This window comes from Peromyscus californicus, unplaced genomic scaffold (genome assembly GCF_007827085.1).
Source record: "Peromyscus californicus insignis strain IS unplaced genomic scaffold, ASM782708v3 Scaffold_8__1_contigs__length_139910024, whole genome shotgun sequence".
Lineage (NCBI taxonomy): Eukaryota > Metazoa > Chordata > Mammalia > Rodentia > Cricetidae > Peromyscus > Peromyscus californicus.
The window spans coordinates 39,236,880-39,381,058 of NW_026294606.1; the positions used below are offsets into that span (position 1 = coordinate 39,236,880).

Below are 144,179 nucleotides of genomic sequence, written 5' to 3' on the forward strand. Positions count from 1 at the left end.
GAAGCAACCTAAATGTCACTCCGGCCATGGCAGAATCTTCTGAAGCAATGAGGAAGAGTAAGTCATTCATTAGTATAGGTAGAATGTTAATGTATGTTTTTAAAGGAGTTTGAGTTATGCTACTTTTTATTTTTTTCCTCCCTTCAGTGTTGAGGATTGAACCCAGGGCTTCCTGCAGGCTAGGCAAATACTTTACCACTAAGTCACATCCTCTCCCAGTTTTACATTTTTAATTGGCTGCATATGTGCTTTTCTGTATCACATGTGTTCTTCCAGGCATAGGACACTCCAGTAGCGCGACACTCCAGTAGCGCAACACTCCCGATTCCAGCAGAGTGGCGTGACATGACAGGCTTGTTGTCTTTAGAAAGTATGAACTCCGCATCATGGGCTCAACTTTCCCTGTCCTCCTGGGACTTGGCTTGCACGGAACATTGCTGTTTGCTACTGTTTCTCTGGGTTCAGGAAAAGATTGAAGTTGAATCTATCAGTCAAGGGCTAGGTATGTACCTCAGTGGTAGAGTTCTTGCCTAGCAAGTGCAAGGCCCTGGTTTCAGTCTCCAGTACCTTGAGAATGTCAACGCTGCCAAACAGACGAAGACATTGGACAATGAAAGGCAAGGGTACATGGAGGAGGAGGACCTATCACTAGGGGTGGTGGAGGTACTTGGACATGACACCTAGAATACCTGTTATCTTGCTGGGTTCCATGATGATCATGAGCTCTCCAAGAGATGCTGAATATAGAGAAGAAAAATGTGGAACTTAATGACAGGTGTCCAGGAGCTAAGTGAAAAGCAACCGCAGGGTAAAGAGTTGTACAAGGAATATGTAATCACACTGTATTAGTTGACAGCTCAGAAAAGTATTGAAAGAATTATGTTGCCTAACTGCATAACGATTATATTGAGAGTGGGCACATGGGTGTACTAAGAAAATGTTCATATGCTGTCTTAGTCACTGCTTTATTGAGATGAACAGACACCACGACCAAGGCAACTCTTATCAAGGAAAGCATTTAACTGGGTGCTTGCTTAGGTTCAGAGGCTTAGTTTATTATCATGGCAGGGAGCATGGTGGCATGTAGGCAGGCATGATGCTGAGAAGTAGTCGAGAGCTTTATTTCCTGATCCTCAGGCAGCAGGCAGAGAGAGAGAGGAGAGGAGGGGAGGGGAGGAGGAGAGGAGACAGAGACAGAGATGAGAGAGATTGGCTGTGGGCCTTTGAAACAGGAAAGCCCACCCACTCAATGCTTGCTCAATACTTAACTAAAGATGCCACTGAACTCCTGATCTTTCGCTCCTACTTCTCAAGTGCTGAGATGAGAGGCATATGTTGCTATTCCTGGTAAGCATGTAGTGTGATGAGAACCCAGGGTATGTTTTTTCTCAGTGAGGAATTGGTAATGAAGTAATTGTTCTAAATCAGCTTCAAGTAGCTATCAGAAAATACTGTTCATGGTTTAATGGTAGACACTGGAGGCAATCACTTTGGTTTTTGTGTAAAGGCTAAAACCAATATTCCCACCGACATTATTCAACAATGGCACGCAGGCCATTGCATCTAATTGCAACTGCATGCTACAGAGTGTGTGAAAGAATTTTATGTAGTTCAAGTTGACCTCAGCCTCCTTGGGGGCCACTTGTCGGGGCCTGCCGACAGTCAGCTGGGTAGCTGGGTAGAGGCATGCGGGTTGAAGAGACAATGAAGAAAACAGAAAAGAGTCAAGAGGACTGCTGGTCAATGCCAGACAGCCCCGAGTTTATTTCACAGCCAGTTTATATATAGTCTGGAAGGACAGAGGTAGAACAATGCACAGCACAGGCATTCAACCACTGTCTATCCTGTCCTTGAGTCAAGGAGCAGGCAGTTTCATTTTCTATCTCAATGTACCTCCAGCTGGCATCAGCAGCCTGCATCCAGCTAAATAGTGTGTTCCTTCTTGTGGGCTAATCAGAACTTTCTCACAGCCTTGGCGCAAACAAGCTTGAACTCTATTGACTCAAAATAGACTTCAGATTCAAACTGGGAAACTGAATCAGTTGTGGGCTCCCACACCTCAGACTCAGTCAGTAACTGAGGATGACTTTGAACTCTGGTCTTCCTGCCTCTACCTTCCAAGTCCTCTGAAAGAGCACTCCTCACTGCTGAGTCATCTCTATCCCTTGTAGTATTTGCCTTTAAACCTGGGATTACAGGTGTGTGCCACCAGGTCTAGCTGCTTTTTGCTTTCCACTTTTAAAAACATTTTTTTTGTGTGTATGTATATGATGTGTGTATGTTCATGTGCGAGAGTATGGGTGTGTGAGTGCTGCAGGGTGCATGTGGAGGTCAGAGGTCAGCCTTGGGTGTCAGGCCTCACCTTCTACCTTATTTGAGACAGGGTCTCTTGTTCACAGCCATGAACGCCAGGCTAGCTCATCCACAGTCTTCAGGGATTCTCCTGTCTCTGCCTCTCATAGTGCCAGAGGAGTGTGGCACTCTACCGTGGTCAGCTTTAAGTGGGTTCTGGGGATTCAAACTCTGGTCCTTATACTTGTGTGGCAAGCTCTTTATCCACACTAAACCATTTCTCCAGCTGCCCTCTCTGCCACCCCTCGACTTTTTTTTCTATATAACTCTGGCTGGCCTGTTACTCAATATGTAGACCAGACAGACTGTCTTCAAACTACAGAGCTCTGCTTCCTGAGTGTTGTTATTAAATGTTTGCTCTACCACACCTGGGCTGCCTGCCTGCCTTCCTTCCTTCCTTCCTTCCTTCCTTCCTTTTTCTTTTTTCTTCTCTCTCTTCCCCTTTTATTCTTTCTTTCTTTTCCTTTTCTTTCTTTTGAGAATAGGGTCTCTCTTTTAGTTTTTCAAGACAGGGTTTCTCTGTGCAGCCCTGGCTGTCCTGGAACTCACTCTGTAGAGCAGGCTGGTCCAGAACCCAGAAGAATAGGTCTCACCGTGTTACCCAGGCTAGTTGTGAAACCAACCCTTCTGCCTCTACCTGCCAAGTAGCTGAACTGGGATTAAAATCCTGGATGATTTAACATCTTTATTTCCTAATGGGAGCAATTACACTTGTGTGAGTTCAAGGAGCCCCGTATCTCTAAGTTCATAGTAAGCAGTGGAACTGTTCAGAGGTTTTATGATTACAGGGGACAGACTGTACGGATGTCTACATAGATTGTGTGTGTGTGTGTGTGTGTACATGTTTGTATGTGTGTGGTGCGTGTATATAGGTCTGAAGTGAACCTAGTGTGTCTTCCCCCATCACTGCCCACCATCTATACTGAGGCTTCATCACTGCTGGGACCACATGGGGGTGCCAACACCCACATAGCTTTTAGGTGTATTCTGGGGATCTAGACTTGTCCTCAGACATGTACAGCAAGTACCTTCCCGGCTGATCTGTCTCCTCAGCCTGTGCAGAGAACTTTTTAACTGCAAAAGGCAAGAGTGTAGAACAACACACGGCTTTCAGACTTTATTTCAGGTTTCCAGGGTAATGCAATGGCACAGAGAGCTGGATCATGGAACTGAACTGAAAAAAATTAATTTCTGTGAAAACCTACTAGGAAATATAAGACCTCGGCAAAATTTTCAGACCACCCAGTCCAGTTCTCCATAGCCAGTATCTGCAGGTGGTATTTTAGAGAGCTGTAAGATCTCAACTCCTTCATGACGGCTAAGTTGTTACAGGTCATGGCGGAGAGGGCATAGCATATCCAGAACTGAACAAGACGGTGGCTGTTGACTTCACTCTTGATGGTGGAGTGGAAGGGAGTCTCAAAGAAAGCAATGAAGATGGGAATGAACTGCAGTTGTTTGGCTCGCTTTTGGCTGGCCGGGTTTAAGTAGCACCAACACGCCACACTCTGGAGCAGGAGGATCTTTGTCTTCGACGACATCACCTTCTCACTCTGCAGCAAGAGAGCCACTTCTTGCATGTACTCGCTGGCGAACTGTGCCGCACTCAGGCCTCCTGTAAGACAAGCATTTTCACTTCCGGAAGTATGTAGTGAATGTAGCTGGTAAGACTTCAGAGGCCCCTGTGCATTCTTATTCTTACACACACACACACACACACACACACACACACACACACACACACACACACACACACACGGGGATGCCTGTGCATATATGTATGTGCATGCTTGAGGAGGTTAGGAGACAGCCTCAGACATCATCCATTTTTTTTGTTTGTTTGTTTTTTGAGACAGGGTTTCTCTGTGTAGTTTTGGTGCCTATCCTGGATCTCACTCTGTAGACCAGGCTGGCCTCAAACTCACAGAGATCTGCCTGGTTCTGCCTCCCGAGTGCTGGGATTAAAGGTGTGAGCCACCACCGCCTGGCTATCATCCACTTTTGAATTATTATTATTTTGGTTTTCCAAGACAGGGTTTCTCTGTGTAGCCCTGGCTGTCCTAGAACTCACTTTGTAGATCAGGCTGACTTCCAACTCAGGGATCCACCTGCCTCTGCCTCCTTGGTGGGATTAAAGGTGTGTGCCACCACACTGGGCTATATACCTTTAACATTTTTGTGATCAGGTCTCTCTCTGGCCTAGAACTCTACAAATAGACTAGCCTGACTGACTGGCAACCCATCTGTCTCCACCTCTCCAGTCTGAAGATTCCATCCAGCTTTTTATGTGGGTTCTAGGGCTCAAGTACATGGCCTCATGTTTACAAAGTAAGCGTTTTACTGAGTGAGCTATCTCCTCAGCCTCCACTCCCTCTGTCACTTTGTTTTGGTCCTGGGGATTGAATTCAGGGCCTCGTTACACCCCAGACCCAGGTTCATATTCTGGTAACCACTGGGGACATTTTAGACATGTTAACTTTTCCTTTTCTGTGTCACTGGAAGTTGAGAACCTGATGAGTTGTAGGGGAAGCATGGGAAGGTCACTGCCCGCCGAGGCATGCATGTATCCAAGTGGTGTGATCTGGATGTGTTTGCTTAGATAAGTTCTGTCTTTGCACTGGAGGAAAGTCTGTGGACCCGAGAGAGTCGGAGCACAGAGGAAATGCAAAAGCTGAGCAAGGAAGCCTCGGCTGCCTTGTGCTAGAAAAGTGTTTGAGAGTCATTAATTACTTAGTTGTTATTGTACATTTCTTACTCCCAACTTTCCCAGACCCAAGACCAATGTTGCCATATAAGATTTTTCTTCCTTAGGCCATCAACTCAGCCTAGTCATAGATTGTTTTCTTTTCTTTCTTTCTTCTTCTCCTTTTTTTTTTGAGACAGGGTTTCTTTTTTTTTTTTAGGTTTTTCGAGACAGGGTTTCTCTGTGTAGTTTTGTGCCTTTCCTGGAACTCACTCTGTAGCCCAGGCTGGCCTCGAACTCGCAGAGATCCGCCTGCCTCCGCCTCCCGAGTGCTGGGATTAAAGGCGTGCGCCACCACCGCCCGGCGAGACAGGGTTTCTTAATGTAGCCCTGGATGTCCTGGAATTTACTCTATAGATCAGGCTGCCCTTGAACTCAGAGATTGGCCTGCCTCTGCCTCCCGAGTGCTGGGATTAAAGGCATGTGCTACCATGCCTGGCTTTGTGATGGAATTTTGATGAAGAATATAAGCACCAAATATTTTATTTTTATAGTTTATAAAGTGTATAACACAGAGCCAGGCATGGTGGTACACATCTGTAGTCATGCAGCCAGGTGTGGTAGTACACATCTGTAATCCCACTTTGGGAGGCAAGTCTGTGCAGGTCTGAGGATAGCCTGATTCCAGTGATTGCAGGCCAGCCACAGCTACAAAAAAAAGACTCTTGTCTCAAACCCCTTCTTCAAATAAGAAAAAGCATTATTACATAGAAAAATGTCTCTGAAAAAAATCAGTAAGAACTTATACTCCTAAAATACTTCTGAAGAACTGGGCACTCAGGAGGCAGAAGCAGATGGATCTCTATGAATTCAAGGCCAGCCTGGTCTACATTCAAGTTCCAGGACAGCCAGAGCTACATAATAGAGAGAGCCTGTCTCAAAGAACAAAACAAATACAGTTACTAAGAAAGCTAGTAAATATACCAGGGAAAGGCAAGGCTACACTGCCCCAGTGACGACCAAGTCCCACCCATCTATTTTCCCCTAATGAATTTTAAGGAATATATATAAAGTTTTATTTAATCCTTATGATCATCTTCTAATAAAATAATATGTTCTGAGGCTGGTTACCCCAGGAACAGCTATAATCCCAGATAGAGGCAGAAAGACCAGAAATGTAAGGGCATCCTTGACTATATAGATTTAGAGGCCAGCCTGGACTACATGAGACCCTTTCTCAAAACAAAAAAAGTTTCTGGCTAGAAGGTCTGAGTGCTTTAATTTTATTTTAGTGGGAAAATGAATTCCTTAGATGTAATTTGAAGGGTCAAATCTTCAAAGAATGATATCCATGAGGGGAAATGGAGGCATCTTTTTCTATACCATTGAGTGGTTAAAACTAGAGAGGCAGGAAGCTCAGCTATAGCTCAGCCCTGTGAAGGAATTCTCTGTGCTGTGATCACATGAGGCAGGCTCAGTCCCCTAGAGTTTCATGTTCTGGAGGAAGAGCCAACTATTTTTATACAAGGACCAGAGTGCTTTAGTTTTATGTTAGTCTTAGCTGTGCTGGTGGGAAGCAAGGAAAGGGCTTATCTCCAGCTTCCACTAAAGCTTTATCACTAAATGGAATACTCTTAGTGTTATAGGTCCAGGGTCACACAAGTTAGAGAAGTCCAAGAACAGAGCTCCAGGCTAGAGTCTCCACCTTACTGCACGCCCCCCTTTCAGTTAGTACCTTGTCGGAATCTGAACTTGAGTTGAAAGATCTTGAGTTGATATTGAAAACAGAATCTAAGCCTGGTCTACAGAGAGAGATCCAGGCCAGCCAGGGCATAATAATAATAGTAATAATAATAATAATATAATAATAAGATGATGATGATAATAATAATAAATAATCATCATCATCCCTTCTAAACTGCAGTGTTCTAACAAGCAGAAGAAAGTTATGAAGCAGCTATGTTACCTGTGAAGGCCAGTAGTCCAATTTTCTGGGCAGCCAGAGCTCTTTTTTCAAGGGATAGAGCTGTATTCTTCAGCGTGTGGCCAAGTTCCGTAATTTTTTCTCTGTGAAAAATGCAGTCAGCTGCGGAGATGGGCTGCTCTTCCTCCTTGATCTTTGCAAACCATCCCTTAACAGTATTCCAGAACCTCCTGAAGCACTTACATAGCTTCCTGAAGGACCGACGGGTCTGGTTGCGAATCCATCTACAATCAGTACAAAAAGACCTGATCCTCAACTTCCTATAGAAGGCCATTGGTGCTCGTGTGCACAGGCGGGCCTGGAGTTCACCGCAGCGCGGGAGCGCACTGCCTGGCAACAAGATAGAACGGAACCTAGGGCGCTGCCCCGCAACACGGTAGAACCAGAACGCAGGAACCAGAACCAATAAATGCTGAGGTTCCTGGGCCTAGCATTCAAGGCCCTTTCGGACTAGAACAAAAACAAGTTGCGCTTGTGGGGGCACAAACCGTCAAGGTAAGCGGTTTCCCCGAACAATAGCTCACGCCTGTCTTTGCTCCTTGTCTTGTGCTGGGCTCACTGGGACTCTTGGACTACCACCCTAGCCGCTAAGTGGCTTCTCCTGGAACTTGCATCAGTTATCTCCAGGCTGTGGTATTTGTTTTTCTTTACATTATAGACTTACCCTGTTTGGGTAACAAAGCTGAAGCTAGCAAGAGAACCGTCTGTCACCCCAAATCGTAGCTACCCATCTGTCTGTGCCCATGTATTCTCTTATGCCTGTGGGTGTCCTGTTTGTGGACATTTCAACTAACTTCTCCTAATCCTCTAAAAGATACCACTCTTCAATTCTTCCCCCGTCCTAGTACATTTTCCAAGGCAACTGGATCTTAGCACACAAGCACCTGGGCTTCATTAAATAACAAGCACACAGTCCGTACACCTTTAATCCCAGCACTTGGAAGGCAAAGGCAGGAGGATCTCTGAGTTCGAGGCCAGCCTGGTCTACAGAGCTGGTTCCAGGACAGCTAGGGCTGTTACACAGAGAAACCCTGTCTCAACACCCCCCCCCAAAAAAAAAACCCCAAACCAACCAACCAACCAACCAACCAAACAAACAAACAAACAAAAAACCAAGCAAACAAAAATCTCTCAGCTAAATGTGGCATATACCTATCATTTGAGCATTTGGAAGGCTGGAGGCTTTTGAATTTGAAGCTAACCTGGGCTATATAGCAAGACCTGTCCTAAAAAAACCAAAACAAATAACTCTTGATTCTATGTACTCCATCTTTCCTCTGTATAGGCCAGCTAAGTCGATACCCTGGCTTTAAATGACTTCTGCATCCTGAACACACTCAATTTTATATGCTTGGGTTGTTTTCAGACAGGTTGTTGCCCTTTTGCCTAGAATCACCTTAACTCCTGAGCTCAAGTGATTCGCCAGTGTCAGGCTCCCACAAGTGCACGCCGCTGCATCAAGATCATGCAAGGACATACTCCCTCACCCCTAGTACACACACACACACACACACACACACACACACACACACACACACGCACATATTTTGAGACAAGGTCTCATATAGTTCAGTCTGTCTCATTCACTGTCTTTGCAATATATATTTCAAAGACTTAGTTTTCTTTTACTTACCTGTATGTGTGTAGGTGTGGGGTGAGGGTTATATACATGTGTGTGCAGGTGCCTGTAGAGGCCAGAGTCATTGGATCCCAGAGGTACTGGGCCAGAGGATGATGTTGGGACTCTTCAGTCAATCCCCATCTAATTATTTATTTATTTATTTTGTTTTTTTGAGACAGGGTTTCTCTGTGTAGCTTTGTGCCTTTCCTGGAACTCACTTGGTAGCCCAGGCTGGCCTCGAACTCACAGAGATCCGCCTGGCTCTGCCTCCCAGTGCTGGGATTAAAGGCGTTGAGCCACCACCGCCCAGCTCCCATCTAATTTTTTAAAGATGGATTTGTTTTATGTGCATAACTGTTTTGCCAGTATGTATGTCTGTACACCATGGGTGTGCCTGGTGCCCTTGGAAGTCAGAAGAGGGCATTGGATTCTCTGGAGTTACGGATGATTGTGAGCTGCCATGTGGGTTCTATGAATTGAATCCAGGTCCTCTGTAAGAACAAGGAGTGCTCTTAACCACTGAGCTGTCTCTCCAGCCCCTAAAGATTGTGTTTTGTTTGTTTGTTTTAAAACTCTGCAGGCATTCACAGGAGCATGCACATAAATTCTACCCCACACCCACACACATACACATAATTAAAAGTTAACTAAGTCTTTGAAGTATATACTGCCAAAATAGTGACTTTGAAGCAGATTGAGCTATATGAGACATTGTCTTAAAAAAAAAACCAAAAAAACCCCAAAAAACCAGCTGGGTGGCGGCGGCAGCGGTGGAGCACGCCTTTAATCCTAGCACTTGGGAGGCAGAGGCAGGCGGATCTCTGTGAGTTCGAGGCCAGCCTGGGCTACCAAGTGAGTTCCAGGAAAGGCACCAAACTACATGAAGAAACCCTGTCTCAGAAAACAAAAACAAAACAACAAACCCAAACAAACAAACAACAACACAAAACCCCACGAAACAAAACAACCACAAACCCATTCTTCATCTGTTGATGGGGGTAGGTGGCTGTGGGTTACAAGGGTATGTCCTTGTGTAATTGATCCTGACACAGTAAGGTGTGTGCAGTGTGGTGTGTGCAGTGCGGTGGATATGTGTTTGGGTGTGTGCATGTGTGTGTGTCCACATAGGAGTATAAGTGCTTTTGAAGGCTAAAAGAGGACACTGGATTCCCCTGGACCTAGAATTTACAGGTGATTGTGAGCTGCTTGACTTGGGTGCTGGGAACCGACTGGGGTCCTCTGGAAGCCCGTATGTTCTCTTAACTACTGAGTCATCTCTACAGCTCAACCCCTTGAGACCTTGATTTTACTGTCTCAGTGCACCAAGTACTGTGATTATGCTCTGGTGCTCAGTCTTGTGTGTGTGTGTGTGTGTGTGTGTGTGTGTGTGTGTGTGTGTGTGTGTGTATAGTTTACTTGTTATAGTTGTATAGTTTACTGTTAGCTCTACTTGCTAAGTAGAGCAGGCAGGCCTTGAACACATAGAGATCTGCTTGTCCACTTGCCTTAGCCTCCCTCAATTTTACATTTTTAATAGGACTTCTCACTTGAATTCCAGACTCATATTAAATCACCAACTTGATCTTTGGATATAAACTTTATCATGTCTAAAATAGTTCCTGGGTTTCCTCCTTGCTGTAGGGTTTTCTGTCAATATTTCATTGTTGTTCAGCCTAAAATATTTGAACTCATCCTTGCCTGTTTACTATTCTATTTCCAACTTCCTAACAAATTTTCTTGATTCTATTTTCAAAACATATCCCATACATCAGAAAAATCCCTCACTGTGTACTTCAGTTATATGAACTTGTAAAAGTAAGGATGTAAAGAGCACAGAAAATTCAAAACAAAACATGGTACTTTTTCAAGGCCTTGTATTTCTTACCTCTGGAATATCCCCCCCCCACCAATGCTGTTTATTGAAGAGGGGAGGAGGTCTTAAATACAGGCTTACAGCATAATGGGAGAACCCCAGAGGACAGAAGTTCGCTACCGATGTTTTATAATATTACATCTAAGCTATTAACGCCCATTATGCAGGATACACAGACAAGGAACTTCCCTTAAGCATTCAGGAGGGTGGGACCCAGCAGGGAATTAGCATAGGGAAAATATCAAGGTCAAGGTCAGCAAGCAAAGCAACAGTTACCCAAAACGGGGGCCAGGGACCTACAGGTCCCCCTTGTACTAGAAAATGAGCTTCTGACTTAGGTTGCATGGGACATCAGCAGGTCACTTTACCCGTCATGGAGACGCCTGCCCAGGCCACACAGGCGCTCTGTTTTAGGTTGGTGAGTGCCCCCCAGGTATTACCTGTCTCTGAATACTCATTATCATACAGGCTCAATCTTGTGTGAGCTGCAGAGTTAACTGCTGCCAAAGATCTCAAAGTGGCACTGGGCTTGCAATCTGTATGTTCAACACAGAAAAGACCAACAGAAGTCCTAACTCACCCATAGCCAGTAGGCTAAAGGCAACTGAGCCGCTCCCTTCCTTAACGAGCCTTACTGCAAACTGGACTCCTTGTAAGATGGTATCCCAAAAGCAAATGGAACTTGAGTTTATAAATTTATAATTTTCAAAGCCAATCAAAATGTATATAACTATTGAATTAAATTTATCATGCCCAATAGAATGAAAAATTAACTAACTGTGGTAGCTACTTTTGCTGCCAGGGTCTCCACTGTGCTAGCTGTAGTAAGCAATTATGAAATGGTAATCCCAGAAACAGTAGCAGCGGTGGCTGCCACTGCTATAACAGCAACAACGGCAGCAGCAATGTCAAATTCTCTTCTGGAGCATGTGAGCATCCACTGGCATGGATACAACTCCAGGAACACGAACTGCCAAGGCCCATTTTTCTTGATCCCAGCACAACTTAAGCTGGTAACTCTTCTGTAGAATCTAACTGCATGGCTACAGTTCCTAGGCTTATGTTAATGCTTGCCAAGGCTGGCCATATTGGGCTCTCAATCCCCATTGGCATCAGAAGGGGAGAGTTTTTCACGAAGGCCCAGTAGGTCTCTGCCATGTTGGGCTTCAGCAGCAGCCACAGGACGCACACAGAACTCAGGAATCCAAAGAGGAACCTCATTGTCCTGAGGAAAGACATAAACAGAACCCCGGGCCCACACCAGTACCAGATCGGGTGTCCTCCAAGTGCCAGTAGAAAGATCCTTCCATCGCTCCAGAGGGTGATTTTCAACAGGAGCCCTCCAGTGCTTATCTGCAGCAGATACTCCAGCAGAATCCACTGGTAAAAAATTTAAAATATATAAAACAAGGGAAAGAATAGAATGTGGAGAGGAATGATGAGTCCCTAGTTCCCCCTTTTTACTTTAGCATAATATGTTTTTTAATAGTTCAAATTTTTCTTTTCTTTTTTTAAATTAATTAATTATTTTTTTTCTTTTATCAGCTTGATTCAGTATAAATTCTTATCTTAATAGTGAAATGTTTCATTGAGGCTTGCTCAGTAACTGAGTAAAAGCAAAACTTATTATAAGCCATAGTCATCCTAGGGTCCCCTATGCTATATATATAGCCTCCATGGTTCTGTGGGTTGCAGTCTGATTGTTCTTTGCTTTATATCTAGAATCCACTTATGAGTGAGTACATTACCATGTTTGTCCTTCTGGGTTTGGGTTACCTCATTCAGGATGATTTTTTTTTTAGTTCCATCCATTTGCCTGCAAATTTCATGCTGTCATTGTTTTTCTCTGCTGAGTAGTACTCCATTGTGTATATGTACCACATTTTCTTAATCCATTCTTCAGTTGTTGACGGGCATCTAGGTTGTTTCCAGGTTCTGGCTATTACAAATAGTGCTGCTATGAACATAATTGAGCATGTATCTTTGTGGTATGAATCAGCATTCCTTGGGTATATGCCCAAGAGTAGTATGGCTGGGTCTTGAGGTAGTTCGATTCCTAATTTTCTGAGAAACTGCCATACAGATTTCCACAGTGGTTGTACAAGCTTGCATTCCCACCAACAGTGGAGGAGTGTTCTCTTTGTTCCACATCCTCTCCAACATTTACTATCATTAGTATTTTTGATCATAGCCATTCTGACAGGTGTAAGGTGTTATCTCAGAGTTGTTTTGATTTGCATTTCTCTGATGATTAAGGATGTCGAGCATTTCTTTAAATGTCTTTCAGCCATTTGTGATTCTTGTTTTGTGAACTCTCTGTTTAGCTCTTTAGTCCATTTTTTTAATTGGATTGTACAGTATTTTGATGTCTAGTTTCTTGAGATCTTATATACTGTGGAGATCAATCCTCTGTCAGATGTGGGGTTGGTGAAGATCTTTCCCCATTCTGTAGGCTGTCTTTTTGTCTTATTGACCATGTCTTTTGCCATACAAAAGCTTCTCAGTTTCAAGAGGTCCCATTTATTCATTGTTGTGCTCAGTGTCTGTGCTGTTGGTGTTATATTTAGGAAGTGGTCTCCAGCGCCAATGCGTTCAAGAGTACTTCCTACTTTCTCTTCTATTAAGTTTAGTGTAACTGGATTTATGTTGAGGTCTTTGATCCACTTGGACTTGAGTTTTGTGCATGGTGACAGATGTGGATCTATTTGTAATCTTTTACATATTGACATCCAGTTATGCCAGAACCATCTGTTGAAGATACTTTCTTTTTTCCATTGTATAGTTTTGGCCTCTTTGTCAAAAATCAGGTGTTCATATGTGCATGGATTAATGTCAGGGTCTTCAATTCGATTCCATTGGTCCATATGTCGGTTTTTATACCAGTACTGAGCTGTTTTTGTTACTATAGCTCTATAGTAGAGCTTGAGGTCAGGGATGGTGATGCCTCCAGAGGTTGCTTTATCATATAGGATTCTTTTAGCTATCCTGGGTCTTTTGTTTTTCCATATGAAGTTGAGTATTTTTCTTTCCAAGTCTGTGAAGAATTGTGTTGGGATTTTGATGGGGATTGCATTGAATCTGTATATTGCTTTTGGTAAGATTGCCATTTTTACTATGTTAATCCTACCTATCCATGAGCATGGGTGATCCTTCCATTTTCTGATGTCTTCTTCAATTTCTTTCTTTAGATTAAAGTTCTTATCAAAAAGGTCCTTCACTTGTTTAGTTAGTGTTATCCCAAGGTATTTTATATTATTTGTGGCTATTGTAAAGGGTGATGTTTCTCTGACTTCTTTCTCAGCCCTTTTATCATTTGTGTTTAGGAGGGCTCCTGATTTTTTTGAGTTGATCTTGTATCCTGCCAGTTTACTGAAGGAGTTTATCAGCTGTAGGAGTTCCCTGGTAGAATTTTTGGGGTCACTTATGTATACTATCATATCATCTGCAAATAGTGAGAGTTTGACTTCTTCCTTTCCAATTTATATCCTTTTGATCTCCTTTTATTGTCTTATTGCTCTAGCTAGAACTTCTAGTACTATATTGAATAAATATGGGGAGAGTGGACAGCCTTGTCTTGTTCCTGATTTTAGTGGAATTGCTTTGAGTGTCTCTCCATTTAATTTGATGTTGGCTGTTGGCTTGCTGTAAATTGCCTTTATTATGTTTAGGAATGTTCCTTGTATTCCTGATCTCTCTAAGACCTTTATCATGAAGGGGTGTTGGATTTTGTCAAAGGCTTTTTCAGCATCTAATGAGATGATTATGTGGTTTTTTTCTTTCAGTTTGTTTATATGGTGTATTACATTGACAGATTTTCATATGTTGAACCATCCTTGCATCCCTGGGATGAAACCTACTTGGTCGTGATGGATAATTTTTTTGACGTATTCTTGGATTCTGTTTGCCAATATTTTGTTGAGTATTTTTGCATCAATGTTCATGAGGGAGATTTGTCTGTAATTCTCTTTCTTTGTTGCATCTTTGTGTGGTTTGGGTAGCAGGGTAATTGTAGCCTCATAAAAAGCATTTGGTAGTGTTCCTTCTGTTTCTTATTGTGTGGAACAATTTGGAGAGTATTGGTATTAGTTCTTCTTTGAAAGTCTGGTAGAATTCTGCACTGAAACCATCTGGTCCTGGGCTGTTTTTGGTTGGGAGACTTTTGATGACTGTTTCTATTTCTTTAGGGGTTCTTGGTCTATTTAAATGGTTTATCTGGTCTTGATTTAATTTTGGTATGTGGTATCTATCCAGAAAATTGTCCATTTCTTCCAGATTTTCCAATTTTGTGGAGTACAGGTTTTTGAAGTATGACCTGATGATTCTCTGGATTTCCTCATTGTTTGTTGTTATGTCTCCCTTTTTGTTTCTGATTTTGTTAATTTGGGTGCTCTCTCTTTGCCTTTTGGTTAATTTGGCTAGGGGTTTGTCTATCTTGTTGATTTTTTCAAAGAACCAACTCTTTGTTTCATTGATTCTTTGTATTGTTCTCTTGGTTTCTATTTTGTTGATTTCAGCCCTCAATTTGATTATTTCCTGGTGTCTATTTCTCCTGGGTGAGTTTTTTTCTTTTTGTTCTAGAGCTTTCAGTTGTGCTGTTAATTCATTGGTATGGGATTTCTTCATCTTCTTTATGTGTGCATTTAGAGCCATGAATTTCCCTCTTAGCACTGCTTTCATAGTGTCCCATAAGTTTGGGTATGTTGTACTTTCATTTTCATTGAATTCTAGGAAATCTTTAATTTCTTTATTTCTTCCTTGACCCATTGATGTTTCAGGTGGGCATTATTCAGTTTCCATGAGATTGTAGGCTTTCTATAATTTTTGTTGTTGTTGTAATCTAACTTTAAGGCATGGTGGTCCGATAAGATACAGGAGGTTATTCCAATTTTTTTGTATCTGTTGAGATTTGTTTTGTGACCAAGCATGTGGTCGATTTTTGAGAAGGTTCCATGGGGTGCTGAGAAGAAGGTATATTCTTTTGTGTTAGGATGGAATGTCCTGTGGATATCTATTAAGTCCATTTGAGTGATAACATCTGTTATGTCCTTTATTTCTTTGTTAAGTTTCAGTCTGGTAGATCTGTCTTTTGGTGAGAGTGGTGTGTTGAAGTCTCCCACTACTAATGTGTGGGGTTTGATGTGCAATTTAAGTTTTAGTAATGTTTCTTTTATGAATGTGGGTGCCTTTGTATTTGGGGCATAAATGTTCAGAATCGAGACTTCATCTTGGTGGATTTTTCCTGTGATAAATATGTAATGTTCATCCTGATCTCTTTCAACTGATTTTAGTTTGGAGTCTATTTTATTAGATATTAGGATAGCTACACCAGCTTGTTTTTTAGGTCCATTTGCTTGGAAAGCCTTTTCCTAGGCCTTTACTCTGAGGTAGTGTCTGTCTTTGAAGTTAAGATGTGTTTCTTGTATGCAGCAGATGGATGGATCCTGTTTTCTTATCCATTGTGTTAGTCTGTGTCTTTTTATAGGTGAGTTGAGACCATTGATATTGATGGATATTAATGACCAGTGATTGTTAATTCCTGTTATTTTTTGTGGTCGTGTTGTGTTGTCCTTCTTTGGTGTTTGTTGGTGTGGGATTATCTATTGCCTGAGTTTTCATGGGTGTGTTTAGCTTCTTTGGGTTGGATTTTTCCTTCTAGTGCATTCTGTAGGGCTGGGTTTGTGGACAGGTATTGATTAAATCTGGTTTTATCATGGAATATTTTGTTTACTCCGCCTATGGTGATTGAGAGTTTTGCTGGGTATAATAGTCTGGGTTGGCATCTGTGGTCTCTTAGTGTCTGCATAACATTTGTCCAGGACCTTCTAGCTTTCATAGTCTCTATTGAGAAGACTGGTGTTATTCTGATGGGTTTGCCTTTATATGTTACTTGGTCTTTTTCCTTTGCGGCTCTTAATATTTTTTCTTTGTTCTGTATGTTTAGTGTTTTGATTATTATGTGGTGAGGGGACTTTTTTTTTTGGATTCAGCCTATTTGGTGTTCTGTAAGCTTCTTGTATCTTCATAGGCATTTCTTTCTTTAGGTTAGGAAAGTTTTCTTCTATGATTTTGTTAAATATATTTTCTGTGCCTTTGAGTTGGTATTCTTCTCCTTCTTCTATCCCTATTATTCTTAGGTTTGGTCTTTTCATGGTGTCCCAAATTTCTTGGACGTTTTGTGTTATGACATTTTTGTCTTTAGTGTTTTCTTTGACTAACGAATCTATTTTCTCTATTGTGTCTTCAGTGTCAGAGATTCTCTGTTCCATCTCTTGTATTCAGTTGGTTATGCTTGTTTGTTCTGTAGCTCCTGTTTGTTTAGTAAGGATTTTTATTTCCAGCATTCCCTCAGCTTGTGTTTTCTTTATTGTTTCAATTTCATTTTTCGGATCTTGGAATGTTTCTTTCATCTGTTTAATTACTTTTTCTTGGCTTTCTTTGATTTCTTCTAATTTTTTGTTTGCTTTTTCTTCCATTTCTTTAAGGGAATTTTTTATTTCCTCTTTAATGGAGTTTTTCATTTCCTCTTTAATGGAGTTTTTCATTTCCTCTTTAAGGGAATTTTTCATTTCCTCTTTAATGGAGATTTTTCATTTCCTCTTTAAGGGAATTTTTTATTTCCTCTTTAAGGGAATTTTTCATTTCCTCTTTAAGGGAGTTTTTCATTTTCTCTTTAATGGAGTTTTTCATTTCCTCTTTATGGGAATTTTTTATTTCCTCTTTAATGGAGATTTCCATTTCCTCTTTAAGGGAATTTTTTATTTCCTCTTTAAGGGAATTTTTCATTTCCTCTTTAAGGGAGTTTTTCATTTCCTCTTTAATGGAGTTTTTCATTTCCTCCTTAAGGGAATTTTTTATTTCCCCTTTAAGGGTCTCTATCATCTTCTTAAAGTCATTTTTAGGATTGATTTCTTCTGCCTTGGTATGTTCAGGTCTTGCAGGTGTAGAATCACTAGGTCCTGATGTTGTCATATAGGTCTTTATGTTGTTGCCTGTATTTTTGCACTGGCGTCTACTCATCTCTTCCTCTGCTCCGTGCAGACGGTGTCTGTGTCTGAAGGTGCCTCTCATGTTCTAATTTTTAGTCTTGGTTCACTAGGAGTTCTTGGTTAAATTGTTGCTGTTGGGCTCTGTTTCTTTGGGAGCAGCTTAGTCAAATCAGTGTTAGGGGGTTCTGTCTCTGGGAGCAGTTGTTCCGAGTTGGTGTAGGGTGTGCTTATGGTTTCAGTGGTTGTTAGGTTTGTAGGGGTTAGTTTTTTTGTTTGTTTTTTGTTTTTTGGGGGAATTTTGGTGGGGGAACAGGGAAAGGTAGCTGTCTGGTTGCTGGGACTCCGATGGGTAGGGCCTAGGGGTTAGAGACCTGATCTGTCGGTCTGGGGATGGGAGCTTACCTGTTCTCAGTTGGTGAAGTGTATACTTACGATTCTGGTGATCTGGTTCTGTGGCTGGGCGGTGCCTTCTTTTGTGTTCTCAGGTCACGTTTTGCTCATTCATCAACTCCTCAGCTGATCTTGTTTCCTCAGACTTCAAACTGTAGGATTCTGAATCCTCTCCCGAATGGATCTCAGCTGAGCTGGTTGTTTAGTAGGGTAATCTCACCAACACCTCCAAGTTGTTGTGTTTCGCAGGCTCAGCAGTTGGGCCCTGGGTTGGCCTCAGACAGAGTGTTCAGATCCGTTTTGGTCTTGTCCCACGGAGACGGCTCCTTCCACGGGTGCTGGGATTAAAGGCGTCCCTGTTCCAAGCTCTTGATTAAGAGCTTGTTTTCACTAACTCTTCAGTGGTAATAGCTCAGTTTCTGGTCTTTATTACAACTGCGTCTTGGCCTCTGCCCGCCGCCTCCGCCTGCCTGCCTCTTTAAAATCTGGAACATTTCTTTAAAAAATTTATTTTTGTTTTATGTGTTTTAATTTATATATAGAAAGGGTGTCTGTAGCATGTGTGTGCCTGATACCCACAGAGGCCAGAAGAGGACATTAGACACTTGTGAGTTGCTATGTGGGCACTGGGAATTGAACCCAGGTCCTATGGAAGAGCAGTGGGACTCTTAACCACTGAGCCACCTCTCCAGCCCCCTGAAATATTCTTTCCAGAGATAATCTACATGATTTCTCTGTTCAGTTCAGACTAGATAGTTACAGCTACAATCTTCTCATATCTTAGCTAGAACATATTAGTACTAGAGTCAGAATCTTTAAGATAGAATAGCTATTGGAGTAATCTCAGTAATTTGCCATTTACCCATGTTCTGGACATTTCTGGACATTTAGCATGTCATTCTTGTTTGATGTTCTTGTTGGTTGTAGTTCCATTTTTGTTTATGTTATTACCCTTTGTTTCTCCTTGACAATGCTTGATAATCATTCTTATTGTATATAGTTTGCATTAAGTTTAGAACCTTCTTATTTAGACAAAAGGGGAAATGTAGTGGTATTTGCTCTGCCCATGACTTGGGCTATAGGACTGGAAGGAGGTGGTGCTTCCTGCCATTGTAGGTGACCTCTTATAAGGAAAGGGAGATGGGTCACATGCCCCTTCTCCTTGCTGCTTGCGAGATGGATTTGCTCCTGGGTCAGATCAGAGGATGACTTCAGCTGTCTACTCTGCTCTGTATTCGTGAGTGTATTTCCTCAATTTATATCTCTTTTTTTGTTTTTTTTTTGAGACAGGGTTTCTCTGTGTAGTTTTGGTGCCTGTCCTGGTGCTGTGGGATGGTCTGTATGTCAAGTGTATTGCTGATTGGTCAATAAATAAATCACTGATTGGCCAGTGGCCAGGCAGGAAGAATAGGCGGGACAAGGAGGAGAATAAAGCTAGGAAGTGGAAGGCTGAGTCAGAGACACTGCCAGCCGCCATGATGACAAACAGCATGTGAAGATGCCGGTAAGCCATGAGCCATGTGGCAAGGTATAGATTAATGGAAATGGATTAATTTAAGCTGTAAGAACAGTTAGCAAGAAGCCTGCCACAGCCATACAGTTTGTAACCAATATAAGTCTCTGTGTTTACTTGGTCGGGTTTGAGCGGCTGTGGGACTGGCAGGTGAGAGAGATTTGTCCTGACTGTGGGCCAGGCAGGAAAACTAGCTACATCCTGGAACTCACTCTGTAGCCCAGCTTGACCTTGAACTCACAGAGATCCACCTGCCTCTGCCTCCCAAGTGCTGGCATTAAAGCCGTGCGCCACCGTCGCGTGGCCTCAATTTGCATCTTAATAAATCCCTATTACCCATTAAATAGACTCATGTGGACTGATCTTAATACTCATCTGGTGCCCAGTCCCTGGCTTATAGGCCAGTCATGGCAACTGTGCAGCAGGTGCTATTGAGTATGTGAGAAGTTAGAGGATCTGGATTTTAAGCTCCTTGTAAGTGTTCCTCGCTTGCTATGACAACACATCTGAGGTGAACAGTTTACAAGGAGGAAATGCTACCTCACAGTTGGAGAGGCTAAGTCTACAGTCCGCTGAGTCAGTGGGCTCGCTTGCCTTTAGTGTTTTTGAGACAGGGTCTCTTTACATAGTCCTGACTGTTCTGGAACTCACTATGTAGATCAGGCTGGCCTCAAACTCATAGAGATCTGTTTGCCTCTGCCTCTTGAACTCTGGAATTAAAAGTGTGGGCTATCATGCCCTGCCCCCTTTTTGACTCTATAGAAAGGTAGACCATGGCAGGGAGCATGTGATGGGGTGAAGCTGTTCATTTCATGGTGGCTAGGAAGCAAAGAGAGGCAGGAAGGAGCAAGGTCCCAGGACTTCTTCAAGGCATGAGCCACTCAGTGACCTAACATCTTCCTAGTAGGCCCTGCTTCCACTTCTGTTACCTTCCAATAGCACCGTAGGTTGAGGACATGAGCCTTTGGGGGGGGGGGGGGTGTGTGGTATTTAAGATACCAACTGACTGGACGTGTTGGTGCACATTTTTAATCTCAGCATAAACTCTCTCTTGTCCCCTTTTAGATGAAAGCTTGTCTTTTTTGCTCTATGTTTGTTATTTATATTAATATAGGGCATGAACATTGGGAATATTTTTTGTTTGTTTGTTTGTTTTGGTACAGGGTCTCACTGTGTATCCCTGACTCGCCTCAAACCCATAGAAATTCACCTGACTTAGCCTCCCAAGTTCTGGCTTCTAGCTTAGACATGAATACACACCCCAGATTCAGACAGACCCTTAAACTAATAGATGGAGAATGACAGAGGACATCTGACTTATCCTGACTTCCATGTGCGCACAAGTGCAAAGCTCAACACACACACACACACACACACACACACACACACACACACACACATACACACACAAATAAATGAATAAATCTTTTTAAAAACTGGGAGAAGAAACTCCAAATATATACAGTGAACTTGTACTTAGTACAGCTAAGAGGGCCGAACAATGCAAAGTGAGCAAAGCCCTGGCTAGGACATTTGTAAGTTAAGACCTCGATACTTACGGAATGGCTGGTTTCAAGAGCAGAAACAGTGTGGCTTTGGTGCAGTATCTTTATCACTCAGGAAAAGCAGGAGGTCTGCTGGTTCAGTCTGAAGATTTATTTGTTTCCTGTTTGTTTGTTTTTGTTGTTGTTTTTTGAGAAGAGTTTCTCTGTGCAGCCCAGGCACTCACTTTGTAGACCAGGCTGGCCTCGAACCCAGACATCTGCCTGCCTCTGCCTCCTGAATGCTGGGAAGATGTTTTAAACAGTGGCTTTCCTCTTGTGTACTCTAGTCTACTACTTACCTCAGGATACAGAATTCCCCTGGGATTTTCACTTCAAGATAATAAACTCAAGTGGACAGTGAGGAGTAGGGTGTTGTATAAATACTAAGCCAAGAAGGGGATGTGGAAAACAGCTAAGGACCGTGAGATGGCTCACTGAGTACAGGTCCTTGCTAGGCAAGCCTCACGAGCTGAGCTCCATTCTGGGAACCTATGTGAAGGTGGAAGGAGAGAATGAACACTACAGAGCTGTCCTCTGACCTCCACAGGAGTGCCATGGCATGCATGCCCCAACATGCCACAGTACGCACACACACATAATAATAGATAAAAAATTAGAACTATATATCGGATTCTACATTAGACTAGTAATTAAAAATAATTTTTATTTTGACTTACATGATGGAAAGAGTGATGAATACAAATACCACAAAATGAAAAGCACTTCCCCAACTAAAACTAAAACACAGAGGTGAATACAAAAGACGTGAAATTAATTATCCATGCAATAGTCAAAAAGTTTCAAATCTCAAACAAACCAAACAAAATCCCTGGAATAGCTGTGATTTGACTTTCTATAAAAGAGACATTTCAACCATTTAACAAAGATTATAGCCTATACATACTATGACTGTACAGTGTACCTTTAAAATGAGGGATATATGCATATATATAATATTTACAAATATACAAATATGTACAGCGGAACTTCACAGTTGAAAGAATATGTTGCCAGAAACCTAGCAAACAAACTTCACTTTAAAATGAAATGAACCCTTTTAAAGGCTTGCTAAAAAGTGTAACTGTGTAATATCTAATTGGTATTTGATACAAACACATCCAGAATACAGTTCAAATTGCACTCACACATACTGTTGTCCCGTCTCAGCATACCCACCCCTTCCACACTTAGTAACTGGCTGAGTCTCCACGCCGGTTCTGAGTTGCTGTTGAAACTGTGGGGTGGTTTCCATCTCTCAAGGCCAGGCGCTTCCTAGTCTCATGGCCAATTTTATAGAAGCAGGGAGCACTTTCAGTACCCCACTATTCTACCAGGTTAGGACTCATCCAAAGTCCAGGTTCCCACCTGAAAGAACATCTTTCTGAACCTACAACTTTAGGGTTTGTATTTGTCTTGGGGAAAAAAATTATTATATGGGACCAGGCCTAGTGGTGTGTGCCTAATCCCAGCTCTGGAGGCAGAGGCTGGGGAACTGTTGCAAGTTCAAGGTCAGGCTGGTCTATATATCGAGTTCCAGGCCAGTTGGGACTGCAAGAGGGAAACTATCTCAAGATAAAACAAAAACCAAACAACAGTGAAAAACCAAGAGTGCTAAAGATGGTTTTTGTTAAAGAACAAAAGCTTATAAGCTTCAAGTTTTTCATTTACTTTTAATAGCATAGGTCCAATCTTAAGCAGTATTTTTCAATTAATCTCTTAAACCATGTGGAGAGATGATATGGAATTTCTCAGGATGGAAAAATGAAACAAGTAGTAGGAACTATAAAAAATTAGGATATAAAATATAAAACTTAGGATCCCCCCCCCCCCCAGCTTCCTGCATCCCAGGTTGCCCTGGGGACTTCTTAGGTAGCTGAAGTTGACCTTGAACTTCTGATCCACTTTTTGAGCACTGAGCTTACATGAACAGCACACCCAGCCTCTGCAGAGCTGGAGATGAACCCAAGCTTCGTGCACGCTGGGCAAACACTCTTCCAAGGGAGCTCCAGCCTCAGCTCTAAAACTTAGTCTCTTACAATTGATCGTTTTGTCAGGTTCTCTAAGAACACCTTCATTTGAGGAACTTTCTTTTTGTGCTCTGTTTTTAAAGTAGAAGTAGGTAGCTAAAGGGCCACTCAACCCTGAGACCACAGCAGGGAAGCGACAAAGCATATGATACTTATCCAAACAATGCACGAAGAGTTCACGCTTACAGATGAACTTCCACACGGGTACAAAAATGGCTATTTTCAAATTCCACAGTAAAGTAAGGTGGACGTTGAAGTGCTGTTAGACCCAACTATGATGTGGTCTGGTGAGTTACACACGGCCCTGTTGTGGGGGCCAAGGAAAAGTAGATGGTACAGCGTGATTGGACTTTGAGATCCCTCTGCCGGCACCAGCAGCAAGTTCCGGGGGCCGTCTGGCCACACCACAGCACCCTCTTGATGACAGGGCCAGGTATCAGGACAGCAGTCAGGCAGTGCTGAAGTGAACTTTAAAAGGCTGTGGCAACTTCGGTTCCATGACGACCTCCGACTTTAACACAGTCTCGTGGGAATTTGTCTAACTGTTCATATGCCAGCCGCCCATCTTCTCCTGGATAGGGAGCATTAAACATGAATACCACTTAGAATTTAACTTCGTTATGCATCACACAGTTCCTGGGGATTGGACCCAGGGCCTCATGCATATTAGACCAAGCACTTTCCCACTGAACTACACCCTCAGCCTTGTCTTGCTGCCTTAGCTAGTTACTATGATAAGAAAAAGTTGTTTTGTTTTTCTTAATTGTGTTACAGATTTCTAGGCAATGCTTAGAACAACCAGGAACTTTTGAGTTAATGTTAAGAGACTAGATGAACAGCAAGGCACAAAACCAAGCCCAAGCCCTGGCCATCTGCTGCCAACTGCACATGACAGATTGGTTTTCGTTTAGTGCATTAGTGATTTCAGTAAGTCTTATCCATGACCTCAGTGTATTGAATCTCTATGTAACTTGAGAACATTCTATATTAATTTAGTTGCATTATGTCATATATATGCATCATTATACATCATATCATTATGTACATCTACATGACTAATGGTAAAAGTTAATTTTTAGCCGGGCAGTGGTAGCGCACGCCTTTAATCCCAGCATTCAAGAGGCAGAGGCAGGCGGATCTCTGTGAGTTCGAGGCCAGCCTGGGCTACAGAGTGAGTTCTAGGACAGGCTCCAAAGCTACACAGAGAAACCCTGTCTTGAAAAACAAACAAACAAAACAAAACAAAAAAAACCCCCCAAAACAAAACAAAACAAAAGTTAATTTTTAAAAGTTAGGCTTTCAAGTTTTAGCTAAAAGTTAGTCTTTACTCTTGTGGTAGTTTGTGTTGCAGGAAAATGTAATGGAATCCAGCTATTATCACAAAAGCTACCACTTGGAAAGGTCTTTTCTGAAGGTCAAGCCGTGGCTTAAGGAGCCTGGGTGATATTTTAGCTTTTGTATATCTATTAGCCAATTCCTGCAATGATTTTCTTGTATGCTATATATGCTTCCAAGAACTCTTAACAGTATATTTTATTTGAAATACCTATCAAGCATCCAAGGCCAAATGATCTCCTGAATTAAGGTAAATTAAGCTCAGACCCTCCTTTCTTATACAGCCTTAGTGGTATTTATACTAACATAGACTCCTAACATTTACCTAACCACCTCTAGGAATGTAGTTTGAGCACATAAATTCCCTTTTTTTGATATATTAACTGATTTTAGCTCTTAGTTGACCTCCTCCTTTACCACGCCCCTTTTGGGTTGTAAAAGAAAGCCTGCCAGGCACTGCCTAAGGGAAACTCTTGTCTGCCTTTATGACCCTGTAAGAATTCAAGCCTGGTGACCTTGCTTTGGCTAGAGCACTGCTATTGCATGGGTATATAACTGTAAACCTCAGAGCTGAGGAGGATTTTGACTGGAGAACTAGATGGAGAACTAGAAGAATGAGATGGAAGATGAGGAAGAGCCAGATGGGGAAGAACGAGATGAGAAAGACCAAGATGGGGCAGAACTAAGATGAGAGAATTAAGGTAGAACTTAGAGGGGACAGCAGATAAATGTGGAGAGAAATCAGGCAAGAAAGGAGCTAGGCATGAGAACAGAACTGAAGCTGTGTAGATAGAATTTTATCCTAGAGGAATAAAGTAGACAGATGAAAGAGCTCAGTGTTCTTAGATTCTTTTCCCCAAAAATCATTCACACCATTTGTAGCTTCTCTTCTGGGCCCCTGGGAAGAAGATTATTAAGGCTGGACCATAATAATTTCTGATAAGTTTGAGTGTAATTGGCCCCATAAGCTCACAGGGAACGGCACTACTAGGTGTGGCTTTGTTGGAGTAGATGTGGTATTGTTGGAGGAAGTGTGTCAGTGTGGAGGTGGGCTTTGAGGTCGCATATATGCTCAAGCCATGCCCAGTGTCTCAGTTCACTTCCTGTTGCCTTTGGACCAAGATGTAGAACTCTCAGCTCCTTCTCCAGCACCATGTCTCACCACACTCCCAGCTGCCGCGCCCCCTGCCATGATGATAATGAACTAAACCTCTGAAACTATAAACCGTCACCTCAGTTAAATGTTTTCCTTTATAAGAGTTGCCACGATCATGGTGTCTCTTGACAGCAATTGAAACCCTAACTAAGACAGTCCCCTAAACACACAGTGCTCCTCCAGGCAATGGCTCATTCAGTCTTGTTTATAGCCACATCTTTTATTTACTTATTATGCAAGTGGGTGCTCGTGCAGCACCACATGCGTGTGGAGGTCAGAGACAACATCCTGGAGTCAGGTCTCTTCTTCCACTCGGAGACAAGATCCCTCTTGTGTCTGCTGCACTACATACTCCACACTAGCTGGTCCTTGAGCTTCTGAGTGAGTCTCTTGCATCCACCTCCCATCTATCTCACTGTAGGGATGCTGTGATTACAGATGTGTGTGCCTCTATCTTTTTAAATGGGTTCTGAGGACTAAACTCATGTTGTCAGACGTGTGCAGCTAGCATTTTCCTACTGAGCCATCCCTCAGGCCCTCACAGCAACATCTTACATAGCTAACATTTTGAAAATAAAATTTGTTACTGTTTAAAAAACTGATTAAAGTATAGGGATATGAGGGCTGGGGATGAGCCAGAGATAATGTTCGTATTACAGAATGAGTCAAAAGACTGCCTTGGCTATGTTGAGAGGCTGTCATAAGAAAATAAATAAAGGGCAGGTGTGGCAGTGTAGGCCTGTAAGCCTACCTACACAAGAACCTGAGGCAGGAGGATCACTACCAGTTCAAGCAAAACCTGGACAACTTAGTGAAATCCTGTCTCAGAATAAAATGTTTTAAAGGGAGATGTTTTATCTAGCCCAGTTGTAGGGTACTTGCCTAGCAAGCAGGAGACCGTGGTTCAATCCCTAATTCTCTTAAAAAAAAAAAAAAAAAAAAAAAAAAAAAAAAAAAAAAAAAAAAAAAAAAAGTTGGCATAGCCCAGTATCTTAGAACAATAAATATTCAATGTTTTCTTGGATGAAAGGAGAAAATGAAGCATAGAGACAGACAGGATGCAGCTTTCTTAGTGAGACAAAGTGTGACTTGATCAGCTGTGCACTAGAACTCCGTGTGAAGGACAGAGGTTAACAAAACATTGGGAATATACAAATACGAGTGGTTTCGGAGAAGGACAGATCCTCTAAATAGAGCGGAAGTTCTCTGTGAATGCCATCCAGCTCAGAGTAAGCATCCGTAATCCAAAAATCCAAATCCAAAATGCTTCAGTGTCCAAATCTGTGAGCACTGTTGTTAGGACTCCACAAGTGGGAGCCCTTGGACATGATGGGTTGTAGTCATATGTATGTGAATTTAAAATGTTACATAAACTTGCCTTTAAGATAGGCATAACAAGCCGGGCGGTGGTGGCGCACGCCTTTAATCCCAGCACTCGGGAGGCAGAGCCAGGCGGATCTTTGTGAGTTCGAGGCCAGCCTGGTCTACAGAGCGAGATCCAGGAAAGGCGCAAAGCTACACAGAGAAACCCTGTCTCGAAAAAAAAAAAAAAAAAAAAAAAAAAAAAAAAAAAAAAAGATAGGCATAACAATGTATATATAACGCACAGTTTTCATCTTTAAACTTGCACTTCGCTCCTAAGATATCTCACGTATATGCAAATATCCCAAATTAAAAATAAAAGGCAACAAATCTGAAACATTCTTGGTCAAAATCATTTGGGATGAGGGACGTTCAGCGCTCATTGTTAGAGTGACGGCAACCCGAGCTGGCCCTCAGGACATCTTGCTTATACCTAGCTGCCGGTGAGCTTGGCTCTCGAGTGTCAGTTGTCTGCTAGCCTTGAGATACAGGCAGAGCTTTGGAGGACAAACGTCTGGATTTGGGGAGTCATAGGCCCCACTGGCTCGTCTGGCATAGGCAAGGTAAAGATGTTGGCCATCAAGCTTGGTGACTTGAGTTCAATCCCTTTGACTTATATACTGGAAAGACCTTCACATAGGTGTCCTGACAGGATGTCCCCAACACATACACACTCTCACATACAAAATAAATTTACAAATCAATGTTAAAAGAGAGGGTCTCTAGACAGCAAAGGTTACAAGGTTGAAGGGAGTGCACACCAGTTGGTGAGGAGCTGTTGCTTGGTGCTCTCAGTGCTCATCATGACTCGAGCCCTTTGCCACAGGGTGTCTTACCTACTGCCATTGGGAATACTGGAACACCTTATGAATTTAGGCTCGTGCGTGAGCACAGTGCACCACGATTTGTGCATCAGGGTCAAGGAAGAGTGACAACACTGAGTTCGGGGGTGGGGCCTTCCAACTCTACTGCATATTATAACCCCCCAGAAGGCCCTAAAATCCTAGTGCGGGGCAACCTGAAGACCTCGGGGAGCAGCCTCAGGGAGCAGAGGCGCAGTGGAGACTTGGGCGCGCAGTAAGTGGAGAAGCCTGAACCCTGCCGGTGAGGCCTGGGTGGTGTGAGCAGCCTGGAAAGGCTGGTGGGGAAGCAGATGTGGGGATCACCCTTGGAGATGTAACAGGGAGGGCAGTTGAGGGAGTCTTGGGGCACAGGCCACGGGATACCCCTCCTCGGTTTACCACGGAAAGAGAGACGCTGGCTGCGCTTTCCAAACATCTGGCTATTGTTTATTGTTTTAAACCTTCATTGTTATTTCAGAACCTTGAGGGATAAAAGACTTTAAGCCACTAATACCCTGGGTACGTTTTTAGGGAATTAAATAATTTCTATATCTAAAACAGCCATACAGAATAACTATTTTATCCTTTAAGCAAATACAGGCTAAGCTTCCTCTCAAATAATGGTGTATTCAACAGCAGCGCCAATTCTTATTAATCCCATACCTGTAAGAAAGGTCTCAAAATAAATGGGATTTTCATGGTGGTTATAATAACCATGAGTCTTCTTTACATGATTAAGATGTATTGTCAAACCGGTGGCTTTTTTCCTGGAGACATTGGCAGGATTAGGCTTAAAGACTTTTAGAGGAGCACTTTTAGACTTTAGAGTATGTGACCACAGTAAAGTTTTCTATAGCTCTCTCTCCCTTTCTCTCTCTTTCTCCCTCCCTCTTCCTCGTCCTCTCTGTGTGTATATGTGTAGATAGGGACTTTGTAACCTACACTGGCTTGGGACTCAATGTGAGGGACTTTGTAGCCTACACTGGCTTGGGACTCAATGTGTAGTCCAGGCTAGCCCCAAACTTGTGGCAAGCCTCCTGCCTAAACCTCTGAAGTGCTTGGATCACAGGTGTGAGCTAGCAGTAACAATTGTCCATTTTGTGCGGTGTTGGGAAAGGTTTTCTTGTCGGCTGCGGATGGTGGGTGGCTCAGTTGGCAGAGTACTGGCCTAACACGCACAAAATCCTGGATTTGATCATTAGCACCAAATAAATCAGAGGTTGTGTCACAGACCTGTAATGCTGGCTCTTGGGAGTTGAGGCAGGAGGATCAGGAGTTCAAGGTCATTTTTAGGGTACATAGTGAGTTCAAGGCTAATCTGGGACATGTGAGACCTTGCCTTAAAAAAAGGAGAAAGAGGGCTGGAGAGATAGCTCAGAGGTTAAGAGCACTGCTTGCTCTTCCTAAAGGTCCTGAGTTCAATTCCCAGCAGCCACATGGTGGCTTACAACCATCTGTGGTGAGATCTGGTGCCCTCTTCTGGCCTGCAGGGATGCATGCAGACAGAACACTGTATACATAATAAATAAATCTTTAAAAAAAAAAAAGGAGAAAGAAAAAACAATCGTTGTCATTCTCATCCTCCCAAGTCTACCCAAAAGGAACCAAAAGGGAACAAACCTTCACAAAGTGAAGGCGGGGAGCTTGCCTGGCATTCCAGAATGAAATAATGCCAGGTAAGACTAGGACAGCCGGGTAATCATAGGTCACCGTGAGGCTGAGGCGACTGGGGTTCACAGCATTCACTGGAGAGGTCGGGGACATTGACTTTGGTGTGCCATCCTCACACCGGTAGCCAGGATTTCTAGAGTTCCTATCTGGCTTCTGTGTTCCAGGTTCTACCATTTTTGCTTTTATGGGACAGTCTCACTGTGTAGCCTAAGCTGTCCTTGAACTTGAGGAGATTCTCCTGCCTCAGCCTCTTCAGTGCTGGGAGTACAGGTATGAGCCAACACTCTCAAATCATAGTCTTCATTCTGAATAGGGCATAGACTGATGATGAAGCCTTGAGATAGCAAGGGAGAAAAACCCTGGTTCTTGTGCAGAGAGAACAAGGGACGGGGCAGGATCTGGACACAGTTGATCTCTCCTATGTCAGGAGCAGTGGGTGCAGGGCCAAGGGGAAGTGGACGGAGCAGGGACAAGACACTTCCTTCCAGTTCCCAAGAGACTATCCGGAGTAGCAAACACAGACAAACTCACCAAGAGACAGGAGGGTTTCCGAGGCCACGGTTCTGATTTCTTCAGTGTCAGACTGACACAGTGTCACTAGCATTTTAATGCTTTCTGTGGCCTGCCAGGGAAAATAGATTAGTGCCTGACCCTTAGACGCAGTCTTCCAGGAGACTAAACGGCGAATTCTTGAAGCTGTAGCCCACTGATTCCAAAATGACCCTCATTTTAGAACTCTCGTGCTTGTATTGAAACCACGTGTTGTGTGGAATTCTTTTCATGAGTTGGGGGTGGTTTGGAAAGAGGGCTTCTGTTCCCAGAAGGGATTGGGTCTTCTGGGAGAAAAGGAATAGAGCAGCGGCACGGTCTTCTCAGCTGGGGATATGCCTGGGTTAGAACAAGCCCGGTATTGCCCACATAGACTGTTGCTGTACCCTATGTGTCTATCTGTGGGAAGTCTGGAGCAGAGACACTCAGCTATGATGAGTCACAGCACGCCAGGAGAGTGCCCAAATAAATACTTAACCAATGGAACATTTTTTTGGTGGGGGTTGGGTCACTTGAAGGTAATTTTCTGACCATGTAACAAGGAAGGCAAAATTTCCCACGGCTGTTTTCCTTCACAGATCATTAACATTTCCTTTTATGGCATTAATCCCTTGTTTTCACGTCCCTCCAGGCCTGCTCCTTGTCCCATGTGCCCATCTAGGGTTTTAGTAAGCACTAAGGTGTGGCCCTCTCATCCCCCCCCACCCCAATGCTTTTGTGGTAAAGGCGGGTCCCACATGAAATCTAGCCTTCCATTGGAAATCTGCAGCCTTTGCATTTAGCTGTCTCCCTGCTCACCAATGCCTCCTCTAGCACATTACCATTGCTCAGCAGTCAGTTGCATCCAGCATGCAGCCTGCAGTCCACGTGTGGCTGAGGCTAACAGTATAGCCTGACACAAAATCATAGACTTAAAACAGCGTGTGATTTTTTTTTTTTTTTTTTTTTTTTGTAACTTGACTGTGAACTTTGTAGATGATGACATAATGTCATGATATCAAAGGCTGCACAGGCCTGCAAACTAATTTCAGGAGAAAGGATCTGGGAACTCAGTGGCAAACTGAGTTGAGACACTTCAGTGCAGGCTTTATTTTTTTATGCCAATTTGTACCCAGTAAACATTGGGGAAATCACCATATCATCTCTTTTGGGGGTTAAGATATTTTTCTAACATTGACTCAAAGTCACTCTGGCTCTTGTGGTCAGTGGGAAACTGCAATTATTCTCTACTTGGTGACTTTAACAAAATCCTGTGCAGTCCTTGTACAAGGAGAAAAAGGACCCTGATTATGCAGCTCCAAGGAGATAAGAGACACTGTCACAAGAAGGGCTTTGGATATGGAAGGAACCCGATATGTCCATGTGGCATGGCTTGCCTCTAAGCTTAACGGACTGAGTTGTTCTAGGGTTGACCAGAGATGGGGTCTCTGAGTCTGGACTGAGGGGCTGAGGGGCTTTGATTTTGGAAGTGTGGGACTGGAGGGCTTTGGGACTGGGCTTTACCTCCAGGCTCTTTAGTGCCAGGCAGGCTGCCTTCTGTAGCTGGAGATTGGTCTTTGTTAATGCTTCACAATAATAGAGCAAGGCCTGTAAAGGAAGAAGAGATGCTGTGAGACATTTTAAATGGTTTGTCATTCAAACAGTATGTGAGACCAGGGAACAAGGGAGGGTAATTGGGGTGGGGCAATGTTGGAGGCCATGCGAGGGGACCACAGGCAGCACTGGGACTCATGGAACATGGCTGGGCAGTTGGCAAAGCCACAGCTGAGTGAGCCTTGGAGAGGCAGAGCCCGAGGACTATGTGTCCTGAGGACTTCATGCTGTTACTGAGCATAGCTCTGATTGTTGCCCTCAGGGTCACCACATTCCTCATCATCTGTGGGTTGTATGAAAACTCTCAGGGGGTTTCTAGCCCCTCACTGGGCAGTATTACTGATACTTACAATAATAGTGATTGACTTTTTCCAAGCATTGCTGCTAGAGCAGATTAATGATTCAATCACCACCCTTAGAAAGAATTTAGACATGTAGAATTGTTAGCAAGGTTAGGTTAAGGTGTTTTTGCTAATAGCTTTGAGGTAGAAAATCTTGGGGAACAATTTAAAGTTTAGAAAGGCACATAGTTGAGTGAGGGACTTGAGCACTTGCCTAGCAACCACAAGGCCCTGGGTTCGGTCCTCAGCTCCAAAAAAAAAGAAAAAGAAAAAGAAAAAAGAAACAAGAACAATGACAGCCTGGTCTGGCTATTGCTGGCTGATAAACCTTTCTTGCTAGGCTAGGTTGGCGATCAAAGGTGATAATTAATTCCTTGTACCCATTTCTGCCCTCAGCTTCCTAATATAAAAACTGTTGATGGGTATGCACCCTGCAGATTCAAAGTAGAGCTGCCTGATTGTTTTTCATTTTTATATTTGTGGTTACTTTGAGATTTTTTTTTATAAAGTTACCTTTTGAGATAAATAAGAAAATGATTGGTCCTTTTTTTGTAACTGCAAAATACAGCTTACCAGCAAAAGAACTGGCTGAGAAAAAGGCCTTGCTTGCTTACACTCTGTTAACAAGTTGCTTGGGTATGAATGTATGTGGGTTCTTGGGACAAGTTGTTTTTCACCTTACTGTGTAATCATGTGAGGGATATGGGAAGCGTGTTGTCTTTACTTGTGTTCATTGGGATACATAAGCTGTAAGGGAAAAATAAAGACGGGGGAGAAGAAAAATACCAGGAAAGATGAAGAAGGAAAGATGTAGAAGGAAGACATCAGGCCGTAGCTAGGAGGAAGGGAGACCTCAGGAGAGACAGAAGGGAAACATCAGAAGAATCGAGTAGAACAAGCAACAGAAAGAATAATAAATCGAAGAACTAAACCCTGGCCCTCAGAAGAGTCCTCGTGCGTCTGTCTGTCTGTCTGTCCAGTGGTTCACCTGCTCTGCATCTCCTCTTCAGTGTCTCTGGCCTGCTGAAGGCTTGCCGTTCATCAGCAACCTAGGTGAGATTCTGACATGTTGGAGGGGTGTGTGTGTGTGTGTGTGTGTGTGTGTGTGTGTGTGTGTGTGTGTGTGGTGTTTCTCTTTTTTGCCAGCCCCAGAGAGTTTTGCCCCCATTGCTGTCCCCAGAGAATTAAGTTTTACTCCCTCAGTTAAAAAAGTCAAGTTGAGTGATTAGTTCTCTGACTCCGTGGATCCCCCTCAATCCCTGAGCTGGAAAAGGCGGGACCTTGCAGCAGCAATAGGGGGACATAGAATATCTTCTCTCCTATGTGATATATAAATTTTAAAAATCCCCTTTTCTTTTGTTTTACGTGCATGGGTACTTTCCCTGTATGTCTGTGCATAATGTACACGCACAGACAGGAAGACTGAGGCAAATTTGAGGCCAACCTGGTCTGCATGATGAGTTTCAAGCCAGCATGGTCTGCATCAAAAGTTCCAAACTAGGCAAGGTTATATAGTGAGAATCTGTCTCAAACATTTAGAAGTCTAGGGCTGGAGAGATGACTCAAAGGTTAAGAACATGGGTTGCTCTTCCAGGGGACCCAGGTTTGATTCCAACCACCCACATAGCAGTTCACAATTGGCTGTAACTTCAGTCCCAAGGGATCCAATGCCCCCCACCAGAGGACCAGGGAATATCATGAAAAGGGAAGCAGAAAAGAATGGAAGAGCAGGAAGACAGGGAGAAGGCTGCAAAATGCTCTCTTCAGGGCACGGCACAGCTATGGCACAGCTAATGATCTGGCAGCAGCTGGGTGCCTGTACTTAGGCCTGAACAAGACTGGACCTGCCAGGTGTGGATCAGGGCGCGGCTCGTGGGGACGCTACCTCCTGACTAATGGTTGCTGATGGATTCTGGGGGAGAGTTATTATCTTTAGCTGTTTTCTGAATGGTGCATCCACTAGCTTGCAATGGGCAGGTCCAAACCCATGGGCACATAGCCCTGGTGAAACTCAATGGATTAGAGAAGGAAACAATGTGGGAAAGAGACCTGTGGGAGGAGGTAGATATGACAGAGGTAAGAGGAGTTAAAAGAAGGTGGGGGTACATAGAATGTACTGTATGTGTGCACTAAGTTATCAAAGAACAAATTTAACAATAAAAATGAAAATATGTTACCCATTTTTGTATTCTAAAAATAATGAAAAGTACAGAAAGATATTAGTTAAAATATATATGTGTATAAATAAATATAAAAGTTACCACCTGAGATAAACTGTAGCATGGTCTTTCACAGTTTTCAGGGTAAAAAAAAAAAATCACAAAATCTCACAAGTTTATTCAAAGAGTTGATTGGTATATTCTACCAGATCGTAGACTCAGGGTTGGAAGATATGAAATAATGATTATAGGTTTTATTTTAGTGTCAGTTTTTTCCTTTGTTGGTTTTTATTTTAAAACCATACCATTTTTGCTTTAATTGACAGAATTATGTGAATTTCTGGGGCAGAGGGCAATAACTGAAGACAAGGTGTGATGCTGAGATCTGCCTCCAGTGTTCACACCTCCTCACACTCACCATTTCTATGACAATGTGTGATGCTGAGATCTGCCTCCTATGTTCACACCTCTTCACACACTCACCATTTCTATAATGAATGTGTGATGCTGAGATCTGCCTCCTGTGTTCACACCTCCTCACACACTCACCATTTCTATGGATTGGGAAACTTTGAATTCTTCCTTTGCAGTCATTTTGAAATATATTAAAAATTGATGTGATGCTAGTAACCCTAGTAACATAGTTTGGTAGCTTCATTCCAGGCCTATCTTGAATTCTCAGTAATGCTCCTGCTTCAGCCTTAAGGATGAGTGCCGGGATCAGAGCCCAGCTGTATGTTAATGGTAACTGACAGTTAAGCCTGTGGCTTGACACCCGAGGTTTAGTGTCCTACCTTTTCTCTGAAGTGCTCGTTTTTGGAGGCTGCTGCCAAGTAGAGTGTCACAGCCTCGCTGACCTCATTGTCATCTCTGGTGAGCAGCAGAGCCAGGGTCCTGAGGACTTCTTGTTGGGCAGGGAGGCTGCTGGGTGTGAAGTCGCTCATTGTCTGCAGCAGTTTCTCATCTCTCAGGGACTGCAGAGTCTGAACCATGGCAACTGGAAGGTGAGGAGCCAGAGCTCAAGTTCTGATAGTGCAGTGGCAAGTTTGTCGAGAACGCAAGCATTTCATTTATGTCTTCAGTAAAAGCATATGCATAACAGACACAAGTGTATATAAAAACTTAGTCTATGATAAGGGTGGTGTTTCAACTTAGTGAGAAAAGGTCAATAATTTCAATAATTATGATGAGCTGAGGGCAAGTTGTAGGAAAAATGTAAAGTTGAAATGGTGGCAAAAATATATAGATTTTTTTTTTAAAGATAGGATTTCATATAGCCTAGGCCAGCCTTGAACTTTCCATAAAAGATGACCTGAAACTTCTGATCCTCCTGCTTCTTATTCCCAAATGCTATGGTTATAGGCATTCATCACACAGTACCATATAGATGAACTAAACAGTCAAATGTAAAAATATACAATGAAGAAAATAAAAATAAACATTATCTGCCACCTTCTTAATATTCATAGGTAAACACTGTCTTTCAGCCAAAACTATATGCCAAAACCCTAATCTTAGGTGAAGGGTCAGGACTGGAAGGGAATGTCATTTAATTGATAGGGATCTAGAGACAATATGATGAACTATAGGATTTTGAGTTCCACTGGGACAAACTGGCTGTATTCTGTGAATATGGAATAGATTCTAACCCCTAACTAGATATCCAGCAAGGATATCTCTTTGTCTCTAAAATATAATAATGAGATTGTGTCTATTCAGTAATGGGAAATACATGGGAAACAGATGGGAAATACGTGGGAAATAGATGGGAAATACATGGGAAACATGGGAAATACGTGGGAAACAGACAGGAAAGGAAAAGCCAAAGTTCACCTCCTGTAACAGAGTCACACCTTTCCCATAGTGAATAAAGGTGAGAATAATTTAGATATTTTTGCTTTAATTTCCTGATTTCTTTGCTGAGGATGCCTGTTAGTTCCACTGCTTTATACATAAGCACACCAATAAAAATCCCCAAGGGAGTATTAAATAACAGTTAAACAAATCACAGAAAACATTTGGCAATACAAATACACAGGATACATCCAAATATAAGGGCAATATAAAACTAACAAAATTCTTTAACATAGTTGATATTAACAGCACGAGGTATATTAATTAAAAACGAGATATAATACTTTATAAGGAATAATCACACCGGGGACATTAGCTCAGAGTACAATGCTTGTCCAGTGTGGAGGATCCTGGGTTTAATCCCCCAGTACTGCAAGAACAAACAAGAACACAAACAAACAAACAAACAAACCCCAGTCTAAACAAATACAATTTTGAAATCTAAAACCTTGCATGTTCAAATGAAAAATTACAGTTAACAAGTAGGAAAAGAGATTTGAATACATATTTTCTATTTCCCAAACTTTCTGCAATACAAAAATTATCTATTTTATAATGAAAGAAAAAAAAAGACATTTAAAAATGAGGGAAGGGCCGGGGACGTAGCCCAGTTGGTAGAGCCTCACATACACAAAATGAATGGGTTCAATCTCCAACATCCTATAAACCGGGCATGGTGGCACACACCTGTAATCTTAGAACCTGGGAGGTAGAGGCAGGAGGGTCAGAAGTTCAAGATCATCCTTGGCTACATAGTAAGCTTGAGACCAGTCTGGGCTAGAGACCCTGTCTAATAACAAAAACAAAAACAAGTGACTGGAGAGGTGAATCAGCATTTACAAACACATACTACTTTTGCAGAGGATCAGAGAATTTCATTCTCAGCACCCAGGTAGAATGGCTCACAACCCTTTAAACACTAGCTTTAGCAGGGGTGGGGGTGGGTGGGGGGTGAAGTGGTGGGGTGGGTGGGAGGGTGGGGGGTCATACAATTCCCTCTTCTGGTCTCTATGGGCACTACACACAAAGCATACACTCTTTGTGCATACACTGTATGCACAAAGCCACACTTGACACATATATGCATAATTTAAGATAAAAATAAAAGTTTAAACAAAACAAACCAAAGACAACCCCCCCAAAACCAAACCAAACCAAACAAAAAAGCAAAACCAAAAACAACCACAAAATTTCCCAAAAGTTAAAGGGTATTTTTTTCCCACCGTTATTCCTCATTCCTACTGCTGAATGAGTAGGTTTTTTTCAAGGTCTATCACTAAGAGACTCAGGAATATGAACTGCCACACTAACCCCTGAGTAATTCAGATGTCTGATTAGAAAACTGATCTACCCTTGGCAAGCCAGGATCACACGTATGCCAGGAGGCTTTGCATCTGTAAGACAAGGTCTCCCTGACCTGGTCTTCTGTGCCCGACATACCACCCACAAGGCTTTCTCTAGAGCATATGTGTTCCATGCTAGACAGAAATGTCTCCTCCTTCAGGATGCCAAACAACACCCACATTGCTGCAGGATTTAATGTTCTGGAAAGAGGAGAGCTAACCTGGATCTGAGCCCGACAAGTTGCTGCTGTGTGGTGCTGGACCAGACGCTACCTGGTCCCAGAAAACACACCCTATTCCCTCCTGTCCCTTTAGCCTGGGTTGCTAAATCTCCATGGCTTTATTGAGTATAGACCTGAGAGCCAGAAACCAGTCCCTGCCTGATATTTTCTGCTTTCCCGAAGAGTGTGGTCCTCTACTCAGAGACAACATATACAATATTTGAAGTGCCCTGTGAAAGGGTTGGACCGAGCTTGCCATACCCCTCATCACCCCTTCACCTTCCTTGAATGGGCAGCCTCGTACTTTCTACCTTTTCTCATTTTCCCTTCCCACTGTCTCATGCCAGCCTTCGTTGGGAGTCCGTTTCTGTCTACTCTGAGTAAGGATTCCACCACAGAAGGCAGTATGAAATAGCATTGTAAACAGGCTGAGAAAGAAGGAGAGCAATGGGATCTCCAATCCCCTGCCAACTTCCTGTTTGGTGAACCCCTGCTGGGGACCAGTGTGCTCAGTGAGATCCTGTTCCAATACCAGGAAGTTTGCTAAAACTTAAGGTCCAGAAGTCACTGAAAAGGCAAGTCTCAGCTCAACCGTGGAGGGCGAGCATCACTAATAATCCTGACTAGCAAGACCAGAGCTGATGCCAGACCGAGACACTACCGGCGGCGACATGACAGGAGACCACATCCTACCTTGCCTGGCCAGCTGGCTCAGATAAGTCTCCAGGTCACTCACACCATGGCTGGTAAAGAAGCTGTAATACTGAAACACAGTGATGACTTCTGAGGAGGAAAGCAGAGGCTCCGAGCAGTCCAGGATTTGGGACACCAGGGTTCTAAACACTGGGAAGGAAGAGACAAAGTGGCTTAAGGAACATGGCCATTCATTCGTCCATTAGTTCACTCATCCATTCATTCATCTTTTATCAAGGTATTTCGTGATGACTGTGATAAACCACTACACTATGGAAAATGTGAATATCATTTATCATGGTACTAATATTCCTTAACCTTTTATCATGGTACTTACATTCATCTTTAACATGGTACTTGTTATTCATGCATTCACTTAAACTATTTATTATTTATTTACTTTTATGTGTATGGCTGTCTTGCCTGCATGTATGTCTGTGGACTATGTGTGTGTTCAGTGCCCAAGGAGGCTAGGAAAGGTAAATGTATCCCTTGGGATTGGAGTTACAGACAGTTGTGAGCTGTCATGTGAGTACTGGGATTGAACTGGGGTCCTCTGAAAGAGCAGCAAATGATTTTAACTGCTAAGCCATTACTCCAGCCCCTCATTCACCTTTTATTATGGTACTCACATTCATTCATTTATTTGTTCACTTTTTATCACACTTGTCATGTGACACTTACATCCATTAATTTATTCATTCATCTTTTATCGTAGTAGTATAAGGTAAAGTACTTAAAGTGAGACAATCTTCAGTGTATAGCCAGATAGCCTCCCCATTTTCCATATTCACATGATACCACTCAAATCAGGATGTGAAAGATTACCAGTATCCCTTCAGGTATTCTTGGGGTCCTTCCTTTTGGTAGCTACTCAGCCTCCCCAAAAGGTAACAAATAACCTGAATTCCATTTTCTTTTCTTTTCTTTTTTTTTTTTTTGAGGCATCATAGCCCAGGTTGATGTCCAGTTTGCCATGTATCCAAGGCTGGCCTTAGGCTCTTGATTTTCTTGCCTCCGTCTCCCAGGTGTTATAATTACAGATGTTCATCATCATGCCCAGCTTCAGAACTTGAGTTTTACCAACATAAGTGAGCTTTTCCTGTTCTTGACCTCTCATGTCAACAGTATATACAGTATGTACTTTCTATGTCTTGTCTATTTTACTCAATATAATCTCTATGAGACTCACCTGTAGAGAGACTAGGTTGCCTGTAACATATAGCCTGTAACAGCAATAGAGTCTCCGAGAAGTGCTACATGATTCTCTATGATATTATAGTATCTCCATTTTCACATGGCATTTAAGTTGGCACCAAATTCTGACTGTTGTGATCAAAGCTGTGAGTCTTGTTATGCATATCTTACACAGACAGGAGTGCTTAGAAAAACCCATTTCTCTTCATGTATTTAAGAGTAGAATTGCTGGCTCATGTTGTAGGCACAGACTAGGAGTCCATAGAAACCTCCTACTCTTCAAAAGTCATTGTACCATCCGACACTTTTGCATCGGAGGCACTTTCATGGAAAGAGCTTACTTTCAGACCTCTGTGCCTATGGGTCCCACATCTATGAACCTAAGCCACTGCAGACCAAGAACACCCAGGGAAAAGCACATCTATGCTGAACATGTAGAGACTTCGAAATGCACTCACTCCCCAAGCAATGCAACTAACAACCATTTACTTGGTGTTTGCCTAGCCAAGTGTTATAAGTCATCTGGAATATACAGTAGGAAGCGTGGAGGTCATATACAAACCCATACTGGTATAAGCAAGGGATGTAGCAAGCAAACACAGATTCAGTCATGCATGGCAGGTTCCAGCACCATTCACCCACAGACACCAAGGGACAACTGTACAAACATGAGCAGCAAAACAGACATGGAGTACTTGTGGACTGGATGTGAAATGGCTCCCTCAGGCTCAAGTGTAACTTGGCCCTCCCTCAGCTGGTGGTGCTGTTTGGGAGGCTGTGGGAGCATTGGAACCTAGGGGTTAACTGGTTGCCATGGCCTTGGGGTTATAACTCGGCCCATTTCTGCTTCCAATCTGTTACCAGCCACATGCTCCCTCCACCTGAGACCAACCTGCTTCCATTGCCATGCGTTCCCTGCCAGGATGGACTGTACCTGCTGAGATGGGACCAGAATATACCTCTCCTTTACAAGCAGCTTCTGTCTGGCGTTTTGTCACAGCAGGAGAAAAAAATAATGAATACAGTCCTTTAAAAAAAAAAGTCACCGCTGGCATCCTGCATGCTTGGCACCTTTCTGTAGTCTAGCTGACTCGCTGATCTCTTCCCTGGAGAGCATGTATTTCTTTTTCGAGGCTGGCCTTTTTGTGTGCCCCCCACTACCCAGGTTGCAGGGGAGGAGGAGGAGGAGGAAGCCTTCTCACTGCAGTCTGTACCTGGTTCTGCCAGTCCTGGATATTCTTTGTTGACAGTTTGGGCGAAGCTGGCCTCCAGCTGCTTGATCACTCTGTCGGCAGAGCTGTGGTAGACCCCGATCGGGCTGCAGCACTTGGTCCAGAAAGACAGTAAGGACAGCTTTTTGTGGAATTCTGGGATGGCTGGAAAAGAGGGATGCTGATGAACAGGTGAAGGTGGCTGCTTGGGTAGGGTGGGCAAGGTGTCCCCTGGGACATTGTAGCTTTTCTTTTGTGTTTTTTACAGACTGTATTTTTTATTTTTTAAATATTTAATTAATATAATTAATTAATTATCAAAGACTAGGTCTTGTGTAACCCAGTTTGGCCCTCAAACAAAGGATAACCTTGAACTCCCTATCTTCTGGTCTAACCCCAGGCAACTTTTCTTTCTTCCTTCTTTCTTTCATTCTTCAAGCACATGGGTGCATACCAGTGTGTGTGTGTGTGTGTGTGTGTGTGTGTGTGTGTGTGTGTGTGTGTGTTACTAGGGATTGATCCTAGGATCCCATGAATGCTCTACTACTGACTTATATCTCCAGCCATCACTTTACTATTGATTTTGAAAAATGGTCTTGCCCAGGATAGCTTTGATCTCACTCTATAACACAGGCTGGCCTTGAACTGGCCATCCTCCTGCCTCAGTTTCCTGAGTAGTTGAGATTAGATATATCACCACAGCCATGAAGACTGTAGTTTTCAGTTGGAACTACTACAAGACTCTTCGGGGATTGGCAGGTGGTGCAAAGGAAAACCTTCTACCCTGGCTAGCAAAGAGAATACAGTGAATGATCAGCTGTTTGCTCTCAAAGACAGAAGGCTGCTCTGTCTTGGGGAGAGCACACTTATCGTCTGTGACTTTATAGCAAAACCACACAGGATCAGCGGTGCAGATTTCAGGAGAAGCCCTTGGAAGGGCTGGAACACAGCAGTGTTTGCTGGAGGAGCCTTTTCCCTGCCCTGTGGCTCTCAGGCCAGAATGAGCAAACCATATAGCAGTGGATGGTGCATGCTCACAGTCACACTCCTGGGTGGCTGTGATCAGGAGGAGCCTGGGACACGAGTCGCTTGCGGCCCGAGTATCTGCCATTCTCCCACCTTTTAGACGTCTGCCAAGGTCGCCTTTTGTAGCAGGAATAGACAGTAGAGGCCGAGATCCACAGGGAGACCCTCAGGGGAGTTTTAGGCTCAGTCACAGATGACCCAGAAGTCTGTATTTCCATTTATAGCTGATGTGAAAAAGACAAGCCCTTGCCTTTATAAAAGAGCCCAGTGGTCAGATCACAAAAAGTCAAGGGCATCTTCCCCATGCCAAGTTCTGCTTTTGTAGCTGAGGAACGGCTCAATTGGTAAAGTGCTTGCCTTGAAAGCACAAGGACCCGAGTTTGAGCCCCAGGACCCACATTTAAAAAGCTGGTGACATAGTGCTGGGAACCGCAGTCCTGGGGAGGGAGAGACAGGAGGAGCTCTGCTGTTTGCTGGCCAGCTAGCCTAGGCTACTTGGTGAGCTCCAGGGCAGCGAGAGATCCCGTTTCAAAAACCAAGGTGGATGGCTCCTAAAGAATGATATATGGAGAGATGGCTCAGAGGTGAAGAGCACTGGCAGCCCTTCCAGACTTCCTGAGTTCAATTCCCAGCAACCACAGGGTGGCTCACAGCCACCTAAAATGAGATCTGGTGCCCTCTGCTGGTGTGCCGGAATGTATGCAGACAGAACACTGTGTACATGATAAATAAATAAATCTTTTTTTAAAAGGAGAGAGAGAATGATATCTGAAGTTGACCTCTGGTCTTCACACACTTTGCACGCTCCCCCAGAATTCGGCCTGAGACGCTCTCAGAGCCAGACTGCCTTGCAGGTTACGGAGTCCTTGCCGATTCTCTTCCACCTCTGGTGCAACAGCATCCACCATGGGGGTCGGATTTACCAACTCCGTGTGTGCTACTTAGAACAATCCAGATTACCTGGCCTAAAGGCCATCTTGGGCACAGAAAATGTCTGAGAAGCTCTGCCTGGAGGTGGGTGCCATTTCGGTGTGTGCGTTTCGTCTGCTTTTGACAGACAAAGCTGTGTGCCTCTGGCTTGCCTGACAAGGCTGCTCCTCTGCCTTCCAGGGAGCCGGCGCGGGTCTGGGTGCTCTGGTTCCAGGGACGGCCTGCAGGTGGCGCACTTACCTTCCACCACAGAGGTGATGTTCCCCAGGTTCTCATCGCTCACGGCAGCCAGCTTCTCCATCACGAGGACCTGCCTCGCTAGCTTCTCCAGCAGACTTCGTGCCACAAAGGGGGTTTTGCTGGAGAAGACGATTTGCTGACAAGACAAATAAAAGCCCTTTCAATGATGTCGAGGGCAGTGACCTTGTCCTCTGCGCCCTTCCCAAAGAGGTTGCCCAGGCTGACCTCTGCAACACTTTAGTCCCAGCCGGACAATGTTCCTCTGTCTCTGCAGTTCATGAAATGATACCTGTTTTTGTCACTTTCAACCCTTTTCACTTATGTATATGTTCTGGAATTTTCTCAGTGGCAGAGTTTCTAATTATTGTGAATTTCCCACTTTTCTTCCTTCCTTGTTTCAGGCAGGGTCTACCATGTGTTTCAGACTGGCCTGGACGATTAGCTCGGGCTGTCCTCAAACTCATAATCCCCAGGCCTTGGCTCCCCAAGTGCTGGGGTTTTTGGTATAAATTCCACGCTCAGCTCTGCCCTTCTATGTAAATCTCAATCTCCTTGACTTTCCAAACTGAAAATTGAGAGCATATTATGTAGTCATTCTCGTAGTCAGACCTTTCCTGTGTAATCCAAGAGCATTGTCTATGTACCTGGAGCCACACTGAGCTCTGCACATGTGTGAGCTCACACAAGCTCACAGTGACCTAATGAGGAGACTCCTATTAACATCTCCATTGCCACTCTGAGCTCTGCACATGTGTGAGCTCACACAAGCTCACAATGACCTAATGAGGAGCCTCCTATTGACATCTCCATTGCCACTCTGAGCTCTGCACATGTGTGAGCTCACACAAGCTCACAATGACCTAATGAGGAGCCTCCTATTGACATCTCCATTTTGTTGACAGGAAACTCTGTGTGCCTGAGGCAAACAGAGGTCAAGGAACGGGCCTAAGGCCACATAAGCAGGCATTGATTTCACTTGTGTGCAGGGTCCCAGGAAAGGAAGGTCTGAGACAGGAAGGACCTCAGTGACTTGCTGCTTGATGGCTCTGCTCCTTCTTTGTCCCTTGGGGACCTGCCCAGGTTACCTGGTCGACAGAGACGGTGGCCATGGCTTATGGGTGAGAATAATACTGCCATGCCATGCTGTCTAGAGCATCTGAACCCTAAAATAAGTGGCACTCTCAAACTTCAGGGTCTAGCAATTAGTCACGTGTGGTGGTGCACACCTGTAATCCCAATACCTGGGAAGTAGAGGCATGAAGATTAGGTCAAGGCCAGCCTCAGCTACACGGTAAGCTCAAAAGCTGCCTGGGCTACAAAACAAAATGAGACAAAAGTCTATCAATTACACACTAAAGTCTCCCTTGTGAGCAAGTGCAGGGCACACACCTCGAAGTAAAGTTATAATGGACTCACAGAATGTGAATTTTTAACTCTTCCATCATACACCAAGTGATAAGGAAACTGATTCTGGAATGATAGCACATGGGAAATGGGGTTTCTAATTCTCGTTCCTTCAGTCCATGTCTTTTTGTGTGTGTGTGTGTGTATGTGTTTGTGTCTTTTGAGATTATAATTACATTATTTTCCCCTTCCCTTTTCTCTTTCCAAACTCTCCAATATACCCCTCTGTTCTCTCAAATTCATGACTCTTTTTTCATCAACGGTCACATACATATATGTATATGCATATATATTCCTAAGTACAACCTGCTCTGCCTGTATAATACGACTTGTATGTTTGTTTTCAGCCTGTGCAACATGAACCCCCACTGCTTCTCTGGCACAGATCTGCTCCACAGGAGACGTGGACTGTCCCTCATGGCCCTGCCAGAGAGGACAGTGCACTGACTGCTGTGTGTCAGTCAACCTTTGGGAGAAAATGTGACCCCTCCGTGGAAGAGACCTCTTTTACGTTTCATAGAGCACTTCACCTCTCAAAGGCTGGCTGGTGGTGTGCCTAGCACATTATTGGAGTCAGAGAAGGTAATTAGAGACCCGGAAGAATCTTAATCAGGTAAATAGCGGCAGTTGGTGAATAGTGAGTAGCTAGAAGGAAACAAACAAACAAACAAAAAACAAACAAAAAACAAAACAAAAAAAAGGATTTATGGTTTTGTTTTTTTTTTGAGATGGGGTCTGACTCTGTAGTCCAGGCTGTTCTCAAACTTGCAGCAATCCTCCTTTCTCAGGCTCCCAAATGCTGGGATCATAGGCCTGAGCACCATATCTAGTTCAATTTATTCACATTTACTCAGCAGGGAAAACAGGGCCTCTGTGAGGCTGGTTGTCCATGTTACAGCAAGAGCCTCTACACTCAACAGATCTTCAAACAGAGTGCAGGTCTGCCAGACGCCAGGCTTTTGACAGGTAGCCCATTTCCCCTGGCACATGCAGGCATCACCTCTGTGTTTCAGTTGCCCCATCAGGCGGTTCTTTTCTTGGATATGTAGCCCAGGCTTGTTTTGAACTCGGATCCTCCTGCATGTATCTCCCCCCAGTGCTGGGATTACAGGCGTGCGCCTCTATGCTCCGATAGTGTCTTTATTCATGGTGGAAAATCATATTCTTCTATATTTCACATAAATGTGTGACCAGCACCGCCCAGCTCCTGGCCTTCCCTCACTCTGCTCCTTGCTACTTGGTTTTAGCTGGCTCAGGGACATGCCACTCTTCCTTCTGCAGCCTGAGTGGCTGATTTCTGTAAAGCTATGATTACAATTGTTTCTGTGTTCTTATCCTGTTCCACACACACCCAAGCAATCTGGGAGAAGATCAAGGCAGTGAGAAGCAAAACAGCCAGGCAAGGAGGAAGTATTTCAATCCAGGCCTCTGGGAACGTGTCCTGTTCAGGACAGCTGACAGCCTTCCTGCTTCAAAAGACCTCAGAGCATTTGCTTTGGGACTGCAATACCTCAGGTGTAAACATTTCGATTTCTGTTGAAATGGAGAATGAGAAGGAAGAAGGCCCTGTGGTGGTCCAGTGTGAGAGCTAAGTGGTGAGGAGATGGTCTGGAGGAATGCTCCTTCCCACTGCTCACAAGAATTACTAGTCTGAGCCAGCCTGCAATCCCAGACTGGGGAGCTGGTGGCAGGACGACCAGGAGTTCAAGACTAGTCTCAGCTATGTAGTGGGCTTGAGGACAGCCTGGCTTGCATGATACCGTTTTAAAGAAAAAGAAACTTTCTCATTCGCTATTTGGGGAAACATGACCTGCTTCTGTAGTACACTGTTCTTAGGGCTATATGTGGTGGGAAGTGAACTCGACATCACATGAATATCTATTTAATTAACGCTGTTTTCCAACTCCGCCTGTAGATGGCACCTTTGCCTCCCTTTGTCCAATCCCTCTCCTTCAGGATGAGAGCATTGACCATATTCTGCCTGGCACCCACTAAAGTCTTCAGATCTAGGTTTAACTTGAAATTGAAAACCCAGGCTTAAGAAAGGGTGAACAAGCATGGTGGTGGTGTACACCTTTAATCCCAGCACTCGGGAGGCAGAGGCAGGTGGATCTCCGTGAGTTCAAGGCCAGCCTGGTCTACAGAGCTAATTCTAGGACAGGCAAGGCTGTTTGTTACACAGTGAAAGCCTGTCTTGAAAAAAAAAAAAAGATGGACATGTCTGTCAAGTTTTTGACTTGCTTCAAATCAAAACAGGGACATTCTCTAACCTCTGGACTCTCATTTCTTTGGCGAAGCTAAAACACAGACCATGTATACCTTCCTGGCACGTCAGCACCCCCATCTCCCACACGCCAAGCATCCTACCTGAACGAGCTGGGTGCAGTACTGTAGATGTTTAACAATGGTGAGGTCCAGACTCTCGTTTCCTGTGGTCAGTGGGAGCGGGCTCCCTGCCACACTGGTCCCTACGCCTGTGTCTTCAGTCAGAGCTTCGCTAAGGTGGCCCCTGGCTTCCGGGTGAACCGACCTGTAACTGTGAAGCAGGAAAGTGAGTGAAACACAAGCTCTTTCTTTCTGTGCACAAACCGCAGGCCAAGTTTATGTGGTCCCCACTGAAATTGTCCGTTCTGGTGGAAGCTCCACCTGAGCCCCTGGCATCCATCTACTCAAAGAGTCTGGGATGATTAGGTGGAAGTCCTACCTCTCTCTCTCCCAGGACCCTGCCCCATTCCAGAAAACTCCCCATCTGCGGGTCCTCCCCCGCAGATGCCCGGGACCACGCCTACCGGCTGTTTAAGATCGGCCCATAGATCTGCCACGTGTGCTCTCATATTCTGCCTCCTGCCTTCCTGAGAGCCACCCGGGAGTGCTCTGCTTTGCATTGCCCTGTTTATTAAATCTGGATTTATTAATTTGGTTTATTGCATCAGCGGTGGAGGAACCCAGCAACCAGGGTTTCAGTTCTTATCACTGTCCTTCCCTGGGTTGCTCTCAAAAGCAGAGATACCTTTGAGAACAACTTATTTCAGCCACGTTGCCCATTCGCCAGGTATGCAAACGTAGGCTGCCGCTTGCTTTCTGAGCACAGTGAGCTCTCTGTGAAGCAGTTTCCCTGGGAAGTCTTTGAACCATGCCCTCATCCTGCACACGCCTCACTTGCCCACTCTGCAGACTGGGGGTCTGCCAGTTTCTCTGGGATTCAACAGTCCTGTGTTTGTGGTTTCCTGTGAGTGATTCCATTAAAGAGTGATCTCGCAGGCCTTGACCTGGCCTCATGCCAATTGCCACTTGAAGACAAGAAGAAAGAAAAGCTGCCATGAGCAGACACAGTGCTGTGAACAGTCAGATGCTAGAAGGGGAGTCTGGCTATGCAGATCTCAACTCAGTCCTGTTTCTCAGGCTCTATTTAAAGCCCGCTCACACTATCTGAGGTTATATCATCGTGGAAACACATTAAAAAGTTTGATTTCATGTGTTAAGTAATTTTCTTCCTTCCCTGCTCTTTTTGAGACATGGTCTCACATAGCCCTGACTTGCCATGTAGCTGATGTTGGCCTTGAGTTCCAGTTCCTGATTTCCTGTCTCTACCTCCTAAGTGCTGGGATTACAGGTGGATTTCACTATGGCAGTTTATTCTTTTTCAGTGGACGTACATTTTGTTTTATTTTATGGGTTTTATTTTTATTTCTTTATTTTTGGTTTTTCAAGACAAGGTTTCATTGTGTAGTCCTGGCTGTCCTGGATCTCATTCTGTAGACTAGGCTAGCCTCAAACTCACCTGCCTCTGCCTCCTGACTACTGGGATTAAAGGCATGCACCACCATGGCTGGCCATATTTTACAGTTTTTAAGTTTACAAATAAGTCTTATATTTATCTGGGTTATTTGATTATTTTATGTTCTGAATATATAGACTTTTCTTTTTAAAAATGATTTTTTAGAACATAACCTTCATTGTAAGAATCCTTATAAATCAAAACTGTTATACACCAAAATTAACCAGACCCAAAGTCTATGAATCTCCATGAACTTCTTTGTTGTACAATATTAAGATTTGTTAATTTGTTTACACTGCGGAATATTTGTTTAATGATGCAAAGATGTGTTGCATTCTTTTATGTTGCATTCATTTAACTCTGTGAAGCTGTGTTACTGTGCTCTGGTGTGCACTTGGAGGTCAGAGGACAACTTCGTCCAGCTGGATCTGTCTATCCACATGTGGGTACCGGGGAGTCTACTCAGACTGCCAAGCTCATACAGCAAGAACTTTGCCCACTGAGATATCTTGCTGGTGTCTGCTGAAGTTTTGGTAGGCATCATGGGAGCCCCAGAAAGACCCAGAAACTTTATAATAGCTAACCATCCTTTTCATAACTGTGTCAAAATTTAGCATTTAAATTATGTATATATTTTGGCCTAATAATATCTTGAAATATTTTTCTGCTTTTTTTGAATTTAATTTCTTTAGATTAGCATATAAAAAATGGGATCACTGTGGCATCTCCATATCTGTGTGTCATTATACTTTGTTTTCATTCATTCCCTTTCCCTGTGCCCCCTCTCTGTCCCCCAATTTTATTTTTTATATGCGCAGGTGGGAGGGGTGATTGTGTCATTTCATACATGGAAGGCTTGAGTAGCAAGGATGCTGATAAGAGTGCCTGGTGAATCCCTAGGTTGGGGGCTGGAGAGATGGCTCAGCGGTTAAGAGTGCCTGGTGCACACAGGTACACAGTGGCAGAGGTTTTGGCCTTTTGCCTTACACTCTGCAGTGTCCACAATGGTAACAAACCACACAGAAAACTTAGGAGTTTTGAATGCTTGCCTCTGTGCACATGTTCCACATAAGAACCATGCTCAGCTTGCTTGCATACTGGCAGCCAACGCATATTTAAAACATGTATGCTGTGGGATGGTCTGTATGTCAAATGTGTTGCTGATTGGTCAATGAATAAATCACTGATTGGTCAGTGGCCAGGCAGGAAGTATAGGCGGGACTAACAGAGAGGAGAATTGAGAGAACAGGAAGCTGGGTGAGAGAGACACTGCCAGCCGCCATCAGGACAAGGAAGATGTAAAGTACCGGTAAGTCACAAGCCACATGGCAAGGTATAGATTAATAGAAATGGATTAATTTAAGCTGTAAGAACAGTTAGCAAGAAGCCTGCCACGGCCATACAGTTTGAAACCAATATAAGTGTCTGTGTTTACTTGATCAGGTTTGAGCAGTTGTGGGACTGGCGGGTGGCAGAGATTTATCCTGACTGTGGGCCAGGCAGGAAAACTCCAGCTACACATGTACACCACTCACACACACACTTGTGCATGTACATGCATGTACACTCTCAATGCACACACTATACAGGCACACACAGTCTATATATACATATACACTTTCATACATATGTGCACATACATGTACATGCATGCACTCTAATGGGTGTGCACTCTCTCCTAAACACACACACACACACACACACACACACACACACACACACACACCTCTTCCTAGTGCTTCTGATAACATACAGCAAGACCAATTTGACTACATGGGTTTAAAATCAATGTTCTGTAGAATGTAAGAAAGAGGTGATATATTTGTTAAAATGCTGCAGTTTAGAGCTTTACCTGATCTTTATATACAACAGCAAAAGCTAGCAGGTGTATAGAAAAGTTTAAGTGAAGAAATATTTTGCAAATTCAGTCAAGCCAAAGAAATTTCAATGTAGCATGAAGAACTATAAATTAAACACCATATTTTCTACATTTTATTTCCTTTTATTCCCAGTTTGCTCAAGGAATAAATTTTTGTTCTTATCTATCTATAAACTTGGTCTTATTTTGGAAAAGGAAACCTCTCAGCAACAATAGAAACCAAAAATAATAGTACTTCACTGACAGCTCTGTAAGGTTGGGCAGCCAGATTTGCTGTAATTTGGAAACCTTCTTACGTCCTCTGTTGTACCGAAGGTAAAGCCAGAGGAGACCACCCCTTCCTCTGTTACATGTTGGTGGACTCTTTCCTAGCAGGTGACTACTGGCCATTAAGTTTCTCTTGTTTCATTTGAATCACACAGTGGGCCCAGGACTTGGCTCTGAGAACATTGGCTTGGCTGAGGGAGGACACCTGATGCAGAAGGTGTCACATTTTCTACCTGGAGGGACACAGATCTAATGGAGTGCCAGGCATCCACCTTTGCATTCTAGGAGAACTTAAGCCTGGCTTTGGGAGGCACACCAGTGATTTTCACCTCATGCGGAGATGGAGCTGAAGGAAAGAGAGAAGGGCTCTGAGAAAACAGCTCAGCAAATCAAAGGCTTTGGAAGGATGAGGCACAGCAGGACGGTGGGTTCAAGTCTGGTGCCGCCTGGTTTGGCTAATTTAGAATGTCCTATGTGTGGTCATTCTACACGACACTTGCCCATGTACACACACTCACCCAGATACTTCTCCTTCTAAGGAATAAAAGGGACTTGTGTTCCCTATGCAACCTCCAATCAGTCAACAATATTTAGAAGCTGTATTTGACAATCAAAAGGAACCGCAAGTCAAGTCATCCCGCAGGTGAGCCCAACCTTTTGACATTTTGGCATAATATTGTCATCTACAAAAGTCCATGCTCAAGAACCATGCAATCTAGATACTAACAAAAGTCACAAAATAATGCCATGCCTTCAGTAAGTTTATGATTTTTGTGTTGGGCTGCACTCCTGCTGTCCTGGGCCACATGTGGTTGCACGTGGCCTGTTAGGTTGGACATGACGGCAAGGATGGTGTCATCCTGGAGCTGTGTACCAGGTCGCCCCTGACAGTAACGGAAGGTGACTGTATCAGCTGTGATGTGAGAAACGAAAGTGCAGGTGGTCTCCATACTCACCCAGTTTTCTCAGTCTCAGTGTCTGAAAACACGGAGTCTGCTCCTCCTCCGACGTGGCAGGCCTCATCCCCGTCCTCTTCCTCTTCATCAAAGTCAGAGGTGTTGAGGAAATCAAAGCTTTCTAACGCACTCTCAACCGTCAGACTGAGGCTGGAGGATCTGCTGCGGCCGCCTGCCGGCTTGCACTGCAAAGGTAGAAGGTACCAAGGAGACCATCAACACACCAGGGGGACCGGCAGGACTCGGGGCAGCCGTGGGAAACGTGACACTTTCTCATAGTTTTCCAAGCCTTTATTTTTGGTTGGCATTTAAAATCTTTATCTTGAGAAAAAGAAATACAACCACAGAGAAAATGGCACAACAGTTGTGATTTGGTCTAAAAGAATCCAGAGAGAAGTACACAGGAAGAATAGTAAGTCAGCCACTGGGGGGTCACTGGGTCACTGGGGGTCACTGGGTAATTGGCAGAATCTAACTATGTTTAAGTTGTATTACTACAATCACAACTTTAAAAAATGACAACCTGAAAATCTTGGGAAACAGAAGTGATATATTCCTTTGGTGTAGTGTTCATGACCAAATAAAACAGAATGAGCAAACCAGGCACCATAGCATTTACCTGCAGCCCCAGGCACTCAGGAGGCTGGGCTGAGGGCACCATTTGAGCTCATGCATTCAAGACCAGCCTAAATATAGTGAGACGGTCTCAAAAACATTTTATTTTTAAATCAATCCAGCAGACAAATTTTAAAAGCCACTGAGTCACTGCTGACTGTTAACCAGAACGGGCCTCTGCTGCCGAGTACAGTGTCTGCCACAGAGTGCCATGCCTGGAGCTCTGTGTCTAAAGTATGCTGTAAAGAACTGACAAAACCAATTCCAGAAAAGGAAACTGCTCAAATACACCTGCCCCAGGCTGACTAGGAAGAAAACATGGAAAATTGCCATGTTCCATTCAAAGATGCTTTTTTCTTGAGCACTGAGCACAAAGAGGAACAAATGAGTGACTTGGTCATGATGGGAAAATAGCCCTGGTTTCCTGGACATCTGCCTTGAAAGGAACAAGTCCCATCACCCCTCTGGCCAGGCCCTGGAATTGTGGGGACAAGTTCCTTCTACAGCAGGTTGCAGGATGTAACTGGAAGCACAGCTGTCTGGCAATGCCAGTGGCTAGGCCTGGAGACAGAGAGAAGCATATCCACATATTCAAGAGGACTTGAGGTGGGCAGACCAGGACAAGCCCTGCAAAGAAGATCCACTAAATGTCCTCTGTCCAGCTAGGAGGATCCCCTTGCTGATTCTTAGCACAAGGTAGGAAGGGCCTTTCAGGAATCTGTCCCAGACACTTGGGATGGCACAGAAGCACATGGGAAATGTCTTTCAGTCTTTTAAATCACGGTTGTCTCATTCACCCTCAGTGATCTCCGTCCGGGAAAGCAGCATCATTGAGTCTCTGATCCTCAAGATGTTTAGCATCCTAGGAATGTGAAGGAGGAAGAAAAAGAGAGAGCTTTGTCCTGCGGAAGCCACTCGCCCCACACCTATGCTCCCAACGAGGCTGTTGATCTCAGGGAGAAAAGCGGAACTGCTGTGGACTTGGCCTGTCTTTCGAGTCTTCTTTCCTAAGCCAGCCATCTGTGTAGCAAGATGATGGCTTCGAACATGGGTCCCAGCAAAAAGACAGGTGGATGAGGATTTCACTAGACAATGTTGGGACAGTACTGGACAAGAGCAGGCTGAGCCAGAAAGGATTCTGAGATCACCAAGGTTTTATAAGATGGACAGATAATGAGCCCAGTGTATCCTGATGGGCTGCGTCTAATCGGTGCCTTAGGCAGGCTGTTGGACCCTTACCCTTCTCACTGAAGAGTAAAGCCCATCACTGTCTTTCTTCCAGGCACCTTCTTTAGTGGGGCCAGCGTGTGCCTCAGCTCTTTGAAATGAGCACCTCTTGTTTACGAGGCCAAGCTGGTCAATCATGCAGATGGGAGGCAAGGGGGAGTACCACCCAGGTGTCCTCCATGCTTGAGCTCTGAGTGCATATTTTTGAGATGTGTCCTACAGAGAGCAGATTCTACGTGTCCTTCCCTGCTTCTCAGAGGTTCTTTCTATAATGGAACTGTAGTGAAACCAGAGGACCTGGAGTGTCAGAGGCCTAAATTATCATTTGCCCTAGGCACAAATCTTGTCTGGAGCTAGGTCAATATGAGCAAATGGAGAGAAAGATGGTCAGAAAGTCTTAAGTCCTGATATCATTGCAAAGACCACATGAAACCATCTTAACAGGGGGGCAGGGGGCCTCCTATGGGCTGGCTTTCAGCTTGCTGCAGTGAATTCCAAGTTTATTTATTGGAGGAATCCTATGTGACCATATAACCAGAGCAGGGGAACAAAAGTTCAACAAGTGGCCATGTAGTCTTGCCTTCCTATGCTGCATTTAGAAAGAATTCTCACCAGCACGCCAGGCACAGAGTCATTCTGATGTAGCTGTGATGACATCATCACTAAGATACCCTGTCGGAGGAGCACATCGCTCCCTCCCTCCTGCCTTCACACCTTGACCCTGTTTGAGAACTAGAGCTGGATGAAAGTGTCTTTGTTGGAATGTGTGGTTCTCTGGCTTCTAGTACATGAACAAAGGTGAACTGTTACTGATTCCTTTGAGATCTCAGCTTGCTGATTTGGGTCAAGTTCAGGTGGGACTACCCTCAGCAAATGGCACTGTGAGAAGAGAGGATGGCTCCACACCTCGGGCTTAACTTCCCCAGTTTCCCTGGCACCCCTGGAAAGACCCTAACTGATAGCATCTTTGGGACCGTGATGAACGAACACCAGTAGTTCACAGTTAGACTTGATGTGCGTGTGGAGGCAGTGGGGGACGTGTGTGTACACACGCATGAGGGTGTGCATAGGTGGGTCAGAGGTCAGCCTCTAGCATTGTTTTTGAGTGCTGTCTTGTTTTGAGTCAGGGTCTCTGCCATGGAACTCACCGAGTAGACTAGACTGGCTGGCTGGCAAACTGCAGGGGTCCACCTGCTTCTGGGATTGTTGGGATTTCAAGCCATGCTCAGCTTTTTCTATGTGGGTTTTGGGGATGGTCCCCTGCTTTCATGGCAAACACTTTGCTGTTGGGGGCCAGGCTGATCCAAGGCTTTCTCTGAGGCCCTGATGTATGGAGAAGAAATACAGTTCCCTGTTTAAAATGAGGAATGTGCTTGGCATGGCCATTGATGGCCTGGGACCTAGGCCTTGGGGGAACTGTGACTTCAGATCCTGAGAACCCAACACTTCCCTACTAAAGGGCTATGGTTATCAGTCCCAAGGCTACCGTGTGCTCAGTCTGTGATATACTTGAGATATCCTGTGTGTAATATTGTTGAATAGCTTCCCGCCGACTTCGTCTCATTGCATTAGTTTTCTGTTGATTCTGTCCCATTTTTTCACTGAAAATTATATATAAAATGCTGTACTTCTTAATAAAATTGCTTGGCACAAGAACTCCTGACCCTAACTTTTCCTGTCTTCTTTATCTTCTCCTCCCCAGGTTCTTCCTTTCTGGAACCTGTCTCTAAGAATGACTTGTTGGTCTAGGCCACCTGATCTTAGCCATGTCTCTATTCCTAGACCTTCTGTAGAGTTTTTAACCCAATTCCTAATCAATTTAGCTAAGCTGATTTGTTGTCAGGAAAATAAAAATGGATAGGTGGGAATGGAATTGAAAAAAAAAATCACCTCCACTTAGGTAGCAGTTACACATGGGTTCCGTGACAGGACAAGACCTGCTATTGTAAATACAGCACTGGTTTAGGACGCCTTTTCCCAAACGGAATCAGACCTTCCAGGAAGGCACTTACTTTGAGGACATCATCCAAGTGCGTGACTTCTTGGTTCAGATCCCGGAACTCTTTGTACTGCTCCTTGTGTGGGTCTAATGCCAGGAAGAGTCCATGGAAGGCATCTTCCAGGCTGCCATCGAGAAAGGACCGGCCAGCCTCAGACTCGCTACCGACAGAGCCTTCAAAGACCAGCTTCTCCGTGGCGATGGGCCCCTCGGCTGAGGTGAGCCTCTTCACTAGTTGCTTTGTGATGTTTCCTTCAAAAGTGTCCAGCTCCACTGGCTTGAGCTCAGAGGCCTCATCTGATTCCTGCAGGAGAGCCTCGGCAACACTATTCTCCAGGAACAGGCTCTCTGCCCGGGACCCTGCAGCCACACTGGACTTCCTGAGCTCTACCATATCACTCTTGGCATGGGACTTCGGCTCCTGGTCCTCCCCCAGGGAATTCCTGGAAGATGCTGAGCTGCTGTCCTCCGTACCTTCATTCTGTGAGGACAGGCTGCCACGGGTGAGCTCAGCAGGGGTGATGGTGATCTCTGGATGGGCTGAGTGTGAGCTGGAGGGTGAGGTGGCTGAGCTGGAGGTGAAGACACAGTCTCCATCCTGCAGATCACTAAAGCTGAGGGACAGTGGCCTTTTCTCCTCTGCTGCCTTTCCACTTTCGAAGATGTCATCTGGCAGATTCGACTGTGGAGAAAGATACGACATGATATATTTGGCATGATTCATCTCCAGACAAGAGAGGAGGCAATTAAGACGAAAACTCTGTAACGTTGACCACTTATTTGATATGTGTGTGTATGCAGGCAAAGGAAAACACACCATTAAAAACTGCTTCCATTGCTGGATCTAGGTGAAAGTTCATGGTGCTGTTCTTAGGTTTGACATTTTTCACATGCACTTTGAGGGTGAGTGGGGATGTTGCTTGTTTTTATAAATTGCAGGATCTCACAGTGCTTGGCAGCCATCATTATGAATAGCACTACCCATGTTTTTATTTATTATTTTTGGTGTGAAGGCAGTGTATGTGTGGGTGTGGATGTGGGTGTGTGTCTTAAAAGACTTTGCACTCCCATGTTCTTTTACTCCAGAGATATTTGCTCTGCTTCAGTTCTCAACAATTGTGTTTTGAAAAATATCTGCCGACAAATTCCAAACTTTGGAAATACATTTGTTTGGCTTCTGTAGAAACAAGAGAGACTACCGGGTGGGGCATCTGTCTCTCAGAAGGCAAACCCTGGGGCTCATGGAGTCTCTGGGAACAGTTCTCTGTCAAGCATGCCCTGCATCAGGCTTCAGGAAGCTCTGGAGAGAGGCCAGAGATAACCAGGCAATGGAGCTGCGGCTGCAGCTCCCTGGGTAGAAGGTCGGCTCAGCGTGTGTGAGGCCCTGGGTTTGGTCCTCACCCAGGAAGAGATTTCCAGAGAAGACAGCTAGCTGGCTTCTGCCAGCAGAGCAAGTTCAAAGTCAGCACTGTCTTCCCTCAGGCTGGTCTGCCCGAACTTTTGACATCACGATATGACGTCGTCTTTTACAAAATTAACAAAATTCACACCAAGAATGCCACAGCTGAGTGTTAAAAATTACAAAAAAGAAAAATCTCATAGCGCCTTAACTAAGTTTATAATTTTGTGTTGGGCTGTGTTCATAGGCAGGTTGCCTGCAGAAAAGGCTCACTAGGTATTTGAGACCAGCTTCTTAGACATGGGTTTCTTTTCTTACATTCCAGGTTGGAGTTTTAAAATTGATTTTATTGTCTTTTGTGTGCGCGCATGCATATGTGAGCATGAGCATGCGTGTGGAGGTCAGGTAGTGGTCCTCATCTCCTGCTTTGTTTGAGACAGGGTCTCCAGCTCACCACTGAGTGTGGCGGGGGAGCCGGCCTGTGAGCGCCTCCCAGTTGTCCTCTCACCTCCCATCTCACTGTAGAAGCACTGGGGTGACAGACGTCCGTGCCACCATACCCCGCTTTCTGTGAGTTCTGGATCTCCAAACCCAGGTCCTCATGCCTTCATGGCAAAGTGCTTTATCCACTGAATCATCACCCTGGCTCCAAATTGGCCTGAAGAGTTGTTTATTCATAATTGGCATGAGTGTGTGTGTGTCAAGGTACACGCGTGGAGGTTAAGGGACAGCCTCGTGGAGTTGGTTCCCTCGCCACCAGCGACTGACCTCGTCAGGCTTGTGTGGAGAAGCACTTTTACCCACTGAGTACCTCCCTGGTCCTTCAGATTGGGCTTTTAAAGAACAGCTAGCTATTCCTCTCCGTATCCACCGACTCTAAACCTGCAGAGTCAAGCAACCGCAGATGGGACATATTTGGAACATGTACAAACCTTTCCTTGCCATTACTCACTACAGTCGGGTAACTATTTCCCCATCGGTTACACTGTATTCGGAGTCACATGCTAGCTCATGAGGAGATGATTTGAAGTACAAGGGGGTGCACGGAGGGTCTGTCTGATCGCTATGCCATTTGATGTAAGGGGCTTGAGCCTCTGTGGATTTGGGTATCTGATGGGGTCCTAGTATCAGTTCCCTGTAGAAACTAAGGATAGCTACATGGAATAAGTGTTAAGCTAATGTCTATTTTAATTATGTATAAAATCAAGAATTTTCACAGTCATGCTCGGAATGATCCCAGTGGACAGTGACATCAGCAAGCTAACTCAAGCAGGAGAGAGGCTGTCCTCCTCGGAGCCCTCAGAGGCTCCTGTGCACTTCTCCCCCCTCGCTAATCTGAGGTGCTCCCTCTGCATTCACAGTCTGCTGCTACACCTTTATACCTCTAGTAAAGGTAAAAGGGAAAGCCTGGGGAACAGATGGGTGAAGGATCCAAGTCCTAACTGCTGGGCCTTCTTCAAAATCCCCTAAGGCTCTTCACTCAAGGCTCGTGTTCTTCAAGAAGGCCTGTACAGCCTCTCCTGAACTTCTGTGTATACACCCCCTGGCTGCATCCGCTGGCTAGAGCACAGGGCTGAGTAGCCGTGGGCAATTTGGACTTATTAAGCATCAAATACTGAGTTGTCCTAAGTTCGGGTGCTCTGCTCATAGGGACTTATGGTTTATGAAGGACACGCACCTACCAACAGGCACCACACAGGAAGGAAATCAAAAGTGGAGTACTGTGGCCTCAGGACTCTAGAAGTGGCAGGAGGATTTGCACACAGCCAAACTCTCCATATCTAACGTCTACTTAAGGACCTTGCAAACTACCCACACTGCTCTGAAGGAAATACACTAGCCTGTGTAACTGCAAAACCATTCCCCTTGCTTCCCAAGACTGCTCGCCCCCCCAAAACAGTTTGGCTCTCATGCACCAATCACAGTTCTTGAGGCACACAGTTATAACCCTTCTTGAAGCTTAAACTACAAACAGCTACCGTCTCCTTACACCTTGCACACTGGTCTCCAGGGATCATGGTCCTCATAGACAGGGACATGGAATTCCTTCTTAGCTCTTGACTAGATTGATTTTACCTTGGTTGACAAAAGATACATTGGGAAGTATGTTATGAGATCAAGGTCCTAGCCGGGGAAAAGATGGTTCTAGAACCCAGCCATGGAGACTGATGAGGCAGAGGATAGGAGAAAGAGACAGACATGAGTTCTGGAGAGAATGTGGGACACTTGAAGAACTGTGGAACATGCAGAAGGGGCAGAGTGGAGAGGGAGAAATGGTCCAGACAGTGTGGTGGGCTGTGAACAGTAGCAAATGGTTGTCCCGAGGACCTCTGTATTTTCCCAAATGCTATAGGAAGTGATCTAGTGTTTCTAATCTTGCTTAAATTATGCTGTTCACCTTCTACCAACTCTCCCACAATGGCTAATCTTCATTGTCAACTCGAGTAAATTAGAATCACTGTGGAAACATACCTTTGGGTATGACTATGGGAGTGTTTCCAGAAAGGTTTGAGTCGGGAAGACTGCTCCCCCCCTCCCCGAATGTGGGCGGCAGCATTCCATGGGACAGGGTTTCAGACGGAATAAAAGGAGACAGTGAGTTGAGCACCAATGTTCATCTCTTTCTTGATGGCTAACAAAATTTGGTCAGCTAGATCTTATGCCTGCCACTGTACCTTCTCCACCATGTGCCCCTTAAACTGTGGGTCCAAATAAACTCTTCCTGCCTTAAGCTGCTTCTCATCAGGTATTTTGTCGTGAGTGGTTAAGTAACTTCAACATTCCTGTAGCCCTCCAAGGCATATCACATAGTCATGAATATGTACAAGTGTATCAGCCTAGTGGCTTTTGGTATTACTTTTTTACATTTGCCATATGGTCTTCCTATTTTCCTCTGAAACTCTATGAGCACTTATGTTGTTCTTCATTTTCATCTTTCAATGAAAGAGATATAATTATTGCTGTTATTATTATTAGCCAGAAGTCCTTTAATCTCCTTTCAGGATAATTAAAGGTGACATTTATTCTTCAGACAAAGAGCAAAACATTTCTCATATGTATGTGTACCTGTCCATGTATTCTCTTAAAAAATAATATGTAATTCATGAAAATAGGTTACCTATTATGTTTCTATGAATTCCAGGGTTTCTTTTACTAGGATAGAATGAACAAATACTGCAACAACTGAAGACAGATAGCTAAATAGAAGTAGCTATGACGAAGTTGGCTTAAATCCTCCTGAGTCCTTGAGTGCCGGCTTTTGGAAGTCTGAATCTTGTGGTAAACCAGTTACCTCTGGACATAACAATTTTTCCCTGCCCTCATAGGAACTCAGCCCCTGGTGCTCAACTTCTAACCCCCTTGCTTCTGCTTTCTGAGTGATGGGGTTATAGGTGTACCACCTCATCTGGTCATGTGGTACTGAGTTTAGACTCCAGGACTCAAGCACTCTACCAGCTGGGCTACATCCCCAGCCCAATACTACTGTTCGTTTGTAAAAGTGAAAGTCTTGTTACCACAGAGAAAAATCACAGCATAAACCCAGGAATTGTTGGAAAAGAAGGGCAACAAAGTTGCATGCATGACCATGCTTCCCACCCCAAGGACAGGACAGTTACCATCACCCGGCAAGCAAGACAGATAGGACACAAGAGTCATGCTGGGCTGCATGCACAGGCTCTCTGAAGTCAAGCACAGCACTCCAGGCAGCCCGCACTCACATAGAATTCTAGCAGGGCCTTGGGGTTCAGGCTGAGGGAAGGCAGGTCACCGACAGAGTGGTTGTGGTGCAGCGTAGCAAAGAAAGTGTCTCGCAAGGCACTCAAGACAGACAGCCGCAACCATCTCTTCAGAAATCAGGGCGAGATGGGGAAGTTAGGGGGAAGCAGCAGGTTAACGGGTCTCCCTCAGTAGTTAGCAGTAGTTAGTTATCAATGAAGTCAAGCAGGTGTTATTCATATACACTTGAAAAGATTAACGTCAAAGAATGCCTAGAAAACCTATGTGCCATTTCCCAGCCAAAGGTGAAGTAGAGTGAGGGAGAGACAGGCAGAAGAAGCCAGCCCTGGACTCAGAGGGCCAGTGTGTCTCAGCACATGGCGTCCTCAGTCACCACACAACTTGGGTGACCTCTAGGAATCACTTTCCTTCTTTTCATGTGTTTATGTGTGGTACGCATGTGGGTATAGGTGTATGTGCGTGTTTATATGCATGGGTGAGGAGGCCCAAGGTTGATATCAGGAATCTTTCTTGATCACTTTCTCACCTTATTCCCCAAGGCAAGTTCTCTCCATCAAACCCAGAGCTCTAGGATATGGCTAGCCTCACAAGCCAGCCTGCTCTGGACATCCCATCTCAGCTTTTCCAGGTTGGAATTACAGGTGGGCCGTCACACCCACCCAGCATTTATGTATGTTTTGGCCATCCAAACTCTGGTCCTCATGCTAGCAGATAAAACATTTGAACTCTAAGCCACCTCCCCTATTCTGGAAAAGCTCTGCTGTGAGTGTGAAACATTTCAAATTCTCCACAACTCCCCAGCCTTATCATTTCTATGCCAGAAGTCACATTGAACTTACAAAGAAGGAGTGGTCTTTGAAGGTAGGTGTTTCCGGGGTGCCTTGGCTGTACATGGACATCCTCCGCTGGAGAGCGGCTGTCTTGTTCCCGGGGCCCGATGATGGGGTTGTGTCCTCCACATCAAAGGGGCTGTAAAACAGTAGATTCTTAGGTCAGCATAGCTGTTACAATCGCCTATCATCACGGGATGGTGGAAGATGGCTTCTCATTGTGACAACATCAGCTCAGGCCAGTGGGAACGGGGCTGGTTTGGATCAAACTAGGTTGTCAGAAAATAGAAAGAGAAAATGCAGTTTGGGTGTGGCCACGGCTCCATGCTGATACTGTGGTTCACACACCAGCCCCGAACAGCTTTAGCTGTCAGTATCTGCTTTTCTACGAGAAACTTACTACCAGGTGATTTCCAGGTTCAGCTTGATGGTACCGAGGTCATTGATGTCAACAGCCACCACCTGGGGTCGGGCTGCAAACAGCTCTTTGGTCTCGCAGGTCACACTGCCTACCAGGATGTGAGTTGCCAGTCCTTTGAGTTCTGTGACCTGGTAGAGAGGGCGGGAGGAGACAAGGAGGAATAGTCTATTATTTTCCTTTTTCCGTAGTCAATTGATTGCTTATTTCAGAAATACATCTGACAGGTATTTTAAAAAATATTACTCTGTTACAGTTACTTTGTCCCCTGTCTTTGAGAGCAGTTCAAGTATAAGAGGATTTGCACAGACTGTGTATGTGTATGGGATGGAGGGTCCCCACCCAGGGATCACTGGGCCACCACACCAGGAAAGACACCAACAATGCCACTGTACCTTGATGGAAATGAGCCCAACTATGAGGGGCAAGAAGACCGTTTCTTCTCCATCCCAGCTCTGTTTACCGTTCACTTCTATTTTGCCCTTTAGTTTCCACCTCTGCCGGCCATACTTCATGAAAATCTGGGGTGAAGACATTAGGCAGCCTCATGTTCCACCAGACTCCACTCTCTCTCCCAGTCGCCAAGATCCAAGGGCCAGGAAATAGGCACCCGCCCTTCATTCCTCTTCCCACCCCCTAGGCTGGGTTCTCAGTGGAGCCCAGGAGGAGTTTGGAGGAGGTTTAATTTAATTGATTTGTTTATTTACTTGAAACAGGGTCTCACTATGTAGCTCTGGTTAGCCTGGAACTCACTAAGTAGACCAGGCTGGCTTGCAAACTCACAGAACTCCACCTGCCTCCGACTCTTGGGCTTTATTGTTATAGGCATACTGTCGGCACATCTGGCCTAGTCAAGGGGTGAATTCTGCTTCTCTAGCTGAGGGTATGGAGGTTTCTTTAGTAAGAGATCATAGCAGCGGCTGGAGACTCGGCTCTGTGGCTAAGAGCACTCGCTGCTCTTGCAGAGGGCTGAGGTTTGGTTCCCAGCATACACATTATGGTTTATAACTACCTTTATTCCAGTTCCAAAGGATCCAACACCGTCTTCTGGCCTCTGCAGGCACCAGTCACACACATGGTGTACAGACATACATGTAAGCAAGCACTCATACACACAAAATAAAAATAAATCTACACAGGTATTTTAAAAAGCGCTCATAACTGGGCGTTGGTGGTTCATGCCTTTGTTCCCAGCACTTGGGAGGCAGAGACAGGTGGATCTCTGAGTTCAAGGCCAGCCTGGTCTACAGACTGAGTTCCAGGACAGCTAGGATTACATAGAGAAACCTTGTTTTGAAAAACAAAAAGATAAAATAAAATAAAATAAATAAAAAGAGGTCATCGCCCTGTGTCAGTCTGCCCAGGCATGTGCAACTTGTCTTTGTCCATCCTGCATCATGATATCAGCCCTAAGAACTTGCTTTCTGCTGACACCAGCTCCTTTAGAGAGACAAGAACCATCTCCACTTCCATGTGCAGCCAGCAGGGAGAAATAAAGACCTCTTCCTCTGATGACCTTCCATTCTCTGGCGGAGGAGGGCAGCTGGCGTGAAAGGACCTTAGGGCCTCTGCCAGGAGATGATCAAAGTATCGTGTATGTGCTCTTTTGAAGAAGGAAAAGACAAAGGTCTTTTCACTTCATGAAGGTTTGGGTTGTTTTGGTTTTGAGACATAGTCTTCTGTGTGTCTCAGGCTCTCTGTCCCTCTCTCTGGTTTTTTGAGATAGGGCTTCTCTAGGAAGCCCCGGCTGTCCTGGAACTCTCTTTGTAGACTAGACTGGTCTAGAACTCACAGAGATCCACCTGCCTCTGCCTCCCGAGTGCTGAGATGAAAGGCGTGTGCCACCACTGCCTGGCAAGGCTCAGGCTATCTCAAACTGGCAGTCTCTTCAGGTATAAGCTACCGTGCACTTCTTTTTTTTTAATAAAGAAAACTCTAATCAGGTGTTGGTCATGTCCAACCTTTGGACATGGTCGGATGATACCGTCATACACAAAGTTCACACTCAAGAACTGTGCAATTGAGTTATCAAAAATTTCCACACACGCACAACTATCTCCTAATGTCTGACGTTTATGATTTTGTGTCAGGCCACATTCGTATCCTTGGCTGCATGCCGTCCACAGGTCATGAGCTGGACGTGCCTGGTAGCTGCATTTCTTTTACAATCGTAAGACTTTGAATCAGTCTTGATCCTAGAATAGATCTTAGATCAGAAAGAAAAACTGCTACAATGTAAACTTTTGGAGCACTTGGGAGACTATGACTGTAGACTATCAGAAGGCATTTGCTGAAGAGGCAATGCTAAATTTGTGGTTTGTTTGTTTGCTTGTTTTTCGAGAAAGGGTTTCTCTGTATAGCTTTGGAGCCTGTCCTGGAATTCATTCTGTAGACCAGGCTGGCCTCGAACTCACAGAGATCCTCCTGCCTCTGCCTCCCCAGTGCTGGGATTAAAGGTGTGAGCACCAGCTCCCTGCCGCCATGCTAAATTTGTAAGTGTTAAGGATTGTCCAGCGCTTGTGTGAAGATTGTCCTTTCAATGTTGAGAGAAGAGCTTAGGGATGAAGGGCTGGGACTGGCGGTGAGCAGAGTGACAGCATGGTAATGATGGGGTATATGGGACTGTCATGTTCCATATGTGAGAGCTCTGAGAGACCCTCCAAACTTTCTCACTGGCTCAAAGTGTTCAAAGACAAATTAAGCAAAAATAACCGCACCCAGGCCTGGTAGTGTGTGCCTGACATCCTAGCTGAGGCAGGAGGATCCCAAGTTTAAGGCTAGCCTCAGCAACTTAGGAAATGCTGTTTCAAAAACAAAAAGTAGGGGTGGAGAAATGGCTTGATCATTAAGAGCACATGGTGCTCTTGCAGAGGACATGAGTTCAGTTCCCAGCACCCACACCAGGAGGCTCACAACTGCCTGCAATTCAAGCTCTGGTCTCTGCAGGACCTGCACTCCTGTGCATATACCTACACAGACGACACAGACAGACAGACAGACAGACACACACACACACTATTTTTTTTTTTAAAGTGAAACATTGACTGAAGATGTAGTTCAATGGCAGAGCACTTGCTTAGTGCGCACAAGGTCTTGGGTTCAGTTCCTAGTACCAAAACAGTAGCAGCCGCAGCAACAAAAACAAAAACAAAACTGTAGCCAGCCCCTGCCCTTCAAGCCCTCAGTGCCATCACGTAGACCCACATGTTACTTACTTCATATTGGTCTCCGGGACAGAGGCGAGCAAAGCCAGCCAGACCTGTAAGCAAGAGATTATTGGGCTGTGAGATAGAGAACACATTTCCCTTCTTTAGAGAGGGATTTGTCACCGATTAAAACCTCAAGTAGGGCTGGAGAGATGGCTCAGAGGTTAAGAGCACTGGCTGCTTTCCCAGAGGTACTGAGCTCAATTCCCAGCAACCACATGGTGGCTCACAACCATCTGTAATGAGATCTCGTGCCCTTTTCTGGCCTGCAGGGATATGTGTAGGCAGAACACTGTATACATAATAAATAAATAAAATTAAAAAAAAAAGATTAAAAAAAAACCTCAAGTAATAGGTGAAACTGGAGAAAATTCAGGTAACAGATTTGGGAGCATCTTAGGAGCATAGACTTTGCAGGGGATGTAGAGGGATTCCATCCATCAAAGCTAGAGGGGACATTCCTTGATAGGGTGGTTGGGGACAATGTTGGGTGGTTAGAACTCTGTGTACCTCTGGCAGATTGCAGGGTCAGGGCAGCAGAAAGATCTATTCTTTCACTGACCAAAATATTCTCATGAAAATAAACTGGCCTCTTGTTTTTCCTTCTGTCCCGAGATCTGTGACACTAGATACCTCCCTTGTGAGTCCTTGTCCTCACGCCCATGACTTGACTGAACACACTCGTTGCTCTGCTTTTCTCATTCTTTTTATACAGCATAATGATGCCACTGTTTACGGTTACAAAACTGCTAGAAATAGACTATAATGTACACAAAACTGGTGATTAAGAAAATAAACTAAGGGGCTGGAGAGATGGCTGGTTGAGGGGACCTCAGTTCCTCCAGAGGACCTAGGTTCAATTCCCAGCACCTACATGGCAGGTCACAATTGTCTGTAACTCCAGGATCTGACACTCTCACACAGACATACATGCAGGCAAAACACCAATGTACATAAAATAAAAAATAAATAAGTTAAGAAAAAGATAACAAACCAAATCCAACTAACCAACCAACCAACCGCCAACAGCCTACACACTCAACAGAAGAGGTATGCCTGAGGGTTATCATTGGTGTGATAAACACCATGATCAAAACAACTTGGGAAGGAAAAGGTTTATTTGGCTGAAGCTTGCATGTCCCTGTTCTCACTGAAGGAAGTCAGGGCAGGAACTTGGAGCCAGCAGCTGATGCAGAGGCCATGGAGGAGTGCTGCTTACTGGCTTGCTCCCCATGGCTTGCTCACTCTGCGTTCTTGTAGCACCCAGGACCACCAGGCCAGGGATGGCACCACCCACAATAGCTTGGGCCCTCCCACATCAGTCACTAATTAAGAAAATGCGCTACAGCTGGGTCTTACGGAGGCATTTTCTCAGTTGAGGGTCCCTCCTTTCAGATGACTCTAGCCTGTATCAAGTTGCCACAGAACTAGCCAGCAGGAGGTGGCTTTCCTTCTCCTGTGGCACCTGCAAGTCAGTTTGAAATGGATCGCTCTCCTTGAGGTCTACTATGCACCCGTCTGGTTCAGCAGCAAGAACAGCTTGTCAGAATAGATTGTCATCATCTTGGGGCAGCTCAGGAGTTCCAGTTTTGGTCACCCTTTCTTCTTCCTATAGATATTTACTGAAAACCTACTATGTGAATATTTATTTACATTTTAATTTTCTCAGAAAAAAATGTATGACAAAAATTCTAGTGAAAAAATTTAGCACCGATGTTTTTCATTTATAACCGTTGAGTCCTGGAAGGTTGTTTCCTGTGTGTTTGTATATGCTTGTCTGTGTGTACACGTGCACAGGTGTACTGTTTGTGTGGAGGCCAGGGTTCGATGCCGATACTCAAACTGTCTTCCTTGATTGCTTAGTCCACCTTCTTTGTTGAGACAGGGTCTCTTATTGAAACTGGAGGTTGCTGTTTGGTTAGATTGGCGGGCCAGCTGTCTCAACTCCCCCTGCCTCCTGCCCTGCCCGCCCCCACCACCAAGTTGGGATATAAATAAGTGCACGACACTATGCTCAGCTTTTTATGTGGATTCTGCAGATCCAAACTCGGATGCTTGCTTCATGCTGTATTCCCCGCCCTGGGTGGTGTTTCTGGCAAACCTCATTTTACTCATGAAACATAACAAGGATGATGCCACACTGTGTGTTTTACCTTCAATGAATGTCTCAATTAATAGACTGTGAGAATCTGGAATGAAGGAATCTGCTTCCCATTGGCCTATGGGCATGGTTATGAATAAGATCTGTAAGTATAGGGAAGCTTCAAAATGGACCCACCCTTTACCATCATTCGTCAGTAGATGGCAGCAGTTCACCAACTTGGCATGCCTTTTATTGGGCGAGCCCATTCATCCAGGACCAGCTCTCACTAATGATTGGAAGCCAATGAGCCACTTAGGAGGACTCACTGTAACAAAAGCAGGATTGGAGGAAGCTATTTTCATGAATAGTTCCCCTCCACAAAAACACATCTGGAAAAAAGCATCGCTGGCTGGCTCTTAGGAATCCAAAGCCTGATGTGCTAATTCTAACACAACCCAATTCATCCTTTGCAAACCTACAGATAATTAGCTTGGGGTAAATCTGCTGCCTGTTTATTCATGCAGTGTCAATAGGGGCACTGCTTAAAAGAAGCGGACCATGTACCATGCTAGATCAGGTGAGAAAAGGGGGAGAAGTCCTTTGAAGATCCCCCTCCTTCTCAAAATGACCAGAGATTTCCTATGTGAAGAGAGTCATGTGAGAGGGAAGGCTGTGGCCATGATGGATTTGGGGCCTCACTGACCATGTAATGAAAGCATTTTCATGGCATTATTTGCAAGGCATCTCTCATCCTCCGGTGACATGATGACAGCAGAAGGAAGGACCCAGTTCCAGGGGATGCTGCTGGAAGCCCCCCAGGTGGTGGTGGTCATGGTACAGGCTCCAGAGTGAGCGCCTATGCCGAGGCAGTGGCAGTGACAGCCTGTCTCTGGGGCCTGGCAGGGTTCTTTCGATTCTGGCTTGAGGCCCTGCTGGCATTTCTACAGCTGTAGAAAGCTCAATATTTTCTCAGCTGCTTGATAGTAACTGTTACACCAGCTAAGAAGTTTTCATTATGGTCACTCAGAAACCACCCCTGGGTTCCCTCTAATGGTGCACCCGGGAGGCCAGGAACTAGGAGACTTGTGTATTCACATGGGTCTTCCATCTTTTCCGTTTTTATAACATGCTCCCATGTTACTGATGTGGCAGCTCTTCCACAACCTGAATGGAGGGAAGGGTGCTGTCCCAGTGTGACTATATGAATAGGAAATGTCCCCAGCTCATGTTTGAACATTCAGCCAAACAGCTGGTAGCACTGTTTTGAGACGTTATGGAGTCTTCAAGAGTTGGGGCCTAACTGGAGGGAACCAGATACTGGAGGGTGGGTCTTGAGGTTTATAGCTCTGCTCACTTCCAGCCCCTGCTTGGCTTCCTGGTCCACTTGGATGTGAACAAACCCTTGCCTCAGCACAAGCCCCTCTGGCTACCAGGATTGAATACCCCTCCCCCAGTGGATTGAATCCTTTCCTCTTAAGCTAGTTGCTGCTTTCAGAGAGTTTATCAAGTGGAGAAAAGTTGCTGATTATACAGTCACGCAGCTATGCAGCCACACAGCTAAACACTCATACAGTTATACAGCCACACGGCTATACAGTCCACAGTTCCCTTTGCTCAGACATGGTTTGGTCATAGGCGTCCTCCACTGTTTCCTATTTCTGCCATGACCTTCCTAAGAGTGTTACCTCCTACTTCAAGGCAAATAGCCAAGTACCTAACAGCTGTGTGTCTTAACACAGACCTTCCTGCCCTATGGGCAGGCCTTCCTGCCCTATGGGCAGGTTTTTAACTCACCGGAGACTGGCCTTGCCCTACAAGCCATGGCACCTAGCTAGCTCTGACCTTTGGACATGTGTGCTCCTGGAACTCACTTTCAGTGACGTAATAATTGGGAAGAGAACCAGTTTTCTGAAAGAGGCTGCAATTCTTAGCTTCCTTCCTGGTTCATGGTCCTGAATCGAGTTCTCCTCATCTGGCACCCAGGAGTTGTCAGAATCTGACCTAATAGCTCCCCACAGCACTTCTGCAGAGCACGCAGGCCACGGCACTCTCCCTGTCATCTTTGGGCAGCTTCCCCGCCTTCAGGGAGGGCTTTCCGCTTATTTGTCCTAAGCCTAAGGTAACTCTAGGAAGCCCCCTCCACCCCAGCCCAGTAAGCCTCCCCTCAGTGAAAACCTCTTTAAAACAAACAAATTTTTTTTTTTTTTTTAAAGACAGTGTCTCACTCTGAAGCCCAGGCTGGTCTCAAACTCACAACAGTCCTCCTGCCTCAGTCTCAAGAGTGCTGAGATTATAGGCATGAACCACCAAACCTGTCTTAATTTTCCTTTCTGAGACACTTTACTAGGTAGGCCAAGCTGGCTTTGTGCTCAGATCCTCCTGCCTCTGCCCTCAGCAAACCCCCCGCCCCTGCCCCCATCATGGGCTCAGGCTTCCACAGCAGTCTGCTCCTTTGATTGGTTCAATCGTCCATGTATGCCCACTGAGTGAGGACGTGCTACTCAGAGGTCTCCCTCCCCACCCCAACCGCTGTGGCGCCCAGGCCAGGGGTGATGAGGCGGCAAAGGCAGGCGCGTATGGCTCAGGCAAAGGCAGGCGCTACGGCTCAGCAGCTCCTGTCCCTGTGTCTTTACCACCATCACCAGGACAGCTGTCCTTCATGTTGTAGGGAGTTGTGGGGTTGAGCAAAAGGGAAGTGTGGAGGGCCTGTCAGGAGGAAGTTAGGGGCTGCCCCATCTGAGACTATGATGCTTGTGGCAGAGAGGGTAGAGGCTGTACGGGTATATCCTGATCAAACATAATGGACGGCAGTGGCTCATGGGAATCTAGGATGTCTTGGCATCAGGGAGGTCTTCTCTTGTGGAGGGAGAAGAGGATGTTGTGTGTGTGTGTGTGTGTGTGTGTGTGTGTGTGTGTGTGTGTGTGTGTAAACACAGATGCAGTTTCTGGGTTTTAACGTTAAGAGAGTGGAGGAGATAGAACTAGAGTTTAGGGCAACCAAGGAAGCAGATGAGAAAAGTGGGCAGAGGGAGGAGAGCAGACAGCTTTGGCATTCACTGCCTCAGCCCAAGGCACCCAGTTCACTGCTGGTGGCCAGGATAGCTCTACCCATGGCAGGATCTCAATATCATCTCCTTATTACCTCCAGGCCTGAGATTTAGATCATATGGATAGTGGGTGGTCCCTTTCCCCTGCCGAGCCTTTGGGTGCCTGTGTTTTAGGGTGAAGGGGATTCCTTCTCTAGGGAAAAATCAGCATTTGAGCAATGGTTGATAGGGTTTCCTCAATTGTTACAACTTCTTCATAAGGTGGCATTAAGGTGGCCATATACTGGCAGCTGCGACGGTTAATTTCCATGGTCAAATTGCTTGAATAAAAAAATGCTTAGAGGGCTGGGGATGGTGGTGGGTGACTATAATCCTAGCATTTAGTGGGTAGGGAGTGGTAAGACTATCAAGAGTTCAAGGTCAGCCTCAGCTGTATAGCAAATACTACATACATGAGACCCTGTCAGGAAAGGAGGAAGGAAGGAAGGAAGGCGGGGTGAGGGAGGGAGGGAGGGAAGGAGAAAAGGAAGCAAACAAGAAGGATAGGCAGGCAGGCAGGCAGGCAAGGGCCCTGAGAATTAGTGAGGCATAACCCTTCGGGTGTGTCTGTGAGGGTGCTTCCAGGGTCTATACATTTAGAAGGTAAGAGCCGCCCTGAATGTGGGTGGCCACATCCTGCAGTCTGGGGGTTTGGACTGAACTAAAACAACAACAACAACAACAACAACAAGGACAGGGAGGTGAGCTGAGCACCAGCACTGTCCTTTCTCTGCTTCCTGGTCCTGGGGAATTCAAGGAGTCTCAGCTGCAGGGCCCCAAAGCCACGGGCTCTTTTCCACCCTCCCCGCCATGGCCAACTTTTACCCTTCAAACCACAAACCACAGTAAACCCTTCTCCCCAAAGCTGCTTTCTGTCAGGTACTTGTTACAGAGATGAGAAGAGTAACCTCGGAGTCAGGACCCGGAATCTAGTTTCAAGTCTGACATCAGCTTACTGCGTGACCTGTGAGAAGTCATTTAACATCTCTCGGCTGCTAGCTTCCACATATGAAATTATTCCTCTAATCAAGAACGGAAACACCTGATAGGAATGAACGCCAGAAACAGGACATGGGGAGTCCACGTGTTAACAGTGGTAGGTGACCTCCCTCTCTGTATGCCATGGGACATGGGCAGTCCTCATGTTAACAGTGACTAAGTCACTTCACTCTGTATGCTAGCCTGCAAGGAACCAGACTGCTGACAGAATCACCCCCAAAGTTTAAAGAGACCTTTAGAATCCCCGTCCTGGCTGTATAGATTTTGAACTGCTAAGAGGGCGAGTGGGGTGGGTCCAGAGTGGTTTTGAACCCCTGACTCAGGTGGAGACCCGAGTGGAAGCAAACGGACCTAAAGAGTTGGAAAGGTGAAGGTATCCAGCATAGGCAAGATGTTTGGCTACATATATGTCTGTGTACCACATGTGTGCCTGCTGCCTGAGGAGGTCGGGAGAGGGCATCAGATCCCCGGAACTGGAGTTACCAATGGCTGTAAGCTGCCATGTAGGCACTGGGAACCGAACCCAGGTCCTCTTCAAGAACCACTAGTGTTCTTACTACTGTGCCATCTCTCTAGCCCCACCCTGAGGCCCTTTGAACGGGAGTCTCCCCTTTCCACTCTCCTTGTTGCAGAAAGTAGGTAAGGTAATAATCCTCCTTAGCAATCCAGGGGTGAAACTGTTGACCAAGCAGCCAAACCCAGGAAGGACTTCAGGGCCCGGCCCGCTCAGCTACAGTCTAATGGACCAAACCACGGGAGAGCAAAGGACTGGCCGTGACGGTGGTGTCCCACAGCCCTGAGGGCCACTGTGGACACTGCCATGTAAGTCCGACCACATTTAAGTGGAGCTCTCTTCTGAAACCAGGCTTCCCTTTTACACTGAAGATGCTATAGTCTAAACCAACGATGCCTTTAGATGAGAACATTCTGTACTAAACATCACAGGCTCACAGAAACATGGGCGAGAGAGAACAAATGAAATGATTTATGTGGCAGCAAGCCAGGTATTCCTGGGGCACGGCAGGCTGCGGCAGGAGGATGGCCTTGGGTTTGAGACCAGCCTGAATTACGGAGAAAACTTTTGTCTTAGAAACAAAAAGAAAATATCCTGAGTAGATAAATCAACAGATGAATAAACGGCGGTGCAAAGAAGCCCACAGGCCCGTCTAGCGTGTAGAAAGGGGTTTTGCTTTAGATGAAAGGGATCCGTCTGACAACTAGTTATAACACACAGACCTCGTGTGAGTCCTAATTAAAGCAAAGCAACTGTAGGAAGCATTTTTGAGACAGCTGGGGTATCTGCAAACGAACTAGGTTAGTAACAGAGGCTTGTTAATGTTGTTAGATGCGATAACGGGACAACAGGACACGGCACTGCCGTTACATAAGAAGTGGCCCTATTCTCTCCGAACTGCTCACTGAAGTTTACAGGCACTGGCTGACACACTTGGGTTTCACTCCTCTGGAGTTTTCTAGTTCATCAGAGGGAAAAGAAAACTCGGCAGAGTCTTGACGATTACTGGCTCTGGGGGATGGACTGGGAGGGTTTGCCGTTTGGCTCGCTCTACTCTTGTGCCCATTTGACACGGTCCTACAGTAAACACCATTTTCAAGTGTGAAGGCAAGATTCAAGAGTCTCATCAACAAACCAACGTGAGGGGGAGGGCGGGGTGGGGGTGATCCTATGTCCCTGCAAAGAAAACACAGACAGCATGCCTTCTCAGGAAGTTCTGTGAAGACGGCAGCACCTTGTCTCTCTCTAAACAAGCTTACCTTTCATCTTGACGGAGAATTCTCCCAGCAGACTCTCCAGCTCCGCTTCAATGGTGCACATGTTCTGGAAGAGCAGAGGAGATGGTGTTAGATCCCCCACCCTCCACACCGCAGCTCAAAGCATAAGGCATTTCAACAGTGACAGCATGAACAGAAGGCATTTTCCTGTTTGCCGTGAGTAACACAGTACAGCCTCCGAGACACGGCTAAGCAGGGCTTCCGGTGCACGGGATAGTTGGAGCTTAGGTGAACAAGTTAGATGATATCAAAAGAGTCAGACAAATAGAGAATATGGGATGTTCCATAAGAACAGACTCAGACTGTACGAAAAAACAAAGCAGTATTATTGTGATGGAGGAATCAGCCATACCCAATGTATAGGAAGAGATCCATACTCCAGGTTAAATGAGCTGGGTCAGCCATGCTATAGTGTGTGCCTGTTTCATAACAACATGTTATATACTACCCCCCACCCCACATATCTTTTATTTGCTAAATTAAGAAAAAAAAGAAAGAAAGAAAGAAAAAAGCAACCAGGCATAGTGGTATGTGCTTGTAATCCCAGTACAAGGAAGGCAGAGAGGCTGACCGATGGGGCTTGTGGGCTTGCCAGCCCAGCCTACTGAGAGAGTTCCAGGCCAGTGAGAAGTTCTGTCTCCAAACAAACAAAACCTAACAAAATGGATGAGGTATTCGTCTGGTCTCCACACCTGCCTCTTTACAACACACACACACACACACACACACACACACACACACACACACACACACATGCATACAAACATTTTGGGGGTGGGGTAGCATAGGAGTTGGATTCTGCTCAAGTGAGGCAGACTTCCTAATGCGATGTCATGAAGCCCAGAATGCCCCCCTGGACCTAGTAGGTGTTCCCCTCCTCACTGTGGTGCCAAAGGAAAGAGAGGTTGAAGGTTACAATGCCTAACCACACCCATCCTACTGCCCCAGTATCTGAGGACCTCATGGGAACAGTTAGAGGTGTATTTAAAGTGCCACAGCCCGTATCTGTCACCAGTGAGGGTCTCCTGCAGCTCAGCTGGGGCAAGATTTGGAAGCCTCTCTATTGGGGTAAGCAGCAGTGTCCACTGTTTCTGCAAGCTTCTTCCTCACGGCCAGCTTCCCTGAGGCTCAGCCTGTGCAAGTTGCTGTTCTGATAAAAGCAAGGCCCCCATGTGAGCGCAGGTACAAGCAGGGCTTCAGGGAGCATTAGGAAGGTCTGAGGCTCCATTTCCTAGTTGTTTCTTTGTTCTGCTCGGCCCCTTCACTCTTGTGGGACACGGAGAAAATGGCTTTACCCGTCCTGTCGCAAGGTCTCAGTACTTCAGAGAGCTTAGCAAAGCTGAGAAGCATTTCCTCAGGTCTGAGCTCAGAGTAGCTTGAAAGCTTTGAAAAAAAAAAATCTCAGCACTGCAAACAGCTTGCTTCCTCAGAGTCTGAGACCTCTCTACAAAGGGACAGTTACTAGACATAACAGATGTGTCATCAGGCACATTGGGACTGCTACCACTGTCTCAAGAACCCAGAGGCCACTAGGTTAACAACCGAAGTCACCCATGGTCAGAACTTCCCATGCATGCAGCCAGGGATGAACACTGTTACATATGTGAAAATACTCCGAGACGTGCTGTGGCAATTATGGGTGTGCTGAAATCACTCATGATTTCCCTGCTTTGAAACTGTAGTGCTTATTAGAGCTATTGTTGGATCCTGTAATTTTGGTGTGCTCAAAAAGCAGGTCACAGAGCTGGAGAGATGGTTCAGTGGTTAACAGCACAGGCTGTTCTTCTAGAGGATCCAGGTTCAGTTCCCAGCATCTACATTGTGACTCATAACGACCTGTAACTCCAGCTACAGGGGATCCAGTGCCCTCTTCCAACAATGACCAAGCTATCTCCATAGCCCTTACTTATTTATTTGAGACAAGTTCTTGCTATGTAGACCTAGCTGGCCTGGTAGTCATTATGCAGCCCAGGGTGGTCGCAAACTTGGAGCAATGCTCCTGTTTTAGCCTCCAAGTGTTGTGATTACACTATGCTCAGCTTATTTTATGAATTAAACATATTCTTCTGAAAAGGGGATTTAGGCAAAGAAGAGTCTAATGTTAAATCGTGAAAGGAGCAAGACTTGGTTCAGACAAGGGGCAGCCCTATGGTTCCGGCATAAAGGAACTGACCCTAAGACAGGCGCTTGGCTCTACGGTTGTCCACCAGAGCCTGCCTGCTCGATCCATGACTCCACGGATGACATTTGATCTCTGAAGAAAGTCTCCAGGAACAGTGAGACATGCAGCTTTAATAATTCAGCCCGTTCATCAAGGGCATGCATTAGTGTTAGTTCACCCCTAGAGGGGTGAAAACCTCCCTGTCCGATGCTTGGGCCCCAGGGACTGTCAGAAACCAGGAAGATGCATTTCTGTTCATGGTTCTTTGACATCTTAACATGGGGTTTACTCTTCCTTCAGGGCACACTATGTTATTTGGAAGTGAATTTAAATGATGAAATGTTAGGCCTCATGGCTTAGTTTAGACAATTCCACCACTGTCTTGCTTGCTTGCAGCTCCCCCCACCCCCCATACTAGGAGAGGAGCCTCGTGTCTTCCAGGTAACTAAATGCTCTACCTCTGACCTAGCTCTTCCTAGCTCTCTTTTTACTTTTTCTTTCTTGTTCTAGTTTGCATTTTGAGCCATGGTCTCACTGAACTGCCCAGCTTGGCTTTGAACTCACACTGTAGTCCAAGTTAGCCTTGAACTTGCAATGCCCCTGCCTCAACTTCCTGCGTAGCTGGGATTACAGGCCTGTGCCAGCAGGCCTGGCTGCATTTGTGTGTATCTTCTAGAGTGTGCAATGGGCTTGTGTGCCGCTGCTCCCCTTTCTCTGGCAGTGACTAACAGGTCAGATCCAGTCATGGGAAGAGACTGCCGGGTTTACCTCCGTGTACTCCTTATAGCTGCGGTTAATCTCCGACAGACTCTCCCGGGCAGCCTTGCTGGCGGGGGACGCCGCGAATGCTTGCTTCATTTTGCTGGCACCATCTTGGAGGCGCCGTTGGATACAATAGGCTTCATAAAGCTCGTCTACCTGCCAGAGCCCAAACAGGAAAAAGATAAATAACTGTCATGCTTGAGAGAAGTCCCACAGGCCGTTGTCATGCCCTTAAAGATACACTGTATTTCTGTCTCCAAGAAGCAGAATCTTGCCAAGGGTGAGTCCTTTAGACCAGTCACTTACTTTCAGCATTATGTGACACGTTTGTTTGTTTGTTTCAAAGCAGATTTTGCTTGAATCATGTTTCCAAATTACATAAGCTGAAAAGGCCCTTTTGTGTCTTTGAGGCTACCACTGGGATTGTTTCCACAGACTCAGGTAGCTGGACATAGTGGCACATGCCTACAGTCCCAGCACTTGGGAGGCTGAGGTAGGAGGGTTGTGGGTTCCAGGCCATTGAGGTCCTGCCTCAAACAGACAAACAAACAAACAAGCCCCCCAAAACAAAACAAAACAAAAGGTAAAGGGAGGTGTAGGGGTGGAGGGGAGACAGAGAAGTGGGGTCACACTTGGGTAAATTTGTAGGTCTGTGCTGGACTGTGGAGTTAGACAATGAACACAGGAGTCCTCTGCATGTGGAATAAGCATTGGGAGAGGTCCTGGTTTTCCATTAAAGAAAAAAACTTGTAGAATGCAAAGCTATTATCACTTTAAGAAGCACTGTCAACAGATGATACCTACAAATTTTGGAGTTGATATTTTATTCATGTGTGTGTGTGTGTGTGTGTGTGTGTGTGTGTGTGTGTGTGTGCGCGCGCGCGCGCGCGCGCATGTGCAGAAGGCACCAGCAGATGGCGCCAGCTGTCTTCTTCTATCACTCTCAACGTATTCCTTTGAAGCAAGAGGGGTCGCTCCCTGAATGTGTAGCTCAGGTTTTCTCAGCTAAATTGAAGGCCAGCAAGCCCCAGCCACCTCCCTGTCTTTGCCCCATTTGGAACTGGGGTTACAGGCATTTGGGGGGTACTCAGCTTGTGGCATGGGTGCTGGGTTCCAAACTCTGCTCCTCATGATTGCGTGATTACATAGCAAGTACTCTTAACCACCAAACTCTCTCCATAGGCCTGGATTCAGCCTTTTTTTTTTAATTTTTATTTTTAATTATGTGACGATATACTGTGTGATGTGTGGGCATGTGTACTTGAGTGTAGGTGCCCTTGGAAGCCGGAAGAGGGCATCAGATCCCCTGGAGGTGCAGTTATAGGTAGTTGTGAGCCAAGGGATGTGGGTGCTGGGACTTGAACTCTGCAAGAGCAGCGTGTGCTCTTAACCACTGTGACATCTCTCTAGCCCCAGGATTAAGCATTTAAAAATTAAAAATGAGGATATTTACTGAAAACAATTTTGTGAAGTCATGGGTCAATAGCAGAGAAACTGAAATTAAGTTGTTCAAATTTATCACAGTGCAGTCCCAACAGCGACAAATGATCAGGCTTTACATTCTTATTTCTCCCCATCTCCCTCCCTCCCCCTCCCCCCTCCCTCCCTCCCTCCCCCTCCCTCCCTCCCTCCCCCCTCCCTCTCTCCCTCCGTCCCTCCTTACTTAGTTCCTGTCTTTCTTTGGGATTTTATTTATTTATTTATATTTTATGTGAATGGGTGTTTTGCACGCATGCATGTCTGTGCACCACATTCATGCCTGGTACCCATGGAAGCCAGAAGGTGTTGGATTCCTTGGGACTGGAGTTACAATTGACTGTGAGCCACCATGTGGAGGTTGGGAACTGAACCTGGGTCCTCTGCAAGAGCAGCCAGTGCTCTTAACCACCGAGTCATTTCTCATCCCCAAGGCTTTCATTTCTATGTTCAGCTTAGGTATCTATTAAATGTTAAAGGTTCACTGGGCCCGCTGGACTCCGGATGGGCTTGCCCCGGGAAGTAACTGAGAGCAGAAACACGGACGCAAAGACAACATCGGTTACCTTACTGATGTGGAACTCCAGCCGTCGCATGTATCTCTCAATCGTTTTAATTTGCTGGAATTGAAAAGAGAAGCTTGAAAAAAGTGCAGCCATTCACAGTGCAATTGATTAGGCTTGCGAGAGCAGTCTCATTAGCATGTCCTCCTCTGCACAAGTCCCGGAAATGCAGTTCTTACCACTTCCTCTTTCCTCCACCCTGGCCACTATTTTAGGGTTGCTCTAATGCTAATTTTGAAAATATTTTTCAAAACACTGGCTGTCACGAGAGATGAGCTTGAACTAATTATAGTCACCCCGAGTTTAACACCGGGGTGGCCAATCCACTCCGTTTCTGGTGGAGCAGTCTCATTATTTGTTTGTTCTAAACTAAGCCTTTTGCACACTGAGTTGTATCTGAAACTGGGGTACATTTTGTAATCGTTGTTTGCCCCTGCGGCGGCAGATAGCCATCGGCGTGGGTTCACAGACACAGCTGCTCACACCAGCCCTGTGAGTTCTAAATATTGTTGTAACATTCACTTGAGTTAATTGCCCTTTAAAATAGCCTCATGGAAGAATATACCATGACTGGCATTGAAATAAAGCTACGTATATAGAACGGCATGGAGAGTGACATTGTGACAGCTAAAGGAAGACACACAAAAAAAATCACTTCTAAAAGGCCTGAAGGAATTTTGTCAGTAAGAATATATACATTTTATATGAAAAGAAAGAACTAGATTCAATTGGAATAATTTCTTTCTATTTTATAATATATTTTTTGAAACATTACATTATATATGGAATATATAGTGGAAAAATATATATTTTAGTGGCCCATAAACAATTGTAGCGTTTTCCAATCAGAGGCGTCTCATGGTTGATGGAAACGGCAGCTACTACTCAAAGACCACATGGTGAGGACCTCTCAATCCGAGTTTCCGACTCCCAGAAACCAGAGCGACACACCACCCGGAGGCCTTGTCCTCCCTCGAGCTGATGCCCTTTGGCTACACAGAGCCTGGTGCTCACTCATCCTCTTCATGGAACAAAAAACCAAAATGGATTTTTCTTCCCAAGATGAGAAAATTATCCTTTATCTGGAACTATACTGACCCCCAAAGGGCCTCTTACTGACATCTGCTCAGAGCACAGAGTTTCATCTTTCAGCAGCACCCCAACACAGATAGCCTACCTTGTCTAGGTCATACAGCACACCCTGAAATGAAAAGAAGAGCCCCTGGTTACAACACATCGTCCGGAGAAATGCTGTCCGCTTTAATAAGCGGCTCAGCTCACATTTCCACATTGCCTGAAGGAATCACCAGCCCCACCAAATGCTATTGGATTTTTTTGTATTTGCTTTTAATGAGTAAAACTCAGGGTTATTTGGAGTACTCTCAGGAGCCACCGTCGCCTGACCTCTGTGACCCTACAACTGCACCCTGCTCTTGTGGCCTCTCAGCGGCTTAAGGGTTCATAAGGAAAACCCAGCAAAGTCTACCTGCCAACGAAGCAGAAGATAAACATGCTCTCACACAGCTGCCAGGTCTACCAATGCAGACTCGCCTGGGGTTCTCTGCTGCCTTGAAAGGTTAAGGTGTGATAAATAACACTTTGGTATGAACGAAATCAGCCCTCACAAATTCATCGGAATAGAGGATGTTCACCATCCAGCCTGGATTCTAATGGGGCTCAAAGGTGCTCTCACTCTGGCTGCTTAGTGACCTTCTTCCCTTCCTTCCCTGCCACTGGCTGAGCTGGTTAGTTTTTGACACAAGTCAGGGTCATCTGAGAAGTGGGAACGTCAGTTGAAAAAAATACAATCAGGTTGGCATGTAGGCAAGTCTGTGGGGCATTTTCTTAATTAATGATTGGTGTGGGGAGGGTCCCGCCCATTGTGGGCGGTCCCGGTCCCGCCCATTGTGGGCGGTCCCGGTCCCGCCCATTGTGGGCGGTGCCGCCCATTGTGGGCGGTGCCCCTCTTGAACATGTGGTCCTGAGTACTATAAGAAGGCAGGCTGAGCAAGCCTCGAGGAGGAAGGCAGTAAAGCAGAGTTCCTCCACGGCTCTGCTTCCGTTTTTGCCTCCAGGTTCCTGTCCTGACTTCTCTCCGATGGAGGAGAGCCTGTCAGCGGAAACAAGCTCCCCTGCGAGCTGCGTTTGGCTGTGGTGTTCGTCCTAGCCGTAGGAAGAGAACTAGGACACTGACCTATATTTACAAGCTGGAGATAAAGCAAATAGACGTTCTTGTTTCTGAATTCGGAATGTATTAAGGAGGTGCTAGGAAAACAGCAACACATCATTTTGTTATATTGCTTAGAGTTTTCTTCTAAAGATTTATTTATGTATTTTATGTAGACAGGTGCTTTGTCTACAAGCATGTCTGTTACACCAGAAGAAGGGTATCGGATCATGAGCCGCCATGTGGGTGCTGGGAATTAAACTCAGGACCTCTGAAAGAGCAGCCAGTGCGCTCAACCGCTCCAGCACCATGTAGGGGAATTTTCAAAAACCATCTTTATCATCTTTATTTCATTATGAAGTATATCTACACTAACACGTAGAGCATACTCAGAAGTATTAAGAATAAAGCATTTAAAAGAAAATCAGCTTTTCCCTTTTATTATGATTGCTGTTTTTGTGAGACAAGGTCTCCCCATATGATAGCCCAGGCTGGCCCTCTTCCTGCCTCAGCCTTCCTCATGCTCCGGTTACAGGTGGGAGCCACCAAGCTCAGCTCTTCTTCCTTCCAAATCGTAGGCCAGGAGGCACTGGCTTTGCTACTTGTATCTGTTTTTCTTAAGCCTTCCTCTCCTCCCCTCTCCTCCCCACCTCTGGTAATCAAGGAGAGGAAACTCCCACCCTCCACCTGTGTCAGCATCCTCATGGTCAGAGGGACCTACCAGGCGAGAGTTTCTCTTCATATCCTTTAACTGAGTGGTCAGCTTGTCCAGCTCTGTCTGGTGAAACTCCAGGTACTCACTGCGAAGGGAAGACATCATGGTGAGCTCTCACTCTAGGAGGGATTTGAGAAGTTGCTGACCTTTACCTTCTGAGAGGGAGTCAAGGGGTGGCTCACACTAATAATCTCAGTGCATGGGAAACTGAAGCAAGACTATTATGTATTCTAGGCCAGCCTGGGCTTCGTAGTATCTCCCAGGCTAGCCTAGGTTACAGAGTGAGACACCAGCCTCTCTCTCCTCTTGAAAAAAGAATCAAAACTTTGCTCAGTGGCTGGGGAGCATCTGGAAGCACTAGTAGCTGCATTTGATCTTGTCTAGTTTGAAGAGGGGGAGAGAGATGAGGGGAGTGCCCCTGGGAGGGTGAAAATCCAGAAATGAAAAGTCACCTGGGAGGGAAAAGTTAGACAGGACCAGGGTCACACAGTCTTGTCACCTAGTAGTGACTGCAGGTGCCTTACCAAATGCTAGGCAAGTTATCTTCTGGACAAACTGTTCTTATAGCACATTCAGGAAGGTTTCAGACCCCTTTACAGAGTGTTTGCATGTGTGTATGTTTGAGGCAGGTTGTATACTCTGCCATCCAGGCTGACTTTGACCTTTGGATAATCCTCCTGCCTTGGCCTCCTGAGTGCTGGGTAGAATTACAGGTGTGATCTACTCCACCAGGCTGAGAACCCTTTCTTGGCAATCTTTAGTGCAGCTATGGCTGTCCACTATTGTTTAAGTGAAGTCCAACCCTGGAGGGAGTTAGTTATAAACACATCACTGTGTCAAGCCTGCTTCAATGTCATGGATACGACGTGCCATCCCAACCCATCTCACATCCGTGGGACTTACTAAAAGCTGCCTCAATTATAGAACAAGAAGGAAACACCCAGCAAAGTATGCTGATGTGCTTTTTTCTTTCTGCGACCCCATCCATCACTTGACAAGTGGAGACGGGATCAGAACTGCAAGGTCATCGTTGTCTACATAGCGAGTTCAAGGCCAGCCTGAACTGCATTAGACTCTGCCTCAAAAACAAACAGAATAAAATAGCAGTGGCACACACGGCCGTTTTCAGAACTGCTTTCCTAAGACTACTACTAGCTTGTAGGAAGGAAAAGGGTTATTTTAGGAAGAAAAAAGGTCCCCTTGCCCCAAGTGCACTGTCAAGTCCATTGTTCTTACTCGAGTCCATTTTTCAAGGCCCTGTAGACCTCCTCTACTCTCTTCGGCTGAGGCTCTTTGGGAGTGTTGTTATTTTTGTGTCCTAAATTGTGCATTTTCTTCAGCTTGGCCTGAGGCTTCTTGAGAGCAGAGGCATTTTCAATGAAGGAGTTACATCTAAAGAAAGAGAAAGAAGACTGTGAGTCGCAGACATCAAAGAGACCCACCAGGGAACTGCCTTTGAAATCTTCCTGCCCTCATCCTAGTGCGCTGGAGGAAGGTAACATGGCCCTAGACAGCAACAGATCCCAACTGGCCACATTTCAGCTTCTTGATGTTTGTTGAAAGCTTCGCTGAGCAGAGGCTACCCTGGAGGCATAGCCTAGCTTTGGGTTGTGTGCCTTTTGAGGGTGCCCTTGTAGTTTAGCTCACAGGGAGCCAGGGATAAATGGTTCCGGGTGGAAACAATGAACAGGTAGAAGTTATATCCAACCAAAGGGAAAATTTTTTTTTTTCATAGTAACAGATACAAACTTATGTACCTCAGTAGGATATGAATGACACCTTTTTGGGTAAAGTGCCAAAACATGACAAATAGCTAATTTTCTAGGGCATTAAATAAAAACACATGTAGCATGTACTCAGAGCTCTCCTTGAAGTATTATTTATCTGATTTTACTTTAATTTTTTCATTTTGTTTTTTGCATGTGGGGTCTGTGAGTGTGTGTGCAGGTGTTAGTGCATGTGTGTGTACAGGTGCACAGAAGCCGGAAGCTGACTTTTGAGTATCATTCTTTATCATTCTTCATTTTTTTTTTTTTTTTTGAGACAGAGCCTGCCTTTAAACCTGGAGCTCCCTTGGAAAGGGAGAGAGTCATCCAGCAGCCAAACCAAAGATGACTTTCCTTGCTTATTACCCATTCACTCTCTGCACTTCCTCAGGGTTATGAGAGGGGAGATTCCAGGCAAAGGAGGAGCTAATGTCCCAACCCCCACCTGGATAATATCACCTCCCCAGAGTCACTCTGTGAGGCATCGTCTTTATCCACTGCATAATTTCATACCAGATACAGTCTCCCAAACAGGAAGGTAAAGGAAAGTGTGCTTTAAAGGGGGTTGGGAGTGAGGCAGGGGCAAGTAAGTCTACACTCTCAGGTCCATGGCTAACTGTGGTACCTATCACAGACCAAAGTGCATGCTGACCTCCAGGCTCTCAGCACAAAGTACCTGCTAACAGAGTCCACACTGGCACCCTGGCTCTTCTCACCAGCTCCCAGTCCTAAACTTCTCCATCTCATGGGCTTCCCTTCCCCTAGCTTCTGATTCCTACATAGCCCTGCCGTTTCAGCCATGCACCCTCTCGGTCCTCCTTTTGCCCCTTTCTTGGCCTCCTCTCTCACTCCCCTGACCACACACATGCCCCACGGCCCAGTTCACCCTGCTGGCCATGTTCAGTGTACGACTTTCTTTCTAAGCTCTGGACGCTTCCACATGCCACTGGCTGTCCTCTCTCTCATATCTACATTGAAAACCTTCCCCTCAATCACACCTTGGAGTGGTCATGTCCCCCAAAGTAAGGACATGACCACTCATAATAGCTAGGATAAGCTAGCCACTTATGTATGTGTCTGTATACGCGTAGACGGCTAGCTTATTCTAAACCCTTAGACGTCTTTGCACAAGGAATTCTAAGTGATAAAAATGAGAGTACTTAATTCTGGGTGTGTTATCTTCTCCATGAAGAAGACATTAACTGCCACACACATGCACGTTGGTGAGGCACACACATCGGCGCCCCTGCCTCTTTCTGCCACACCCCAGGAGGAGCACCCAGCACTTGCCTGGACCGCCTCTCCTGCAGGCCGCTAAAACCCGCGAAGGACTGGCTCCGGATGATGCCGTTGGGCCCTCCAGGTGAGAAGGACTGGGATCCCACCAGCATGATTTCTGGGAGTCTGGTTGGCAGTCCTGTAAGACAGATGGAAGGTCACGGTGACGGTCGGCAGGTTCACACAGAAGCACTGAGCTTGTCAACATTCACAGGTGTGACAAGGTGAAGTGACTCATGAGGTCCTGGTCATGAGGGCCATGGACTGCTTCTAGGCTTTCCTAAAAGGAGACTCATCCACTTATACCAAAATAAATATGAATACACAAAATTACTGCCACTTAGGTTTCCCTTGTGGGGGGCATATGTATGTGATGCACATGTGTTTATGTGTGTTTGCATGTATATGGACATGTGTGCATATGCACGTGGAGACTTGAGGTTGATGGTAAGACTCTTCTAGATAGTGCTCATCTTACTCATTGTGGCAGAGTCTCTCAACAGAATGCAGAAATCGACACTATGACTGGTTTACTTAGCTAGCTTGCTCTGGGGATCCCCTGCCTTCAACTTCACAGCGTTGGAATCACAGGCCAGCTGCTCTGCCTGCCCAGAACTTGTGTGAGTTCTGACAACTGGCACTTGGTCCTCAAGCCTGCATACTTTATTCACTGAGCCACCCCCATCTTCCTAACTGGCATATGTTTCCTTAGGAGTGCCCGTCCGTCCTTCCTCCCTCCCTCCCTCCCTCCCTCCCTCCCTCCTTCCCTCCCTTCCTCCCTTCTTTGCTCTTTTCTCCCTCTTCCCCTCCCCTCTGCCCTTCCTTCTCCTTCCCCTCACCCCCCTTCGTTCTCAGGCTCAACTGGGGTCTACCAAAGATAAGAACATTTGTAATGGTTCAGTCCATTCAGTAACTACAACAACACTGTACAAAGGAGCCACCATTAAATTTTCAGATAGTCCAACAACCTGAAATTCAAAACGTAGTCAGGCCTACAGGTGGGATTTTATGGGTAAGGCTGAAAACACGCGGTTTCTTTAAAGATGAACTTACTTAAACTCTTCCCACTTTTCTCTCCTTATTCTGATAGATGAGACTGTCACTGAGTTGGCTGGGCACATAAGGAAGGGTAGAAGGAGTGCTCACAAAGGAAGTGATCATCTGGTTAGATAAGAAGGCGAGAGGTAGGCGGCCACAGGGCGCCCAATTCCTTTGGATCCTTTCTTTGGCTGTTTGTTTGGCTTTGTGAAGACTCCCCATGACAGACCACGGTGTGGTGTCAAAGCACAACTTCAGCAGGACGGAAGCCCAAGGTTAGTCCCCCAAGGGACTGTCCTAGAACTGAGGTAACCCTACCCACGGTCAACCAGGCAGCCTCAAAACATGTAGCATTGTCTCAGCAGCTGTCAGCCCAGGCAGGGGCTGAGCTGGTAGGAAAAGGTGAGTGTCCACACTGAAACCCCCAAAGTGGACACACAGCAATCAGCACCACCCATTGTTCTTTAAGGAACCTAGGAGAAAGAGGGGAAAGCTAAACCCTCAGAGAGCAGACTCCCGTCCACACTGCCACAGGGCTTTAAATCCCTACCCTTCTGGGGAAAGCATGCCTTATTGCAGGGGACAAGGTGCTCACGCACTGAAAGGTCAGTCTGGACAGCAAGCTGGCTTTTCTGTGGGGTGGGACAAAGCCTCACAGCTGCCAAAGACAGAAGGGATTGTCTAGAACTTTAATTGTAATAAGATAGAAATACGTAAAGGTAATAGACTGTGCAGTCACCAGGCACAATGGAACTGCTCCTGGGGACTCCATACAGAAGCCCAGTTTGTCAGTTCCTCAGCAAGTTCTCACAATGGCTCTCTCTGACCCTCAAGTGTCTACATTTTGCTGAGGACGTGGTCCTTGGGCTCACAGAGCTGGCCCCACGCACCATGACGTCACCTGCAAACTTCTAAAAGTCATCAAGAAGGCGTGATGGCTTGTGTGCCTTTTTCACCTCATCGGTTTTTGTTTATTTTCCTCCGGTGCCGGGGATTGAACCCAGGGCCGCCCACATGCTAGTCAGGGACTCTACTGCTGAGCTACACTCCCACACTTGTATCCAATAATTCACAGCCAAACACTCATCTCATCAAGTCTCAACTTTACACATCTTTGAAATGCTATGTTATTATTTCATGTGTATGGTTCTCTTGCCTGCAAGGGTGTCTGTGCACACAAGCGCGAAGTGCTTGCTGAGGCCAGAAGAGGGCATCAGATCCCCTGGAACTGGAGTTACAGGGGGTTGTGAACGGCCAAGCAGCGTGCTGGGAATTGAACTCAGGCTTTCTGGAAGAGCAGCCAGGGCTCCTAACAGTCTTCTCTGCAGCCCCAACTTGATGAATCTTATTAGTATTGTATCTCATTTTGTAAATTGTTCAGCAGATCCAATGAAGCACAGATATTTGATTGAAAATGAATAGCAAACTTTAAAGCTGTTTAAAATAGTGAACTGTTTCACACTTTCTAGATATTATGTGTATATATTTCTTTGTTTCCTTTTGGTCTGGGTGTTTTGAGATGGAGTTTCACTGTGTAGCCCTAACTATTTTGGAACTCATCAAGCAGCCCAGTCTGACTTTGAACTCATACCAATTCTCCTGCCTTCGTCTTCAAACAGCTGGCATTGGAGGCAGGGTCTCACCATGCAGTACTGGCTGGCCTGGAACTTGCTGCAAGGAGAAGGCTGGTCTCACACTTGTGATGAGGCTGTGTGCTAACATAGAAGTGTGCTGAAACTGTGTGTGTGTGTGTGTGTGTGTGTGTGTGTGTGTGTGTGTGTGTGTGTGTATGAGTGTGTTTAACCCAAAAGATTATTTTTTCCTTTCTTATTCTTTTCATCAGTAGATTAAGCTGCAGTGGCCTGGCTCTAAGCCTCAGGCATTCTAGGATAATTAATATAGGCAATGACCTGTTTATACAGCTGTTCAAAAGGCCCCTCAGGTGATTTGGATGCTGAGCGGAGTTGGGAAGACACTGCCTTAGAAATTCCATTACGCAATCGGTTGCGCTAATGGTAGACTTGAAACAAAAGAGAAGAAAAGAGCGGAGGAGAACCTGACATGTTGGGTAAAACGTAAAACTTCCAGGAACATTACAGTTTAACAAGTCCAAATGTTTTCTTAAATCTTAGTCTTCCTTTTATTTTTATTTTGTATTCCTTTATTTATTTTGAGGTTGGTTGCTATACAACTCAGGCTGGCCCGGAGCTCACTATGTGGCCCAGGCTTGGCCTCAGTCTCCTGAGTGCTAGGATTACTGTCCACCATGCCTGGCTTGTTCTTCAGTCTTAAGCTCCTGTCTGCAAAGTTCCAGTGACACATTAGCTGAATGAAATGCTGTATGACAAAACCTGTGTCCCAGACTGTGCAATCTGCTCATTTCTCCTGTCTGTCACGGGCACGAAAGCATCTAAGAGTAGGTGTTTGTGCAGGGTTTTAGGATGTACATGCTTTGGAGGGCGAAACATTACTCAGAAACATTTTATTAACTTCCCATGGGGAGTAGGTGACTGTTAGGAGCATGGCTGGAGTGAGGAGTTTGACTTCAATTCATCTCTCCATCCTGACAATGATTGTTATCTACCAGGAAAGAATTTGAGAGGTGGTTTACACTGAAATCTCTATCCTTCCATCAGTTCCCACACACACACAGAGAAAGAGAAAGAGAACTCTTGGAGACATGAAGGAGTGGGTTTTACAGGGTGGGGCACAGTTGACCCGTGGGGAGTGTAGAGAACACCCTCCCCCAACTCTGCAGGTCTCCAGACTCAGAAGGAAGGCTGACAAATCTTTTTTTCTCAGTTTTTGAGAGAGGGCCTCAAACTTGCTATGTCGTGGAGGCTGACTGAAAACCCCTGCTCCTTCTGCGCCTACCCCCCAATGCTGGGATTACAGATGTGCACCAATTACCATGCCTGGCTAGGGTGACAGTTCTTTGCTTTGGCTCTTCCGGCTTCTGTAGCCTTCAGTGGGTGGAAATCATCTTGCAATGCTGCATTTTTGGGCATCTTTTTGTCACCCACACCTATTCTGGCAATTGGAATGTGAAATGTCCCCCTAGACAAACGTGTTTGACACTTGTTTGTTTTGGAAGAGTGCTGAACTTTCAGGGGGTGGCACTTCACTGGAGGAAGTGGGTCACTGGGAGAGGAGGGCCTTGGGACATCATAGCTTGGCTCTCCTCTTCCTCTCTGTCTCTCTGCTTCCAGACACCAGACACCTGTGACCTGTCACGATGCCTCTACCCTGTCATGATGAATGGTATTTCTTTGCACTACAAACCAACAACTACCATGCTTCTGTAAGTGGCTTTGTGTCAGGTAGCTGGTCACAGCAAGAAGAAAAGTGACTAGTCCATCTACTTTTTAGTTCTATCTACTCTTCAGTGTGCTCTCTCTTCAGACAGCTGGCTGCCTTCCAAGGAAGTGCCACATTACTCAGTTACTATAGCTGCCTCACCATACACACACGCACACACGCACACACACGCACACACGCACACACACACACACACACACACACACACACACACACACACACACATTCATACTATCCAACATAGTGTAAGGTTTCGAGCATTTAATTACCCACCCCTGAGGAATTTGCATCCTGATAGCAGGTACTCCATTATACCAAATGTCTTAACTTAAAGATTTGCACTGCCACTGTTGGAAGGGACACATGGTGGTGAGGACATGTAAAACACACGCATCCTTTGGTGTGTCTTCAGGAAGGCACCTAAGAGCACAGAGAGGCACATAAGAGACATTCATTACAGGCTATGTTTCCAATACTGAGAAGTAGTATCCATGTTACCAGGCCTGGTGGAATGCTTGCCCATCATTCACAAGACCCTGGGTTCAATGCCCAGCACCATACGTTCACACAAATGATTACAGAAGTGGTTAGTGCATTGTGGCATAATCACTAAGGTGGGAAACTGTATCATAGTGAAGACAATGGTAGGCGGAGCGGTGTGTGTATGTCATCGCAGCGCTCGGGAGGCTAAAGAGGAAAGAGTGACTTCAGGGCTGTCTGGGGCTATATGGTAAGATCCTGTCTCAGAAATCTAGCAATAGCAGTAAATAATAATACTAAGCTGTCATATAATTTTCTTAAAGAAAGAACCCTAGGGTCTATTGGGCAGCAGTACAATACCAGGAATAGTAAAAACAAAACCACGTACATAGACCGATGTACACAGCTGGAAAAGTTGGGGAAGCATAGACAGTTGTCTATGGAAAGGTGCGACTGAGTGGTGGTCAGCAACAGTGTAGCATTTTCTGACTGTTGTCCTTACAGAGATTAATACGTGTATTATTCATGGATGCAAAATTCCTTTTCTTGAGATTCCAGACCCTTCGATTGGGGAGTGGAGAGAAGATAACTTATATCAGAAATCATGTAAGACAGCTGTTGGGTGCCAACCTTGTTTTTTATTTATAAGTCTTGCAGAGAAGAAATATGATTTCCAAGAAACAATGTAGTAGATTTCATAAATTTTGACTAGATTCAAGCAAGTCACAATCCCCCATAATGCCCTTATTTTGAATTTTGAGCTATGTAACAACTTCCTGACTTTCATTCAAAAACCCATTAGAGATTACACCAGATCTACATTGCTCTGCTTCATGGCAAAGCGTTTCCAATAAGCAGAGTTCCATATAAAACTGCAGACCCAGTTCTGGATGCTGTGACTCATCTTCAGGACTGCTGGAGCTTTGCAAAAAAGACTTCTTAGAGCTGGAGGGATGCCTCGGATATTAAGAACACTGGCTACTCTTCCAGAGGTCCAGGGTTTGAGCCCCAGCAGCACCCACATGGTAGCTCACAGCCAATAACTCCAGTACCAGGGATCCGATTCCCTCTTCTGGCTCCTTTGTCACTGCATGCATATATATTTAAAAGACTCTGGTCTTTCTGAAAATTACAGCTGAATCAATATTCACCTTTATGCATTAAAACCCAGAAAGGGGGTTGTATGTGTGGAGAGAAGGCTCAGTAGCTAAGGGCAATTGCTTCTCTTCTAGAGGACCTTAGTTTGGTTTCCAGCACCCACACTAGGTGGCTTACATCCACCTGTATATAACACAGCTCCAGGGTATCTGGTGCTCTCTTTTGGTATCGACACACACACACACACACACACACACACACACACACACACACACACACGCATGCACGCACACACCAGATCTTTTGAAATTAGAATGATGAGATGAGAATCTGCTGAATCAGAAGGCAGGGTTGACACAAGAGCACTGAGCCAGGTGAGGGAGAGGTTGAGGCAGATGGAAAGAGATTAAGGTGACTTTCTGTTTCTCCCTCACCACACGTAGTCTCACACTGCGACTGGTCCAGAAAGGACAGGTAAGAACAGCGCTGCAAATCAGGGCTACCCAGAGAACTTCGAGATAACCTGATGCTGAAGAGCCAGTGATGGGAATCACCTTGGCAGTCTGACTGCTTGGAGACTGACTATGAAGAATGTAGCTCATTAATACCACCAGAATTCACAGAAGTGATGAGAAGATGCCTGGGAATTAGTCTAGGTGACAGTTCTACTTTGTATTATGCTCTGACTAGCTGGCATTCCGATTTACAAAACACGCTGCGGTTGGGTTAGCTTATGTTTACATATTTCTCTCTTCCAATGTCAACAGCTCCTCCAGGACTAACAGGGTTAGGTATGACAAGGGGCAGATCTCCAACAGGCTTGCTCACACCTGCTAGGCATGGATCTTCACACTGAGGAGTTCAAGGCAGAGGTGCTTAGAGGCTTTACTGAATGAAAGCAAGTAGCACACCACCCAGGCAGCCAGAAGGAAGGCTTTGCTGGGGTAACAACACTGAGTGCGATTCGGGAAGGAAAACAGGGATTGTTCGGTTTTTGTTTTTTAAAGTTTCATAGGCATCAAAACTGTCTCCAACATCAGGAAACTAGAGAGGAGCAGAAAGAAGGCAGGGAAGGGAAAGAGAAAGAAGAACCCCGCTGTTCCCATCACCCACAGGACCACAGTGGAATTTATTTATGCTTCAACTCTCCCCTTGCCCTGCAGAGCATAACCGTGGTGCAGACTGCATTCAGTTTTGCATGTTGCTTTTCCTTAGCAAGCTCTTTTTTTAAAAAAAAAAAAAAAGCTCTTTGGGGGCCAGGTTTCATACATTAACTTTTGTCTTACACCATCTTAAAAGGATACACAGGTTAACCCCTACATTCCACGTTCTCCTTTGGTTAGTAAAAGGAAACCCACCCAGACTGCATTACTTACGTTTCTATTTCTGACTTTAAGATGAGGAGGGTTTGCCCAAAGGCAAAGGCTTGCTTGGGTAAGAGTCCATCACATTGGTATGCACTCCAGCTGTGAGATAGCACATCCTGAAATCTAACAGTGGCAAGTCTAAACGGGATCACCTTGACCCTTGTGGGGTTTTCCTTTTCCTGTGTAAGCAAATACCTTAGAAACATAAGCAGGTAATTGCGAAATATCCCTGCTGATAACAGAAAACATCCATCTATGATGTCCAAGTGACAGGAGGAGGGACATCACTGCTCCTGCTAAAGCATAGCTCCTGGGGCAAAGGTCCACTAAGAAACCAAGAACTGTCAAAGTTCTGAGCTAGGCTAGCTCCACATCAGACTGAGACCAGCCCTTGGAGACCACACAGCTGACGTGCTAACAGCGGTAAACAATTCTGTGATCATTTCAAGCGCTTTCTGGAGGCCAGGGCTAGAAGCGCGCAAGGAAGCCCAGAGAACTTCTGGGGTGTAACAAGAGCTAGAATTCTATTGTTATATGCTGGAGTGTGGCCGATCATAGAGCTCTTGCCTAGGATGTTCAAAGCCTCAGGTTCCACACCCTACACCACAAGGAAATGTAAATAAAGATAAACATAAATAATTAAGTAAATGAACAAAAAATTTAAAATATGGGATGATGTACATTTACTAAGACTCACACTGGACACACAGGATGAGTAAATATTATGGTTGAGGAATTTCATATCAATAAAGCTGATTTAAAAATCACCATCAGCTTCCAGAAAAAGAGTCATTATTCCTTCTACAAGAGCAAGACCCAAGAAATTGGGAGAAGGAAAGGAAACACTGGGGTGAGATGTCTCCCTCCCCGGCCTGAGCACGAATGACCCTACTAAGCTGATCTTTTTCTTAGGAAGTCCAAGTCACAGGCAGCACACTGGGCCCACTATCTGAGTCATTTCTTCATGCTGGATGGGCCCCTCCTTTCCTAACAGCGTGCCCTTCTGTTTATGCACCTCCACATCTCACTCGGGAGCAGAAGTATAATTCACTTGTCTCAATGAGCACGGGAGCCAGATGTAAATAGTCTGCTACACCAAATGATTATTTGAGATGAATCCTAAAAATAGATGTCTGCTTATTATATATCTACAAGGCACCCATTATAGAGTTGACTAATGTTTTTTTTTTTAAGGAGATGTATTTAAGTCATTGCTTACTTTTTTAGATTTATTTTATTTTTATTATGTGTTTGGGTGTTTTGCCTGAATGTGTCTGCAGCATGTGCATGCAGTGCCCTCAGAGGACATAAGCAGGTTTCAGATCCCCTAAAATTAGAGTTATAGATGGTTGAGAGATTTCATGTGGGTCGTGGGAATTGAACCTGGGTCGGTCTGGAAGAGCAGACATTTCTCCAGCCCCCATTGCTTACTTTTTAAAAAAAGTATTGATGCTCTAAAATAAACCAAGGCAGTGCCAATATTTGCCTCTCAGATGTCAACACTGTCAAACAAATGACAAATTCCAACTAAGATAAATGGTACAAATGGATGGAAAAATTATAAACAACTTTCTATAACTTCACTCCTCAGCAAACAGATGGAGGGACCAAGGTAGGTCCCATAGGCCTCTTAAGCAAGCGCCACACTTGAGCAAATACAGATTCTGTTTGTAAAACAGAGAAAGCAATTCTTCTCCATTTTATTTTTCACATTCATTCATTGGTTTATGTGTGTGTGGGGGGGGGGTTGTGTGTGCACATGGGCGCGAGCACTCTCTCTCATATGTATGCACTTTCCATGGTACACGTGTGGCAAGGCCAGAGGACAACTCGTGGGAGTAGATTTTCTCCTTTCACCATATGGTCCTAGGAATCAAACTGAGGTCCCTCAGGCTTTGCAGCAAGTGTCCATCTGAGCCATCTTGTTAGTCCGTAGTCTCTATTTTAATGTAAGCATTATGAATCTCTACTGGCAATGAAACATCCTCCAATCTTGAAATCAATCAAAAGACTACTTGGGTCTTTTCTAAATTATTAGTCATCCCCAGCAATGGAGAGCTTCTGTTTAAACAGAGAGAGAGAGAGGGCAGAGAGAAAACAGAGAGAGGGCAAAGAGAAAAGAGAGAGAGAGCAGAGAGAAAACAGAGAGAGAGAGGGCAGAGAGAAAACAGAGAGAGAGCAAAGAGAAAAGGGAGAAAAAGAGAGGGGGGAGGGAGAGAGAGAGAGAGAGAGAGAGAGAGAGAGAGAGAGAGAGAGAGAGGGCAGAGAGAAAACACAGAGAGAGAGGGCAAAGAGAAAGCTGCTGTGGATATCGCTCTGTATAAATAAAATGCTGACTGGCCAGTAGCCAGGCAGGAAGTATAGGCGGGACAAGCAGAGAAGAGAATTCTGGGAACAGGAAGGCTGAGTCAGGAGATGCTGCCAGCCGCCGCCATGAGTACCAACATGTAAGATACCGGTAAGCCACGAGCCATGCGGCAAGGTATAGGTTTATAGAAATGGGTTAATTTAAGATGTAAGAACTAGATAGCTAGATGCCTGAGCCATTAGGTCAAACAGTTTAAATAATATAAAAGTCTGTGTGTTTATTTCATATGTGGGCTGCGCTTGGCGGGAGCTGGAGAGAAGTTCTCCAGCTACAGAAAACAGAGAGAGAGAGAGAGAGAGAGAGAGAGAGAGAGAGAGAGAGAGAGAGAGAGAGAGAGAGAGAGAGAGAGAGAGAGGAGAGAAGAGAGAAAACACAGAGAGGGCAGAGAGAAAACCCAGAGAAAGAGTGCAGAGGGAAAACTCAGTGGGAACAGTGCTTGAGGTGCGAGCTTGAGAAGGCGAGTTTCACTCACGAACCCACATAGAAAGCCAGCCACAGTGTCCAACACTTATCATCACAGCACTGGGGAGACAGAGGGAGGTGGATTCCTGAGGCTCACTCTCAGTCTACCTAGGCCAGTGACAGACTGTCTCAAAACTCCAGGTGGACAGCTCCTGAGGAGTAGCAGCAGAGGCTAACCTCTGGCTTCCACTCACATGGTACCTCCACACATTCGGACACTCACACCCACCAAAACAGATAGAAAACGAGGAAGTATTTTTATGAGAATTAAAACACAAAGACTATCATAATAAAGATCTTGTTCTCAACCAACTTGACAAAAACAGAATGAGAAAGAAACTAATATTTAGACTTGCTGGAAATTGATAGAGATGATTTTCTTTTTAGATTGGTTTTATTTTATATGTATGAGTGTTTTTCCTGAATGTGTGATGTGCCCACAGAGACCTGAAGGGGATATTGGATTTCCTGGAACTGGAGTTATAGATGGTTGTGAGTCATCATGTGGGTGGGTTCTGGGACTCGAACCCGGGTCCTCTACAATAACAACAAATGCTCCCAACCATTGAGCCATATTTCTTGTCCCCTAAGATTCTATCCATAAACATGAAATTATTGACTGTGTTATATGTATTATACTGGCAGGGTGCTATATATTGTCTATGACTGGGGTTTGCTTTAAAAATAATTTCATTGGAAAAGATACTGTGACTATATACAAAGCAGTTGGGAATCAATTTTGGAAATAATAAACAACATAAGGAAGATTTGAGGTGCTTTTTCTCCGTGCTCCCAGGGGAGCATCAGGCCAGTGCTGATAAGAGGGTGGACTCAGGCAGGATGAGTCAGAGCTCAAGTTATTTCTGCAGTTGACTGTTCTAATTTTACCTGGCTACTCAGCTTCTCTGTACCCTGGTCACCTATTTGCACAAGACACACAATTTAGATGATTTTTGTGAAATGGCAATGAGATAATACAAGCAAGACCTGGTATGAACAGGTGCTTGATAAAAACTAGTTTTTAGTAATACTTTAAAACACTGAGTCCTTCCAGAAGAAAGAGAGATAAATGAGACAGGAACAGCCAGGCCATTTCATTACAAACAAAACACATTTTTTTTTAAAAAGCTTCCTCCAGGACACTGAGTGTGGACAGACTAGAGGAAGTCTACAGAGTTAGAACCAGCTCCCTGGGAAATCTGCAACTTTTAGATAGTCTGTATCAGTCAACAACAGTGACTGAGACAAACTAAGAATGCAGGCATTTTAGAAATCTAGTTCAAAAGTCAGTTTTTTAAAGATTTGTTTTTATTTATGTGTATGTGTATATGTCTCTGTGTGTGAATGCCATGTGTGTGCTAGTACCCTCAGAGGCCAGCACAGGGTGTCAAATCCCTTGGAGCTACAGTTAAAAGTGGTTGTGAACTGCCTGATAAGGGTGCTTGGTACCAAACCTGGGTCCTCTGTGATTGTGATCTCTGAGCTATCCTGGCATCCCCAAAAGTCAACTTAAAAAAAAAATTCCATTTTGAAATTGTGTGATTCTTATAAATAAGTTGCAAGAAAAGTACAAAAGGTCCAGCCTGTCTTCCCCCGAGATGCACCATTTGCAATATCACAATTTTCTCTGTAATTTCTTCTCCATAACACACACACACACTATTTTTTCTGACTTTTTTTCCACAGTAATTTGTATAGACATAGCTTCATATACAAATGTCTGCCTCTTCACTGGCCAGTTTGTAGTATGGTGCAAATTCAGCATTCAGTACTTTAATTCATATTTTCTTTCTTTTTTTTTTTTTTGTTTTTTCAAGACAGGGTTTCTCTGTGTAGCTTTGCACCTGTCTGGATCTCACTCTTCAGGCTTGCCTTGAACTCATAGAGATCCGTCTGGCTCTGCCTCCCAAGTGCTGGGATTAAAGGAGTGCGCCACCACCGCCTGGCTTAATTCATATTTTCTAAGGGCACAATTACCCACTTAAATAATCATAACCCAGTGATTAATACCAGGAAATTTAACATCAACTCTATAGTATTATCTAATCTATAAATGTTATCCAAATCCCACCAATTGTCCCATTAATAGTCTGTATATTGTCTCTCTTACCCTTTACTCCAGGAATGCATTTAGGACCATACAGTGTTTCTCTTGTTATGTGTCTTTAGTTTCTCTCAATCTGGGACAATTCCTTGGCTGTGCTTTGTGACACTGACCTTTGAATAGAATCCAGATCAGCTGTTTTACAGGATATTCCTACTCTGGGGTTATCTAGTATTTTCACACCCAACAGAATATACCCCAAGAGTGTAGCAGAGGCACAAGGAGTCATCGATCCCATTATTGGTGTTATTGGCTTTGACACTTTGGCCAAGTTTTGCTGGCCAGTTTGTTTTTTGTTTACTTACCATTTTTTGACATTGTGTTTGGTATGAACCTGGTAGGGAGGTACTTTGAGGCCACAGTAATGCCTCAGGAGTTTCAGCATTTATTGCTGATTCTTGCCCCAGTAAGTTATAACCACAATGGTGGCATAATGGCACTCATAATGGAATGCCATCATTCCTTGGTATGTAAGAAAGGGCTTTCTCTACTCCTTGTATTCATTAATCAGCTAGTTAACTGGTAACACGGACTAATGGATTCTCATTTTCAATGGGTTATAATCTATTACTATCATTTTAAGGAAGAGCCAAGTTGTTTGTTTGTTTGTTTTTTTCTTTCTTTAATGGGTTTTTTTGAGACAGGCTCTCACTATGTAGCCCAGGCTGGTCTTGAACTTGCGGTCCTTCTGCTTTTGATCCCAAATGCAGAAATTACAGACATGTGCCACCATGCCTGGATCAGCCGTTTCTTGAAGCATTTTCTGAGCGGCCCCAGCCAGAAATTGTCATCTTTAGGGACTCCCCTGTATCATAATTATTTTTCTTAAGTGTCTTACGTCTTTAATCAAGCCCCACCCTTTTGAGTCATTATCAGATGTCTTTTGAGCTATCTTTGATACTCAGTAAAGGGCAAGACCAAAGAAACAAACAAAACCCCACAAACAAACAAACAAACAAACAAACAAACAAATAAAAAGATCTTGGCTTTGGGGCCAGGTGGGCCAGTTTCTCTCAGTTTTAGTTCTGTAAGGCCTGCTCATTCTTGTCCTGTTACCAAGGTTACTTCAAGGAAAAAAGTGCATGGCCTAGTGTGGGGCAACTGTCTTTCCCATTACCTCGAGTTGCAATTTGGAGAGCCATCTGAGTTTCACCAATCAGGTGGCGCACGCCCCTTATAAGCCCATGAGCATTTCACAGCCAAGAAAATGCACAGTGAGAAGTGAGCTCCAGCCCCTTTCTCTCTCCTAAATCCCCTCCCCAAAGGTGGCAGCACAGTGCAGTACATGGAAGCTATTTTAAGTGTCTGCCTGAGTCATGTGAAGAGTAGAGAAGAAATGTTAACAGCCCGTCTACTCACTGGGTTAGTCAACTGTAGGGACTTCTGGATAATTGACAGTGCTTCAGCCCTGGGGAAAATGAAAATTCTGCTCCTTCTTCCGTTCTGGTGGATTAAATAAATGCAGGGAGTAGCAGCTGGCCTCACGATAATTAGAAGAGAAATGATTCAGGACACACAACCCGCTTAAATCTCTGGAGGGGGTTGGGTTGATTTGGACTAATGCTGTCATCACTCATTTGACAATGCAAAGCGTGGAACACTCATAGGACTTCACCGAGTGCACACTACACATCAAAGCAGCGCAGGAGACAAGGGTGGTTTGCACTTAAATGAGACTCAGGCTCTTTGTAATAAGAAGTAATTTTGTCTATATTTTTTTTAAAGCTGTGGGTATCAAAAGGGGAACGTGTCTTGGGAACATGGTTTTGGAGACAGCTTGGCTGATCCCGCTGAGAGAAAAACACACCCACCATGAACCCTTATTTTTTTTGATCATCAGATTGAAAAACAACATTCTGGTGTAGAAGAAAATCAGCAACTCCCAGTGTATCTGCATGCAGCCTGATGATCCCCAGGACCTGGCAACTCCTTTAGATTGTGGCTTCATTATAACAACCTCAAAATGATACATGTTCTCTTCCATTGCATTTGACTTCTGTAAAATTACGATTTTTTTTTTTTTTTTTTACAAGTGCCTATGTTTTATGGTTCTCACCAGAACTGAGCTCCATCTTGGAAACCTTAAGCAGAAACAGCTGTTGGGTTCTAGGAGAACATGCCAAACAGTGTGCTGAGAGGTGCAATTTATATAATGGGCTTGACAAAGACTGGCATCCATTAATGGGTACAAGAGTCAGGTAGAAAATGAGTCTGGGTCTTATCCATCCATAAAGCTATATGTTGCCCTTTGTGTTAGAGAATGGACAGGAAATTATCTTTAGTAAAAATCTTTTTAGAGAAGGTGCATAGAATCAAACTGATAGATTTTTCATAGGGCCCATTAACTCTCTGTGGCCATATTTTTTTCCATGTCCTCTTATTTTTTATCTTATGTTATTTATTTACTCCCTGAGAATTTTATATATGTGTAGAAATATATTGAGATCGTATCCAGTCCCCTCCCTGATTGCCTCAGCCATGCCACAATACGTCCTCCTCACAACTTCATTATCCTCATTTTTTTGAATATTTAGTATTTTATTTATGTATGTGAGTGTACAAGCACATATTTGCAGGTGCCCATGAAAATCAGAAGAGGACATCAGGTCCCTTGGAGCTGGTGTTACAGGCATTTGTGAGGTACCTGACATGGGTGCTGGGATCTAAACCTCTGGTCCTCAACGTTGAGCATCAAGAGCTCTTAATTGCTGACCCATCTCTCCAGCTCCCTCCTCCTCCACCTCTTCCTCCTCCTCCACTGTTCACCCACTGCGTTCCGTTAGTGCATGGATGTGGGTCATTCACTGGTGCATGGGCAACTTACCAGTAGCCACACCTCCTCACCCTCCAAGGTCAAGACTCTCCCTTGCCCAAAAGCCGTCAGCTGTGTGGAGCTGTGTTAACGAGTCTTAAGTAAACTGAATTGACAGAGGAGAGACTGGCAATGCTGTGATGTAAATACAGTTACAACTGTGGACACAGTCACAATGACTGATAATGGCCTGTGTCTGAGTCAGTCTTCCATCGTCAACTCTAGCAACAGGAACAACTGCCATCCTCTTAGAAATAAGGCCGCTCCTTTCAAACTGGGGTTAATTCATCATTTTATTCCTGTTGTTATGACAACACTTCAAAAGCAGTATCTCAATGCTTAGCCAAAGCAGTATCTCAATGCTTAGCGTTCAGCCGTCTTATTATAGATTTGACAGTAATATGCGTGCATACGCAGCGCTGCTGAGTGGGGCTTAAATATGTGCCTGGAGGGCTGGGGGGGTAGCTCCGCTGAACACTGCTTGCTTAGCATGTGTGAGGCCCTGGCTTCACTTCTCAGTTCCTAGGGGTGGGGTGGGAGGGGGTGGGGGTGAGGGTGGGGGCTGAAGAGCATCATGAGAAGGAGTTTAAAACCTGGATTCCTTTCTTGGCTTTGGCCACAGGACTTCCCTTTATTTTTCTACCCTCAAGAAAGTGAGGGCTTGAAGAGTGGAGGGAGGGGAAACTGTGGTTGGGATGTATTGTGTGAGAGAAGAATAAATTAAAAAAAAAAAGAAAGAAAGTGAGGGCCCACCCAGGAGAGGGAAGCCTTGAGAACTCATGTGGGAAGACACTAATTATTCTCACCTTACTCTTTGGCTGTTTGTGAACAAGAAATTCTCTCATAACCTAATTTATTTAATTTTCTTTTAAAAATATAGTTTATGATTTTTTTTTATGTATATGCAGGTGCCCCTGGAGGTCAGAAAAAGGCATTGGGTCCCCTGAAGCTGGAGTTCCAGGCAGTTGTGAGCTGCCTGATGTGGGTGCTGGGCACTAAACTTGGCTCCACAAGAGCAGAAGGCACTCTTAGGGGCTGAGCCAGCTCTCTGACTCCATTTATTCTCTTGATTACAGCAGGTAGGTTCTGGGAGTCAGTAAATCGGCGTGTTCTGATTGATTGCAGTATTCTTGGAGTGATCTGCCTATGTAAATCTTATTTATAGTAATCAAGGCCTGTTGACACTAGGAACTATTATGAAAGGTAGTAGCCGACAAAGGGATGTTAGTGTTGGCGTGTGACTCGAACAATGCCCACTTGTGTTCTTACTACAATTGGATAGACACACATAAATGCTTGTTTACTTTAACGTTTTAATTCTTTCTCTCTTTCTTTCTTTCGAGACAATGGTTTCTCTTTTCAGCTCAGGGATGGCCTGGAATTTGCTTCGGAGTTTAGACTGACTCTAAACTTATGGCAATCCTCCTGCCTTAGTCTCCTAAGTCCCTGGATTGCAGGTGTAAGCCACCACACCCAGCTTTAGTATTTCAATTTCTCTTAGTACCACACAAACAGGATTATGTTTCCACTAAGGGAATGAGTCACTTGAATGTTTACTCTTCCAGTCACTATACATTAAAAGAAGCAGATACATCTGCTGCATTTAACTAATTTTCTGTCTTGAAAGAAATCTGGATGATAACCTTACCTTGATCTTCTAAAATCTGTGGTGGATTATTTGAAGTCATGTTAACTATTACTAAATGAAGAACAGCAGACCAAAAAAGAAAAAAAGAAAAAAAAAGATGGAAGAAAATACTAACAAACTGCTTAATTGAAGAATAACCTAGCTTCAGAATTAGTCCTTTTTTTTTTTTTTTTTTTTTTTTTTTTTTTTTTTTTTTTTTTAAGACAGGGTCTCACTGTGTAGCTCTGGCTCTCCTGGAACTCACTATATAAACCAGGCTGACCTTGAACTCACAGAAATCCACCTGCTTCTGCCTCCTGAAAATTGGGATTAAAGGTGTGTGCCTCTATGCCCAGCTAGTTAGTCTGAGGCAAGGCTGTGTGTGCGCGCGCGCCGCGCGCGCATGCGCGCGCGCGCAGCGCGCGCGCATGCCGTCATGTGCCAGCAGGTTCAAAGTTAAGTGGCTTCCCATAGGCTTGTACACATGCTCTCTTTGTGGTAATTTTAGCACATTAATCTGCTATAATTGGGGTGGTTTCTGCTGGTCCTTGCTGCTGCATACCAAGAGGTGGCTGGGTGCAGAACATCTGCAGTTATTCTTGGCTGTCAAAGCCAAATTATTTATCATCAGAATGCAGAGCAGCTATGTGCAAGAGCACAGATGATTCACAAGCAGAATAATGTGCCTTCCCACTGGACACTGAGGGTTTCCAGTGATTTCTTAGATCCTATGTTTGGTCCAAAGGTTACGAAGCTATAAAACAGTAAGAAGACAAAAACCCATCTCTTTCTTAGGCTTTAAGAACAGTGGAGAGTAAAGGACGAACATAGTTTATGAACCCAGCACTGGATTTAATGACACAGGGAAAATCCCCAGCACCACAAACAAAGAATACATTAGAGGTTAATTGGCGCACACGTGGAAGCCATATTGCTTGTAAGTTGAGCTTAAGAAGGCCTTGTCACATTGTCCCTCTTGAGTCCACAATGTCCTACAGTCACACCAGCCTGACATCTGGGCTAGAATAAGCTTCTTTCTTCTCTTTCTTTCATGCTTATAACACACACACACACACACACACACACACACACACACACACACACAGAGACAGAGACAAAGACAGACAGAGACACAGATAGACAGAGACAGAGAGGATCTGCTATGTAGCTCAGGCTGGTTTAGAACTTGCAGTGATCCTCCTGTCTCAGCCTCTCAAGCATTGAGATGCCTGGCTTGCCTGGATATTGTCTTTAGCCTATTTACCTAGATGGGAGCCACATCCATTTTTATGGAGTAGGAAATTGAGGGGTTGGATGCCTTTTCCTAAGGCTTCTGGAAGTCCTGTGGGCAGCCTGATTACCTCCCTATCGCTGTCTTCAAAGGCTGCTCTCTCCTACACCCATGCCACCGTCACAGCATGCCCTCGTCACTGGACCACACAAGGTCATGTGAAGGCTGCTTTGCTTTTTGGGGACTCAGCCCTCACTCTGCAATGCTTGTCCCTTCTCTTCATCATGGTGACAAGTTTACGAGGAGCCACTTTTGAGATGCCTGGGACGTCTAATATGGTTTGAAAGTAGACAACAGGAAGGAAAGTTTACTTATTTCATTGGGCACAAAATGACATTGGAATTATCCGATAAACATCCACAGCTTCAAGCTGCACACTGAAGTGTGTACCAGGGAAATGGATGAGGTCTGTTTTTGGCTTCTACAGTCACAAAAACTAAAGAGATCTCTGGGGTAAATATAAAAGAATCTTATATAATGGATATTCGGGGATTTGCCCTCTACGTTCTACTTACATGTATGTTCGAATAGTTAATTTTACTTATTCAATCATGTGTGTGCTCCTGTGTGTGCGCGTGCACCTGTGGGTGTATGTGAGGACCAGAGGTCTAACTCTGTGTCACTTTTCAGGAGCCACCAACCTAAGTTATATCTCCTCTACGCCACAGTTGTTAACCTTTATCATTCTTATGAGCTCATCAGGGCATAGTGAGCGTAAGAGTAGAGGGCCAAAGATGAAGGTAACACAGGAAAACCTGTTGCACCCCTCAGATGTGAAGCAAATGAAGGTGAGTTCACAGTGAAGGGGAATTTGTCTATTTTCTCTAGAGAAGGAATGAGAATTGGTTGGGCATTGTAGATTGATGGATCTACTCTATAGAACTTCAAAGAAAACAAGACGCCACAGTGGGGGTTAAATTAGTTGACTTTAATGAATTCCATGTCTGTGTAATTTCCCACTCTACATGGGCTGACATCTGTATAAACATAGAAAGCCCAAAACTTGGGACCATTGCTCTTAGACTTGGAACAGACCAGCAGAGTTGGGCACGCTGTTAGGGAGGCGCCGACACCGCTCCTGTCCTCCAGAAGCATGTGGGAATTTTCTAGGACTTTAGTCACAGATAAGAGAACACAGAGGTCTCATGTTCACAGGACTTTCAGAAACACATGTGCTTTGAGCAAGCTGGCTGTATTGAGCTAGGTCTTATCAGTTCTGCAAAACTGAACTGAAGATGTAGCTTCTGTGTAAGGAAGTCGCTCAGGCTACCTGACTGAGGTATGCTCCACCATACTGAGTTTCCTTTTTTTGTTGTTGTTGTTGTTGTTTTTTTTTGAGATAGGGTTTCTCTGTGTAGCTTTGGAGCCTTTCCTGGAACTCACCCTCTAGCCCAGGTTGGCCTCAAATTCATAGAGATTCACCTGCCTTTGTCTCCAGAGTGCTGGGTTTAAGGGTGTGCGCCACCATGGTCCGGCTTCATATTTAGTCTAAAGAGTCTGGGACCAAATCCTTTCTGGAGTAGGCAGCGCAGTGGATATCAAAATCAACAGAAAGAAAGGTTTCTGTCTTGGCTACATGACTGTTCATATCTCACACACCAGTAAAGGGCCTCAGTGATGAGCTCAGTTCTTCACCATAGCTCATATATTCACCATAGCCTGCATGTTCCCAAATACTTTGGCATCACAGAAGCCTGTGAATTACCAGGAATGGTTATTAGCATTCTCCCACACATAAAGAAACTGGCCTTCAGGCAACTGTTCCAAGAAGATGGATGGCAAAACTGGAATCAGCCATGGTCCTGTTACCCTTCATCTCCACTGTCCCTTAGCTGAGATATATAAATTCTACTACAACTTTCACGTTTTCATTGTTTCTTCTCTCCCCACCCCACTGCTGCTGCTGCTTCCTCTTCCTCTTCCTCCTCCTCCTCCCCCTCCTCCTCCTCCTCCCCTCCTCCTCCTCCTCCTCCTCCTCCTCCTCCTCCTCCTCCTCCTCCTCCTCCTCCTCCTCCTCCTCCTCCTCCTCTTCTTCTTCTTCTTCTTCTTCTTCTTCTTCTTCTTCTTCTTCTTCTTCTTCTTCTTCTTCTTCAGGAAGGGTCTCCTGTAGTCCAAGCTGGCTTTGAATTTCCTATGCAGCCAAAGATGACCTTGAACTCCCAATCTTCCTGTCTACACCTCTGGAGAGCTGGGATTATAGGTGTATACCACCATGCCTTGTTTTCTTTTTCCATTTCTTAAAGCGACTCTAACCATTCCCCACCATGAGAATACCTATTAAGTGTGAATGGCCCAGTGTGCCGCTAACAACATTTTAGATCCAGCAAAAATAGATAGGCTATCTCTGCTGCTCAAGGGGCAATGCTTTGTACCTTATCTCTTGTGGTTAAGTCCAGCATTCTTAGGAACTGAATTAGTGGGTCTACCTGCACTAAAATAAGGACCCCATGCCTCAACCTCTGTCTCTTGATGTTACGAGCAAACTCAAGAGCCAAAGGTGTATTCTCTAAACCAGCTGGTAGAATTCCCTGGGGTGATTCTTTTTAAAACATTGTAGTTTGAGACTCATTCATATAATGTCCAACTTAGCTGATCTGGACTGGGACTCAGGCATAAGACTTTTAAATATCTTCCTAGGGCTTAGATTTTCTTCATGCACACAGGCTGTAGTAAGCAGAGTCACCTTTGACCTCTGAGTCCTTAATGGTCTCTGGTCATCTGATGCCAACATCATTGTAAGATATTTGTAAAGGATTTGCAAGTCTTCACTACACTTCTAGCAATTTCTGAAATGGCCCTAAACACACTACTGCCCTTCTGTACTACGTAAGTATGAAAAGTGGCATTCTCAGCACTCATGATCATAAAATCAAAATTGTGGTCCACTCAGAGCTGCTGAAGATGCTCGGTCTTACAGATCTATAATCAAATATTCTGCCAATGTTTAATTCCTTTTTGACCAAGTAAGTACATCCATATTCTTAGTATGCAAGTTTGTTTTCACCAAGAAATGGCAAAATATATGTATATAAAGGGATTTTTTCTAGATTTAGTTTTGATTATTTTCAATTGTGTATACTTGTGTGTATGTGTGGGGGGGTATGTACACATGAGTGCAGGTGCCCGTATAGGCCAGAGGTGTTAGATCTGCTGGAGCTGGAGTTACAGGTGGTTGTGACTGGTCAGATGTGGGTGCTGAGAATGGAACTAAGGTCCTTTGCAAGAGCAACATGTGCTCTTAACCACTGAGTCATTTCTCCAGTCCCAAAAGGGATTGTTTTAAAATTATTTCTTTATGGTTTCTTATTAGTGAATGTCTGATCCCTGTTCTTATTTTGTATACCTATATGCCTGGGAGCACATAAATATTTCTCTGGTGAAGAGGATTGTGAGTGGGAAACTTTCAGACTCCCTGTTCTACAGTACCATTTGTCAGGTTTTCAATGAACACCCTCAGGCAGTCAGCTGGCTTGAACATTTTCTTTTTCAAAGGACACATTCATGTTGCATGCTTCTGAAACCTCACCCCAGACTTTGGAATTGAAAGTACTGAAGGCGTTGAATGTAGGCGTTGAAGACAGCCAAATGGGCTGAGCAGAATTGAGAATGGGAACCAGGCAACTTCTTTAAAAAATGACACACATTCTCCTAAGAATGTATTTTGATCCCTAGGAGGGATAGGATTCTTCTCTGTACCAAAAATATATTATTTGGCAGGCGGGGCCTATTGTTTTTGAATCAGCAGTGCGGGTGTTCCAGCTCCGAGAGCAGATGCCCTCCAACTGTTCAGACTTGGGTATTCAGGGCCAAGAGAGAAGAGGCCACCGCTTGGACAGGTGGCTGGACACAGCCAGTCACTGCACCCCTCCCCCTTCTGTCATCCTCTAGAGTAGCACTGGGGGTGGGATGGGGATGGGGTCACTGTGTGACACAATCAATATTCGCAGCAGGAAAGGGCAAGTATTGCATTCGCCAACTACGCTTTCCTTAGCACCTCCAGAATCAGCATAAAGTGTTGAATCAGAACACTAGTCTCAGAGTATGTAAAAACAGCGTGGCTTTACACATGTGTCCGGTACCTCTCTCCTGAATAACCACAGCTCTCACTAATAGAGGTCGTGAGTGCCTAGACTTAGAGATGGTCCCAGCAATGCCCTTAATAACAGGTAGAGAGAGAAAACAAGAAAGTCACCGGATCTGCAAGGCTAAGAACACACACACAGTATGTGGGTCATCAGTTTGCAGTCACACTGTTGCTGTGAGTCCTTTCTTTGGAAGAGTGCCTCTACTTGGCTTCCTCTTCCGTAAGATGTTGATCGTAACATTTGCATTCTAATTTCTGAGGATTACAAAGACATCAGACCTGCCAAGTGGAAAGCTAGGCATGAAATAGATGCTCAGATAAACCAGTGCCTGCTGTTCACATCATTGCCATCACCAAAGTCCAGGCTGCCGAGACAAAGGACCTGGCCTAGCCATGATAATTGTCAGCTTTGACACTTCTCTATGTTTTGCTAATAATCCATTTGTCTTCCCAGAACTTAAAGTCTCAAGTGAATTCTGGCCGTCCTGAGACTATTGAGCAGCTGTGGCCACACAGTTCAGGCAGGGCTCCCTGTGAGGGTCTGTGGGGCTAGGGTCAACTGTCTTTAATGCCTCCTGCTAATATTTGCTGATCTGATTATGGTGAGTAATTTTGGCTTAGATGAAATTATATCGCTTTTTCCAAAAAAGGGCAATTGATAGCCAAATATAGATGTTTCTTTTTCTTTTTATAATATTTCTTTCCTTTGCCATTTTTAGATCTTGGGAGAGAGCCTTAGGGAGAGATAAGAAAACAAGAGTGAAGACCAGCAAGTACAGGGCCATTGTCTTTGAACCTTGCTGCAATGCTTTTGGGTACCTGGCTCCACCATTTCCTCCGTTAAGACACTTCTTCCACAATTCATCATTAGAAAGGTTTGTCCTCTAAGGAACTGACATATATATATATGTGTGTGTGTGTGTGTGTGTGTGTGTGTGTGTGTGTGTGTGTGTGTGTGTGTGTACACACACCTTTCTGGTACTGGTAGCAACTACTTAAGTAACAACCTACTACGTTGCCCTTTTGCCTGGCTGGAAGGAAGCTCAGAGCAGAGCCTGCCACTGAATCAGAGCAAGATTTTTGTTACTTATTTAATTTGGTGCTGGGGATCAAACCAGCCCCACAGCGCTCTATCCCAAGCTACCTCTGCAGCTTATCGGCTCTTTGCTACTTGATTTATAGAGACTCGGTCGCTGTAGCTGGTCAGGAACTTGCAATATAGAGGGGGCTGGCCTCAAATCACAGTCATTCCTCTCCCACTGCTGGGTGTTGCGATGACAGGTGTGTAACCCCAGTTTTTAAGTCAACTCTATCCAAGCCTTAGTCTCCTCTCAATACCACGAGTGAGTTCACAGAGGCTTTCCTAGCCTGACTCAAGTCATCAGGAAATTTCCATCTGTGTTCTTTTATGGACCTATAATTTGTTCCAGCTGCTTGTTTGAGTTTTAGATTTTTGGAAGCCACTGCTTCGTGGAGGTTCTGGGACAATGTGGGAAGTGGTTACTGATCGTAACTGGAAATACCCCATGAATTTTGATAAGGGAAATCATCATCAATCCCACCAAGTTATTCTCAGAAGAGAAATTATACTCAGGCTAACATGGAGCCCATGAAGATAACTTCTCTTGTGCTGATTTGAAAAATGGGAACTTCTGGAAAAGATCAAATACACATTTAATTGGTGAATCATGGCTATTGTTCTAGAAATAATATTCAAATCTAGTCATTCTCAACTGGAGAACTCTATTTGTGATGCAAATCAAAGGGTATATACTAGAAGATCCTTCTGCTTCACAAACCCATGTTGTTTTACATATCATTTAGGTTGGTTATCGCTTTAAGTCTTTTTGGATAAAGACACAGAAGGGTAAATTGAGCGTGTATTAACCAGATTTGACAGTATTCATTTTTCCTCAACTGCCGGTAATTATCCTGTGTAATTCTCTGATGCATAAATTAAAGCCACATAAATTAACAATGGTCTTGTTTCCCTACATTCAGTAATTAAGACAAAATTGATCAAGGGATATTTTACATGTGGACATGGAGCCAATAATAAACCTCCTCATCAAAGGAAAGGAATGATTCCTTTTCTTCTATTTTTTTTTTCTCCATTACCCTCTCCTGCTCTGCACTGGTTCAGATCTCTGAGGCTCATCTGAGAGACTGTCAGTCAGCTGCTACCAGTGTGGCATTGTTTCTCAGGATACACTGTCAATGATGCAGCAGAGAAAGTGCCCGTTTCACCCCAGTGGGGGTACCTTTGCAGGCACTTATCCCCTGGATAAGGTGGAAAAGCTTCTCCGTGGTTGCAATAGACTCTAGAAGAGCCAGAGAACCTCAGCCCACATGGACAGTCTGAGATTTGAGTTGCCGAGCCAAAAGACCTGACAGCCACAACCCAGCTGAGTTACGTGGGAGAACTCTGGCTTTCTCAGCTTGCTGCTGACTGCTAGTTGCTGTGGGAACCGTAGATCTATGCTGTTGGAGTCTTTGTATATTTATACTCATTGCCATCGCCTGGACTTGGATCCCACCTGGCCTAGGTTTAAAGCCGGGCTGCTTGCATTTTAATAGTTTTGCAAAGCCATAATTTTATCATCTATCAGGTGGTGAAAGCAATTCCTGCAGGTTATCATGAAGACTTGATGAGTTAATACACATGTCTAGAGCATCAGAAATGCTATTGAATGATAGCTATTATTATTGGTATTATAGATGAGGTTTTTTATTTAGATTGGCTGTTTCAACATGGAAGAAGATTTGTGTCAACATTCAACATGAAATATGTATGCATGAAGCTGTCACTCAGGATTTGTATTTATTGCTCCCCCATTTCTTTTCTTCTCTTCCTCTTCTTCCCTCTCTCTCTTTCCTTTTTGTTGAGGGGGTGTATTTTCAGGTAAGGCTTTGCTATGTAGCCCAGGCTGACCATCAAATCTGCAGTGATCCTACTGCCTCTGCCTCCTGAGTGGTTGTTTTTACCGTGTATAGAAACTTATAAGGGGGTCAGAGAGATGGCACAACAGTTAGGAGTACACACTGCTTTTGAGAGGACCAGAGGTTCTCAGCAACACCATGGGGTGGCTCACAATACCCTGTAACTCCAGCTCCAGGGAGATCGTCCACCTCTCCAAGGGCATCTGCACTCACGTTAACATACCCCTCCGCCACACACACACACACACACACATACACACACACACACACACACACATACACATAACTTAATACAAAAAATATTTTTTAAATAAAAACTTATAGGCATGGCTTAGTCATATTTATTCTCCACAGCTAGATCACAGAGGAGTGAGACTGGTCCCCTGAAGGAGAAGTGCCAGCCCCTTGCTCTGTCATTCATTCAGCCCCTCCAGCTTGGCGATGGCAGTCACACTCGGCAGTCACACTCAGGGAAACATCTTGATGTCACCCTTTAGCTTCTTCTTGGGCTATTTTCTTCCATCAGGAGGGAAGAGCCATTTTTTTTTTGCAACAGAAAGCAAAATAAATAACTTAGAAAACATCTGGGAAACATCTCACTGTGGAGAAACATACACCGAAGACGAAGATCCCAAAAAAGAAAGTGACCCTCAAACGAAAAGGACATCACATGTTGTCGCTGTCCTATTTTAGGGCAAAGAGCAAGATGACATGATTCAAAGGACAAACTTTTATTTTTGAATGTCATGGGAGCCTGAAGAGGAGCAATTCCTGACCCCTCTTCCATCGTTTTAAATTGCAAAGCATCAGATAGAAAACCAGTTATCTCAGATGCACACTGAACGCTTGGCCTTAGTTGAGTTATTGAGGAGGAAAGGCGGGCAGAACAAATCAGCCTCCTCTTTCCAGCTCAGCCAGGCTTTCGCTACCCAACCGAGTGAGGTGGGCAGGCCTAGGTAGTGGGACCTCAGGGAGCACTTAGAGTGGGTGCCCACACATCCTTTTCTACACACACACATTCAGATCTTGAACAAAACAGTTTACCTTTTACTTTTCTTTTGAGGCCGGGTCTCATATACCCCAGGCCAGCCTCCAACCCCCTCCAATGCCCTCACTAGCTGAGGATGCCATTGCATTCCTGATTCCCCTGCTTTTACTTCCTAAGTACTGGGATTGTGTGTGTGAACCACCACATGTGGTTTACACTTTTCAATTTGTGAAATCGGAGGCACTGATAGATATGACATCACTGGATTGTCCTATGTTTAGATGAATGATGAAGACATGGTTCAGTTGGTAAAGTGTTTGCTGTTCAAGAATGAAGACCTGAGTTCGGATCCCCAGCAGTCACATGTGTGGTGTTCTGTGCCTGCAATCCCAGCAATGAGGAGGCAGAGACAGGAAGATCCCTGGTCTTGTAGGCCGGCCAGCTCAGTCGTGAGCGCCGGGCCAGTGCAAGACCCTGTCTCAAAAAACAAGCTGGAGAAGTGATGAGGCAGATGCCTGACATTGACCTTTGGCTTCCATAATACTTCCACACATATGTTTGCATGTTCACACACACACACAAATACATACACACATACACACACACACATACACACACACACACACATACACGTCACACAAAATAAATGGAACAATAGAGGTAAAATTATAAAGTGTAAAAAAACTGTTATTCAGTTTATTAGCAGAAAGTCTCTTCACTCAGACTATTATGTACTCCTCTAAACAGCATACCTTGGATTTAATGTGGGGCAACACCAAACTTCAGGCATCAAGGAAGGAGGCACAAACAGAAGCCACAGAAAAGGGGAAAAATGGAGTCTGATGGGGCAGAAGCACCAGTGTGCCTCTGGGGCTAAGTAACTTCCTGTCCCTCTCTTGCCTCTTTTTCTCCATCTCCTCCGAGGAGATGCTCCCCAAAGCAAACATTTACAGCCTCTATATTTCCTACATAGGGGAAGCTGAACTCCAGGAAGGTAGGGGAAGCTGACCTCCAGGAAGGTCTCTGGAATCTGCTGATGCAATGTTGGACTGGCTGGTCGGAAACTCTTCCTCCAGGCCAATATCTTCCTAACAGCTCCTCCCCAGCAAACCAACCACAAAGCACACTATCTGTTCCTCACGGAAAATTCAAGAATGAATTTCCGGAATCCTGGCTCATACCTGTAATCTCAGCACTTTGGAGGCTGAGGCATGAGGACTGTTGTGAGTTTGAGACCAGTCTGGACTCTAGAGTAAAATCTTGTCAAAGGGAAAAAAAAAAAAAAAAGAGTTTCTTAGCCAACACTGAACTGGAGGAAGAGATGGGTGGTTCTACCATAGACCACTGTCCTGTTATCTACCTCAGGAAAGACATCTGAGAACAGCAAAAGGCTATGGTCTTCACTGACCTCATTCTGCATCTGTAGAACTACGTGGGTTATTTATTGTTAGGTGACCAGTCATTCCACACACGCAGTGGCCTGAAACAACCACAATGAGTCATGAACTTCAGACAGCTCTGGATCCAGGTCCCACCAGTCAGATGGCAGTAGGTCATGGGACATTAAGAACCAGGGTTGCTGTGGCTGACTGGGATCCCATCCTCTCTTCTCAAAGTCTCAGGTCTGTCTACATGGTCAGCTGGCTTGGGCTTCCTCACAGCATGGCAGCCTCAGTTGAGCGAGTTCACATGCTGGCTCCCAGTTTCACGAGCTGTTGTTCCAGTCGACAGAGTGAGAATTGAATTATCTCTTAGGGAGAGGTGCGGTGCCATTTGTAATCCCAGCACTCAGGAGGCTGAAACAGGAGGGCTGCCTCATGTGTGAGGTCAACAGGCTACAGAGTGAGCTCAAGGCCAGCCTGGGCTAGCTACATAGTAAGATACTCTGTCAAAAAACAAACAAGCAAAATTGCATTCTGTAATCTGGTTTAGAAGATATATTCTTTTTTAAAATTTTTATTTATTTTTATTTCATATGCATTAGTGTTTTGCCTGCATATATGTCTGTGTGAGGGTGTCAAGTACCCTGGAACTGGGGTTACAGACAGTTGGAAGCTGCCATGTGGGTGCTGGGAATTGAACCTGAGTCCTCTGGAAGAGGACCTAACCACAGAGCCATCTCTCCAGTTCTAGAAGACATACTCTTAAATCAGGCATGAGTCTATTCCTATTATTCCAGCTGGCAGGTGGCTGGCAAGATGATGGTGAGGTCAAGGCCTTGAACAAGTTCTAGGCTACCCTGGGATGCTCAGGGAGACTTCAGACAACAACAACAACAGACACTGAAAAGGTCATTTTCTCTATTGATCAGGGATGCTGCAATATTGAAGGGACAGACACAGACCCTCATCTCGCCATCAGAGGAACGTCAGCGCGCTCCCTTGTAGGAAGATCTTATGGGAAAGGACATAATGAGGAGGCCTCTGCACCGTGTGGCTCAGGGCAGAGCTGCAGGAAGTCAGCGCCCGGCCCTAATGATGATGTTTTTGTGCAATGTGCTTACTCTCTGGACAGTAACTTCTGCCTGGTGAAGCGGGCAGCTATTGAAAGCCTCCTCTTTCCTTCCCACTCCCCTTCTACCTTCATGGCTTCGCAACATTTGTTAAATTTCCTAAAAATCTCAGGCATCCACTTGTGTTCTGCCAAATGCCGCCATCCCTCACTGAAGGGTGGTTAGAGTGCTGGACACAGCCACCAGTGGCTCTTAAGAGCCTCCCAACTTCCTGTGGCAGCTGTAGGGGTTATGCTTGGTTGGCATTTAATGTCACAATGGCCACTGCCCCCGGCCTTTAGGGTGCCTACTTGTATTGAAGTTTGGAAACTGGAAATACTATTTCCCAGAATCCTCTGCAGCTAAATCCTTCCTGTGCAGGAGGAGCCTCCGTTTGACTCTTGTGAACTCTGAAGGTGGATGTGAGTGGGAGGGTGTGGGTGTTGCTTTTCTGTGTCTGTTGTAACCAATGACCGTGATACCAAAGCTAGTGGCATCAAACACCACCACACACTAGGGGACTGAGGTCTGAAATGGGTCTTACTAGATGACTGAATGATATGACTGATATGGCTGAATCCTTGACTTAATCACATGGAAAGTCGGCTTTGTCATGTAGGGAATTGGATTTGTAGGTCCCAGAGAGTTGGCACGGACATCTTGAAAGAGAGAAAGTCATTACTTTGCATGCTATTCTGGACCAGCCACCATGCTAATCTGTTTTTTCCTGTGGTGGCTTCCTGGTAGCTGTTTGCCGGCCATGCCAATAGCCTCTCACTCAAATCAACAGGCAGCTTCTTGATACAAAATCAGACAGGAGGGACATTTATAGCTCAGTTACAAGTGCGGCTTACAAAGCGTAACCTGTGTGTATTGCCTTGGCTTTCCTGTCCAGACAATTCTGCAAGCCATCCTGACTTTATGACCTTTCTGCAGATTGGATTCTCCTCTCTCCAACTGAACCCTGGTGAATGCTGGATTCCCTGTGTGTTTGTCTGTTACGTGGAATCCAGCCTCTCCCTTTCCCAAGCTCCCTCTTGTCCTCGAGGATGAAGTATCACCAAGACAATTCTAAGTTAGACTACAGCTAATGAAGAATATGGATCATATCCACATGGCTAATGTTACCAGTAACCTTATGAATGAATAGTGTGGTATGGTCCTGCCATTCAAGGATCAGCCTTGAGCCTGTCTACCAACAGCGCACCCAGCGTGGGAACACATTAATTAGAAGGGAAACTGTTAAGGTCAAGGTCATTCTAGAACTCCATGTGTTGCAATGAGCAAAGAAATCAAATGCCATGTGAGGATTAACCTCTTGGGAATTGGTCTAGCTCCAGGAATCTGTCCTGGGCTCTATGTATTGATTCCCATTGCCCTGTTCCCTCCTTCCCTTGCCTCCGTTCCAGGAGTGCTACAGAGGGATGAAGCCCTACACAGACAAGCAGAAGAGAATATAGTCATTGTTCCTTAGCTTCCTTTCAGAACAATCAGCTTGTGAAGGAACAGAGCACTCCCAGGGATGCGAGGGAAAGCCAGTAGCATTAAGCCCAAAGGGAGACACAAACACAAGGAAGTGTTCAGAGACATTGTCTATCTGTAAGGTGTTTTGTAGTGTGGCCACGGCCCAACCTTGCTCTGATATCCATGTCATTAGTAACAGCCCATTTCACAGCTGTTCCCAGGTGACCTTCCCTCCCAGGCCTGCTGCTCACTGCCCTGACCTCACTGTCTTCTTCTAGGTTCACAGTCTTAAATTCAGGTTCACAAGTTGCTAGCTTGTGTTGATGTCTTCCATTGGCTGGGTACAAACCACAAGGGCGCAGGAGCAAACCAAACACCCTCTCAGAGCCCCAGGGAGCTCACTGGTCTTTTTATCTTGTAGGTTTTCTTTCCCCTGTCATTCGTCTTTCCTAAGTGACCTAACTTAGCTCTCTGGTAGGGTGATCCCCCTCTTCCTGTCCAAACCCCAAATGTTTCTGAGTGAAGGGATGTGTTTGCCGTCAATAGCATTCTTACAACAACATGTGTACATGCACGGCTACAATTTGAGTGTGGTCACTGAGTCCTTCAAAAATCCCAGAATGTCACTATTGGAAAGTGGTGGAACTTGTCCAGGTCGGGACCTAGTGGGAGGTCCCTAGGTTAACTGGCCGCATGCTCTCTGAAGGGAGTGCGGCATTCTAGGCTCTCCCTATCTCTGGCTCAAGATGTCTCCATTTCTTAATACTTGCTTATCTGAGAACTCTGCCCTGAGGTGATACAGTCAAGAGGTGGCCCTTACCACACCCTCTAAACGGACATCTGGACTTTTAGCCTTCTAAGCAGTGAGCTAAATACATAAGTCTTTCCTTACTTCATAAGCACCCTATATCAGATATTTTGTTATGACAAAGAATGAACACATGGGACAAACCAAGCTATATAGTCACCCAATTGTTTCTTCCTTCTCTGCTGGATTGCAGTCCCTGGGAGTTATAATTGAGACTTTATGAGTTTATATTGAAGGGGAAATCTCACTCTGGCAAGATCCCAAGTACTTGCTCAGGGAACACATGCATAAGCAAGAGAAAAAAAAAATAGTGTTCCCCTAAATTACTTAACAATGGGCTTAAAAAATCCACTCCAGAATTAAAAGTGACTGGTAATCAATTTTTATTTGTATTTTAGGACAGTGTAAAAATCTTTTTCCACTGTTTTAAAAGAGTGTGAAAGCTGTTCCCTTTGTTTAGGGGTCACTTCTGGCCCTGGCTGGTAGCTCATTTTGGTCTTATGGAAGACAACATGGAAATACTGCATCCCATTTCACTGTGAAAAAAAAAATTGCAATTTCCTTTTTCATTAGCGTAATGAATGTGAAAGCATTCCAACCAGCCCCCACCCTGTGCTCGGCAGTGTCACCTAAACAAAGAACAATAAAACAAACTGAACTTGCTCTCTTGCTGGCTTTCCTTAGAAGGCGGGAAAACCCTCGAGGAGTGATAAGTGAACAGCTCTTTACTAGATTGATGCCACACTCGGAAAAACATCGATTATTTCCAGGGAATGTGTCCAACCCAAGTGGGATGAGTCTACTGTGACCAAATCAACCAAACAAAGACCGTTAGCCCAGAGAGGAAGCGTGTGGCTTCAGAGCGGAGGCGCACAAGAGCCACCAGGACTCCTGGGTATTTCTGAACTAGCTCACTCAAGATACAGGATGGGCCTTTCCATGGAGTCCCCACGAAGGCTCCCATGCTTGCCCCAGTGAGGTTTTCAGAGGGAGGATGCTGTCCTGAGAAACTCAATGCAGTTAGACAGCTGAGAGGAATGAAGCTCAAAGCAGGGCTCCTCGGGGACACAGAGGTGCAGCCTCATAACCTCCCCCACTTTTCTGAACAAATCTTCCTAATAATCACATTGTGGGCTGTTTACATGACAACTGCTCTAAGACACCATTCCACGCTGAGGGCTGTCTTTGGGGAACCAATTACTTGCCTATCTGTATCTCCTCACCCCACCCCCACCCAACTCCCTTAACTCATTGTCTGATTTCAGTTGGTATTCTTTTTTGGTTGAATGGCCTTAAACACAAGCTGGCTCCACACCCCGCTCCCCCGCTCCCGAAGCTTTTCTTGGTACATGAGAATAACCCTGGTAAAAGATTTGTTTGCAAGCATGAAGCCCTGTTCAGTGCTAGGGACAGGAAGCCCAGATGGAAAACCGAAGTCTGCCATTGCCCGAGGATCACCCATTGTGTAGATAAAACGACTTTCGCTTCCACTCCCACTTCCTCTCAAGGAAAGCAAGAGACTGTTTTCAGACTTCTTGCTTCTCTTCAGAATAAAAATAAGACTGCATTTCAATTTTTCCAACCTATTGAATGCATGGCTGTTAAAATAAATCACTTGTTTGCAAACGTAACCCAAAGGACCATTGTAAGAAAGCTCTGATCATTAAACGGGAAATCGGAAAGCCATATTGTCCACTCTCCACGGCTGCCCTTCTGTGTGTTTGATTCTCTTAACAGAGGTGGGTATACACGAGCTCAAAATGTAACAGAGAGGGGCTGGGGAGATAGCTCATTCAGTAAAGTACTTGCCATACAAGCATGAAGACCTGCATTTAATTCCCAGTGCTTGGCATGGTGATGCATAACTGTAACCTTAGGACCAAGAACGAAGAGACAGGGAAATCCCTGGAGCTCCCTGGCCAGTTAATCTTGCTGAACTGGTGAGCTCCAGGTTCAATGAGACTGTCTTAAATAATAAAGTGAAGACTGGCAGAGGAAGACACCTGAACACACACACACACACACACACACACACACACACACACACACACACACACACACGGTGGAGTGAGGGGGCAGGAAGAGAGGGAGAAAGAGATAACAGAAGGGCTTGGTTATGTTTAGGAGGTCCATGGTTGATACTGTAGTTGAGCCCTGGGTTCTATCCTAGTAGGGGTAGTCTCATGTTAGTGAAGGAAGATTTAGTTATCACACCTGTCAGGACCTCACTCCAAAGACTGAAGCCTGGATGCTATTACAGGTATAGCTCCCAAGATCTAAATAACAGACGCCAAAACCTCCTCCTAGCCCGCTTGGTACATTTCACCCCTGAAAGAGCACAGGTCCCTTCTCTGCTGGAAATAACTCTACTTTGTAATTAACAAAAGGAAGGGAGCCATTTATGGAACCTGTGTTTGGATAATCAGGAGGCCAGGCAAGTCCTCTGGCCACACTTTCAGCGTTCCCTCTCTCTAGCTGGGCATTTCTTTATATTTATACTGAGGACAAAATATCCATAGCAAAAACATCTCACACCAGAATGTCAGAGGAAGAGAACAACAACACCCCTCAGGGGGCTTTTGGAAAAGCAACACATACGATATGTTTTGACTAAACAGATTCTCCAATATTCCTTTTCAGATGGTTGGGTGTAGTGAACTTTTGGACGGGCAAATGTATTAACTTCCAGGGCAAGAGCCAGCCTGTGGCGGTATCTCCACCAGATGGGACCTCAGAATGCAGGAGCTCTGGTGCTGAAGCCTGGATTGAGCAGCAGACAGAGAAAGGGGGAGGTCTTTTCCTCAAACGACTGCCACCCCAAGCACATAAGCCCCGGTCATTTATTCCCAGAGTGGGAGGGAGGGAGGGTGGCTGCTGGCTGCTTTGCAGTGAATTGCTGGAGACTTAGATTGAGGATGCTGGTTCTCTGCGGGAGTTGTGCCCTGACCTCTCCTGCTGTAATAGCAGATAGGAGGCTCTGGTGGAGCTAAACCTTATGAATGGGAGTCTCAGAGGCTGCTCCAAGAGAAGTAGGCTAGTAGGAATACTGGGATGAGGGTCGGAAGGAGGAGCTAGGCAAATCTGACACCCCTCCCCCCAAAAAACCCCAAGAAAACAAACAGAAAAATTCTCCCCAAACACAACCAACCAACCACCAACAAAAACAACAAAACCAAAAAGGAAGAAATGACTGTGTCAGGAAACAATGGGCGGGTGCTCATATTTGCAAGGGAAGTCTGGAGGAAAGGCAGCTGATTTTTGTTGTTGTTGTTTAAAGACAACCACATTGTTTCCCTGGCTAAAGTGCTGACATTTCTTCAAAGTCACTCATGCAACATATAGGTGTCCCCGTAGACCAGCTTCCCTAGACCAGGCTGTGGAGCCTACTCTGCCCCACCCCCACCCCACACAACCCGCCAGCTCTCTGAGATTTTGCCTTGTTTTCTCACTCAGGAGCTGTGACTCTCCACAGTCCTGTCACTCTCACACCTGAATGGCTCTGCTTAGCGAATTTCAACGCCTGCTCCCTTGGACAGCGAGGGGTCGGTACCGCTGCCCACGAACCTGCGGGAGGGAGCTATGAGGTAATAAACAGCCTGAAGCAGGAGGGCTACAGAAACCGGCCTTTGCCGCCACGTTCCGTAGCACAGGCACCTGCTAGGGCTGGAATATCCCCAGGTGTGACCCGGTCCCCCAGTCTTTCCAAACAGGTTAGTATCAAAAGCGACACATGTCTTCTGGCTGGCGCCTCTTCCCCATTCTCACCGCCCGGCTTCACGTGGCCAATTTGAAGCGGCTGGGTCCCAGCCAAGCTCGATTGCTCAGTCTGGAGGCACACGAAGCCCTTGGAAATGGAAATCTTTCCTCTGAGCTGGATCACCCATCTCTGTGGGGTGCCCAGATGTCTCTCGGCAGCCAGAGGTTCACCCACGATCTCACCCGCGGATTCTCACAGTCGGGGTCCTATCTCCTCTCTCTCAGGCCACAGTGATCCCTGACAAACCCCAGCTCTGGGTAGCCACAGGCTTCTCTAACCTTCTCAACCAGTCCCTCCACGGCCCGGGACACCCTTCGGGTCTGCCTGCGCTTAAGTGCTTGGCCCCCCTTCTCCTCCCCGCCCGCATCAGACTCCCCAATTCGCCAGCCCGGGCACCCAAGGGTGCTTCTTAACACGCCAGGCGCATTCAAGCCCAGGACAGCCCTCCACACACCCACCTCGTCGAGGTGAAAGCGAAATCAGACGCCGAGAATGTCTTTAAGAGGCGCATGCACCTACTTGCAAAGAACGCTCCCGGTGCCCGGAGACGCTTAGTGCCGGGTGGCATGTACCACCTCGGCACCCTCGCGCCGCCCCTCGCTGCCCTGTACCTCCGGCTCCGCCGACAGCCGCTGCTCGCCGGCTCCTCCAGGCGACAGGGGAAGGGCCGCGGGTGACAGTCGTGGCCCCAGCGCTCGGGCGTCGCTCCAGCTGCCGCGGCGCCGGGTGAAGTTGCGGGGCCAGCGGACGCGCGGTGGCGGAGCGTGGAGCGAGCGCGGCGGCGGAGCGGGCGGTGGGGAGGCGCGCACGCGGGGGCTGGCGCGTCACCCGCGCGGGGAGGGAAGAGGAGGAGGGCGGGTGGAGACAGCTGCTCGATGGTCCCTTCGGCTCGACTCCTTCAGGCTGCGCTTGGGTGCTTGCCTCCAGCTGATCGCCGGCACGTCAGGCTCCGGGGCACTTAGCTTGTGGCGCGGCTTCGGAGGACTCCGCGGCAGGGGAGTTGAGTGAGACCCGTGGACTCGGAGCATTAGAGGAGCTCTCAGCTGAGACAAGAGTAGGGGCGCAGCCAGCCCTTTGGGGATCTCAAAAAGGGCAGTGCATTACAAAGGACGAGGTGGGGGAAGGCTTCGAGCAGTGCTGGGGAGGGAAGTTCAAGGCTCAAGGTAGGAGTTACCTGGAAAGCCCAGCTGGAGAGGACCTCTAGGTACAGGCACTCAAGGGCTTGTTTGGACAGAGATCTCACATTGATGGGGAGACACAAGGTTTTTGTTTGTCTTTTAAAGCCCTCTTTTTTTGTGTGGATTTGAATTATACATAAAGCTTTGGAAGAGTTGGTGGGTCAGACAGAAAAAAAGCATTCCATAAAAGGGACCTTTGGAAGCTGGGTGTGGTGGCACTCAAGAGACTGAGGCAGGAAGACAGCTGCAAGTTCGATGCCAGCTTGGGCTATATACAGTTAAGTGGCAGGCCAGCATGGGTTACTAGGCTAGGATATTGGACCCTGTCTCCAATCAAAACAACAACAACAACAACACCCGTGTGTGAGTGAAGTGTACGAGATGAGGAGTCTGCAGGGAAACACAAAGGGTGAACTCTGCCTCCATCCTTAAATAGGCAATCCTCACCAGGCCTCAGTTTCCCCATCTGTCAAACTGTCTTATTCATACAATTCTGTAGTTATAATTCATAAAATCAAATCCTTCCACAAATGCATTCATCCCATTCCAAACTGAGATCTAGTCACTCTGTGAGGACATTAGAATCAAGAAGTATAAACCTTGACCAACAAGGACCATGAGATGAGTCAATGAAACTCGAACATCCTCAGACCTGGAACACAAGCAGCCAAATCATATCCCACCTAAGGATATACAGCAAGACTACAGAGATCACCCAAGGGTGAGCACTGGTCTCATCTCTCTGCCCTGGGCCACGAGGTGGCTTGAGAGGAGTTTTGACAGTCTGCCCTTTCCAGCTGCATTGCCCAGATACTCTTCTCTCAATTCAGCGTACTTCCCACCAGCGCTTCAACTTCCCATGTGGACATTCCTTCCCAGGAGGGAAATGTCAACTACATGCCACAATATCCTAGCACAGGGTGCAAGTCCTTTGTATATTTCTTTATGGGTGTTCTGCTCAATGCGGAAGTTCCTAGTACATCAATCCTTCCAATACTAAATATACAGTTTATGACGATCTTCTTATCCCCTGGGCACTGGGTTGTTCACACCTGGCTATAATCTTTCAGTATTTTGATTCCGACTTTATAGATGGGCAAACTAAGGTTAAAGGGAGTTAGCATAACTTGTCCAAAATGACCTAGCTTAATCAACTTCAGATGCAAATGAAAAAAAAATTGGTTTGGATATCTGTAAGACATGGCTGTGGAGAGGCATTCCTCATGGTACCCATGGTACCCAGGTATCCAGCTGGGGCTAGATTCCTGATGAGTGGGAACTGTGAATTAATGCTGTGTGTTCTTTAAATGGCTGTATGTTGATGATCGGTTGGGCAGTGAAAGACAACAATCTATTTACATTGCAGAAACCGTGGCCTTTAAAACTATAAATAACGTGAGTGATCTCTCTGTGGCTTTGAATCCTGCTTCTGTTCCCCATTTGGAAAACAGAATAAAACCCAAAGTCCACACTGCTGCTGCTGGTTAATCTTCATCATCAATTTAGTAGGATCTAAACTTACCTAGGCAGTAGGCCCTTGGACAAGCTTGTGAAGGGTTCTCTAGATAAGTTAGTTGAAGTGGAAAGATCTGCCTTAAATGTGGGCAGCACCTTCCATCCATGGACTGGGGTCCTGGACTGAACACAAAGGAGAAAAGGAGCTGAACACCAGTGTTCCCTTGCCAGGATGGAAGTATCCCTTCAGATGGAGCCAGGTATTAGATCATTGCAACAAGAAAGATAATCAAAGCACCACTGCTGACAAGATGCTGGGAGCCGACCCTTTACAGATCATCTGTGTCACCAGCCTCCCTGCAGCTCCTGAAACCTTCCCAGCCTCTTCACGGACCACTAGCATCTTTAGTACATCCTTGTCCCAGTGATCCTTTTCAATCCCCTCTCATCTTCCAAAGCACTGATCGTTCTTTGCCTCTTCCCTTGTTTCCTGTCTCCCTGTCACTAATCTGTGAGCTCACAGGGCAGGGACCATTTCTGCTTTGCACACTGTGTCCCAGACCTATCAGATGAAAGATGGATCACCCTGCATTCTGAAGCAGTCCTTGACTCTTCCATCATTTTATTTCCCTTGTCAACCTGGCTATCTCCGACCAAAGAGCCTTTGCCTACATCCAAATAGCAGTCTATTCATTCACACTCGGTTAAAACCCCCCTGGCTACTTTCTATCCCCTCAGGCCTCTTCTGCCCCCCCTCACTTCAGAACTTCTTAAGAGTTTGATCTCAAGATGCCTAGAATCTTCTACCTTGAATAATATTGCAGGCACTGTGTGAAGTGTGATTGTTTCAAACAGTGCTGCATTTTCTGTACTCTGGAAAAAGAAGCCAAAGGACGGAGCACTGCACGAGGGGACTCCCTAGGGTGCTTTCTTTAGCTTTACCTTGGGGATGCTCAACTCCACAACCTGGGGCAGACCTGAAATTGTGAGCAAGAAGGAGGTGGGTTCAGCAAGGTGCTTCCTTGAGCTGGCTCCCCAGGAAGGGAACCAGTGTGCAAAGGATGGAAGGAGGAGCATGAACACAAGGTCATTGTCTTCTTCGGACTGGGGTCTATCCTGGGTGACTTTGCAGCCCCCACAGGTCCTAGCACAGACCATCCTCAAACAGCAGGTAAGTGCATCAGTCAGGGAGCAGGTATCATAGGTCCAAACACACAGAACGAAATCCTGAAAGGATTGTGTGGGTCAAGTGCCACAGAAGCAATTTGTCCAACAGGGCAAGTGAATTAAGAGCACACACCAGAGGCCATTTGGAATACAGAATACACCCAAAAATCCACACTGCTGATGATGGTTAATCATCATCATCAATTTAGCAGGATCTAAACTTACCTAGGCAGTAGGCCCTTGGACAAGCTTGTGAAGGATTCTGTAGATAAGTTAACTGAGTGGAAGGGCATTCCAGGACGCAGTCCAAGCTCCACAGCAGGCAATCTCCATTCACTGCCCCTGCTGAGATCTCCAGAGTCCCCATTCTTGAAGGGGTGGATCTCTCCTTGCTCCTACTCTCTCTTATGAGGCTATTCACTGTTTCCTAAGCAAGATTCTTACATTCTCTAAAATTCACTGAGCAGAGGATTCCTACACCTCAAGAGCATTCTTGTGACCTCACTGAGGGAAATAATGAAGCCCAGATCTATTCTAGCCATTGAGGCAGGGGCACTATGGGAACTTCTCTAGTAGGAGACAGTTGCATTTCCTCATGTCAGCAGATAAGAATAGTTTCCGAAGCAATTTGCTTTATGGCCCACTTTAGGATAGATGATCTGCCCCTCAGTTTCTTACACTTGTCTTAACGTGAAGGAATCTACACCACACTCATTCCTGCGATCTCACAGTCAGGTCTGTAGGGTGCGCCAATCATTAAAAACCAATGAAACGAAACAAGCCAACTTCATCCATTTACAGTAAGGCCCGTGTCTTCAACTCCTCATGCTCAAAGGAGGAGCCTTATTATCAACACCGCCATCCCTTTGCCCTGTCATGGGTGGCTTTCTTAGATCTGCAATATCTCAGATGGAGAACTTTGAAGTCATGAATATGTTGTTCTTCAAGTAGAAATAAAAGAGACTCAAATAGAAGAAATGTGGGCTGACAGCATGCCTGGATTACGCACCAGTTCTTTTAGAAAAGGGCTGTCTTGAAATGTTGAATTCTGCTTTGAGGGAGCTAAGTGACCTCAATAGGCAGTGAAAGAACGTCATGCAAAATTCCTTAAATAAAAATCTGTTGACTAAAAAAAGAGAAAGGAACGGTTCCTTAAAACACAGTTTAACCCTTCCATTCACATTCTTCGTTGAGAATACTCCTACCTACAAATGGCAGTTATTATGGGTGAATGGTTGGGTGAGCTCAGTAACAGGCACTGAGATCGGGTGCAGACACTGGGGAAGGCCCAGCAGTCACTCGACTTGCTTGGGGTGGGAGGTCTGGAGATGAGTAAGTGAGGTGTGCGGTAGGAAAGAGGAAGTATCGCGGGTGCTATGGGAACGGCTTTATTTTTGGTAGCATGCGACTGTTTGAACTTCAGTAACATTGACTAGTGTCCCTTTCCATAGCAGGGTTACGTCCTTCTCCTTCTTGAGCACTGCTTAGCTGATGCTTGGTTAACGGAACCCGCCCAGGGAGCCCGATCAAGTCTAATCCACGCACGCACGCATGGTTCATGAGAAGGAAGAAGGGACGCGTCTAAAGCACAGCTGATTTGATTTCCCAGTTTAGAACTCCAGCTATGCGACACAGAGCTCAGCATATGCCTGAGGAATGCCTGGCATTGCCAAGTGAGGCTGATGCTCTCGTCAGGAGGCATCAGAGACTCGGCTGCAGCAGGTACCTTCCGTGTTGAACTTCTCTGTGGACCCTGTGCCTACGACACTGGTGACTTCTGGCTTCTGCTCTTGGCCTAGTTGGTGGATCCTGGAGAGGTGACCAGATGTGCCAGAGACCTAGCTTTCCTTTCTAACTAGGATGCCTCACGTACATGTTCATGAGCGGAGTTCATGACCTCATGTTGAAGTCCTTTCTCTAATCATGTGACCTTCCTTTAGAGGCATTCAGCTGCCCCAGTGCATGGCTACACCATAGCTTGAAATGGTGCTGGTTTTGAGATTTTTTTTTTTAAATTGAGACAGGTTCTCACTCAAGTAGTCCAAGTTGGACTTGAGCTTCTGATATACCCAAATATGACCTTGAACTTCTGATCCTCCTGCCTCCACTTCCTGAGTGCTAGAATTACAGGCATGTGCACCCATGCCATGCTGGGGTTTGAACATAGGGCTTCAGGAATGCTAGGCAAGCACATGAGCCAGGCAAACCCAGTCCCAGCTCTGCCTCTGAGACTTGTTTTGTTTTTTGAGACAGGGTTTCCCTGGTTGTCCTGGAACTCAATTTGTAGACCAGGCTGGCCTCGAACTCAGAGATCCTCCTGCCTCTACCTCCTGAATGCTGGAATCAAAGGTGTTTCGGTCACCACGTCTTACTTGGGTTCGAGACTCTTGAATTCCTTTACCACACGGTAACGTTTGCTCACTTCTTCATTTACCATCCTGACCAATTTTTTCCCCTCCCTCTTCATTTTTAATTTTCTAACTCATGAAGTATATATGCTTTACTCTGGGAAGGAATTTCAAGTGCAGACTCTAAGAGCTGGGCTTGGTGGCACACACCTGACTCCCAGCATTTGAGAGGCTGAGGAGGGAGGATTACTGGGAGTTCAAAGCCAGCTTGGGCTATACATCTGGTGAATTTGAAGCCAGGGTGAGCAATAGTGAGATCCCCATCCCAATCCCCCAGTAAACAAACAAAATCAAAATCCCACAACGTAACCAAAATCAACCTCAAAGGAAGATTTTCCGCTGGCCTCCTCCCCAGTGCCATTCTCACTGTCACATGGCCCACGATGGCTCTGGCATGTCTGTCAGACTGCACTTCAGGCGCAGAAGCCTGATAACAACCTCAGGAGGCCTCCAGCCCACTCACCTCTGGAGTGTGGTTTCAGGAGCCTTTCCAGCTGGGTCCTCACCTTGCTGTCACCCTCACAGGCAGGGGGACAGTCCTAGGAGGATCCTGGATTTGAAGTTGAGAGACTTTGGTTCTGTCTCAGCGCTGCTGAGGAGAGACTTGGCAAATCTCAGCCTCTGAGTCCCATGTGTCATATGAAGGGTCAGCAGAGCCGGGTCACCATACTTCCCTTTGTCTACTGCTTTTTGCTCAGGCCAATGCCACTGCCTAGAAATCCTTAGCTGATTCTATCTCTTCCTCCACCAATGGTTTATCTTTAAAATCTGCTTCTTGGCCTAGAAAGCCTCCGTTCCAGCACTGCCTCCATCAAGACATTGGTCTTTTTTTCGAGACAGGGTTTCTCTGTGTAGCTTTTTGCCTTTCCTGGATCTCGTGCTGTAGACCGGGCTGGCCTTGAACTCACAGAGATCCTCCTGCCTCTGCCTCCCGAGTGCTGGGATTAAAGGCATGCGCCACCATTGCCCAGCTCTATTGTTTTTTCAAATAGGTCCTCTGTCCCCTGAACACAGATCCATGCATATCCCTGCCTTCTGGGATAGTGGGTTAGCACAGGTCTCACCACTAATAAGCTGTGCGTCGGGAGCTGTGCTTTGTGCCACGTACAGCACAATCAACTCCATATTAATGTGTCTAGAGGAAGGGCAGGCAGTTGGCTCTGTGAGGAAGGTGGGCATGCACTTGCCTGCTGGCTTCTGCCACCTCCCCCCAAAGCCTTCCAAGCCTGCACTGACTGTCACCTGAGCCGCTCTGGTGACCCGCTCACCACTTACTGAACTGCAGGGAGCCAGACCTCCTGTCCTCCATCCATGTCTGGTGCCTCTGATAAGGTCCTCGAGGGAGCAGGCATCACGGGCATTTCCTTCCCACTGTCACACATATCTGCACTTGCAATGGGAACTTTCTTGCTCAACATGCTGACATTTTAGTATGTCCCAGAGACAAGCAGCTCAAAGGCACTGAAGTCAGGCCTGTGAGTTCAGGCAAATCGCCTGAAACCTGAGCCAATCTACAGGCCTAGTGTCTACACTGAGGGACTAGAAGGTTTCAGAGGCAGCAACAGACATCTGGATGTTCAAAGCTGGTGGGGAAGAAAATGTGCTTCAAGTACAAAAATCTCCTCTTCAGAAACTTTACCTTATATTTTTAAATATGTGATTATTACATAACCCCTTGAGGTCTTTTTCTGTAATAGTATAATCTTGACCAATGTTCTAACATTAAGAAAGAACGCAACATAATGATTCCAAGATCATTAGATCATTTTATGCTTTGTAAAAGCACTGTAGCCAAGCATGGGGTGCACTCAGTATCCAGGAGGGCAAGGCAGGTGCATTTTCACAAGTTTGAGGCCATGTTGGACTACATACTGAGTTCCAGCTAGCCGGGGCTATCTCAAAAACAAACAAATAAACAGGGACCGTGGAGACGGCTCAGTGCGTAAAGTGTCTGCTATGCATACACAAGGAACTGAGTTTGGATCCCAGCACATGTGTAAAATCCAGATGTGGCAGCACACATCTGTAACCCCAATGCTTGGGAGATGGAGACAGGTGGATCATGGGGTCCCACTGCCCAGCTGGTCTATCTGAAGCACTCAGCTACAGGTCCAGTGAGAGACCCTGTCTTAGAAAATAAGGAGAGCAACAGAGGAAGAAAATTGATATTAATCTTTGGCCTTCGCACATGGGTACTCCAGAGAGAGCACTTACACATGCCTGTACACACACACACACACACACACACACACACACACACACACACACACACACACACACAAACACTGAGCTGTTGGAGAACTCCTTAAGGGGCTTTGGTAAACCTCAAGGGTCCTCAGATTTCATTTTAAGAACCAGCAAAGGAGACAGACGAAGATTTTGGCAGTATGTTAAATTTACAATTCTTTTCAGCTCTGAATACCAAGAGATAGAAAGTGAAGAATATATATTTAACTGAAAAGTATTAGGGCACAACAAAATGGATATAAAATATTTCAAAGTGCAGGGAGAGGCAGTTGGAAACTATTGGCATCTGTAAGCAGAATGCTACAGATGTATGTAGGCACTTTTGCTTTTTTAAGGTTGGAAATGAACTTTTACTTCATAATAACCCCCTTCCTTTTATTGAGCTATCAAAAGTACAGTGAATATATATATATATGAGGGCCTCCAAGGTGACGTATTTAGCGCTCCCAGCTGGATGCAGTTAGATCCAGGCTTATAGTTTGTCCAGGGTCTCACTTCCTGTTTCTTCTCATCTCTCACTCTTCTCTCTTTGCCCTGGGGGCAAATTGTGGGGACTGTGAATGGCCCCCTCTTCAAGATATAAATTCCAGACTCTTCTTCAAGATATGAGTTCCAGACTTTTCCTCATAAGGTCACCTTGGGCTGGCTGTGTCCCTTTATAAAGGATGACCCCCCCCACCATGCCCCTTGCAGAGAGCAGCCTCCATCCTTTTGCTCCTTTGGCCCAGCAGTTGTTCCGAAATGCTGTCAATGGTTCCTCTACCTCTGTACCCTCCCCTGTGATTCTTCTACCTCTGTGATTCATCTCTGTGCAACCAAAACTGATTACTCTGAATTCCAGCTTTCCTGGTGGGTACTCATTAAGCATTCTCTACTGGGCTGGTTACACACACTTGTTCCAAAGCACGAGGAACTGAATTCAGCCCCAGGAACCCATGTAAAAGAAGCTCAGTGTGGTGGTGCACGCTTGTAACCTCAGTACTGGGGAGGTAGAGACAGGTGTATGCTGCGTCCAGCCTGCCCAGTCTACTTGGAGAGCCTGAGTCCCTCAAGCCTAAGTGGCTGATGAGATACCATTTGCCATTGCAAACGCGCGTCAGTAACCCTAGCACGGAACAGCCTAGGTTGGTGGAGCTCAGAGCAAGGCTGCGCACAATGCCTGGGAGCAGCTGAAAGAGATTTCAGAGGACAATGTGAGTCTGCATGGATCAGACGGAAAGCTAAAGGAGAAACAGAAGGGATAGGGTTTGCCTATCAGCCTCGCGTTTAATCTAAACTGATACAAAGCCCCCTCCCCCCATTCTGTGGGTCAACTGACGCAGCAGGAGGAATGACCAGTTAATCCAGTTAATCCAGCTCTCCAGTGTACCGCTGGCTCCAGGAGATTGAGGACCAAATGATTGCTGGACGACCTTCTCTGAGTAGCTTGTGTCTGACTGAGATCAGTAGTAATAATAATAATAATAAAGTATGTATGTATGTATATATGTTACTTTAGAAAGAGAACTCTTTCAAATCTCTTCTCTAATCATTTATACTTTAAGTATTTCTTACTCGGTGGCCCCTTTGCTGTAGGTAGACTTCTTCTTCCTTTCCACGTCAGGTCAGGGCTGTTCCTTGTAATCTTGTTTAGTCTCCTTTCCTTTCCCCCACCCCCAGCTTGGCAGAGCTCTCCCCAGAGGCCAGGTCCTTCCTAGTTCATGTACTTGAGCCCTTTGACTTCAGAGGCGGATTTCAGAGGAATGAAAAGCACAGGAGCCTCACGCTGAGAACCCTCCCACTGGCTGCTAATCTTCGTGGATCTCATTCGCAAGTGTGATTTACATTTGGCCTCCCGGAGGTTAAGTGAGTTGTTACTACTCAAGCACAGCTGGAGAGAGCTAGAAGTGTGTTGTGGGATGTTCTGTATGGCAAATGTGTTGCTGATTAGTCAATAAATAAAACACTGATTGGCCATTGGCTAGGCAGGAAGTGTAGGCGGGACAAGGAGGAGAATAAAGCTGGGAAGTGGAAGGCTGAGTCAGAGAGACACTGCCAGCCGCCATGATGAGAAACAGCATGTGAAGATGCCGGTAAGCCACGAGCCACGTGGCAAGGTATAGATTAATAGAAATGGATTAATTTAAACTATAAGAACAGTTAGCAAGAAGCCTGCCATGGCCATACAGTTTGTAACCAATATAAGTCTCTGTGTTTACTTGGTCGGGTTTGAGCAGCTGTGGGGCTGTCGAGTGAGAGAGATTTGTCCTGACTGTGGGCCAGGCAGGAAAACTCTAGCTACAGAAGTGCCTCAAGATGGCTTAAAACACAGGGCTGCCCAGTGGGAAGCGCCCCCATTCTCCCTGAGAAGTGAACCTGTAGCTAGCTCACTGCTTCTCTCTTCCAGTCCTTAGCTCTGAACAGCTGGATGCTCCTGTCTTGGAGGCTTGGAACCATTAGCCATCCTAACTAGCTCTAGGATCTAACATCTCTTTCCTTCCTAAGTCCCTTTCACAGCCCACACCTCTCCCAGCTAACATACATTTGATGCAAAATCAGGATGCTGGATATCAGATACATCCCAAGGGCTCTGCATGGTTTCAATTCGCAGAGGCCAGAGTGGAAAGCTAACCCTCTCAGAGCCTTGTTTGGTAGCAGTAGGAGTGAGGAGGCCCTGGCCCAGTTCCCCTCTTCCCTTCAGTGCTCACACACAAGTCCCTAGTGGCTTCTCATAGGAGCTGTGACAACAGGACAGAGCATCGTCACCCTCCATAATTAGCCAGGCAAAGGAGAGTGCTGTAATATCAGCGCGATGACAGCGGTCTTACAGCTCATAAATTATTCACACAGTTGAAGTGCAATGGCTGTCACGTTCAAAATAGGCCATTCAAGCTAGAGCTGTTAGAGCTGAAAATTTCACAGCAGTGGTAATAAATCCAAGGACATTGGTTTAAGCAAATCTCCAAAGAAAGTGGCTTCTGCCAGCAATCTTGTAGCAAGCATCTCTTACTGAATGCCAGCTATGTTTGCGTTAGGCAGCAGGGAGAGGCCCAAACAGCTGTCTTCTGGCGGGGCTGAAGCTGGGGGTGGAAGGCTCCAGTTCAGCCTCTTCTTTCATGGACCAAAAAGCCTCAAGAGGCTACTTGAGAAAGATAAATGTGAACACCTGCTCGTGACTGCTCCCCGCACACAGAAGATGCTAAGCCAGAATAAGGATCACCCCTGAGCAGGTTCTAAATAGTCAACCTCTCAGCCTTGGATGCCGAATTTACAGAGGAATTCAACTTCCACAGCTGAAGGCCTTGTGTCATGGGAGTTCAGTCTGATTCTCAGACATATGGGCCTCTTCCTGAACCAGAATGCACTAGCCTCTTGTCCAGCAGGAGATATATTATTCAACTCAAGTGCTTGGTGATGGAAAAATACTGGACTGTCTATTTTAGCATTTGGGAGAGTTCTTGGTATGGTAAAATGTTCTTTTAATTTTATTTGAGGCTACAAAGAGGGAGAGGGATGTAGCTCAGTGATAAAGCACTTGCCTAGCATCCTCCTCAAGGTCCTGGGTTCGATCCTCAGCATTGAAAAAGGTAATGTGCTCCACCACAAAGCCCCTCTGCAGAGGACTGTCATACAGAAAGATTAGAATAAAGAGAAGCAATTGAAAACAGCAAGTGGGATTTGAGTTGACATAAGAGTGAATAAGTTGGTTGCTGGTTCTTGACTGTTCAGTGGACACATGACTGAGGGATAGTGCTGTATCTCCTTGGGGAGGAGAAAAAGAAAAGCTCAGGGATGTTCTGCTTCCTTCTTTGAAGAGGGATAAATCAATAACCCCTGTAGGTCTCCTCCAGCTGAGAGTCTGTGATGTACAGCCTCAGACCCAAAGGGCAAGAAGGGCAAGCATTAGAACTGGGGATTCGTAGAGCACCAAAGGCTGAGAGTGTGTCCAGAGGTAGTGTGTATACACAGCTCTGCAATTAGCACGTGTATGACACACAGCTCCAAGAGATACAGAGCTCTCACCTGCCAATGTTCACCTCCAAGAACCTGCAGAGGCTGTTCTAGCCTTTTCTCCCTCACCTTTCCCTGACTCTCCCTGGAGAGTGTCCAGCACTTTGCATTGCATTGCTGAACTCCTAGTCTTCTGGAACAGTCTATAGAGATTTTTATAGCCTCAATACCCACAAACTAGAGATACATCTAATGGATAATTTCATGTATATTTATGCTGCTTTACAGTCAACATTTCAACAAACGTTTCTTGAATCTCCACTATTTTTGAGTACTTGGAGGACTTCGTGGAGCCATCCACAGTTTCTGTAAGTTTGACTGCCTGCACCTGACTCCTGATTCCCAATTGAAGAGATGTCTTCCTCAGTCCATTTTGGCTCCCCCAACTCACACCAGCTCCTCCAGTAGCCACTATCATCTCCTCCAGTGGCCACCATCATCTCCTCCAGTGGCCACCATCATCTCCTCCAGTGGCCACCATCATCTCCTCCAGTGGCCACCATCATCTCCTCCAGTGGCCACCATCATCTCCTCCAGTAGCCACCATCATCTCCTCCAGTGGCCACCACTATCTCAAGAATCAAAGAGCAGCATTATCCTTCAAGATGCTCAAGCCAAGCTCAGACTTCTTGTCTACTCCTTCACTATACATGCCCCTGGACCAATTGCTGTAGAGTCTGGCAGAGTTTCCATTAGCTGTCATCTGGACTATTCCAATGGTGCCCCGACTGGCTGCTTGCCTTTGCATCTTATGCCTTTTTTTTTAAGACAGAGCCTTCTGTGTCCCAAGTCCCAGGCTGACCTGGAACTCATTATGTAGCCAAGGATGACCCTGAGCTTCTGATCCTCCTGCCTCCATCACCTGATTGGTGGAATTACAGACATGTACTACCATGACAAGTTTACCAAACTCAAGGCTTCCTGCAAGCTAAGCAAGCACTTTACCAACCGAGCTCCTCTTCTTTACTGTCAAGGGAACAGTCAGAATGTGCCTTCTAGAAGGTAAATCGGATAACTTCATGCAGTTGAGCATTGGCCAATGGCACCCATCTTACACAAAGCAAAAACTAGAGTCTTCACAACATCCTACAGGGCTCTGCAAGTGGTGGCGTTCCCCAAGCCCCACGTTCTTGGGTCTCAATGGTCACTCTCTGCTTTGTTCCCACTGTGCTGCAGACACAATGGCCTCTTTGCTATTCCTGGAACATTCTCCCTTTAGTTATCCATGGGGCCAGACTCTGATTTCCTTCAAGCTTCTGGCACTTGACAGCAAATCCCTCCTGGGCCACCATGCTTGATCCTTCCCATCCTGCACCTCATTTGTCAACAACACTTCTCTTCCCCCAACACAGCGCATTTCTGCATCTTTTCCCATCTGTGTCCCTCCTCTATAACACTGTGTGACTTCACCAGGCCTGGGACCTTATTATAGTCACTGCTGTATCTCAGGAGCCAGAATAGAACTGAACCCAGCATATGGCAGACTTCCAATAGACAGTCTTTTAATGGTGGAAAAATACATTATGTCCTGAAGTTTATAAGTTCTTCAGGAGACCACATCTGCCAAGGGTGTCCTTCCTCTCAGGAGCCTCAGTGAGGGATAATCACAAAACATTTATGCAGAGTTCCTAAGAACCATTCCCAATTAGGCAGGAATTCATAGAAAGAATCCCGTTATCTAAAGCCTGCACATGCTGTTAGTGTAATAGTCCTGGCAAGAGCAAAGTTATTCTAAAGAGAAACACTTGTGTCCTTCCCTTCAGTCATTGGGCTGTTGAAAAGATGGATTCCAGGAATCCCATGCTGGGGGAAGGGAAAGGATGAAGGCCTGGTGTCAGCTTCAGGAGGAACTTGACTCCCAAGAAGAGATTCTACACAGTTCTATTAATTCACTAAACCACTTCGCAAAACAGACAGGATTTGAGACGAGATGGGTCAGTGACGGGCAGGACAATACCTTGACCGGGACTTCTAAACAGCGTATGCGTCTTGCCTTCTATTTAACCGCAAACTTCATGTCTGTACCCCGAAGACAGACTCGAGGGTCACTTGACCTCTTTGTGCCTCCTCCCAATGTGGCTATGGAATAAGTATCCTTTCTCTGCTTTGTGCTCTTACTTGTCTCTGTAATTGGTGTATTAGGGACTAGTGGCCATGACTGGCTTGGTGGAGCTGCCAAACTCAAGACTTTGACCCTAAACACTCTAGTAACACTAGGAAGAACCAGGTTGTTCTAAAATTGTGTTGAATAGAGTCCACCTTGATCAGCACCAGCTCTCTAGAATCAAACCTGTCTTTTGTGGAAATTTGGTTCTTTTATGTTAGAGTTATGGGTTCAAGAGAAAGACTGCACAGACTTCCAGGAATTTCGTATTTGATGGTGTATACGTTCTGAACTAACTTTTCAAATACTGATATGTATATACATATATGTCTATATATGCATATATAAATAATTGTGGTAAAACTTGAATAAAATAACATTTAGTATTTCAGTTCATCAGTGAAGAACACTTGCTGCTCTTTCAGAAGACTAGAGTTAGGGTACCAAAAGACATCTGGCACCTATGCCAGCATGTAACTGTCTGTAACTCCAACTCCAGGGGAAATGATACCCTTTGCTAGCCTCCTCTGGCACATGCACTCAGGTGCACATACTCTTAAACATAATTTAAATTTAAAAATTAGTGTTGTAACAATTTTCAATGCATAGTTCAGTAAGTTTGTTTTCAGTGCCCTACAACCAAACTCCAGAGCTCTTTTGCTTTGCAAAACCAAAACTATATGCCCTTTAAACAGTAATTCACATTTTGTCTCCTCCACCAGCCCTAGGAACTATTGACTTACTGTTTCATTGGATTTGATGGCCGTAAATTTATCATATAAGTGGAATGATACAGTATTTACCTTTGTAGAGATTGATTTACTCTCCATAATACAATGTCCATAAGATTTATGCACATTGGGACCTGTATCAGGGCTTCATTCCTTTTGAAGATTGGCCAATTCCATTGTCTACACACCCTACACCTTGAATCTTCATTCTCTCTCAATGGATTCTTGAGCTGCTTGCACCTTCTGGGCATTGTGAATAACACTGTTGTGAGTACAAATGCACAAACATCTCAAGACCTTGCCTTCAATTCCTCTGGCTGTATATCCAGATGTGGGGTACCGAGATCATATGGTAACTCTGTTTCGAATACTTTGAAGAGCTGTTATTCTGCCGTCTACAGCTGTGGTACCACTTTACGCTCCTGTTGACTTGGATTCTCACCAACAGTGCACAAGAGAGAGTTTCCTGTCTTTTAGTAGAGAGGTTTTCTTCTCTTGTAGCCAGTGAGAACTGCCCAAAGATGTTTAATAGAACTAGACATTCCTGCTTCTTCCAGCGCTTAGCAACAGGAAGCCCGTAGCTCCCACTATGTGTGTGTGTGTGTGTGTGTGTGTGTGTGTGTGTGTGTGTGCTTTTAGCTTTCTCTTGTCATGTCTATTTTGCAAAGGCTTCCTCATTCTTGAATTAACATGCATGTGAGCAAACAGGCATGCATCTGCCTCACAGACTGGAGACTGTGGGAGAGAACCGACACTGTGTAAGGATGATAAAGACAGGGCAAACTCGTGTAACCCTCTAACAGAAAGATATTGTGGCTTCAATCTGGTTTCTTTGGAAGATGTTGCTTAAGATCCAGCACCACTGCTCCTTGGTAAACTGGGGCATCTCAGTGTGGGAAAGTGTAGGAGAAGACAGCTTGGAGTTGTGCCTGCATATCAGCTATTCATTGCAAGTAGGTCCCAGGGACCTGTGAAGCCAGTGTCAGGGGAGAGAGAATTCTCCACAGAGGAATAATCAGGAAAAACTCGGAACCCCTCATTCGTGATATATTCTTTCAACTACTTTACTGTGGGGGAAATAGAGCACTGCCTCTGTGTTCCTTTTCTTTCATGATAGTGGCTTCTTTCCCCTCCCCCACTCGGGACAATCTCTATTGAAGCACTCATTTTTTTTTAAAGCATCCTTTCAAGTGCTATTAAAAAGCAACACAATATGATGACACACATTCCCTCTAAAAGAATATCAAATTAACCTCAGGGGATAAATCCCCCTCACAGGGGAATGTCACAGAGAGAAGACACAGATGTGAAACCAGGGCTACAGAAAAAGGCACTTAAGAAACTCTCAGTGACCAAAAGAGACAAATGCTTTGGAAGGGGCTGGAGGGACAGCTCAGCAGTTAAGAGGGCTTGCTGCTCTCGCAGAGGACCTGAGTTCAGTTCTCAGAACCCATTTTGGGTAGCTCGTAACCATCTGTAACTCCAGTTCCAGGAAATCCAGCACCTTCTGGCCTCTGAGGGCACCTGTGCACACAGTGCACATACAGACATCCAGGCACATACATGTAAATAAAAGTAAGTATAAAAAGTGACTTGGAAGTTGATGACCTACATAGATCCGGGATCAGCAGGATTGTTCTCTACAGAGGAAGTTAGTAAATATTTTAGGCTTTGTGAGAGGAGAGATAGAAAATAAGAAAATGATACAAGAACACACATGATAAAGAAAATAGCAATTCACCGGGCGGTGGTGGCGCACGCCTTTAATCCAAGTACTCGGGAGGCAGAGGCAGGCGGATCTCTGTGAGTTCGAGGCCAGCCTGGGTTACCAAGTGAGTTCCAGGAAAGGCACAAAGCTACACAGAGAAACCCTGTCTCGAAAAACCAAAAAAAAAAAAAAAAAAAAAAAAAAAAAAAAAAAAAGAAAATAGCAATTCATATAGCTATTACTGACAAATTCAAAATGCCATAGTAATCGAGAACTTCTCTTTTCTAGTAACAGCATTCTCCTAAGACAAGAGTAGAATTCTTTGGGATAACATTTTGCTCAGTTGGGTTTGAGGTTGGTGACTCTTATCATCACATCAGCTACAGATGTCAATCTGTGAAAGCTCTTCCCTTCCTGCAGACTGTGCCGAAGCAGGCAGTAGGCTGCCTGCCGTTGGCCTGAAGGATAGGACTTATCAACCACTGCTCAGACTAAGAGCACTGCAGAAAGCCACTGACTCATTGTGAGTAGTTCTGAAACTCCAGGGATCCTGAAGCATACAGCCCTGTCTTCCAATGCGCATCAGCAGTGCTAAGGAAACTCACAGGTTTTCTTTCCGTGTGTATGCTTGCACGTACGAGTACTTGAGTGTGTGTGTGAATATATGCAGAGACCAGAGGTCAATGGATGCCTTCCTCCATCTTACTTTTTTAGATAGAGTCTCTCACTCAACCCAGAACTCCCCAATTTGTTAATGCTGGCTGGCCAAAGCGTCTTAAGGATACCCCCTTACTTACCTCCCCCCGACCCTCATCTGCCTCCCTAGTGTTGGGATTCTAAGTATGTATCACTGCACCTAGGCTTTTTACGGGGGTTGTGGGGATCAAAATTCAGGTTGTGGTGCTTGCAGGGTGAGCACTGGAGCCATCTCCCCACCCCTCATGGACCCTTTTCTCTGGGACACTGCAATTCACAGTCTTTTCACATAAAGAGGAGAAGCTCAATGTCGGCCATCAGCTGTCTTTGCAGGCAGAGGGAAAAAACTGCATTGATCCAGTTCTGGTCTATCTGGCGGTAGTGGGTGCCATTTCCGACCTTGCTGACCAGTTCTGTGTCTTGGGCAGAACTTGTGGGTGATGCTTAGAAACTCTTTGTCAGTTAGTTCTCATCTAGAGGATGGGAACTAGCTTCTATCCACCAGCTCTGCTGCCTCATGCAGCAGGATCAGTAAACAAGCCAATATTTATCATCCTAAACATATTTATACATAAGTACATGAACCCAGATTGTCAAGGGTTCCTCCAGGGGTTCTTAATATTGAAAACCTTTGGGAGTTAGTGGAAGTAAAAACAAAACTCAGAGGGAACACTGTAGAGCAACAGTTCTCAACTTGTGGGTCGTGACCCCTTTGGGGGTCAAATAACCCTTTCCTATGATATTTACTATTCGTAACAGTAGCAAAATTATAATTATGAAGTAGCAATGAAAACATAAGTTGCTGTATTAAAGGGTCACAGCATTAGGAAGGTTGAGAACCATTGCTATAGAGGCTTCATTGACAATCTTAATTGCTGTTCTAAAAGTCTGCAACACTTATGTATACATATGTATATATGTATATGTTATTAATGTGCGTTAACTTTATATCAGACATGTTTTAACAAATACAGAAAGCTTAGCCTTTCTCAGATTACTTTTGAAAAAGCACTGTGTTGAGTGGTGATGGGAGAGGCAGTCACTGTGATGTTTATCTGTTTACCCCGAGTATCTATTTAGCAAGGTAATAGGTCCAGATACTGTTAAACATACTGTTAAAGACGGATTCCTCGCTGCTGGCATTTCTGAAGGAAGTGAGAGTCTCTCCCACAGTAGTGCTGTCACGGTGTGCATTGCCTTTGACAATGAAAGCATTTTTAAAGGCAGACCAGGTCGATGAAAGCGATAGAAAATAGAGAGGAAATCACAAACTTATTCTGTGCTGAGCACTGGGTTATTCTGAGCCCTTCTTTAGCCCCGAGGTGGAAACTGGCTAGCAGCCAGGCTTGTAGCTTTTGAGCCAGAGGGTGCTCTGTATTCCCAGGAAGCTTGTGAAGGGAGCGGTCTCAACAGCTCTACTCCAATCAGTCCATGGCCTTCAGTAAGTCAGCTCTTGCTGGTTTGTGACAAAGGCCAGGAGTGGAAGAGGGGACCCAAACAGACCTGGCAGGCTGGGATAGCTGAGAACATCAGAGAGACCATGTGCAACTTCTCGGTAGGAAGCCCTTAACGGTTTTCGGTTATCCCATACATTCCCTCCTTTAACCTTGACAATTTCTTTGGAAGGAAAATCATCATCACAACCACTACCATCATTGCCATCACCATCGTTATTACCACTACCACCACTACACCCACCACTGCCATCAACACCTCCACCACCACCACCACCATCACCATGGCTACCGATGTCATCATCATGACTGCCACCATCATCATTCTCACCATCACCATGATCATCATTACCATGACCACCATGATCATTACCACTACTACACCATCACCACCATCACTACAACAACCATCACCACCCCAATATAATCATTACTACCACCAACATCCTGTCCACCACTATCATCACCATGACAACCACTATCAACACTACCACCACCATCACTATTACCCTATCATTTTCCCTATCACTGCCACCACCACCATCATTACTACCATGATTACCATTACCACCATTATCATCACCACCATTACTACTAAAACCCCTACCACTTTCAACTTCCCTATCACTGTAATCACCACCAATATCAATCACCACCATCACCAGGACCAACATCATGACTCCATTACCATCATGATTACCACTGCCACCTTCACCATCTTTACCATCATGATCACAACAGCCACCACCACCATCATCGTCACCACTATCCCCACTGTGCTCATCATCACCATCACTATCATCAAATCATTGTCATTACCGCTGGCATCAGTATTATTGTCATCCACACATGAACAGCTTACTGCTGCCTTACCTGAGTTTTAAAAGTCCACAGTCTAAAAACAGCAGTGGCAGTGGCACTAGACTCTTTGTATTCAAGGTACTTTCTGCAGCTCTGAGTCTACAAAAGGTACTTCCTTTAGGAGCCTGATGAGGACATGAAGTCAGACACTCAGAATAGCAATGTTTTCTTAAAAGATAGTTTTGTGCTTTATGATTTTAAACACGCTAGGCATAGTTAACTCAAGCAATCACACTATTTGCTTTTTTCAAAGAGGAAGGAGGGCTAGACTCAACATTTTGGTCACAATAACTATACATTTCTCCCTTTTCCTTCCTTCTTCCCTCCTTCCCTCCCTCCCTCCCTCTCCCCCTCCCTCCCTCCCTCCCTTCCCCCTCCTTCGTTCTCTTTTTCTGGGTATGCACAGAGGTTTAGTTTTCAAGACAAGCTCTGCCCAAGTATATATTCCCGTTTTCCTAAAATGTTCAGGCTTTTCTGGCTGTCACAAGATATTAAAATAAACATTTGGCATGCCTGACCTGTACTATCAAGCCCCTTTTAGCTTCGGCAGATCTAAATAGGTTACCGTGAGGTCACTGGAGGCCATAAATCAGAGGGGTGGGCTGGTGGCTGAGCAGGCCTGCATAGCTTTAGTTCAATGTGCTATTTTGGTTAGTGCCCCTGAAATGACACCATCTTGTTGGCACCAGCCAAAGAAAGCTACCTAGACATCTATGGGAAGAGAATGTACAGTAATCCAAGGCTGAGGTCGCACAGACATGAATTACTGTGGGGAGGTCTGTGTCTGCTCCAGACCCTGTGAGAGATCAGGACAAATGATTTCCATCCAAACTGTTTATCCAGGAACCCAGGCTGGAAACGGATCCAAACAGTCTTGGCAAACGGTAAAAGCAGAGAGTAACCAATTCTTCTCTCTCTGTCAAACCAGGACAGCCTCTTCCTGCCGGCTTTCCAGTTCCGTGTGGGTTCACTTGAGAACCCAGATATTTTTGAGAAATATTAAATACAGTTAAGTAACAATTATTGTATGTTTTTATATGATTGTAATGTAGAATAATCATAGAACACCCCCCCACACACACACACATTTTCTGCCAAGGATTATGTTTATATTCTATTTCCTTTGATTTTTCTGTATAGTTCTAACTCAACTAGTCTGAGCTTCCTGCATTTATTGCTCTTATACATAACCTTAGTTTGATCTCCTTCCCCTTCCTTCCTTCCTTCCTTCCTTCCTTCCTTCCTTCCTTCCTTCCCTCCTTCCTTCCCTCCTTTCCTTCCTCTTCCTCCCTCCTGTCACATTTTAATTTTGGACGGGGAAAATGTAATTCATAACATAATATCAAAATATACTAGATTACAACACATTGTGCAGTTTTTACCTGTTTTAAAAAACATCTGAGTTTTATAACCAGTCTACGTAGAGAGGCAAAACTCAAGCCTGTATCCTAAGTATAATTCTTTTGTTGATACATTTTGAGATCCTCTTGCTCTGAGGTGAAGTTCCCATTGGAAGGGAAAGCATACAGACCGACTTTCGTGGGGAAAGGTGAGAAATTTTGTTCTAAAGTGAGTGAATTTGTTCCAGACATCTGCTGGTCTCTTAAGTCTTAAGTGTCACAGGCAGCCAGTTCATCTCTTTCTAGAAGCCTTTGAGGGGACTGAAGCAAGTTCCTCCAGGATAGGAGAGGTACACCCCTGCTATCATGTACTCTACCAGCTCCGGGAACAGAATCTTTTGTAGTTAGATGTGGTCTTAAAGAGAGATCTTAAGAGCTATGGGAATATAAGAGCTTTCGCACACATACTGGGAACTGAGTGTTTTACTGTTCTAATAAGCACACTGGATTGCAGCCACTGAGCTGTTCTGAAAATGGAAGCAGCCAAGGCTGGAGCTTCTAAAAAAGGAGGTAACGGCTGCTAAGGTGTAATTTTCATGCTAACAGGCTGACTGACCACCACCTGAGAACTGATTCTTCTCACTCGTGATAGATTGTGGTTCTCTTCTCCCCAGCTGGGTGGGGCCTTCTTCAGCGATAGTTGCCATCATCATACCAAGTTATCATCACCAAGATAATCCATACAGGAGTGTCCACCAATGTTCACCAGCCCGCTGTCAAGACCGCCTGGCAATAACATGGATGAATGTCTTTTCATTTGGTCAGCATGAAACAACAGAAAGAGAATGGCCACTAGTGCCGATTACTGGCTTTTCAATACCTTAATAATCCAATCGCCCACTTTTCCAAGAAAGATCGCATCTGTAGTTACTGCCTACTTCTAATGACACAATAATGTTGCAGATGTCTAGAAAGCACACTTAAGGTTGTGTGTGGTGGGGGTGGGGAGGGAGGGACGGAGAGAGGGAGGGAGATAGAGACAGAGACAGAAATAGAGTTGTGGAAAAAATGTTGTGTTACATATGGGTGAACAGTCTCTCTCCTCTCTCTCTCTCTCTCTCTCTCTCTCTCTCTCTCTCTCTCTCTCTCTCTCTCTCTCTCCTTCTTGTAGAATAACAACAGAGTGGCACACCACTGCTTCTTAGTTCTGTGAACCTTAACATTTTCTCTAACCACAGAGAACAAACAGGATCTCAGAGAGTCAGTGAACAAACACCTTGTAAGGACTACTTTTTTTTTCCTTTTCAGATCTTTCTGCATCTGCACAAAACCTGTAGACCATATTTTTTTTTTAGGGGGACAATGTTTCCTTAAAAAACAAACAGACAGACAGAAAACCATGTCAGCTGTAAAGAAACACGGTTGCCCTAACAACAAGCTTCCAGAGTGGTTCCCTTCTGTGTGTTGGAAGGGACTCACTATATGGGGAGTGCTCTGCTTTCTTGGGTAGGTTAGGGAGCAGAAAACCCAGGGGAGACCTGGACTGGTCATTCACTCCAGGTAACAATGTTATGATGCAGAGGTTAGGCAGAAATCTGAGGCTTTTAAACAGGAGGTCTCAGCCAAGATAGTTCAAATGGGGGATGAAGAGTACGAGCAGAATGCGATTATATATATATATGTGTGTGTGTGTGTGTGTGTGTGTGTGTGTGTGTGTGTGTGTATACATATGTGTGAAAATGAAACCCATTATTTTTAATCCTAGCTAAAATAATTTAGTAACAGAATAGAAATGAAACAAAACTGAGGTTTCAGAGAATGTATAATTTGTGTTTTCGACATAGAATGAGGCTCAAAGAGGATGGATGACCTGCCCGTGTTCCCACACCTATATACAACGGGGACAACAAAATTCCCATCCTATTACATGAGCATATATTTGTAAACACAGTAGTAAGTACACTGCTGTTCACCGAGTACTATGCTAAGGACTTCTCTGTAATAGGATTGAATCTGCACACTGTTCTGGGAAGCTTGTGCTCCATTTCCCAAGTGAGTCAACTGGAGAACAAAGGGGTTAAAGGATCTGTCTGAGGTCACAGACCAGATTAATGGGCAAAAGCCAGGCGGAGCCTGCACAGCACTTCTTCAAGTGAGACGCAAGCTGGGCCAGCTTCCACACGAACTAGCAGTGAGCCATGACTCTGAAAACCAATGGAAGCATACTGATTGCTATTCTCGAAGGATTCGATTCAGTCTCCAGGGAGTAAGTTAAACAACATGATCCACTGAAAAACAAGACAAGTTGTTATGACCCCACGATGACGCTAATCTCTATAACCAAGTAGATGCTGCAGCCTCATGCTGCCATTGAGGAGACAGAAGTTACATTGGAAAGGTGGGGCAAGGCAGAGCTAGAATTCAAGTCTAGACCTGGTGCGGCACCCAGTCAATGCGGTTAGAATAACGATGTGGAAGGGATCAGTGGTTAAGAGCACTGACTGCTCTTCTAGAGGGCTTGGATTTGATTCTCAGCACCTAATGACAGCTTACAAATATCTCTAACTCCAGTTCCAGGGGAATCCTACCCCATCATCCAGCCTCCACAGACATCAAGCATGTGGTGCACAGACATACATGCAGGCAAACAACCCATACACATAAAATAACAATTAAAGCATGTTAAATGATCTTAACAGCTGCGAGTGCTCAGGAGAAAGATCTGCAGGTTCTTGGAGCCCTGCTTTGTGAAAATCTTGCTAATCAACTTTCCTTTCAGGACGAGGCCATGTATGATCTAGGGTTATACACTAGCCTGCAGATGGTGCTCTTCAGCACCACAGCTGGATACAAAAGGAGAAATATCCCTTTGGGTAGGAAAATGTGGAGTGGGCATTTTAGAATGTCATCCCTGGAGGGGACAGCGACTGAAAAACTAGGAGATTATCCGATCTAGGTGAATCTTTCTAGCTGTAGCTGTTAACCTGGTGTCTAAGTAAGTGACCACCAACCAGAGAAGGGAAAACGGAAGAGCAGAGCCCAAGGCCCCACCTGAAACACCTGCAGCTCTCGGTACCTGTCAGTCAAGCCAAGCAGCAGATGGGGACCCTGGTCACCCACAGCAAAGTTTAGCAGGTGTCCTTCCTCACACCGATATAAGTTGTGATAAAAACCCATAACACGACGTGATTGATTGATTGACTGATTGATTTTCTAACAAGGTTGCACTATGTAACCAACCCATGCTGGCCTTGAACGCTTCATCCTCTTACTTCTGCCTCCCACAGGCGGAGATTAGAAGTGTGTACCAACAAGCCTGGCCTACATTATTATTATATTGTATTGTTTACATTTTCTTTTGAGACATGTAGCCCAGGCTGGCCTCAAATGCACTCTGTAGCTGAGGATGCCCTTGACTCCTGATCCCCCTGTCTCCACCTGGGAATATGTGTCACCGTACCTGACCCATAAACTCTAAATTTAAATTCTGTGGCTAAAACAAAACAAATGTAGATAGCGAGCATCTCCTAGACAGTTGGAGCACAGGGCTTCTCCTCACACACACTTTAGTTTGACTTGGGTGAACTACAGGTTCATTCCATGTGACACATGCTTCAAAGACAGGGTGCACACCCCCCACTGCTCCTTCGAGGACTCTACTTGAGAGACTTTTTGTTTTTTTTTTTTTTTTTTTGGTTTTTCGAGACAGGGTTTCTCTGTGTAGCTTTGCGCCTTTCCTGGAACTCGCTTTGGAGACCAGGCTGGCCTCGAACTCACAGAGATCCGCCTGGCTCTGCCTCCCGAGTGCTGGGATTAAAGGCGTGCGCCACCACCGCCCGGCTTTGAGAGACTTTTTAAAAAAGTACAAGACATGGTCTTTTATGAAAAATAATCAAATTTCTGCGGTTCTTCTGTCCCAATTCCCATCCATTCAGGCAATTCCAAATTCTCGAAAGGTTGTTGCCTATGGCCTGTCTCACCGCTGCCGCCGCATCAGAAGGAGACATCTGCAGGTAACCACCCACCCATTTAAAACACTAAGCCTGACTGCACAGTTGACGGCAGAGCTGTGAACGGAGATGGAATGCTAAGCAGTACCAGGAACTCGCAGGTTTCAATATCCCGCCCCCAAATGAAAAGAGGGGGATAGCCAAAAAGAAGGAGAGAGGAAGGTGGGGGTGGGGAGGGTAGAAGCCGTCCTGCCCCGTTCATCCAGTTCCTATGCACAAAACACTGTGGCAGACTTCCCTTTGGATGTCACACAAGAGAACACAGATGAGGGACAAAGTAAAAACTTAGTTCTACTTTCTGGCCTAAAGCAAATCCTTATTTAGTTGTAGTACTAGGGGCTGGAGAGATGATGGCCCAGCGGTTAAGAGCACTGGTGCTCTTCCAAAGGACCCAAGTTCAATTCTCAGTATCCACACGGCACCTCACAACTGTCTCATAAAGACATACATGCAGGCAAAACACCAATGCAGAAAAAAATAGATAAATCAATATTTAGTTGTAATCCTTCAAAAAGACAATCTTTGGAGAATCACTCCACAGCAATGCTCCTTCCTCGTCTTGTTATGACCCTCTCACTCAGACTACTCAGTCTTCACCATTTCAAAGCACTCCAAAGTTTCCCACACTGTCGAATCAAAGCATAACAACCTGGCTCCTGCCAAGAGGGATGTGTTTACCTTCACCAAAAACGTCATCCTCTTCATCCACCAGAAGCTCCTCAGGGTCAAGGAACTGCATTGTGGGAGGACAGGTTGCTGGAGGCACTCAAAACCTAGAACACACCAGCAGCCGCAGTAGCTCTGAGCAGCTACACGACTTGGGAGGCAGTTCCCCCCACCCCACCCCCACCCCTGTGGGTTGCCCAAGCCCCGGGGAGGGCAGCTTCCGCATCTGCCCTGAAGAAAGCAGCTTCATTCATACGAAAAGACTTCTGCAATCTTTTGCAGAGTGAATTCCAGGTGAGGTAATTCTCACCACCGAGAAGAAAGACTTGTGTGGAAGGGGGTGCAGATGCGGTTGGATCCAAACATCGGTATCACTCCGGCTGAGTGCGATGAGTTCTGCTTCAAAGC

General features: G+C 45.3%; 2 protein-coding genes across 7 annotated transcripts; both read right to left on the minus strand.

The window, feature by feature from the left end:
• Positions 1-3,536: 3,536 nt before the first annotated feature.
• Armh2 (armadillo like helical domain containing 2) lies at positions 3,537-7,293 on the minus strand. Its single transcript, XM_052728547.1, has 2 exons — positions 7,002-7,293; positions 3,537-3,967 (listed from the first exon to the last, which is right to left on the minus strand). Exons 1-2 carry the CDS (start codon positions 7,291-7,293, stop codon positions 3,537-3,539), a joined length of 723 nt encoding a protein of 240 aa, XP_052584507.1.
• Positions 7,294-21,590: 14,297 nt separating this feature from the next.
• On the minus strand, positions 21,591-118,623 carry Ripor2 (RHO family interacting cell polarization regulator 2). Of its 6 annotated transcripts, none has more exons than XM_052727279.1 (23): positions 118,368-118,623; positions 83,272-83,398; positions 81,452-81,607; positions 80,222-80,300; positions 78,511-78,534; positions 77,337-77,390; positions 75,301-75,450; positions 72,354-72,417; positions 64,422-64,465; positions 61,602-61,727; positions 61,189-61,337; positions 60,798-60,927; positions 59,940-60,065; positions 54,835-55,503; positions 50,981-51,165; positions 46,468-46,636; positions 42,697-42,832; positions 40,504-40,665; positions 38,093-38,242; positions 34,776-34,978; positions 31,392-31,475; positions 29,871-29,961; positions 21,591-23,544 (listed from the first exon to the last, which is right to left on the minus strand). In XM_052727279.1, the coding sequence occupies exons 2-23, from the start codon at positions 83,370-83,372 to the stop codon at positions 23,444-23,446; spliced, it is 3,153 nt and encodes a 1,050-aa protein (XP_052583239.1). In that variant the 5' UTR covers positions 83,373-83,398; positions 118,368-118,623; the 3' UTR covers positions 21,591-23,443. The 6 variants fall into 6 exon arrangements, with proteins under 6 accessions (XP_052583239.1, XP_052583236.1, XP_052583237.1 ...); XM_052727276.1 differs by having other exon boundaries at positions 118,276-118,485; XM_052727277.1 differs by lacking the exon at positions 118,368-118,623 and adding an exon at positions 118,215-118,326.
• Between the last annotated feature and the right edge of the window lie 25,556 nt (positions 118,624-144,179).

What these genes read in the sequence shown, in the direction of transcription:
- Armh2 (XM_052728547.1), bottom strand. Translation starts at nt 7,293, where the DNA reads ATGGCCTTCTATAGGAAGTTGAGGATCAGGTCTTTTTGTACTGATTGT. An exon ending in TGGACTACTGGCCTTCACAG is followed by an intron (nt 3,968 to 7,001) that starts GTAACATAGCTG and finishes CTTGTCTTACAG; the next exon opens with GAGGCCTGAGTGCGGCACAG.
- Ripor2 (XM_052727276.1), bottom strand. Translation starts at nt 118,324, where the DNA reads ATGCCACCCGGCACTAAGCGTCTCCGGGCACCGGGAGCGTTCTTTGCA. An exon ending in ACCGGGAGCGTTCTTTGCAA is followed by an intron (nt 83,399 to 118,275) that starts GTAGGTGCATGC and finishes TCTGTCTTACAG; the next exon opens with GACTGCCAACCAGACTCCCA. An exon ending in ATTCTCCGTCAAGATGAAAG is followed by an intron (nt 64,466 to 72,353) that starts GTAAGCTTGTTT and finishes TCTTGCTTACAG; the next exon opens with GTCTGGCTGGCTTTGCTCGC.